Raw genomic sequence first — 124,783 nt, 5'->3', positions numbered from 1 at the left:
GGAGGTTAGAGGACAAAAACCCAAATGCACTTTAGAAAGCAAACCTAATTACTCTTGATAGGTTTTTCTTTTTTTCCATTGTAGTTTAAGACCAGCATTGCGTGCTGTCTCAAGATGACTCTCTACAAGTCTGTCTTAAATGTTCAGGGTACAAATAAAAACAAAAGCATAAGGCAAGCCAAAATAAATATTAATATGGAAACTATGAACTGATATCCACAATTAAGTAACCTCTTTGGCAGACACATGCAGTTTTCCTTATAGTGTTCATGTTCATAATGAATAGGGAAAGAAAGGATTTTTGATAATTGGGATGAGAAGTAGTGATATGAAACACACTGTAAAGAGGTTTCAGGTGCAGTGAATTAAAAAGTAAACTTATTATATTTCAAGTGTTGTGATTGACACATCCTTTGGCTTGACTGTGTAATTTCTGACTGTACAAATATCAGGTTATATACCTTATTTTTGAATGTTTGTAGCCCTTTAGTAGCTCTTAACAGCTACAAGGAAAATTTGCAATGCCAATGAATAAAGCTGTTTCATTTGGAGAGTAGTACCAAGCATTCCCAATATATTTTTCTTTCATGAGGCTCTAGATAAAGTCTTTAGAACTTTAAACATTGTAAAGCCTATGAAACTATTGTTAGATAAAACACTAGCCTATGCATTTCACTATTCTTTTTTTCCCCAATTAAATCTTAAGGCAAAATGTGTTTTCTAGGCGAGTCCCTAGTAAAGCAGCAGAACACATTATGCAGCATGCCGCATTACTTTTTAATGATCAAAATTCATGACCAGGTCCTCTAATTTTGGAAATAAATCAGGAAGTTTCAAAAGGCACAAAAGAATTCTGCTCCTGACATTCCTAGTGTGATATTTACAGTAATAGGGAGATGTGCCCAACTTTCCAATAGGCTGTCTGTAGCTAGTTCCCACTCCTAAGACAATAACCACATGAGAAAATGGGTTTTTAAAGTTACATTGCAGTATCAGCCGTATCTGAAATTTAGTGCATCAAAGAAAATTAATTTCTTTGTATCCTGCAGGTATTGTGGATTCAGGGGAAGGAAAGAAAAGAATCTGAAGAAAAAAGCCCATAAAACATGTAAATAGCCTAAATGGCCTGTTTCTTGCTGTTCTATTTCATTTTGTATACGTAAAGAGGAAATAACCTGTTCTGCTTAAAGTTGTATAATGCTTCCTGTTAGAAGATCCTTTTAGTAGAGATTCTTTGCTAAACCTAAGACTTCTGAGTTGAAATTCCCAGCCTTTTTCTCATTTCTGGCCTTCCACCCTCCTTGCTCAAGAAGAAAAATCATTAAAATTAACGCAATTGTTCCAAAACTTACTTCAGGATTTTCAAGACTGAATCTTTTCAAGGTTGAATTAAGGTAAAACACACTGTTCGCTTTTGTTAAAATGATTGATTCAGCTGCCAACTGAGCTGCTGAGAAGAGTGATCTTTTGAGAAGCTGCTGAACATAAGCAGAACTAACAACCTTGTTCTCTGCTGACAACCAGGCAGTCTGGCAGAGAAGGTGGAAACTGCTGTACCTAAGCCCAGAAAAGTTGGGGGGCAGACAGAAACTGTCTCTGGATAGTAAGGTTATTCTTTCAATTCCTCCTAATGATTATTTTTAAATGGCAGGAAATGTTAATGTCCATTTGTAATTCAGCAAGGGGAAGGGGGTGCTGTGTAAAGATATCAGTGTGAGAACACGCTATTGCAAACCTTTACTACCCCTGCTGTTATAAATTACTTCTGCAAATGGATCTAGTGTAATTAAAAAGATGTTTCGAGACACTGAGCAAGAAGGCTCAGGTTGACTTGTAAAAGGTACCTATATCCTTTGAAATCAATGGCATTTAGGTATTTGCAATTTCTTCCAATTCATAACTGTGTTCCATCCTGATTAGCCTTAAAGTTATGCCAAGGGAACAAGCAAGGATTTAATTTCATCTTATATTAAAACTAAATAAATAACGTAACTGCTATTTTGAGATATGTTTGTTCCCTTTGTTCGCTCTGCCAATATGTAGCTCAGCTAAGCCTTAGGATTAAAGTAAGTGACCCATGTTACTAATTAACAGATTTATAAATCATTCTGTATGATCAAGCCATTCATAATTTTTCTGTCATATACGGGAAGGCGTGTGCAGTTGCCAGATATGTATTACAAGCATAATGAAAACAAACAGTCCAAAACGCTGAGAAATCAAACAAAGTCTTATTGCAAATAACTTCAGTCAGAGATCCAAAAAAGTAATTATTTGCACAGTTCCTATGCCCCACAACACCTGAAAATTAGGTAATGTTTAACATATGTCAGATTGTAGGCCCAAACCCAAAGTCAATTGTTGAAGTCTTTGCCCTGGAGGAAATCCATAAATCAGACAGGATATGAGAAATGGTGTCTGACTAACGCTGTTTAAGGATCAGAACATGCAGAGGTGCTTCTAGATGGTAAACTTAGCAAAATGCATATGAGTTGGTAAAAAGCCCACCATAAAAGCAACTGTACCACTCATGGCATAGTTGTCATGGTGCCTGTGTGCGCTTGTGTACAGAGAAATGGGCAGGCTTTAGAGAAAGGTTTAGATTTCCTTAAAAAAAAAAATAAAATTAATTATTAACTCCAAATAATCTTTTGCTGAAATTCCTCCTATTAAGTTTGAAACAGTTCTCCAGGGGTAAGTTCATTAAAGGTCTGAGATATTTTAAACTGTTTCAGTGGGAATTTTTTGCAGTTGTTCTGTGATTCTCACTTAGAAGCTAGAAACCATCAATATTGGAAGTATTAGATTGCTTTTGAGGTGAAGATCAAAAGAGAAAACTTTACTCAGCACTCATTAGACCACATCTGGAGTACTGTGTCTGCTTTGGGGCTTCAGGAGAAGAAAGGTGCTAATACACTAGATCAAGTTCAGCTGAGAGCCACCAGGATGATTGGGACACAGGCAGGTGCCCTGGGAATGACAGCAGGGGGACCTGGGCTTGTTCAGCCAGGAAAAGAGTCAGCACTGGGGGACCCCACAGCAGCCAGTGCCTACAAAGAAGCTACTGAGGAAATGCCACCAGCCTGCTTATGGAGGTGCATGGCAGGAGGAGGAAAGACAGCACAAATTGAAACAGGGCAGGTTCCCATTTGACACAGAAAAACTGTTGTTACCATGGCAGCCACGCACTGGACCAGAGACACCGTGTGGTCTTCGTCCTTGGAGGACACTGAGTTGGAGAAAGCCTTGGGCAATGTGGTGTGAATTCAGACTTGGGACTGCTTTGCATGGGAGAATGTGCTGGGTGGATGACTTCCCAAAGTCCTTTCCAGCCTGATCCAAGCAATCTGATCTTAAACGAGGACAGTGGAATAGAGAGGGACAGCAAGTAAGGGATGAAGAAAATGACTAGTAAAACTTACGTACCTTGCTAAAACCAAATAGCTTGATCTGTTTATTTTACTTAGTAACCAAAAGTACAGAGCGACATGATTGATTCTGAGCACGACAATCCCCAGGCTACCACAAAAAAAATGTAGCTCAACAAAGTTTTGCAGTATGTAATGTTGTAACGCCTTGCACTTGTGCAGAACTCCTATCCAGTGATCTCTAACCCCGTACAAACTCGACTAATGAAGGCTCAGTGCAGTCCTTTGAGGCAAAGGATATATTGCTGCTAATTTCATTTCTGCAGATGCAGCTTGCAGAAAGTTATCTTGCCTCAAGTTGTGCTGGATTTGACTTTAAATTTTTGTGGGGTCAGGGGAGCTGAAACAGATCAGGTGTACCTAGAGCACAAAATGGTGGTCAGCTCTCCACTGAGCAGGCACAGAGTATGCTTGGAGTATATTTCTTTTTTTGCCTATCCTGGAGCAGCTGATACATTGGCATTGAAGCTCTGCTTTACCAGTGAATGAGTAGTGGACACAAAGTGTGGTTTTCACAGGTTTCTGCCTGCTGCTCTTGCAATTGGAAAACATGGGTATAACTTCAGCTTATTTTCGAGTGCTGCTTTACACAGTCTGGCCAGTGCTGTGCGGAAGAGAAAGAATTAAGCCTCCTTTTCTTTTGGAGTCACAGAAAGGAGCTGGTGCAGTTTAGTCTACAAAAAAATTGCATCAGACCCCATTTCTTAGATGTGGGCTTTTACTCTAAGGACAACTTAACTTGGGCATTAGTTGGGCAACAACGGGTGAACATTTTTTCCTCTATCCACACTTTCTGTACAACAAAAAAAATCTACTTCTGATTTCAGTAGTTTAAGGATTTGTAATCTCATAATCTGTTCAGGTTATTTTGTGCCTATCAAATTATTATAGTATCTCTTTACACCATGACAGATTTCACTTCAGGAAATCTTTTGATTGCCTAGATCTCAGACCTGCATAACCATCTCCATGCAAGAAAATAGTATTGTGAAAATAAAGCTTAAAATAATTATGAAATACTTGAAAAGCCTTTAGATAATTTATTAATGTTTGCCTGATAAACACAACGATTTGCAACTCATCTCACTTAGCTTTCTGGTTAGGCTTAAGGGAAAAGTCAAGGAAAGAGATATTCCCAATTCATAGAATCATAGAATGGTTAGGGTTGGAAAGGACTTTAAGATCATCTGTTCCAATCCCACTGCCATGGGCAGGCACACATGATAGAATCATAGAATAGTTAGGGTTGGAAAGGGCCTCAAGATCATCTAGTTCCAGCCCCCCTGCCATGGGCAGGGACACCTCACACTAAACCATGCCACCCAAGGCTTCATCCAACCTGGCCTTGAACACTGCCAGGGATGGAGCACTCACAACCTCCCTGGGCAACCCATTCCAGTGCCTCACCACCATAACAGGAAAGAATTCCCTCCTTATATCCAATCTAAACTTCCCCTGTTTAAGTTTGAACCCATTACCCCTTGTCCTGTCACTACAGACCCTGACGAAGAGTCCCTGCCCAGCATCCCTATAGCCCCCCTTCAGATACTGGAAGGCTGCTATGAGGTCTCCATGCAGCCTTCTCTTCTCCAGGCTGAACAGCCCCAACTTTCTCAGCCTGTCTTCATATGGGAGGTGCTCCAGTCCCCTGATCATCCTCGTGGCCCTCCTCTGGACTTGTTCCAACAGTTCCATGTCCTTTTTATGTTGAGGACACCAGAACTGCGCACAATACTCCAAGTGAGGTCTCACGAGAGCAGAGTAGAGGGGCAGGATCACCTCTTTCGACCTGCTGGTCACGCTCCTTTTGATGCGGCCCAGGATACGGTTGGCTTTCTGGGCTGCGAGTGCACACTGAAGCCGGCTCATGTTCATTTTCTCATTGACCAGCACCCCCAAGTCCTTCTCTGTAGGGCCGCTCTGAATCTCTTCTTTGCCCAGTCTGTAGCTGTGCCTGGGATTGCTCTGACCCAGGTGTAGGACCTTGCACTTGTCATGGTTGAACTTCATAAGGTTGGTATTAGCCCACCTCACAAGCGTGTCGAGGTACCTCTGGATGGCATCCCTTCCCTCCAGCATATCAACCGAACCGCACAGCTTGGTGCAAAAGCAGTGGGTACATAATTTTTATTCTGCTGGGGGGCTCGGCCTCTATGTATTCTACCAAAATTAAAAGAAGAAAAACCCAAGCAAGTGTTCCCTACCATTCACAGATACAGATCCCCACAGACAGCCATGTGAGTTCACCTAAGAGAGCACTGAGGTTTGGATTCATTTTTTTGGTTTAGTTTTTGCCTTTTGGCAAAACTTTATTACAGGGAGGTATCATTAGATGAGCTAATAAGGTTGGAAGAAACAAACAGCTCCTCTGGGTACGCGGTCTGTTCTCAGAGGCCAAGGTTGATGAGAGAGGTCAAGGTTAAAGCAGAAAAGGAAAAAGTGACTGCCTGAAGAGCAGCGCTTTTTTGGTCCTGATTTAACACACACAGAAAGCAACATTAGCCTTTATTTGAGTTAAGGATGTAATACCATTTGCCCCTCCTCTTGTTGCAAGAAGGAGAAAACATGGGTTGTGTTTTGGTTTAGCTCTCATGGACAGAATTCCCAGTGTGTTTTCAGAGTCTGGGCGATTCTGAATTTGTTGAAATTGCCTTGTGCTGAGATTTCAGTTTTGCCAACCATTAAATTAAAATTATTTTGATACTTGTGCTGAAAAGATGAACTCAGAATACATTTGCTTTATTTTTTGAAGAATAAGACTGACTTTAAATGTGTAGCTGTGTAGATATAGGGTGAACATAGCTCCATTTACTGCTGTTTCTTCTGGCTAACTTCAGGAAGATTGCTTCTTCTGCAGCTTGATCAACCCTAAGAAGGCAGAGCATGGAGCTGAAATTTGCTGTTCCATGCCTCAAGTTAGTGTCCTAACCACCAGGCTATTATATTCCACTCAAGCTGGAATATAAAACCTCAAATGAACAATGCCCAATTTGACTGTGACTAAATGAAATTTCATTAGATTTTTTCCAGCTAGTCATTGAACAATAATGCTGTGCAACCAAATTATGAAATTATTAAATGCTTGCTGTGTCCGTAAGCTGACAAAGGAAAGGTGAATAAAATCTGTTAATTGCTCTCTGATTTCCCTAGTCAACTTCCATTCCCTAAAAACTACTAAGTGGTTTGTGCAAGATTTTTCTTGGGTCTGCAACTACCTTTTTAGAACATAGCATGTGTGCTTGCATATTGTGTGAGCTATTTTTGTAGTCCTTGAGTAGGGAAAGAAATGAAGCATTTCATACAATTTTAAAGTTTAATGTATTTAATACATACGTTGTGATTTGCCTTACTTTTCTTTTTTTTTATATGGAAGGGTATAAACCACTGAAGTCAATGCAAGAGCCCTCAACTCTTCTAAAATAATCTTAAGCCCAGGTAAAACCAGGCAGGTGGTTTCTGTGGGTGGGCTGGCTGGAGCTTGTGCTGGTTCAATGCGGGTAGAAGTCTTTGGGGCTGTCCTAGCAGAGAGCTGTAGCTGTGTTCCCATCTCATCCTTTCCTTCCTCTTGCTGGTCTGATTATTAGGCTTAGCCTTGGGCCCTTGAGAAAAACTCTCATTCTCAGCGCAAGATCATGGCACAGTACTCTGGCAGAGGACATTACCATCTGGTGTCAGCAATTCCTGTTGTCCCAACTCTTGGACCAATTCATATTTTCCGGACAGATGGGTGGCAGGATTTTCTATGGCTGGTTTCTTTTGTCTCTTTAAATGCTCATTCTTCATTGTGAGCCTCATGGGCAGCGGGCTCTCCAGCCAAAACGTGTAAACATGGAGGGGGGTTTTTCCACTAGTGAGCTTTTTACAATAGATGTCTATTATTCAAAATAAGGAAGGCAGTTTTATAAGACCAGTGAGTACACATTTCCCAGTCTGCTGCTTTTTAAATTACCAGGAATGCAAAAATAACCAATAGTTTGACCTCTTAAATCACAAATTGGATAGGCTTACCATTAAAGGACATTGTAAATGTGTTTCCCATTATTTAGTTCATTTGGTGTGTTCAGCAGTGAGCTTTTGGATGATTTGGATTTTCTTTAATTCTTTACAGAAATATTTTGATAACTTTCTTTCATGGAGTTTGATTGGGTCCTCTGGACCTACAATAAGAAAAATAAAGGCTTTATAATGAAGGTTGGGTGGAGTTAGAACCATGATATTCTTGCTATAAAAACTAATGGGTGCATATCATAAAGTATTGGTACAATGAATATAATGACCTTCAGAAATAAGGTCTATCTATCTTTTGTGTTTGGTGACTGGAGACAAAGATTATGCCAGAGAGCTGTCCGAAATTGAGACATGCTTTATACAACTTACCAGAGATTGCTTTTCTGTCTAGGAAGCAAATAAGTTTCTGAAAAATTCCTGCAGAGGGTGGGACCTGTAAAATTCTGCATGTTGGTCTGATATTGTTCCCATTTAAATCAACGATAATATTGTGCACTCTTTGGGAAAGTCCTGTCTGAGCAGTGTAAGCATGTGTTTTCTTTTTATTGCATCCTGTAAAGTTACTATTTGTCATTCTGTATCTCTCCTCATTTTTTATTAACTGAGTTTTATCTTGTAGTGTATCTTCGTAACTTGTGATTAGCTTTTTAAGAAGCAGAGTCCGCTCATTAAGAACGTTTCAGTAAATATGAAATTCCCAGCTGTCTGTGGCTGACAGGCTTGGAAGGAGATAGGTGGCCACAACTGCGCTTTAAAAATCATAGAACTGTTGTTTAATTTGTATAGCTTAATTACTACCCAGTCAGTTAGAAGGGCATCAGGGCAAAAGGGGACCTTCTATTAGCTGACCAGGCTTGCGATATCCAGTACATAGGAGTGTAGCAAGATTAAGTCCTGACCTCAAAGGATGAGAACTGTTTGCCTTTACTTTTCATCTGGGAGGGGGTCATATAAAGTGGCCTGCTGTCAGGCAGAGGAAATGAAAGAGGGATGAGATAGACAACTGGAAGTGCAGGTGGTTTTACTGCTTTTGTGATGAAACTGTCTTCTGCCTTCGATTCTTTTAAGGGGAGCATGAAATATGGCAAACCCCTACATTATCTCAGTGCATGTGAAGGTAAAATGTGTTTCATTAAAATGAGCTTCTAAATGTGTTTCATTAAAATAAGATTTCGAAAAATACTTAGATGATGACTAGATTCTCAAAGACAGTTTAAAGAAATGTGCATAGCATTCTGTGAACAGATAAAATGTCATCTGTAATTCTTTGGATATATTGCCTGTAATATGCTCTGTCATCTTCTGTTTAAAGATTTATCAGTAAAGTATATAGAATAAAATTGTTATCAGTAGGAGAACATTGTTCTGAAATGGCTTTGTCTGTCAAATGGAAGGCCGGACCAGAAACAGATAGTATTTAACTGTGCAGCTGCTTTTAATGGAGATATGCAAGCAAGAATCACATAACAAAGATTCCTAGAATTTTGTTGGGCTGTTTCTAACTTTTTTTAAGGAAATGTATTTATAAAAGTTGTAGAGCAGATAAACCTAGTGGTTCAGATTCCACTTCAAATGGTTCCATAGGTTGAAAGGCTGCTGATATTTCATGGAGTAGACAATTTCCATATAATCAGTCTGTGACCAATTTACTCTAAGATACTGGGCAGAGGAGGCAAGGCAAGTCTCTGAGGTGCATTGAGTAAAGAAACAGTTTACATACATGTACAACACAGGCAAAGGTGATTTGCTGTCACAACCTTTACACTGGGTTTTCTCGATATGTTTTTAGTCAAGTAATTTGAATTCTCTATTAGTAATAATTTTGGCCTGTACGCCCTATTTACTCAGTGAACTTGCTTGAAGTACAGCAAATGCAAAACAAAAAGATAGCCTGGGACCCTAAGAATTTATTGCCTTTGCATAAGACAAGGAAAAATGTGTGTACACAGTAGAGGAGAGTAATAAAAGAATATTTGTCTACAGGACAGCAAGTGGTCTCAGCATGCAAGCAACTTAACCCTTGTCAGGTTGTTTTGGAAGAGCCATCTGTAAAAGAGGGATATGAGCCTTGTGATATGTGTATACTGAAATCCTGTGTAAATACCAAGGTTTCAGTGCAGTCTGCTTATTCAGGCAATAAATCTCTTTGGAACACAGTTTTTAGCCTGTAATAGCTCAGACAATGAGTAGAACTAGAGTTGCTGGCAGTTGCTGAGGACAGGGTCTGTTGAAATTAACAACACATGGTTAATTTATGCCAGGTCCATGCATTGATTCAAATTAATCACACAAACCTTTAGCTTTATTTATATTCAGATATATTTATTGTTTTGAAACTATTTTCTCTGAATAAGAGCATTGCCTATGGGAGCTTGCGACTCACCTGTCTGTACCCATTTATACCACGTTCCAAACAAGAAAGAAAGTTACACATCAGAGTCTTCACCAGGTGGGTTTCCACACTGGAGGAAAATGGTAAGCAGTGGAAAACCAAATGTGCACATACTGTTAAATCAAATTCAGATTTCATTAGGGTATTGGTTAAATACCTGCAGAAGCAGAAACAACAAACCAAGACTAGGGTGAATGTTGCAAAAAGAAGTAAAGTAGTTAAAGAAGAGCCAGGACTGGAATTTACAGTGGAAGCCCTAGATAAAAGCATCAGGAATTAGGTTACTTCAACATCCAAAAGAAGAATAAGTGGAAATGAGTTTTTAGGGCAACCATGGATAAGTGCACTTAAAAGCAAGGCATTGATTATATGGGAAGAGTAAAACAGGCAGGCTGAGGGTTATCTGATGAAGTAGTGAATCCTTGTTTCACCCTGAGGAGGTAATTTCTGATAATATCCCTGGTGACCTGTGAAGCTTCTCAGTCAATGGAAATGACAAGAGGGGGTGAATAACCTATAGCATCACCTGCCTTTGTGTTCAGTAACAGATGCTAACTTGGAGCATCTTGGTGGACAGAGGGAGGTGTAACACACTTTTGCCTCCCAAAGTGATTCCAGCCAAATGTCTGTCATTATCAATACAGCTGTCATGCTGATCCTTGTGAGTAAGTGCTAATGGTGGGTGTTCATTTAGTTTATGGAACTTGTGGGGGTTTTATTGCATGTTTGGGTTTGTTTTTTTGTTTTTTGTTTTTTTTTTTAAGAAACTTCTCAATTCCTTTTATAGCCAAGCAGCACATTAGTGCATAGAGTAATAGTGCAATTAAATCCTTCTACAAGGCAGAGGAAAGCAATGCTTCTTTTTTCTAGGAATTTAGCAGCATCCAGTAATCACAGTGATATATGCTAGGTTCATGCATTCTCCCAGGGAGAGAAGGCAAGGGAAAAATAACAGATGCTAGGCTGGGTATTGGTCTCCTGTGATAATAAAAACAACATTGAAAGTTTCAAGTGGGGAAGGCCTAAATGCAGAAAGTGTTGGAAGATCTGGTTGAAGATTAGTCTTAAACCTCACATGGGGGAACGGGAGGTGAACTCTTTTCCATAAATCATCCGGATACTTAATTTGATATCAAACATGAACCTTAACATGTGTCATATAATCTGGTTTAATACACATGGGTCTTATTAACATAGTGTGAGCCAAGGACTGTGTTGATTTATACAAGTTTGAGTAAGCCCTTTGTAAGGCAGAAAATGTGCCTTAATGTAGAGTGTTTTCATTTAGAGATAGAACTTAGGATGTTTTTAGCAAATCTAGTAGTTTTCCTCGCTAAGTGGCCGATTCAGTGCCTGTTGATGCCTTAGGAAATATTCCTATTGCTTCGTGAAGGGAGATTCATCCCCTGAGACACAGGTGGTTATCTGAGGCATGGGGATTAAGCAGGGAGAGAAGCACTGCCAGAGCAACTGTGATCTTGAGTCCAGACTCAGAGCTGCTTCAGACTGGGATATGAAGCTGGATGCTGTTAGCCCCTCTTCTCTTTTTTTCCCCTCTTCACCCTACCCTACCTTTCCCCCCCTCTTTAAAATCTACCTCCTCCACCCCATTTTTTTTCTCTGTTTTTGTTTGATTGGTTTTTTTTTGTTTTCCTCTCTCTGTTTTCTCCAGCACTTCTCACTGGGCTGATCTTTTCAGACCAGATGTGAAGACTTTTGGTTCTGAGCAGGGATAAATAGTTTGTGTTTGGAGTAAGCATGCAAGTTATGTTGTAGCTATGTGACCGGTACTGAAAAATCAACAGCTTGAGCAGACCACGGCCATTGAATTGAGGCTCCCTCAGTGAGGATTATTAGCCTTGCTTCTCTTGCTAGTGCACTCAGTGTGGACTTCCTCACTACGTTGTTAGTCAGCACTGAAAGCACACTCAAAAGATACCAGTAATTACATTGTGCTTAATAGGCTAACAGAGGAATGAATATGGCCAATAAAAGCAAGTAAAGGATGCAGGCTGATTTCCTGAAAGACAAGTCAGCAGCAAAGTATGACTTGAACCATCAGCCAACAAGAAAGCCTTAAAAAAGCAAGGAGAGTAAGTAAATTGAAGAGTCCACTCTTATAAAACTGAATTGATATCGATTTTACTGCAATAATGTTGGTATCATTATGCAGGATTTATAAGGCATGAGTTGGTCATATTGTAGTCTATTGCAAAGTGTGGTGTTTGTTGGTTTTTTTCACTGTTAAATAGTTCAAAAGTATATTTGGGATGTTAAACAGATATGCAGGAAGATGTGAGAAACTTCTGAGACTGATTCCTTCTCTTTCACTCAATCTGCAAAATATTCTGAAATACAAAATGTATGTAAATTAATTGTGAAGATAGTTCATAATATAATAGCTGTAACATCTTAAAAATGAAGTGACATCAAGGAATACAGAAAGAGAATTGCTAGTTAATCAAATTCAGGAATTTTCAAGCTGTTCCACTCAAAGGACAGAAATCAATTTTTTTATACTGTATTTTACAGAAATCCCACAGGAATTCTCATTAAAACAAACAAACAAGATGATGATTCTGGCACACTAGAATCATCTTAATCCGACCTGTGAGAGGAGATTCCTGAAGGATGCTGGAAATGACAAAGATCTTAATTTACATGCAGGAAAATTCTGAACTTCTGTGACCGAGGCACAGGGAACTCAACACTTTTAAAAACCATTTATGTGTTAAAAATACAGATGATTTATTGCTGTTGTTAGGCATAAGGAAACTTTAATCTTCAGGGATACCAGATCAGTATTTCTGAATAATCAAAACAAATACATAAAAATAAGGTTTTTCTGCACAATATATTGGGTCAACAGTATCTTTTTCCTGTTTGCAGCTTCATTTTTTATTTAACTTCTTATTTTTTCTGGTGGCAGTGAGAGATCTTTGTTTCCCAAGTGTTAATTATAATGAATAATTTGTCATGTGACAGGATATGCTCCAACACTTAGCCGGGTTCAATTTCATTGAATTTAGCTGAATCAGGCTCGAGGTGTTGCAAAACTGAACATTCGGCAAACATTTTACAGTTGCTTTTTACTGGAAGAAAAATAAGAGCTATATTCTGATGTCTTTCCTCTCTCAGACAGTTTTCCTTACTCCATGAAAAGTGACTTTAATGAGGCTTTCAATAAAGTAAGGTGTTAACATCAGAATTATAACAATGTTTCATAAATTTGATCAAAACTTACACAAAAAACGAAGTGGTATTTTTCAGAGTTCGAACCAAGATTTTAGTTATTCTGCAAAAAGGTTGGGAACTGCTTTAATCATATTGTTTAATCATATTATTGTAGACAGTCCCACAAACATCTTTCACAGGACTTGATGATTATAACTTAGAGTGGTTCGAAAAGGTTCAAAAAGACTCACCTTAGTGTGGTTCAAAAGGTTCAAATGTGATAGCATTTAGGTATAGGTAATTTTTCATAGTTTCTTTCTGTTTCAGTATTTTCATTGAAATGGCAACAAAAATAAGTGTATTGTACTTAGCTTGAAGGGTCATTGCCTCAAATACCTGATTGAGCAATCAGCGTTTTCCACCAAAGGGATTGAATGAAAATGCCAGAATTTGAGCCTAATAGATTAGGACACAATAATTTTAGAAACTTAATTTCTTTTCAGTTAGTAAAACACAGGAGGAATTACAAGTTTTTTAAGTAGGAGAGAATGTTTGCGCAGTAGATTGAGCTTTAAAGTAATATCGATGATTTTTAACAAATATAGGATTCATTATTTCTTTGGCTGAAGGAGAAATGTGGCAGATGACCTTTTTCCTTAGCTCCGCTGCTCTTTCATTCAACATAGTGTGCTGCTTGCTCTCTTTTTGTGTCTGCTTTCTTCACACCCTGTTCAAAAGATGTGCAATATCATTCTCTTTTATTCCTTCTCAAGCACTCTATTCAAAGTTACAGACACCTTTTTGGAGAAGTGGGACATGTGCCTACATTTTGGTTTAGAGACTGAAATTTTCTGAAAACACTTAATGCTTTTCCCTGTCTAAAAGCAGAGCAATCATTACACACAGCAAGATCAATGGAAGAACTTTGGTGAAAGCAAGAAAATACAAAACCTTATGAATAGTAGAGAAGCTGTAAGAATATTTAAAATTTATATAGAAGTTCTCTCTTTTTAATAGAGGATTTGTAGTACACATTATTTCCAGTAACTCTAAAAGTTTTTTGGTTTTGAGATGGGTTTTAAGACTCTTTTAGTAATTATTGTCTTTTTTATATGAAGCCCAGCAACTCAAGAAATCTTGTGTAGTGAAGATTATACATGAATATGAAATTATATGCCAGCTAAGGCTCTTTATTTTTTTTTTCCACTTCCATTCTGCAGTTAAACATAAAAAAACCTCATGATGCTGAAGGTATTCTATTTTATGGTCAGTGTTAGAGAACCATGAACCTTGCAAATTTCATTTCATGGTGTGAGGAAAATCAGCAGCAGTGATGTGCGGTTTGCAAAAAGTCTGTTCAGACGCTGGTTTTGGATTCTCTTTTAATGCAGATAGGGTACCCAGATCAGTCTATTCAAATGAGTAATTCTTAGTTTTTGTGAGTGTAAACATGTGGAGAAACAGATTCACTGATAAATATTTTGATTCCCTAGAACTGATTTCATTGGAGACAGAATTTAGCTTATCTAGTTGATTAAATACATTAAATCAGAAAGAGAATAAATACTATTGATTGAGGGAAAGAAAACATCTGTATAGTGAACGTATAAGTTGATCTCATTTAAGCTGGCTATTGTGGTTACTGTAACAGAACACCTTGCACAGGAGTTTGATCTGTATAGAAATTCTGTGTTTTCCCAATTGTGCAAATGGGTAAATGAATTTTAAATATATACCTCATTCCTTGTATTTTGAAAGGAGTAATTATGTGCTTAATGCAGTGCCCATGCTTAGCTGCACGAAACCAATGTAGTTCACTGAAAATGTGACGTGTAGGAAAAGATTTTAACTATAGTTCAAATAGTTAACTATAGTAGATTGTGTGAGCTCGTTATGTTACCACACTAAACATGCTGTTATGACTTAATGAAAATAGCAATCAACAAAGAGTCTAATCTTTCATGATGCACATTGTCATAAGAATAAAGATTTTCAGTTTATAAGTGCACAGTTACTATTTTGTATTAATCCCACAACAATGACGATTCAAATATAAAATTTTCAGACCTTGCAGTTCTTAGGCAAAATCTCATTAGTTAAGAAAGCTTTGGCCACAAAATACATTCAAATACAAACACAAAATGTAAGATTATTTTATATAGTCTGTTTATATGTTTATTGCTTGCTTTTTTTTTTTTTTTTTTGAGTTGATATGGATAGGTTTGCATTCTCAGGCATTTTTAAATCAACATCTTCCTTACTGTGCATTTTCCATGGATATATTACCAAAGATACTTTCAGTTTTTATGTGTAAATGCTGCTACAAAAACACTTGTACAAAGAGAATGATGGACAGTTTAGAGAACCATTCTGTAGAAGCCATTCAAAAAATACAGGTCTTCTGGAGGGCAGGTAGAAATCAGGTACAAAATTTGCTGAAGATTAAAAAAAGTTACTTTGGAAGTGTAAGGGCGCTTACAGGAAGAGGCAGCAGAGGAATTGCTGCTTGTGGATTCTTTTCTTAATTTGTATTAACAGTGTTGAAATATTAAGCATAAAATATAACTCAAATTTTATAGCAGAATAGTAATTTCATGGAATTTTTTTCATAATGTTTCTTACTACTGATGAAATGAAGACATCTAGATGTTAACTTAATAAAATCCTGCATTTGATATTTTAACTGAGATAATACATTGTAAAAGCAAATATAAATAATTTGGTTTATTTTATTTATTACACAATCAAAATTTCCCCCCATAATTATACTCTTGAACAATTTTCTTCTTGTATATGATTAAATGGTTGCTAGTCAGAGAGATTTAGATTTGTTATTATACCCTACATGCTTTTTCCGAATTGTTTGACTACATTATATTAGATGCAGTTTTATATTTTCAGTGGGGTAAGGTATGGCATACATTTATCATCAGTTCAGTAAAGTTAACAGCTATTTCATTGAGTTAAAAATTGTTCAGCATCCAGACTAGAGAATGTTAGATCATTGTACAGATTTACTGTGAACATGAATGGCAGAAATCTTTATCACATAAATCCATTGCATGATTTCTAAGTCAGTGCTTTAGTCTTTTTTCCCGCTCCAGCAACAATTTTAGTCCTGTTTCTAATCCTAAACTAAACCTCTGTTGATGATTCATCATCAGTGGAATTTCCATTTTGCTTAAAATTATCATGTTGGGGGATTATTGTCCATTTGCATGAGCTTAAATTTTGACCTGTGGTTTATGTCCCAGTATTACTACTTTTGCTTGAGGCATTCTGTTGAGGCTAGAAGGGCCTCAGCTGGAGGTGCAGGAAACATTCCTATGCTAATTTGGACAAATATCTTGTCCATCTTTCTGCTTCTCTTATTTAACTTGCAAAAATGTGATTGATAGCACAGCTATCTTGAACTTTTTTTAAATGGCACTGTATTATAATATTAATTAAAACCCACAGCATTTAATCCATTTGGCCACTGAATGTAGACTCAGTGAGCAGCTCTACAGGCAGGACTTTGTTATGAAGCTTTCCTTAATGTACATTATGTTGAAGCACAAATGAGGCCCTGCATGATCATCCATTGGCGTATAGAGAGAGCTCATGTCACAGCACAGAGCACTAAAATAATCTTTTGCCTAAACCTGGCAATTCAGTAAAAAATATTTTTCCCGTAGCTGCTTCTGCTTTGGAGGTGTTTGCGAATTTGGAAGAAAAAACTGCTTTAGGATTTGTTCCAAACAGATAACAGATTATAATGTTGCTTAAAAAAAACAAGACCATTTGTAATACAGTTGCCAAGTTTCAGAAAGAGCCCAGTTAAGCCTATTTAAGTCCTCTCTCATATATCATTAGAGATTTCCCATTCAAAATCTCTCCATTAATGTTATTTATGGACCATTCGAAGTAATATTATTTTATGTTTGGGGGAAATAAAACTTTGGGGATTAAATATTTTACTTGTCAGTGTTCATTCCAGTAAATGTATTTTCCCCCAGCTAAATCCTAGATTTCTTTAGATAGTAGCTTGCACTTGTAAATACTTGTGTCTGTGACCCTGGTCTCTTTTTTCTCATCAAAAATGGAATAATTATAATTCACAAATGGGTCAGCCAGTCATCCTTTACTATATTGTCCTGCCAGTTCTATTTCAGTTTTGCTGTAATCTGAAGCTGACATCTTATAGTAAAATCAAAAACACAGCTATGAAGAATTGACAGTAAGATGTTGGCTGTGACTTTGTTAAAGCAGATATAAATTTGGTTCAGTTACATGTCACTCACACTTGATCAAATCCTGTCGGAGCACAGGTTCACCCAAGGGTGAACTGGTAGTACCGAACACAGTTTCTCCTGGTCTTTGCAGGTTTTAGAGTAACAGTGGCTGGCCCAACTCCAGGAGTCATCATCTAGCTCAGTGTTTTTGTAGGGAAAATATTTTTTTTCCATTCCATCCCTTTCAGTTACTGGCACCTTTGCTGGGGATTGAGGGACAAATTTTGTTGTGATTTTTTTCTATCTCTCTGTCAAAAAATATCCTGAACAGCAATACGGGGCACTTGTGGTATGTGGGACATGAACTGCAACCTTTGTGTGTCTGAGAGTTATTGTGTATGCATGACATAGGCTTTGCACATGTAAATTATCCCTGCAAGGTGGTTCTAACGAGTATAACAAATTCAGCCTGGGACTGAGTCTATGGCACACTGTGTGGGATTGATTTTGGCGTAGCGAGGAATTTTAACACATCTGGTATATGCTGCACTCTCTGTGTGTTACAGGTTACCTGTGCATGAGCCACGGTGCTTGCCTGTAAGTGAGCAGTAGTGATTTCATTAGGGCTGAGGCTGACAGCCAAGACCCAGTCAATCACCAATGTGCCTCCAGTTTTAAGCTTCATTTGTTTGTCCATTCTGTAGTACTACACATTTCTCTAATAACAAGCAATGAATGGGTCAGAAAAGCATTTCCAAGCTGCATGAGTAAGCAGAGGGAAAAGGTAGTTTCTGGCTGATACCTGTGATACATGCAAAATGGACCTGTGTTCACAACTCAACAAATTGTGGGTTGCTTCCCTGACATGAAGAAGATTTGTGACAGTGCACAGTGCAGGAACAGAGAAATGTAAATTCTAGATTGATTTTATATTATGCAGGTGACCGGGAGGAAAGACTGTAGTTGAGCTGGATAGGGATTTTTCATCTGTATTGTTATGATATATAACAATATTTTTTTTTCCATACTGTGAATGTATTTTGCATCATGACATCATACATTTGTGTTGCTGTGGAAACACAATAATGTTATTTTCGTTGTCCTAGGAAACACAGAAACAACACCTGATAGTGGCTTTCCTACTAGTTTGGATTGATGATTGTTTTCTCTTCTGTTCAACAAAATCTCCCATTCCCTAATGTACCTGAAATAGCAGAGGTTCTTGTCATTACTATCATTATCTTTAAGTATCCATTCACACAACATGGGACACGCACTCCATGCATGAAAATATTCCGTCTCTGAGGTAAGGGCTTTTCAGTTTATGGCACTGATCCAGCAAGTCACTTTTGCCCTTGCTTAACATCAAACCTGTGAGAAGTCCCACTGAAATCAATGGGACTGTTCATGTGCTTAAAGTTAACTACATGCATAAGTGCTTTGCTGGATTGATGCCGAATGACCAACCCCTGGTTCAGAATGAGTATTTCAGAACTAGAGAAAGTTTGTGGATATTGATTTAGTTTTAAAACAGGAGAGGATATATTGGCTATCTCTGAGTTTCCATGTTCCCAGCAACTCCGTTGTGAAGGAAAGTTTTAGCATTTGGGTAAAAAGAGAGTTACAAAGTAAAGCTGAGGGGCAGCTGTACACGAGGGAGTTGGATGACTTATGCCATTGTAATGTGTTTTTGTGAGGTTGCTGCAGTTGTTTTCTGGGTGTTTCAGCAAATGTTCAGCTTTTGCCTCTTCTGCCACTGCTCTGTAAAAGGGGAAGGCTAACTTTATTATTACATTTTTTATCATCAGTGAAGCCCTGAGTGTAATTTCTAGCTTTTTGACCATGTGCACACATAGACAGAGCTTTGATTTTTTTCCCTTGTTTCCATAAAATCTGTTTCTACAGAATCCTATGGCTGAATAATTATCCTTATTTTACAAAGAATCATATAATCATAGAATAGTTTGGGTTAGAAGGGACCTTCAAAGGTCGTCTAGTCCAACCCGCTGCAGTGAGCAGGGACATATTAACTAGATCAAGTTGCTCAGAACCACATTCAGCCTGGCCTTGAATGTCTCCAAGGATGATGTATCCACTACTTACTTCTCTAGGCAACCTGTGTCAGTATTTTGCCGCCTTAGTTTAATTTTATGACACTGCATGCAAATGTCCATTATATAAACGTCACTTCCCAGTAAAATCAGGTTCATGCTCTGTTATGCATGTGTTGTGGTTTAAACCGAGCCACACAGCTTGTCCACTCACTCCCCCCCTTTTTCTCCCTCTTTCTTTCCTCCCCCCACCCCTCCCCGCTCCTGGAGGGATGGGGAGGAGAATCGAGATAATGTAACTCCCATGGGTTGAGATAAGAACAGCCCAGTAACTAAGGTATCACACAAATAACTACTGCTACTACCAATGATAATAATGATAAGAGGAAATAACAAGAGAAGAGAATACAATACCACCGCCGAACGAGTTTGACCCCTCCGAAGAGAGCCCATGCCCTTCCGGGTACCTCCCTGGGCATGACGTGCTGTGTTATGGAATACCGCTTTGGCTACCTTGGGTCAGGTGTCCTGTCTTTGCTTCCTCCTGGCCTGCCCTCGTCCTCGGCAGAGCATGAGACTCACAAAGTCCTTGGCCAGAATAAACATTACTTAGCAACAATTAAAAACAATCGGCGTTATCAGCTCTCTGCCCAGGCTGGAAGTCAAAACACAGAGCTGCACCAGCTGCTAAGAAAGAGAAAAACTGCTACTGCTGAACCCAGGACAGCATGGTTATTAAAAAATGTCTTTACTTATATCATAGATTTGTTTCTTATACACACTTGCTATATGTATTGCTATATAACTTGATTGTCCATATATACTTACTCATGTTCGTTCTCTTCTGACCATATTTAAATGCCTGTGGCAAAAACAAAAGCCAAGCATTTCAGCATGTAAGAATATCATTAGTCTAAATTTATACATGGACCAAAGTTCCTGGAAGAAAAAGTTGATAGGTTCAAGCATGAGTCCAGTATAATAATAAATTTTGACTCCCCCTAGATTTCTTGGTGCTGAAAGAAAAAATACCCTGGAATGCTGCTGACCATTTTCCCAAAGGGCCTGACCCTAGTCACGGGCTCCATATAGTACTGTCAGTAAGAATAACTGCTCTTTATTTCCTGCAAACCTTTGCAATTTATCCTAAATACAGTGTATGTGCATGTGTGAGATGGAAGCAGGCAGGGAGGGACAGGGAGCAAAGAGGAATGACTGGACTTGTACTTCAAGAAATGTTTTCTTTTTCTTTCTGGAAGTCTCTTCTTTCCTTATTATTGTTGTAGCATTCCTTTCCCCACAACCATTGTCATTTCTTTGTCATTTCATTGTCATTTCTTGCTCACTCTAAGAAGATGGCCCATGCGATAGACCAAGTGTAATTGTTAGAAAAAATATTAAGTGTCTCTGAGAAGAAGAATTTTTCATTAGAAAGATGTTCAGTGAGGCTTTCATTCAGGTAAACATGCTGAGAGGGGAAGAAAGGAAAATCAAAGCAAGCAGTTGACAAAACCTGTAATTCTTACATATTTTTATCTGGTGAAGAAATGGCATAGTTGTCTAATTCTTCAGATATGGCTTGGGTGTGATAGACATTTCCAGCTTCTTTCTCGGTGGACACAGAGTTGGGTGTCAACAGCATGCAGAGAAGCATCTGCATTTTTCTGGCCTGTGATAGTTTATTTCATGACTACATACATTTGGGGGGAGTAGAGAGACACAGAGAGTCTGGTCCTTAGGGGATGAAATCCAATGAAACATTTGTGCCAGAGCTGTTGCGTGCTCAGTGCACAAGCTATGTAACACTCAAACTGTGTAATTGAGAGCTGACTGCAGTTCTCATCCGTATTAGTTTATGTAGGTTTCTTCATTAATGAGCTTTAATTTTATGGTGTGAAGTGAGAAAGTAATCTTCAGAGGAAAACCAAAGGCATCCACACCATGCTCTGCTACCTCCATTGCTGTGCAAAGGGCATTCCAGGGGCACAGTGGAGGGGCTGCTGAACCTTGGTGCTGGTGCTTCCTTCAGGGTGGGGGACCCGCCAGGGGATGATTCAGACCACCTGAATTAAGGGCTTAGCTTCCTCACAGGGCTCTCAGGAGCTCAGCTTCTAAATGTCTTTGGTTTGAAGCACAGATTCCTCTAATATTTCTGAGCTGAAGGTTCGTATCTGAAACTGATGGATCTACATGTGTCGTAAATTAGCATAACTCAGCACCAGGTTTGATTCTGGATGATGTTCCCTCATGTCAATTGAGTAGTTTACAACCAAGGCTAAATTTATTGTTGGGCTCATGATCCATAGACATAAGCAGAACTCCTAACAGCACTGAATCCTGAAAGCTCTTTTTATTTCTTATTTCTTAGATTTTCCATAAAAGCAGCCCTTAGTTTTGAATCATGATGAAAATGAACACAATCTAGAGAAATTTTAGCCGAAGAAAGGATTGATTCCATTGCAATCAAACAAAATCTTTAGTGTGTTGTATGGCCACAGATCAAGATCCAAGATTTTTACGATCTATAGCCTTCGTAATAGTAATAGTGATAGATGATGTCAAAATACTAGTTCTACCTCTGTAGCATTTTGCTTTTGTTTTTCTTTTCAAGTGGATGACAAAGACAATAACATTGAAGACAAAGTAGGGAAACAACTAAAAAAAAAAAAAGTATCTTTTTCATGGATAACCTAAAATTAATACATAGCTCTGAGTTGCTACTTGCAAGCTTTAGGTCAGAAAATTTGGTATTCATATTTCATTCACCAAAATTACTGTACATCTGTATCATATTTAAGTGCATGCCAATACATTCCTTGACTTAATGAAAAATTGTGTTTCCTTTATGGATATATATTTGTACTTGAAATCATGAAAATGAACAGTGCCTCTTCAGTAACTTTCTTTAACCCAACTGTTGTCTTACTCCCTTGTAGGTTTCTCTCATCTCGGTCTTTTCACAATGGTAAATAGTGCATCCAGTAGAAGTGAACTTGTAGAATAAAACAGTGCTGAGGATCTTACAGCCACATTTTAGGCAGCACAGAGTTACTCTGGATAAGCTCTAATTTGCTCCTATAGACTGATTGTCCATTAGCTATTCGAGTGTATATGCCACATTATTGCCATCTAGAAGGAGTTCAGGTTGTTCTTGGGTGTGAACTGAAGCATGTCAAAGAACTTTAAAAGGCCACTCCTGAACCAGACCATGTAATGTCTGTGTGTATGAAGACTAAGCAGACACTGTCATCATGCCCTCCCTTCACAGGTTTCACTTTGATGTGTGATATCTTCTCTTTCTTGCTTCAGCGTAATTACTTCACTGGTCTTGTCTCAGCCTATTCGGGTAAGATCCTTATTTCATCATAAATCAAGAAAGATGGCATGTGTTTGTAACATATGGTAAAAAATACATGATCTGTAACATCACTGTTGATCATGCAAACAAATATTTCTAGTCTATAAATTGGTCTTCTCTATTATGGTTATTAAAAAACCATCTGTTTCCATTTTTGCATGTTTACACTCTTTCGTGATGAAGATCACCAGTAATGTGTACCAGAACTTGATTTGGTATTATATTGATGAAATACACTCAAATTACATGAAATTAGGTCTCACTGGCACTTCTTGTGGACAAGATATTGTTGGTTATGATAAAGAAGGTAGATGTGCTTGCTAGATAAATGCATATGATTACAAGAAGCCTTAAAACTTTGCTGGATATTTATTAAAATGTATTGCGTTTGAACAGTCTAGAGTTTAACATAGCTGATTAGATTGTAGTATATTTTATGCAATCTATATAGTTTAAATGTGAGTTCAATACAGAGCAAAAAGCAGATCTGCAATGAAATTCAACAGTAGGAAGTGAAGAGACAAGTTAAATGAAGGAGAACATTATGATTTGCACGTGCAAAAGTGAAGCGATATGATCAATGAACAGAGAATACGAAGGACACCTTAGGAAAGAGCTGTTGCTGAAAGAAAATTTAAGCAAACCAATAGACCCCAGTGTCTCAAGCCCGAGATGGACAGGAGAGCTGCAAATTGTCTTCAAGTTTTCTCTGGCTGTCTCTATTTTCTGCAAGCTCATGTTGTCTTCTGTCCTTCCCACAAATTGGGAGTTAGTAATGAAGTATTATCTTACCCAAGGGAGAAACAACCTGACATTATCTAAAATGAAAAAGTTGGGAACCTGAATAAGTTAACTGATGAGTTGAAGGGACAGTCCTTGCAGATGAGTTTAACATCTGGGCTACTTAAGAGCATAGATGTGTATTTACAGCAACGCACCTGGAGGTATGATCACCTGGGGATTTAATGGGGTTTTACTCAGAAGTTTGCACTGACAAGAGGTTGGTCTGTGTCAAATAAGTGTCTTACAGGTAATACAGACTATCACAGGTAACCCATTGGAGTAACAATGACCAGTCTTGCTAATTGGAAAGAAAGTTCAGAACACAAAGTGTGTATGAAAGCACAGGCCTTCCTCTCATCTCAGGGTACCCATCTTCATGTGTCGTGCTCCACCTAATAGCCAGGAAGCAGCTATTAGCTTATTATTATATCTAAAATTAATGTGGGATGAGAATAAACAATACACTGTGGGACTCATTATTTGTCTTCCAGATGCAGGGGGTGAAGAAAATATGGGAGTTACTGTTTGCCTTACAGTACTCATTTTCTGATGGCCACAGTCCAGGCCCTGACTAATGTTTTTGAAATGCTGAGAACAGAAGTTAAACAGGCATCTAGATCCCAGGCCCCACCAGGGAACCCCTGAATTAGTGCACGGAGGGCGCAAAGCAAGGGAAGAGCTGAAACTTGAAACCTGGCCAAGAGCACAAAACTCAGAGGACTTGTGACTACGGCAGGTAATAACAAAGGGAGATGTCCATAGGACGGTAAAAGAAACGGTTCAGGGAAGGGCAAGTCAAGAAACCAGAAGACTGAGGAGTCAGATGGAGGGGTCTTGCATGAGAGGATTTGCTGCACATTTCAGTCATGGCTTAGGGACGGCACAATGGCCAAGTAATGGATCTGCACTGAGACTTGCAATCTTGGCGTCTTGGTCATTGCTGCGTAGGACCATGAAGAAGAATTATGGTTGGTGCAAATGGAAGCCCTGAAAAGCTATAAGTGCCTGTTCAGAAAGCTAATGGGTAAGAACATTACAAAACCTGGCAAACAATGCTGTGTTTTTGTTTTATAGCTTTATTGAAGGAAGTTTCCCAGGTTTCCAGAATGCTGTGCTCTTATCATACTGTTTAATTTTCATTTTGCATCTTTCTGTTTTTTAACTTGTAAACTGAACATAAACCAGAGATTTCTCCAACAGTCTAGCAAACTCTGGCGTCTTTGGGGCAAAAGCTCTGTAGCTCTTTAGAGATCTTTGACTTTGCCCAACATATCTTGAGAAGTAGGTGGTTTTTAAGCTTCTGTAGTAGAAGTATGTGTCAATAAGCATATCCCTGGCACAGCTGAGATCATCTGAGGTGTTGTTATAATTATGTTACAAAGACTATCTTGACTTGGTGTGATTATTCTGTTTAAAAATACTATAGAGCAACAACATGCAGAAGTTTGGGACAAATGGAAGTCTGGGTTTCATTTTACTTTTTAGCTTTATAAGAAACCAAGTATTGTAGCTGTACAATCTGAGTAGTAAGGAGAAAATCAAAGAGAAAAGGTAGTAAACATCAGAAATAGAAGCATCTTGAATTGAAGGTATGAATTTTCTACATGGTGAGACCATGGTACTTTCTGTCGAAGTTTAGCTTGAGAAAGTGTCTTGTCACCATGAAAAGCTCTGAAGAGGAGGTTTCATTGCTTTTCTTCTTGCAGGCATTTCTCTGATTGTGTTATTTGTGAGGGACCAATCAAAGCCAGGCAGAGTTTGCTGGACACTGTACAAATGAAAGAGTAAGAGACAATCTCCCTATCATGAAGAGATACTATATAAATAAAATATACATATAAAATATAGATATAGATACTATATATATCAAATGGGAAGAGAAGAGGGGTAGTACATAGCTGTCAATGTTATGGTGATAAATGACACGTTAATTTTCCCTTTTGGCAAAGGACTATTATTCAGGGATTAGAAAGTCAAGGAAAAGGGAAGATTTGTGGGAAACAATATGGGAGGAGAGGAAGATGAGAAGGGCAGCTGTGGAGCACAGCAGAGGTGAAGGGACTGAGCTGAGTGTGGAACAAGTTTGGATGAAGCAGCTTGTTGTCAAGGGCAGTTTAAGTCTAGTCAGAATTGAGACGCTATGTTCAGTATCAGCAGTCCCTGCTTTAGCTTTTTCTGTGGCTGCTCAGCTGGCTTCAGTGCCTGGTACTGCTTCCTTGCATTTTCTTTTGCAAAGCTCACATGGTTTGAGTCAGAGGAGGTCACCTCTGTGGGACATATACTGCCTCTGACAGTGAGTAGTCCAAGCCCCTTGCAAGGCACACTGAGGGGCAGGAGAACAGGCTGCAGCAGCCAGGATTCTCACCCTTTCCTTTCCCCCAGACTGAGCCCCTAAGAAGCTCTTCCAGCTTCAATGAGAAAGCTCAAGGTTTTTAAGTGTACAGAAAGTATCTTGCAGTTGAGTCAGAAGTGTGGTATGCAGGATTTGTGTTACAAAAGTAAAAGTACTCTTTTTATATCCAGTGTATTAGAAGTTTGTCACTAGGATTTACATTCAAATTGCAATTCTGAAAGTATGTCTGCTAATGATATGACAGGCTCAAGTATAGCAGGACCAATGTAACAATTATAGAAGTCACAAGAAGTATTTCGTTAATGAAAATTGTTGAAAAGTTCAACTCAAAAAACAGGAAGATTACTAAAAAGTCAATGTTTCTGAAAATCTCACTTGATTGTCCTGATTCGATATCTCAGTCAAATGACAAATCAAAAGTCCTCTCCATTTCAGGACTGAAACTACGTGTTTTCTATCTGCCAAGCACTTTTCACGCACAAAACAAATAATGGGAAGTTTGTTTATTTATGTTTGTTTGTTTTGCTTATTGTAAATTGTAAATTCAGCTAAATCATTATAGCCATATGAATGTGATCTCATTCAGAGGCAGGAAAATTTGCTCAACTTACTGCTCATACAGGAAAAAATATAGTAAAAATCTAGCCCTTGGCATTTGATATATAAGGTTTAATTAATTTAAGTGCTTAAGATTTTTTTATTAAGTTCAAAATATGGACATTAAACTGTTGGATCTGTATTTTTACATTCTGGGTAAGAACATGCCTTGCTTGAGAACAGCTAAGAAGTATAAAGATCTTTCTTCATCCTGTGCATTGTCTAGTATATTCTAAAAGCAGGCTGAGGAAGATGGGGCTGTTCAGCCTGGAGAAGAGAAGGCTGCGTGGGGACCTAATAGCAGCCTTCCAGTACCTGAAGGGGGCCTATAGGGATGCTGGGGAGGGACTCTTTGTCAGGGACTGTAGTGACAGGACAAGGGGTAACGGGTTCAAACTTAAACAGGGGAAGTTTAAATTGGATATAAGGAGGAAATTCTTTCCTGTTAGGGTGGTGAGACACTGGAATCGGTTGCCCAGGGAGGTTGCGAGTGCTCCATCCCTGGCGGTGTTCAAGGCCAGGCTGGATGAAGCCTTGTGTGGGATGGTTTAGTGTGAGGTGTCCCTGTCCATGGCAGGGGGGTTGGAACTAGATGATCTTGAGGTCCTTTCCAACCCTAACTATTCTATGATTCTATAATGTAGTATGTTACAGTGGATGTCCTTCCCTTCACCAATCAGAACCAATTCCAAAATACTGTTTCACAATCTGTGTCACTAAACACAGATTTTTGAAATTTGTCCTTAGTTTTCCTAGCTCAGATGCATTTGAAAAACAATGAAAAGGGCTCTAAGGGACCAACTGCTACAAGAAGAAGTATTGATTTTTGTTGGAAATATGACGTCAATGTTCAACAATTTTCAAAGACAGTTGAAAATTGTTTAAATTATATAGAAGGATGGTCCTTATCATTTATTTATTTTATGTTTTTGAGGAAGCACATTAATAGAAGCAACTATAAAGGGAAAGCGGGTTTTAGATTTTTCAGTGGAAAGGATGATACATACAGACATAATAACAGCACAGCTGATCAAAGAATTCAAAAATATTCATTGTGACATGATGTTTTTTATCTTCAGAACCGGGTGAATTACCTCAGGAGTTGAGCTAACTGTATATTTTGTCTCTCTGTATATTTCTAGGGCTTTTAGGATTGTTTTGAAGATGGTGAAGTTAATAGACCTCTAGCTTGGCTGCAAAGCATAAAGAATGCTTTCAGATAAACTTTGCTGTAAGTCATTGACATCACACTCCTCTGATATGTAGTGTTCTGCTAAATGCCTTTAAAAAGGGAAAGTTGTGTTAATTCAGGACTAGGTAAAGGATAATATTTAAAAGCTCAGTCTCTTGTTACAGCCCAAGCATAGCTGAGTCCAGCATATGTCCCACAGCTCCAGACTCAGTCAGTAAATAGCAGTAAACAAAAGCCGCTGGGCAGATGGAGTCTGAATTCCGAGAAAATACATGAAAGGTCCTTCTACCCCAGCATTGACCTTCTCAGTTCATGAGTCTAAACACCTCTTCCCTTTCCACTGTGAAATCGACCAACTGCAGAAAAAAACCCTGTCCTGAGTTACAGCAACTTTCAAAACACTAAAAGTAAAGTGATATCAGGGAAAAAGGTCCAAGAAACTTACCCTGAGCAGAAACCTTGCCCCTTCAGAGGAAGGAGTGATGCAGTTTGATGAGACTCCTCTGGTTTTAATGGTTTGGTGTTGGCTAAAGGAAAGACTGATAGCATGAAGAAGAAGGGAGGGAAGTTTTTCTACTTAAGGAAAAAAAACAACGCAGGACAATCATGTACAAAATACATTTCCATGTCCAACCTTCCTCTTTGAAGGCTGGCAGCATTTTATGGTCAAAAGCTATATAGTGTTTACTTTAGATCTCATTATATTTCATATAATGTACTGAGTTCCTGTATTACAAAGCTCATTTTGACTTATTTGATTTCCCTGAGCTGATAATGAATGGCTTTTAATAACCACAAGAATCAGCCTGCTGTGCAGGGCGCTAAATAGGTGTAATGGCATTGGTCAACAGGGCCTGATGTGCCCAACCTCCATGGGCTTGTGCAGAGTCACAGAATCACATATAGGTCTGTCAGTGCCAGAATTGTCACTTTGAGCAGACAGACACATGTTCATAACCTCTTCTACATTCAGCAGGTGTTTGCTTTTCTCCTACCAGGAGAAATGAACAGCTTTACTGGACTGCACCATTCAGTTTATCCATCATGTCTACCTTGAGGGCAACACTGCTTTCTATGAATCACACTGCCTTTCCATGTGGGACGCACGGTGCTTCTGGGGGCCTTTTCTTATAAAACCACAGGTGCATACAGCCTCTTCCTTTCCCAAGGACACCCCTCCTCATGGGCCCTGTGGTGATTGGACTGTGTCACCTTACTCAGCATGGTGCAGCTCAAGCTGACAGAGAGATACCTGTCAGGAAAAAACAAAGAATGGGCTTCTCCAGCTTATTCCCACCTTGGGCCTCATTATAACAAAATAACGATTGCCAGTTGGAATAAAGCAGAGCCAAGCTAGGAACTCTACTTCTCTGGGAATAGATTCAAGACCAGCAACCACCAAGTGTGCAGAGCATTTTACTATCACATCATCAAGACAAGCTGGAGTCCCCTTAGTCATGGCTGGAGCTGGACCAGGGTGCTTTGGGTAACATCATGGGTTTAAAATAGGCTTGACGAAGTGCCCTGCTCTTCTAATTAGTGGTTCTCTCTAAACCCTTCTCACAATCAACTCCTCTACCTCCTTAGCTGGCCAAAGCCTGCACCTGTCCTCACTCCCCCTGGCAGGCTGTTTTTCATTTACAGCCCTGAAGCCTCCCTTCCATCAGTCCAGGGTTAGGTTGCTGCATTTTCTAGGCAATAGATAAAAATATGAGATTGACAAATGAGTTTAGCATATGACTGTCGCGCATCATTTACTAAAAAAAAAAAAAAGATTAGCTGGAAGGTCCATCTACTTCTTGTTTGCCTTGCCTATCTGGGAAATGGAGTTTAAATCACTACATTGCTTTAGGAGCAATTTGTAATCCCAGTGCAGCAGAGGTATATGTTTTTCATGGGATGAGAACAGCAGATAATAGGTTTCTGCAGTTAGCACGATTAGCAAGTGTAGTGGCAAGATACACTTTAAAGTATTGTTGTAGGTGGAAGCGTACAGCCACAGAAAGAGCTGTTCTGCTTTCCTGGGAGAAGACACCGGAGCGCTGCCATCCGTGCATTTGCATTTGCTTGCATTTGCAGGGTGCATATCTTCCCACATACCCCGAGCTTGAGTCATTCTTGCTGAAAAGATGTAATAATTTCCTAGAGCCTTTAACAGGCTCATCTATATGCAGAGTATGAGGTTTTCACTCTTGTTTTTTTCCTAGCCTCTTTGATTTCCAAACTTCTATTTTTTTTTCCAACTTACTAACAATAGGCATGCTTTCTAGCTTAAGCTCTTCAAATATGGGGGTTTCACAGACCACAGGTTGAAAACTGCTGTAGTGTGAGACATGATGTTGCTGTGTTTTCATTTTGCTTTAGGAATCATTAATAGAATAATCCCATCTGATGTTTGTATTTCCAATTATATGTGAGAGTAAAAATAGTAAAGGTGATAGACATTTAGTTGTGAACCAGGATGTTCTTGTGCTAAGTGCTTATGAATTCAGAACAAAAAGCCAGTCCCAGCACCGAAGAGTTTAGACTTCAGATACAGCAAGGTGGCTGCAGACTGGGGAGAGGGAACTGGACATGGGTAAAACAAAACTATAGGGCCATGCTTGTAGTTCAGCTGCTGTCAAAGATGTATGTGGGTGTCCTGGTTGTTTACAGGTAGTCTCTTCCAGAAACAAAGGGTTAATGACAGTGGAATCTCTGATTGAAAATTTAATGAGCAGTTTATGGGGGGGGGGGGGGGGGGCATCACCAGGCAGGGTGTCAGAGACACAGGAATGGAGAGATGCTGTGCCAGGTCTCCCCTTTCACTAAATACCTCATTAAGTAGCTATAAATTTTTTAAGCATTAAAAATAACAAATTTATTCAAGTACGCAGGGTTACTCAGAATTACTGTTTCTAGAAATAACAGATTTTCTGACCCTTGTATCAAACAGAACGAGGAAAGTTACAATCCACCTCCCATTGCCAATGTTACCCTCCCAAGAACTGGAAGCCATTTCTGTGATGGGGGTTCAGACAGAGAGTGGGTAAAGTACAGTAGCTTACTACACACAGAGTATTATGATGACCTACTGTTTCTTTCTGATATGAAGAATTTTAGATTCTTGCATCAGGTTGCCTTCTCTTAACCTCTCATTACTTCATAGCACATGACCATCTTCGCAGTAGTTTTATTTCTAATACAATGGATAAACCCCTTGACCTCTGAACCAATCCTTCATATTCTCCCCTGTGATTCTTTTCCAGCAACTGTTTTATTCATCCCTGTGATATTATTACTGTTGATCTTTGAAGTGTTTTCAGTTTTGTTTTGTGTTTTATGGTTTTGCTTTTATTTTTCAGGAAAGGTGACCTGTGCTGCATGGTGACACACGGCCATTTGACAGCATTACTGAAGTGCTGCACCTCAGCTGCTGCTGCTGACTTCTTTCTATAGGACCTTCTGCCTGTTTGATCACTGGTAAATCAAGCTCTCTATTCTCCAAGTGTTTATGTTTCAGAGACATATTTTAGGGAAAACTGTACTGAAAGAGAAAGGAATTTTAATTTTCTTAATTTTCTTTTAAGCTGCTGTGAAGTTCACCTCACATTTCCTTGACAGTTTGTCTACTCAATTGGTTATTGCTCAGTAGATATTAGAAACAGCCACTCAGTTCTGCTTTCTTCTACATTTCATGCAACTGCTTTGATTGAAATTTTGCAACTGGGCAGTTAGAGGTGGAAACAGTCTGCAAATTCTAACAGTCTATTTTTTTAAAGGCAGAAATGTGGATTAACAGCCAAAAAGAAAATTGGATTTGAACTCTTGGATGAAAATTGATTTCCTGTGTTGTTTTTAGGACATGTGAAATTACTCTGATAACACAGGTGAAGAGCTCGTTAAATACGTCTTTTGTCATGTATGAGTGAACCTCTGTTCAGATGCGGAAGACAACACTAGGGCAGTTGATCCTTATTAAAGGTAAGATGCAATTTAAGTAATTTCATCTTTTGTTAAAATGTTCGGATGCCACACAAGATTTTTTCATATGAGTGACTTCCTGTTCATTTATTCAGGGAGGCTGTGACATCAGTGGTGATAACCACTGTCAATATATAAATTGTATAGCTAGATTTATGGAACCATGTTGGGAATTGCCTCTTTACAACCAATTATTTTCAGTAAGTAATTACCACAACACACCCAGGGTGAAATCCTATTACTGTAAATGCTGAAAGGCATAGAACAGTGCGATGTTTACTCTGACAACAATATTATAGCCTTGCTGCCACTCAAGCATTCACATAAGTTGTACTCACTCACTAACATATTTTTAGTTTGAATAATTGCAAATGTTAGATGATTGCAATCGGTCATGGGTGACTTTTAGGGTTCAGCATTAAACTTAAGAAGGAAAATGACTTCATTCGATATCTTCTACTTTTTGAATATGTACTTATTCTGTGCATTGCACAATATAGTATGTAACTGCAATTGTATAAGCACACATTTCTGCAAGAACTTTTGATTAGTGAACCTCAAAATGTTTGAGAGTTGGTACTTGAATAAACAGAAAGAATTTTGGATTCTGCTTCAGAGCTTCTGAACCTTTTGAAATATATGTTTTGAGCTGCAAACCTGATGAAAACAGGTTCTGCAATGGGAATTACTATTGTAAGATTCTATTTGTTGTCAACCTAGACATCTATGAGAATTGTATTTTTGAGTTTCAACATCTGACTATGCCAGAAGTAAATATCTAGAGATGCAGAGAAACGTTAATCTGATAAATTCATAGGTTTTAATACATTCTGAGGTCTCACTGGATGCTGTGGTAGCAGAGAGAAAGCTTCTTGCTTCACAGTTAGTCATCCTCATGAATTTCCAATGGAGCTCATGTATGATTTGCAGACTGTTTGTCTCGTAAACATTGATCTCCAGACAAGTTAGAAGAAAGCACTGAGAAAAGGAGCTTTCAAGCAATTAAAATGTTTTAATAACTAACTTAATCCAGTAGTTCACCAAACTTAACACAATATTTCCAGTTAAAAGTGTGCTCTGTGGGGAAAGGCGGTTATCACCCTTTTCAGATTTTAACACGATAGAAGAGTTAAATGCGATTTGAAATAGAAATTAACTGTTCTTTGAGAACATATACATGAGGATTTTCTTTTAGCATCCATTTTTCTAAAGAAGCATTGCTACAATATCCATCACTGCTCAGGTAGTGAGACAAAGACATTGCCCAACTAATTTGCAGGTGGATTTTGCTAAAGCTTTGGGTGGTCATTGGATTCATTTGTGTAATGGATGCAAAAATTCCTGGCAAATTTCTTCCAGAAACATGTCATTCATTACTTCATATGTAATTCATATGTGTATAATCTAATGGTTCCATTAAAAATTACTGCCATTAAGAAATAATATCCATGATTCCTATGCTTACAACTGTACTAAAGTATTGATATTTTTGATTAATTGTAGATTTCTAAAAAAAAGTTTTTAAGTTATTGTGTGAATATTGATGAATAATATACTCTTAGAAATAAAAAGTATACTCTAAGGGATAGAAAACAGGGATATACAGACCATAGGAGCCACACAAGTATGCATTTCTGATTTGTTGACTACTCTTTCTTTGGCCAACTTTGATAATAGCAGTAAAGAATTACAGTATGAATTTTGCCAAGGACTCAAAGACTAAGATTTGTGTCAGGAGACCTTTTCGTGTTGATTTTTTTTATTTTTCCTATTCTTTATCTAAATATGTCTTTCCTGGGGAAAAAAAAGGCGGGGGGGGGGGGGGGGGGAGGAAGAAATAAAGAGGCCTACGCTTTTTAGATTTCTTTAAGTGTTAATTTCCTCTAAAAGATTGTTTCCTCTGCTTGAAGAAGCTGGCATGCAGCAAACCACTTCTAAATCAAGCTGCAAGCCGGTACTGTAAAAACAAAGAGTTTATTGGTACCAGACATTTGTAAATAAGTAATTGACACTCAAGCTATAACAATAAGCAATTCCAAAAAAAACAGGCAGCTGCCAGAATAAACAAGTTTGCAATGAACTCCATCCAATGCTGTATATCCATCAGGGTCAGTACCATCAGTGGTGGTCAAAACAATAGCTCTGGGACCAGCTGGAGTTCTGCAATGAAACAGCCGTCTCCTGCTTTTGTCTCTTCCTTCCTTCTCCACAGTCTTCAACTGGGATCACTAGGCATAGGCAGGCTGTGAGCTATAGCAATGATGTCTGAAAATTGTGTCTTTGGGTTGGTGGCAATTTCAAAGCCTTGGGAATTACTGGGAGTTGGATACACAGAGGACCAAGGTGAAAGGCATGCTACTGCCAGGGAAATATAGACTCAATACTTCAGCTTTTGAGGGACTAGAATCACTTGGTCAGGCCTCCTCTCTTTGGGTTGGTGCTGTGGGGATGCACCTCAGGAGCAGACAGAACACATTGATCCTTCTTCCATTATTGGGAGGGATAAGATGAACATCCACAGTTTTTGCAATAACATATAATTAAACTTTGAAGTAGATTTCCCCTTCTTCCCACCATTTTAAGCTTCTGGCTGGCTTTCTCAAGTCCACCCTCCCCATTCCTACCGCTGCCATTTTCTGTGCCTTTTTCTTAACTAACTAACTTCTCCATTGCTTCCTTAAGCAGGTCTGTAAGAAAACTGTCAGAGCAGGAAGGTAAGACAGGGGTGCAGCAGACATTTGCCAAATTTCAGCAACTGACAACAGTCCTATAAAGTTGAAAGGCAAAATAATAAGGTAAGAATGGGTGTAGAGTCTCTGTTGAACCATAAACACTCTGGTAGTGGTATGCATGTTAAAAACTATTTGGTAATAATGCACTTGAGCAGAAAATTTCTGTTAATCTCAGTGAAACATTATGGTTTAAATGAGGGAGCACAGACCTCCAGACTGACTATTCTTTCACTCTTGTCTAATACAGCATCAGAAAGATGACATACATCAAACTGGTGAGCTACGCAAGAAAGAAAAACCTTATTATCAGTGTGATTTAAAAACAAAATTAAAGATGGCTTTGTGTGGAGTGAAACTATTCCTAGCACAAAAAAAAAAAAAAAAAAAACCCAAACCCTGCATTCCCTTAGCTGAGGGACTATAGGTGAAGGTGTTTCTTAGGGGAAGTAGTTTGGTTGCCCCACACACTGTGGACAGTTATTTTCAGACCACTCAACTGACAATACAAAGAGCTAGGTTGTTGGGTTTTTTTACTTTTTGTAAATGGGGTCTTTTTACATAACTCTCTTAGCAATAAAGTTTTTGAAAGGTTGAGGATATTTCTCAAAACTTCTAAAAGCCTTGGCTTAGAGTATCTGTTATATGAGTTTCTGCTGGCTTTGACCTTCAGGATATCTCTTTTTAATGGCTTTCCTAGAAGGAAAAAAAATGGAAAGGATGAAAAATACAGATTTTCTTTGTTATCGATCATTAACCTTTTCTTACTGGGAGTGATGATGCAGGGTTCTGAAGTGAAAGCCCAAGACAGTTTACGGTGTTTAGAGAGGGTTGGTTTTTTTGCTGAGGCAACATTGAGACGATGAACAGAAAAGTCAGAATACGCAGAAGATGGCTTGAATTCTGTTCAATGGTGTTTTAGGTGTCAGGTGCTGAAGGCATGCTGTTGAAAGTGTTGTTATACAGGTAAGTGCATAAATCTGTTGAAACTGCTTTCATTAAAAAATGTTTAAAATCATAAATACTATAGGTCACAAACAACATAAGACAAAGCAAATAGTACAGTAATTGATACACTCCTACATTTAGACTGTATAGCAAATCTATGTTGTTATAGTGTAGAAATCCATTATTTTTAGGAAAGTTAATAACGATTACCAAAGATATGTTGCATTGCTGTGGCTATTCTAGGCTAATAGGAAGAGTATTTGAATTGTTCAGCAATAATATTTTCAGTACTTGTGTTATGACAGCAGATTTCTGAAATGTTACTGAGCCACTCTTAATTCCCTTGATGAGTGGCGCAGAGAATGAGAACAATTATCCCCGAATTTAGCTGTTCTTTTACTCTCACACTGATGTATATTATTCCCCCCAAATATTAGCTGAATGGCCTCTAAACAATCAGACTTCAGTCTTGCGAAACTGCTTGCATGCTATTCAGTTCAACTATGTTGCTCAGTATTTACTTGTGGTGTGCAGCAAACGGCCTGTGCCTATTGTTTTTGTTCTCAGATTAAATCTCTGAAGGCTTTGGCAGTCACAAGCTCTGTTGAAGTCATTGGTCTCTGAAGATGCCCACAACTTGATTATGTTGTTAAGAGTGTTAGAATTTTCAATGACCTACTCACCATATACTGCAAATAACAGTAGGAAAACCTTTTTAATTTGTACAAGCGCTAGTGTGACATGAAGACCATTCCATCCTCCAGATGTATATCTATCTGCTCAAGCGAGCAAAGGGTTACCATAAACAAGTAAAAAGGCTATTGAGGCCATTGCTCAATAACCACAGCCAATGTTTTGCAATGTTTATTGAGCTCTGCAGGGGGTTTCCTGGGAGAAGAACTTCGATGGTTTTAGTAACAATATTTTAAGTTTTGTCTTATGGATCATTTCATACTATTAGAGCTGAATGCTGTTATCATTGCAGAATTGTTAGCAGCAGTGCATTTGTCTGATGTAACCTATAGCAAAATACTGTGTAATTTAAATACCAGCTTCACCCATGATGGGCCTCTGGTACATATTAATATTCAGTGAATGTGTCTGGGCATCTTTCCTGTTTAACCTGGCTGATTGAACATTAGGAACATTATTTTCAGAAATTATTCCTGAATGTTTAGGAGTAAACTATTCCAAGAGAAACATACAGATAGTTGCCACTTACTTAAACCAGTTTTGTAGAAATGACACATGGGGATTTTAAGATGGCCTTCATGTGTTTTAGCAAAACTCAGCCTACATAGCGCTTCGAGGCACAAGTACAATCAGGTGCTTTTTCTTGTACAACTAAAATACGGGGAGCGGAGGAGGTGTGCGGGGAGTGCGTGTGATCCAATATTCCAATAGATTTGCATATCTTTACAGAAAGAACTACTCTTCAGGAGCAGCAGGTAAGGAAAAGAATATGGGTAAAATATTTGGAGAGTAATGGGAGAGGACATTTAATATATTTAATCTTATATCTTATTATACATTTTTCTACATTAAAGTCATCAGGCTGCAAATATATTCTGCTACAAAGCTTTGTGTAAGAAATATCTCTATAAGAAAATACATCTCATAAAACATTTGCTGTAAATAAATTATCCATGTTTTGCAAGAGGAGAAAGGGGGTAGACCAATGATAAGAACTAAAACCTGCTGATTGATAGCCCATTTCCACAACCCTCCCTGTTCACACACTAGGTATCATTTTCTTGTATATGTAGTCACTATGAGAGAAGTAGAGCTCCTCTGCTATGTGCTGTGTCACTGTAAACAACAAACACTTGCAAAATTGGTTCCTGTACTTTTAAAATATCTTGAAATTATGCTATTTCTGAGCTTTTTTCCCATTTCAGCTACACTGAACTCTGAAATAAGCAGAGTTCCAGTGGTAGGATTTCAAGACAAAACTCTGACTAAGCCTATTAAAAAAGTACAGGTTTTTTGACCTAGAGCAATCACTCTAGGTCAATAAAAACTAACTCTAGTAGGGAAAGAGGGGTGTGAAAATCTCTTCTTGCTTAGACTCCAACGAAAGAGAAAGGCAATGTAGATGAGAAGTCAGAGTCAGGTGGTATAGCTAAGCTACAGCTTTAAAACAACCACTGGTGGAAAAAGGTGTCAGGTACAGGTAACACGGTCTTCAAAGTTAAACTACATACTGGTCTACTCTCATTGTTCAGAGCTGATTGATTAAACCAAAAAATTCCCTTGTATTACAAAACATGAAAATGGGTAATTATAAATGGGTAATTACAATTTAGCAGTAGGTCAATTATAGAAGCAGACTTCTTTAAAGAAATACCAGTCTCTTTACCAATGTCTATACAAAGGAATACTTGCAAATAAGTAAAATGAAAGAAGTTTGCAAAGACCTGGGAGACAGGTCAAGGGATAGATTTTTCAAACAGTACAGAAACAATGTAGAGTTATCAGCTGTTTCCACAGTCCATGTACTTCCATCATTCCTGGCAGAACAGTCCAGATAGAGGACATCAAGTTCAGGCTGAATACATGCTGGAGGCTGGTATGCTGTGACATCGTATGATGTTTAATAAGTCATTTGAGGTTGTACCATCTTCTTACAACCTTTTCTGCAGAAGATGAGGTGCTTACAAGAGCCAAGTCCTTTTTCTTTTCTGCAGCTAAGAAACAAATCAGCTATACTTCTGCAGAGTGCCATCAGTAGCCTCTTGCTGCTAATAAAATGTAAAAATTTGAGTTCGTAGCAGTATGCTCTAAACACCTCAACAACTGTCTACATCATCTAACAGCAACAGCGAAACAACTTCATAGCTCTTCATTTTAGGCACCTCAACACTGCTATTTCTTTTGGAAAAATCTATAATGCAAGTCAGGCTTAGGCAAGGAAAGTATATTTAGGACTAATGAGCAACTGCCTTTATATAATTCTGGATTCAGCATGCACATATTTGCTTCATCTGTTCGACCCAATGTATACTAGCAGTAAACTGAGGCAAATACAAGCGATTAAGTGCCATACTATGATATGGATCTACATAAAGCATTTTAATTTATCTATGTATAGGAAACAAAACCCTGTTTAAATGCCTCCTCTTAGAAACTACTACTCTCTTGAAATTGTGAGATGGCAAGTTTTCACCTCTTTCACAAGGGTCTGCAAAACACAGAGCACTCTTGTCCTGCAGGAGTGCTTTCTTTGCTGAAGTATCAGCCCTGAATGACAAGGGCATGCAGACATTCACAGTAACTTTATTTCCATTCCTCACACTTGTGATGTGGCCAATAGTTTGTTGACAGATAAGTCTTCCTGGCATGCACTGCTTCCTATAGGAGTACAATGTATACATTTGATTTAGCAGTTATTACCACACTGGAAACCCACTGTTGTAGCCCTAACACTAACCCCCTGAAACATCACAGGACAACATGGCAAGTTAAGTGACTTAATTTCCACTGTACTTATTTGCATACTAGCCTTTCCCACAAACTGTAGAAGTTATTTACAGAAAAGCCGCACAGTAGGAGAACTCCAGCTGCACCTGTGTTTACCAGCAGCTCAAATAGAAATGCATTTGGTGTGACTTCTGCTCCTATCCTGTTACTTTAGCCATTCTGCTTTCATTTGCAGTCTGTATTTTCCACCATGCCATAATGCATTAAATACCTAAAGCCACAGTCACTTCATACTACCCTCACAACCCTCATTCAGATTTTCTGGCACACATGAAGTCTTGATTTAGAAGAGGAGGTCGCATCTTTCCATACTTTGCAAGACAGCCCCTTGGCACAGTCACATCGTTGGAAAATCTCCAGCCCATGGGCCCCTTTCTTGCGCTGTTTGGTGCACACCTCCCCCTGATGCAACACAGGCTTGCAAATTTTGGTCCAGAAATGTCGAGCACAGCAGTGTCCCTCAATACAGTCTGATGACCGTAGACAGGGATCACCTTCATGTCCTACAAAGAAAAACCAAACTATTTTACCTCATGGGAAAACATGAAAGCATAAATTCAGTGCAGACTGATGCAAACAAAGCTCAGAAATAGGGCAGACTGTATTTCCATCTGTGGCTATTTGAAGGATGATATGAAGAGAAGATATAAATTAGGAAGATTCAATTGGGTAATTAATGGGACATGCCATCAGGCTTAATAAGGAGAAATCCATCTACAGGATTGTAAGCAGACTTACAACTGTATTATTACATGAGTGCTAAAAAAGGAGGATGTGTGCAGTTTTGCACAACTGAAAAAATCATGTTTTGGCCACCTCTGACTTTGTGTCAACGAAAAAGAAAGCAGATGCTATTTCAAACACAGGAACTGTTGGTTGATCTTACATCACTTTTTGAGTCAGACTGTGAATTCTCATACTAGACATCCTCTCCCTGTGAAATTATGGCCTATTTCTGGTTTGCATTCCTGTATCTTAACAGCAACATGGCTCATAACACAAAGGAACAAACTAAACACACTTTAGAGCAAATGTGATCTTACCTTTTATGTGTGACAGCTTGGAGCGTGGCCTTCCTAGGTTTTGCCATCCCAAATCCTTGCTAGCATAATGACCATTCTTCTTATTACGTGGCCCTTCTAGAGCAGGGATGTGAGGTGTAAGGATGCTTTCAGTTACTGGTATGCAAATACCTGCAATGAAAACAGTCAGTCAAGGATTTGAACAAGAGGAAAAGCAACAGACACACATACATAGACCATGATCAGGACCAGGACCATGAAAATGCTGGGGCTGGGGCTTGGCCTTAGTTACAACCCGGGTATAATGATACCTCTGTCGCTGACCTGTAGAACCTAACTTCACCACAGCTCTGCTTCACTCACTGTCAGACAGTCTTGCTGTCACTCTGGCTTTATGGTCTGAACACCGAGAGAATTATTCTCTCTCCAGTCTCCAGAGAAAGGATGGGAATGTAAACAGTATGGTTGTAACCACTCCCAGGGAGAATAGATTGATGGTTGATTAAGTCTCTTTTGCTTCCTTAAAAATATGGGTTCTGCACAGTCTTCTAGTGAATCAAACCATATTGAATGCAGTGCTGTGATTTCAGTCAGCAGCAATACTTTTGAGTTTCCCCATCCCAGAATAGGAAGAGGCCTGGTAGTACACAAGCCTTAAATATATAAATATTAGTAAACTAAATAGAATAGAATGAAATATAAAATGAAGTTTTCTAGGTTTAGAAAACAGAAGCTTAGTCACCCAGGAAAAAGTACTTTTGCTGGGAACACTCAGAGAAATAGATGCTATCAAAATGCTGATTTTATGGAGGAAAACAAAGAAATGCCTGTTGTACCATTGTTGCAGCGGTTCCCAGGGCAGCACATGCCATCTCTGTGGCAACGCTTCTTCTTCCTCCGGCACATCATGCATGCAGAAGTTGCTTGATGAGGACTGTGACAGTATCGCCCAACTTCGCATTCTTTATCATTGGTACAAGGATAAGCCTGGTGGGTAAAATAAAGGTTTACAATGAAGCACTCCTTTGTACAAGGCATGTATGCAGCCTATTTAAAAACAAAACAACCAAAAAACCCCACCAAAATCCCAAAGAAACCAACAGCTGGGATACCATTCACTGGGGCCAGGAGATGCAGGTAGCAATGCTTCACTGCAGCCATATAACAATCTTTAAGCTCATGCTGCTAATGAAGATGTATCTGGTTAAAGAATCAGGGAGAAAGAACCAGTTCCCTTATGGTTTCATCTTTTCTTCCTTCAAATATATGTTAGCACCACATTTTTGTGGGTTCAGGCCTCTGATTCATAGACAAGAGCTTAGAACTCCAAAGTGAAGTATAAGCAGAGTCAGAAAACTCCTCTCTGTGAGTAAAAACCCTGAAACAACCCTCCAGTATGTAACAATTTAAACTCTGAGAAGGTATTTTCCTCTGATAGTTGTCAAGCACACTGATGGATAATAGGTTCTCTGTTCTCATTGTGAGCATCTACACATTGGTACAAGGTCCTTTGTAATTACACCAGTCTCCACTGACCTACACCAGTTGGACTCCTTGGAAGTGAACAAACATCACTGGTCACCATTTCACTTACTTAGATATATCTATCTTTACCTCATTTACGGGTTTAGTATACTTGTTAAAGTTGTCACCTGCTAAACAACACCCTGTGGTATGCAGCATGAAATATATTATTGTCTTGCACATATAATTCCCTATAAGCAAAGGCACACATACAATTCTCTTATATTCATCAAAACCAGCATTACCTTACACGAAAACCGACTCTTAAAAAAAGGGTGTGAAAGCACTGTGTTGTCCCATAAAAAAATTAAAGTTTATTCCTACAAAAGGAAAAGACATGATGCTTTATGGAGACAAAACAACACACTGCCACATTCCAGGATAGTTTCCACTGACTCCCACACAGCTATAACTATGCTCTCTGTCTGCATCTAATTTTACTGCCTATTAAATTAATCATAGATTTTTTTCATTCCTCAAAATTATACTTGAGGAATTTGTTTAGATAAAAAGATGAGAATAAATTTGGGCACTTTCTGGAAAATCATGTTTACACTTTCTCAACTAATTTTCTCTGTCATTTTAAATAAAGTATTGTTTTTACTGTTTTCAAAGTGACTCTTGCAATTAATTATTCACCGCAAACAAAATGCTCAATAGAGTAATTTTCAATGTAGGCTGGTTAGGCTTCTAATAACATTTTAAATCAAGGCTTGATTATATTGTTCTCAGAAAAGACAAAGTTGGAGGCCATTGAGAATTTGTTCTGAAAATTGTTCTTTTAGATAGAGAACTTCTTGTTTCTCTATCTTTCTGCTGTTCTTTTGAGAGAGATTCACAGAAGAAACAAGTGGTCTGATAAAAAAACCCTAAGCAAGTTCCTCTAGTCCGCTAGTGAGAGGCAGAACCATGCCATTTCCCATGTGATTTCATTAGTTTTCTTTGTCAAAATTTACTTTACAGTACCAAAGCTGCTGGCTGGGTATTTTTCTGAAGTGCTGCTGCCCACTACTTCTGCCCTCTGAATACACATCTTTGAAGAAAGACCTGATGAAATCCATCCGCGGGTCCTGAAGGAGCTGGCGAATGAAGTTGCTAAGCCACTGGCCATCGTATTTGAAAAACTCATGGCAGTCAGGTGAAGTTCCCGATAACTGGAAAAAGAGAAATATAACCCCCATTTTCAAGAAGGGGGAAATGGAAGACCCGGGGAATTACAGACCAGTCAGTCTCACCTCTGTGCCTGGCAAAATCTTGGAGCATGATGGGGCTACAGAACTGATGGACAAGGGTAAAGCAGTTGATGTCATCTACCTGGACTTGTGCAAAGTGTTTGAAACTGTCCCACACAACATCCTTCTCTCTAAATTGGAGAGACATCAATTTGATGGATGGACCACTCAGTGGATAAAGAACTGGCTGGATGGCCGCACACAAAGAGTTGTGGTCAATGGCTCAATGTCCAGATGGAGACCAGTAAAGAGTGGTGTCCCTCAGGGATTGGTGTTGGGACCGGTCTTGTTTAACATCTTCATCGCTGACATGGACAGTGGGATTGAGTGCGCCCTCAGCAAGTTTGCCGATGACACCAAGCTGTGAGGTTCGGTTGATACGCTGGAGGGAAGGGATGCCATCCAGAGGGACCTTGACACACTTGTGAGGTGGGCTGATGCCAACCTTATGAAGTTCAACCATGACAAGTGCAAGGTCCTACACCTGGGTCGGAGCAATCCCAGGCACAGCTACAGGTTGGGCAAAGAAGAGATTCAGAGCGGCCCTGCAGAGAAGGACTTGGGGGTGCTGGTTGATGAGAAAATGAACATGAGCCGGCTTCAGTGTGCGCTCGCAGCCCAGAAAGCCAACCGTATCCTGGGCTGCATCAAAAGGAGCGTGACCAGCAGGTCGAAAGAGGTGATCCTGCCCCTCTACTCTGCTCTAGTGAGACCTCACCTGAAGTATTGTGTGCAGTTCTGGTGTCCTCAACATAAAAAGGACATGGAACTGCTGGAACAAGTCCAGAGGAGGGCCACGAGGATGATCAGGGGACTGGAGCACCTCCCGTATGAAGACAGGCTGAGGAAGTTGGGGCTGTTCAGCCTGGAGAAGAGAAGGCTGCATGGAGACCTCATAGCAGCCTTCCAGTATCTGAAGGGGGCCTATAGGGATGCTGGGGAAGGACTCTTCGTCAGGGACTGTAGTGACAGGACAAGGGGTAACGGGTTAAAACTTAAACAGGGGAAGTTTAGATTGGATATAAGGAGGAAATTCTTTCCTGTCAGGGTGGTGAGGCACTGGAATGAGTTGCCCAGGGAGGTTGTGAGTGCTCCATCCCTGGCAGTGTTCAAGGCCAGGCTGGATGAAGCCTTGTGTGGGATGGTTTAGTGTGAGGAGTCCCTGCCCATGGCAGGGGGGTTGGAACTAGATGATCTTGAGGTCCTTTCCAACCCTAACTATTCTATGATTCTAAGAATAAGTTCAAAGCGCAGATGTCTGGAGTAACCTGATGTGTGTATAAGTCTTTCCCCTTTAAGAATAAACATTTCCTCTTGAGTTCATCCTTGGGAGGATGAGCATCAAAGAAGGTCAGATCTTTTAGCTAGGAGCAGCAACAAGAGACAAATGCAAGCACTCACCCGTTTGGTACTCTTAAGGTATAAATGGACTCTACCGATTCTAGCAAGGCAGAACAAAAGTGCTCTCCCTTCAGGCTCATCACGCCTTTACCTCATTTTTCCAGAAAAAAAAATCATTAACACAGACTTACAGTTTATAATACAGTTACCTGAAAAGTAAGGCTTCCTTATCTCGGAGGAGAACTTACTAAACTAAGGATCTTCCAATGCAGAAAAGCAATTTTATGCAGACCTGTGCATGGTTATACTGGGTTTGGAAAATACTAACACTGCTAGCTGAGGGAAATGTAAATAAAAAACAGATGGACTAGCTAAAACCTGGAGATGAAGGCATTTTAGACCCTTGTCTGTCATCAAGACCTTCATAACCGCATCTTTTTTCCAATATGGGCATGTGGTATACACCTGCATCTTGTCAGCAAGAAGCCTACTTGCAGTTTTCTTCTGGTTCCTCAAATAGCTTTAAAAAAAATAAATGATTTAAAAAAAAATAAAAACTAAATAGTTACGTGATCCTGAATGGTGCTAATGAATGCTCTCACATACCGTATCTAGAGGCTGGTTTACTTTTGGCTATTAGGCTGAGTGCCCTGGAAAAGACACTTACAATATGCATCTAATTGCCAACTCTCAGCTCTGTCTCAGAATGGTAAAGGTAACAAAAGCCTATTTTGATACTAAAAATTACCGAGGAAAATGCTGTAACTCTGCCTTTAGTGCCACTCTAAAGTCCCATCCTAAAGAAAGATGACACTTTTGAAATTAAAAAGCCAAAACATTGACCTACCTAAGGCGAATCACAGCAGTACATCAAAAATAATTTTGTATTACATGTAGCTCAGATAACAACTGGCAAGTCTATTCAAAACCCCAAAAGACCAGCTGCCAGCCAGCTACATGAAAAACCCTCTTGCAAATGCCTGATACCATCAATTGCCTTGATCTTTCTTCCAAAACCACCATCCATTTGATAGCCTAGCTATCAATCACAGGGAGCTTGAAACAAAAATGACTACATAGCCTTGTGTTTGTCTCCTAGTCACTACACATTTATTGGAATAACTCCTGCTCCCAGCAAAGTAATTTCTGTCACTGCACTGCATTCAGTATTAAAACACAAAAATAAAAATAATATTGTGTGTACTTAGCCTTGGATAACAGGGGGGTAAATGCGTTCATAACTATCTCATTGTTGGCAGTAGCTGAGACAATCTAGGCATAAATAAGTATATTTTTTTTTAAATGCAGGGTAAAGAAAACTTACTTGTAAAAACATACATGCAAACAATTGTCTATGTGTGAGTCAAGGTTTTCAAAATCTGCTGCACCCCAATGCCTGAAACAGTGTCTTACGTTTAGAGAATTGCAGAGAACATTTCCTATATACAATGCAAAGACACAGATCAGTCCCAGATGGAGCAGGAAAAAGCAAGCTGTAAACCAGCTCCACTTCCCCAACAATGATAACTAATTCTACAAGACACATCATCCCTTCACATTCTTTAGCTATACGTATCATTTTCTGGTTGTAAATCTCTATCCACTAAACACAGCTTTGATATCATGGGAAACCAGATGAAACTGAGATAAAATATGTAGCACCCCCTGAAGCTGCATTTAAACAATCTTATTTAATTTTTCTTTGCACAGATTACAGGCGATCAAGTCACCCATAGCATGACATAAATTAGATTCGCCTGTGATAATGAGTCATATTTTCAGAATGATTTGTCTGATTAAGAGCATTGTTTGCTGAGATGTTCTTTCCTCAGTCATTCCAATTATTTCTGTATCCTTGTATAAAAGATACTGTTGAATATGTGTCCAAAAATGTACAGCAAAGATCTGCTGTGGTTTTTCTGCAGAGTTGAAGGGTTCAGGCTAGATATTTAAATGGGTGCTGCTTATTCTGTGCCAAGATGTCTCCTGCATCAGTCCACCAACCTTTGGCAGCCACGTCATAGCAACACGTAAGTGTTAAAGTTTTCTTTTTGAGAGAGAGAGAATATTGCATCTACATTCTTATCCTTCCAGAATTTCTGTTCAGAGTTTTCTGCCAAAGTGGATGACTGACAGAAAAACTAGAGAAAAACAATGCGTATGAAGGAGGAGAAAAGTTAGGGATTTTTACAGCTAAAGAAGTCCGTCCAGGTTACTGAGGCTCCTCCTTTAGCATTAACTTCACAGTGAGGCTAAGGAAGGGACTATCTAATTTTTGTGACTAAGTGGCTAGCATCGTTCCCTTGATTTCAGGAGTGTGCAGGAGTGAGGTTTATTCTACCTTTGCCTTCCCCTTTTGGCACAGGAAATCTAATTTAGCACCTTTTCTCAGTTCAATGAGGTTTTCTTTATAATTTTTCTCAAGTCATTTGCTACTCTGCATATTTTGTATGCCCATCCTGAACCACAGAGTTTCACTGCAAGCTGAAGCAATTCTAAGTGGTGGGACCGTTGAGCTATGGAGTCAGTCAGTCTGAGTCTTTCTGTCTGGTGCTATAAAACATAACGGAGAAGCACTGTGGGGGGACAGTAAGACAGACGCTATAATGTGCTGAAGCGTGAGTGAGTAGACTGATGGCAGACACACTTTATTGAGCTTTGGGAGATAATGGCTTGAATTTCAAGCATGGCCTCCAGCAAATATTTGAAGACAATATTCCCGGCTAGTGTCTCAGTCACCAGGCTCTCATTTGCTCATGTTATGATGCATCATTTGTCTTTATGCTGAAGATACTCCACACTGTACTAGCTAACTATGCCAGAGAAAGGCAAGAAGAGTCACTGGCATTTTTACCTAGGCTGTCATCACTTATCCAGCACAAGCAGTCCTAGACACTGCCGGCTTCAGACCCACCTTCAATGCTGAGAAGAGCTGTGCCTAAACAAGTGATTTGGTGGCCAGATACCGGTAGTGAGCCCCCAGAAGTTTAGTGGGGTTTTTTTAAACACATCATAAAGTCCAAGTGTGGAGCTGGCTCTGGCAGGAGATCATGGCTGCTCACAGAAGAACAGCATGGAGGTTATTCATTACCCTTTCACTGTGTTTTGTGAGCTGTACTCCAAAAGAGAACTAAGGTTGTATGTACCACATAAATGACAATATTACTGCAGTTACTGTACTGTACACCCAGCTAGCTTCTGTCTCATACAATCATCCCTTGATGGTACTGGGGGCTGAGCTGAAGAACAGGAGAAAAGTCACAGCCAATTGTACAGCCACAAAGCAATCCTTTATCACTGTCTCTCACCTGGCAAAGAGGCAGTAGCTATTGCAAGGGTGAAACAAGTGGCTCAAAACACATACATTAACCCAGGAATGGTCTTGCTTCCTAGCTACCAGTGTGTTAGAAATAGAATTCAAATTACTGCTCACAGTCTTGTACATACAGAATCCCTAGTTATTAATAACTCATACAAATACCTGTGCCACTAGGTTATGCTATCACATCCAGAAAAATATGTCTTTTCCTACCTTCAAAAGACTTCTCTTTTGTATCACACCTACATGATCTTTTATATTCACACCACACCTGTGAGACACCTTACCACAAATGAATTGGTGCTGCAACTGCATTTATTACTCACTTGTTACTTAAGGAAAATGTTTCATTATTCTTTTATAAATTTTAACGTAATGACTGTAAAGGAGATGGAAGCTTACCTCTCCATAGGCAGGTGCTAACTAGATGATCAAAGCTGGCCTGAACTACAGGCAAGAGGACAGAGTTTCCACTGTCCACATAAAAGAGATGAACAATAGAGCTTGTTTGCCCTTTAGTCTAGGGACTTTGCATGTTGCTTAATATTCCACAGCCATCAGGCATGATGAAGCAACCAACTGGCTCACTCATGGTGAGAACTTCTCCTTCCTGTCCTGCTTTGGACAGGACAGAACTGTCTTTCTGAGCAAGGACTCGGTCCCCATAGAGCAAACATACGAAATAGCCACAGGGGTGCCAGGTCCGCTCTTGTTTTTCTCTCTCTCTGAAGAATTAGTTAATCCAAAGTAAAAGCATGCCAATAAAATAGGAAATGAAACATATGCTTTAACCAAATAGCCTGCTGTCGAGACTAATTACAACAAATGCAAGTCATTGTTTGGCTCCTCAGTTGGGCCTGATTCTGTGCTGGGATCTCAAATCTGTTTTGGCTTTTATCAGATCAACATTGGTGGGACAATTGCATGCAACATGTGGCCTGTAGAGCTAGATGAATATATCGCATGTGGGATTTGTCCCACTTGCCTCTTTGGAGATAAAATGAAAATCCTCTCTATGGAAGTCAAGGAGAAGACCTAACACCGTCTCACAGGATACAAATCTTTGTAACAATGGAAATAAGAGCTCTTCATTCAGAATCACAATAAATGCGATAAAGCAAAACCCAGAGGGGAAATAAAAGGTTTTTAACAAATGAACAAGCAAACCAAACTCTCAACAATTTGTGGTTGTTTTTCATTCTGTGAGGCAATCAAACTACTTTCTAGTAGCTTCTAAAGTGTGTTCAGACAAATCCATATCCAACTGACAAACTTCAGCCTAGCTTTCTGCATGTACACTCAGTTGTGGATGGGAAATGACTGTCCTTTACTACTATTTTGTTTTTAATCCCAAATGAGAAAAGAGCTTATCAGCAGCCATCTGGAACAATGCAGTTTTCCCACAGCACTGCTGATGTTGCTTTTTTCTATTCTTAGCTCAACACAAGCATAGATGATAGCAAGGGATCTCACTGTGCACAAGCAGAAAGCCATGGTTAATTTATCCCAGGGAGGAAATCATGCTGTGCCCTCAGACAGCTCCAGACATGGATCCTGTCTCAGACTGATCTCACCAGAAACTCTCAACTCTCAGTGACTGCTGTGGCACAGACCATTCCTGAAAGCAAAACTCACAGTAGTTGCAATGAAACAGATTTACTCCCTTCAGCTGCCATAACAAGTTTAACGATTCAATTTTTCTCACTGAACCTCCTCCTTCTAAAAATAATACATCTCTGACCCACTTCTCTACCAGACCCAGAGAGAAAAACACCATCTTCTGCCTCTAGATTAAGCACATTTACTTTCTTCTAGCAATAGCTTTCTTTAACTATTCAACTTCAAACAGTTCTGTTCATGAGGTCTGATTCACAGAGTGCTACATCACAGATACAAATACTACAGCCTCCAAAGATCATTCTTTCAAACTGTGTGGCTAATAGCCCCAGAAGCCTGCATTATTAAGTCAATAAATATCTGTATTTCAAAGTAATACTCAATCCACTGCTAGACCACCAGGGGAAGAGCATTTCTAACACATGCAGTAGTTCAGCTCTCTTGATTTGCTACAGCCAAAGAAATCCCAGATCTTAACAACCAAAAAACAAGCTTCATTGAGGTCCCTCTGAACCAACAAGGTGACACAACTCATGTGGGTCCTGACTCTGCCTTTCCTTGTCCTAGAAAAAGTGCCATGGAGAGCTTCCTGTCGTGCAAGTGGTAGGCAGTTGAGTAGGGAGCTGCGCTTATCAGGAGCAAGTAACTGCACCTGACAGAGACACCTTAAACACAGGAGCTGGGTTGCCCTGTTGTGCCAGCCAGCATGGCGCCTCTTCAGAGCAGACGGAAAAATTCCAAAGGCTTTTCCCATATGAAATCTCACCCACACTGTGACCCCGTATGATCTCCTGACACATGGTAGATTTCAAGGAGCATTTTAGGTCTGGAGCAGAACCTCTTATTCAACAACTTAGAATTCAATCCCTTTTCTTACAAAGCTATCTATATTTTGTATCCTACTGGGCGTGGTAGTGTCTGTTTAAAGCTGACCTTGGCCTTCAGGAAGGCATAGAGAAGAAAATCTGAAAGACTGCAAATGATCAGTTAAGTTCTTGGATAGACACTATTATCTGAACTTAATTTGCCTTAATTTAGTGCATTTTACATGCATTTTGGGAGCATAAATTCAAAGGTTAAAGGCACTTAAAGAAATCCACTTTATGAGTTAATTCAACTTGATTCACCATCAATTCTTCATCTAGATAAAAACCTGAAATGAGTTATATTTCCAAATGACTTCAAGGACAGCATACCATGCCCAAAACATGCATAGATATATGTTATTTATACCAGAGAATAACATAAAACTAACACCAGGACACAGCATATACACTGTAGTCTCCAAGACAGCATATCTATCGGTCTTCCTGTTCTATCACACCTGTAAGGCAAATTATTAAACTTAGGTCCACCTTGGTGTCACTCTGCTGAATCCTGACATTTCAAAAGAAGCATACTACGTTTCCTACCCCACACACAGTGTGCATACATAGGTGCTGAAGTTTTCCTGCCTGCCTTTATCACAACCACAGGATTACATAGCAGCGCTTCCTTCTCAACGTTTGGAGAGACCATGAGCCTCCTATGCTGCCTGATTATGAAGAAGACTTCCTGCTCCATAGAAATGGTACCTTACAGAAGATATGATTAAAGAAGGTTCAAAAGTTTGGGGAACAATCAGTTTGACCCCAAACTTTTCCCCAGACTTTCTGGAGTTTGTCTCAATGTGTATGATTCATATTGTCTAGTGAGCTACTAGCAGCAGCATTAAAGCAGAGATTATCAAAACAATGTTAGGTAATCTTCAAAGTCAACAACTAAATCAATATGACAGGAAGTCTCTAGGTCTTCATTTTACATCATTTTTGAATGCATTACCAATGACTGCTCAAAGAATAAAGGTTTGTTTACATGCACTTTGTTCTGTGTCCAGCCTTTTCAGCAGACTTTTATCTCTGCCTTTTCCCCACCCCTTTTCTGATGGTTTTGCTTTTTAGTTTTGTCTCTAATTAGCTATTTATCATCTGTTCCAGAGTGAGGTTCTTCTGGCTTTTTGATCAGCATGTTTACTGCGATGGATGAACAGTGGGTTGCCAAAACCGGTTCTCCCTCTGGATCTATTAACTCTAGAAGTATGGTGGTTTTATTAATCTAAGAATACTACCCAGATGGAAAGAGCTAGCAGATCCTATGGCTCACAAAACGCCAAGCATTAAACCATCAGTAGATATTCAGATATTGTGGTTGGGAGTAGAATAACACTGCTGGGAACTGGCAGTATGTTACTGTTTAACACCTGGGTCTGAACATCCCCATATCATGACGCACTTTCAAGGTGGAGTTTTTATTGGGAACCATCTCTGGAGGCGTGTATTCACAGCAAAAAGAAAATGAGATGACAGCTTTACCTTCTGTAGTATAGCTACTAAGGAAGTAAACTTCCTTTGCTTTTAAACGTTCACAAAATCTAGAAAAAAACAAGAGGGAAAACCTTGTCTTATTGAAGTCAGTGCAAAAACTCCCTTTGTCTGCTACAGTGCCTGGAGAGAGGTTATAAACATTTGTGCAGCATCTGCAGTCCCTATCTTGGAAATGATTCTTAGGTATTTCTTGCAGAATACACTTTGCATTGCAGAATACAAAGTATTTAAGACACCAGTTTTCAAAGCACAGTTTCTCTGGCCCTCCTATTTAAAAGGACAGTCCTGTAAACACGAATTCATGTCAGCTGGAGAGACAGCCAGATGCCGTATGTCTGAGAAGGATGAACCGCAGTCTCCACCTCAGCAGACTGCCGACTGCAATCTAACATTGTTACTGAATGTCAGCATTATTGTTTGTCTCCCTGGTGGTCATTTATGTGAGAACACCTGGCTCATACACCTCTTTCAATCCCCAGTTCTTTATGCATCAGAAACCACCACTGTCATCTGATATTCAAAACTCCTTCCCTGTTTTCCTGCTCTGCCTCTACAACATGATGGCTGTGACTGCTCCATTGCAAGGGGAAGTGAGGGACCAAGTCTTTTAAACGCTGAAGCACCTACAGAGAATTGAAATCGGACATCAAAAATCAGCCAGCCCAGCTTTAATATCAGAGCAAACAAAAAAAAAAAAAGGGTGTATGCGTGATATTTCTTCAGCTCGCTGGTCTGCGTGAGTGAGACTGAGAAACAGGACGAGTCAACAATGCAGCCAGGGGCTTTCCCCTTCATAACAGGAAGAATTACAATACAAGAGTGTGGCTCCTCTTCCTTGCTCATTCTACAGACAGTTATGCTTGTATGAGGAGCCAGCAGTGCTCAGGCAGTGGGACTACCTGCAAATGAGCAGCTGTCCTGGGAAGGTGCTTGGTCACAGGCCCCTGAGGGCACAGGCAGTCTCTGTGAGTGATTAGACTCATACTGCTGTTCAGCAGACTCCTTGGTAAGAGTATAAGGAAAACTTATAATACTAGGCTACTGAGGCAAATTATCACACTTTACACAGAGGAGGCCAAAGATGGCAGAAAAGGAAAGGACTCCTAACAGCATCATTAAAAAAAATAAATTGTACTCTTATTATACAATTAAGTTAGATTTGTGGGGAAATCTACCAACTTCAGCCTTTCAGCCTGTGGTAAATAACGTAGCAATCAAGGTTTCAACACTGGTTATCCTTTTTTCACTTTCCTTTTAAAATGCTCCTGGTTAATTTTGCACAAACAAGAAAACAGGAACAACACAGCAAGGCAAGAATAACTTATGAGTAAAACCAGATGAACACTAACATATTTACATAGTGTAATGACTTCACTATTAATTCAAACAAACCCAGGCCCCAATTCTCAGAAGAGAGAGCTCAGCACATGCAGTCCAGGAGGCAAGAGCAGGGTGGCTTCAGAATGCGTTTGTATCTGCAGCCCCTGAGTTAGTAGTGACTGCTCTTAGTTTCAGTCTGCAACAGTCACTGAGGGACCGTGTTTCATTCCAGACGCTGTACTCTGACTACACCCTCTTCTGTATCTTATGGGGCCCTTTCCATTTTCAAGCAAGGCTTCCTTCAGCACTAGGGACCATAACACAGATGAGACAGGACAACAGGATTTCAAAGAATATCTAATTCATAGAAAAAAAATCTAATGTAATAGAAATGAGAGAAGAAAAGAGGAAGAAAAACCCAGACTCAGGTCTACTGCCTACAGGGAACAGTCCATTCCCAATAAAGGTACCCCCTGGAAAAAAAATACAAATAAAAGAGTCCAAAGAAACAGGAATAAACCTATGCAATTTCTGAATCAAGCCAAAATGGACATTCTCTTATTCTAGTTGTTAGCAGCATGCAATTACCTAAGATTCTGGCATTTAACACTGAATAAACTATAAATCTGTTCTCCACCCTCAAAATAAGCTGTTCTGCAGCTGAGACTAGTATTTATCCTCTTCCCGGCTACGTTTTACTGCATCTACTGAACTTATGTTTTCAAGCACTCTCTTCTTGTCTGAAAATAATATTCTTTATGTGGAGTTAGGAATCTCTTCTTTGTTCCTCGATGTCTTGGATGTTGATCAACAAAAAGTCATTAAAAAGTTTAATCCTCTATGCTTGGCACTACATCAGACTGAGAGCAGTTTCTTTGTAACAGCCTTTGGAATAAATATCTATTAAGGATTTTTTTTTTCCTTATACTGGTCACCCACACTATATAGTGGGTGGCCCTTTCATTTATACCGTTACTATATTTCCACTTCTAAAGCTAAGCCAGATGCAGCAACCTGATACTACTTTTTAGTTCACGCAACTTTATTGTAATGAAAACTTCCGTGTATATCTGATACTTGTTAGGAAAGCCAAAGAAACAGGAACCATGGTAATATTGCACCACCTTCTTGACAACTTTTATTCTGCATGAGTTGGATTCTCCAGGGTACTGCATGCTTCGTTAGCAAGCATTTTTCACATTTAGATGCCCCAGAGTGCAAACAGAGTCAACCCATGTCTGAACTTCTCTTATTAGCGTTATTTGCATTATAACCATGCCCAGAAGCAGTGTCTAAGTGCTATGCTTTCTTATAGTTCTACATGATCAGTCCTTTAACTGCTAGACAGTCTACATAAGCAAAACCAAACAAGGGCAGAAAAGATTTTCTAAGGGTTTTGGTTGGGTGGGGTTTTTTTCTTTTAAACAGATGGACCCGAGATAGTTGAGATTAAATGGCTTGACTATGCCAGGGCCACTTAAGAAGTCCACAGTACGCAAGTGATTTTCATCAACCCTCATCCATTTAACTGTATGATTCTTTTCTTTTTCTCAACTTGTACCATTTTGGTCAGGTATGCTAGAGTCTTTAACAGCTATCTTCTTTATCAAGGATACAGACATAAATCAAGATGGCCACATTTACCAGCCAAGTATGAAAGGCCATAGTTCTACTTTCCAGTGATACCCATGGAAGCATATATTACATAAATAACTTGATTGCCTAAAGCATTATGAATTTACTCAGCTTATTTAATAACTGCCAAACATTTCTTAGAACGTGGATATATGCAGAGCTCTCCCTAAACTCCATGTTGAAACTGATCATGGCTATGTGAAGATTTCCTTCCTTATGTCTTTGCTAGAGTGTTTGCTGGAATATATAAAGGAGCAGATGTAATTTAGTGTTTTCCCTGTACTTTACATGCCACTCCAAAAAAAATTAAAAAATTTAATTAGGCAAATGGAAATATTTATAACAAAGTCTTGGGTAGTTCAACTTGCAGCAGTGGAATTAATCAAATGCCTGATGTTAATTGTATGTTTATGCTTGTCATTTGTAACAGTTTACTGTACACAAAGCATGATTCACCTCTCAGATTATTTTCCTAGTTACATCACAAGGAGGCAGAAAAGCAGACTAGACTGATGTGAAAGTACTTCGTCACAGAAAAGCAATGAAGTAAGATTAGGCGGCTTTCCTAAGTCATGAGAAGGGTATTGTATTTCCCAAGTCAACCAACTCTGTTTAATTCAGCTGCTCTTCTGGTTCTCCAGGAGGCAGGAGTGTACAGAATACTTTTGCACTTAAAATAACCAAGGCAATACATTTCCACAGCAAGGTGCCCTTTGCACTGTTTTTAGCACTGTGGTCTGATGAGCACTCAAGCTCAAGGATTTCTCTCCACCTGCACTGAACCATCAGTTGCATTAGTGGTAGTTACACACCTACTCTGCTGAAAGTGCTGCAAAATCCACTAGGCAGCTCTTTGCGTATCCAAGTGTCTAAATTCACCTGAGTGTTTGCATATTCTGTGAAAACACATGGAAAAAAAGTGGGAAATGCACCCTTTCCCACAGACCACTCAGTTCCAAAATAGGCACAATTCCCATTGGCTTCAGAAGTTTCTCTCAAGTATGAAAATCGGTCCATAAAATAACAAAGTATCACTGATAAAATGTTTGAGTGCATTTTCTGCGAAACCCATTCAAAGGATCATATGGGACTGGTACTTTGCCTAAGAAGAGGATGCCTCAAAATTGAGGCACTGGGACGCACCCCCGCAGCTACTTGCTGCCTCATTAATTCAGGAATTTAGCTTCCTGGGAGTCATGCAAAATGGTCACCAGAGGGATGAAACATCAGGGTTTGCCATAATTTCCTAAACCAATCTCTTGCTGGCCTTCCTGCACACGTAAGAAAAGAAGGGAGGAGAGAGTACAAGACCTCTGTAGTTCTCTGCTGCTACAACTTTGCATTTTGAACCCTGTCCAGACAAATATGAATAAAAATGCTCCTCTCTGAAAATACTGAAATGCCATTTTCATTCCTAATCCTTTTCCCTGGTGTCAGTGGGACAGAAGCTGTCAGCTTCTCTGCAGCCTGCTTTACAGGTGCCCACCTGCCCAGTGTGGATGAAAAGGCTAAACGAAGGAGGAATGACTCCCTCCACTCTCAATGCCTGCAAGGGCCTGTGGGAAGCTGCTGCTGTGAGCCCTCCCATAAAGCCCTCTCTGAAGGCTGGCCTCTCTGAGGCCATGCTAGAGTTAGGCTGTCAAAAATTAACTTTTTTTTGTACATAGCAAATACTGGCTTTATTCCTGAAAACCCATACTTGGTCACTTCGGTGCACTGTTCTTGTTTTAATTAACATGTTTTTAATTAACAAGGTTGAATGGGTAAAAGAGCATTGGGATCACTGATATCAGTGTGGACACTGAGAGAAGCCCCAGTAAGCCGTATCATACAAGTATTGCTCATCAGCTAGGTCTCTGTAAACTTCATACTATTAATAATATTACTTGAATATGTAAATACAATAGCATTGCTACTTTGAAATTTTTCTAGAACATTCTAAAAGAACATAATCACTCTGCTCCAAAACATCCCTCTCCAAATCTTTTCTCATTTTATATTGTGTGTTAACAAGATTTACCTTGACCATGAGATCTGGAAAAATAAAGAAGCACATGCTAATGCAGTTAGTCCATTTTTCTTTGAAGAGAGGACAAGGTGGGTCTAACACACACACCTTCACAGTCACTGACCTCACCATTTCTCTACTTCGTTTTTAAATGCTCATTCTAAAACTCAGTGAAGGGAAATTGAAGGCACTGACAAATAGCGTTAGGAGCAGTGCACCGATCTGTCACACCAGGAAAAACCCATCTGTTTGTGGAGTGATGGCCAATAGAGAGTGCGTGCTAGGAGCAAAATACAAATGCCTGGATCCTCCCCAGCACCTCTTCCAGCTGTTTATACAAACCCTTGCCGACCTTCTTTCCTCATTTCTTTCCAGTGTCAGCTTCTTTTTACTCATGGCTAAGACACAGTTGTTTACCATATACCAAAAAATTCAATTATCTTAAAGTCTTCAAGTCAAAGTACATCTGGTTTGGAAATGAGAGTCTGTCTTAGGCCCGCCTTTCATGTAAATACACACACCCACCTAAATGGAAAAACGCCTGCATGTTACAGATTTGCTGAGTACCCTTATCATTCCTATCGGGTATAACTCAAGAAAAACTTCTGAAAGTTCTAAAGGAAAGCAACAAAGTGTTGTTTTAATGAGACTCCATTAGGCAGAACTCTGTTCATGAATCTCACGGGTCACTGTTTTCATTAGCAAACTACATGAGTAACAGCAAAGATATTCGTACAGCACTCATTGCTTGTGTGCAGGCTCCTGCTCTGCCAGAGTGCTGTCTTTAAGATGTTCAATCCAGCACTGCTGTTATCTCCTCTATAAGAAGAACTAAAAAACTGCCACAAACGAAGGGAAATTTTATGGCTGGCCAACAAAGGATCTTTCCCAGCCAAAATCAGAACAAAGGTATTAATTTATTTAGGAAATTAAAAAGCTCAAAAGGAATGATCTTGTAATCTCTGCTTAACGTGAGTAGTCCTCACCGTGATACATAATCCCATGGTTTCACTGGGCTTCACAATAGATTTTTCTCATTGAAGGCTAAGCACATGAGTAAAGATTTGAAAAGCAGGTCATCAATACATTACTTGCATAAAAATATAATGAAATGCAAATTATGTATTAGTTGGAGGCATTTGCTTCGAGTTATTTTAGAGCAAGTTGGCCAAGCTCTTAAAAAGAGGCATGCAAACAGTCTGGTTTGTTCACAGAAAAGCTAAGACTGTGTATCAGTTTTTCTGAAATATTACCGCCACTCGTCTATGTACACAGTAATGTCATGGTCTGACAATATCCAAAAATCCATTTTGTACATCTGAAATTAAATTCTTTCAAAGATTAAATAATCTTGTTTTGTAAACAAACCAAGACTATAAATATTTAAGTCATTAGACATATTTGCAAGTCTAAAAATACTTTAAAAACCATTACTGCATTCAGAAAATAGCAGCTGTAGAGCACTCCATAAATATACTTTTTCTGCTTCCTCTGAACAAAAGCTGTTCCAGTTTCAGAGTTAAGACTCCAGTTCACTACTGCAGAACAAACACATCTGAGAGAATAAAACAGACTACTTTTTGATCCTGAGCCTTTCTCCAGTCATAATTATGGCTAAGGCAGTGCTTAGATTTAGGCTGCTCTGTACAGCCACCAAACTACTCTAGAAAACAACCTAAGTACTTATGAAGTGTCCAGTATACACATGGCCCCATCAATTCTCATGAGATTAATGGTTAAAGGTTTTGCACTAAGTGAGGGAATATAGGAGCTCTATACTTTGCATATCAGGCTGCCTGTGCTAAACGAAGGCCTGAAGGTTTGTAGGTAAACCCCATCTGAGAAGGGTGATGGTTCTCTACTATTATGAGCTCTAATGTCAGTGCATGGTGAAGGTCTGCACATCCTTGCTGGATGTCTTCCAATGGATCACACAGGATATCTGGACTACAAATCTTCTATTTCTCCAGATTCTACCTAAGTTTTGTCCAAAAGAAACAGGGATGGCCTAAAGTGATTGGTAAACTTTCACCATTGCTTTGAAGGAATTAAACCTTTCCTTTTCCCCCAGGAGGGTGCATGCCACCAAGGTTGCTCTGGAGCTGCCGTTGAACAGGTTGCCAAGATGCAAGACTCCAGGCATGGGGCTTGTACTGGCAGCTGGTATCTCCTGAGCACACACAGAGAAAAACACAATAATAACAATAATAATAACACCTCATTTCTCCAAACTTGCAAAGTTGTGGATAAAATACCACAACCCTTCATTTCCTGCCTGTCAGTTAACTGGAATTCATTTTTAAAATTCAGGAGCTAACACACTTCAGAAAACAAATGTTATTTCAAAAAACCCACCTCTTTTTACCAAAGAGTTTTCAAGAAAAGTACTACTGAAAAGCTACCTAACAGTCTCATGTGGACTCACAGTGGGGAATCACCAAGAAGCGGAAGTGAGGAAAATCTTTCCTTAAGAAAAAAAGTATCTGCCTTTTTATGGTAGCTTTGGGAATAATATATTAGGAAAAGGAAAAAAAAAAAAACCCAACAAAAAAACCCAAAACCAAGAAGTGATAAGAAGTAGATATGGGTAGCATTTAGAGACTAGTCTGGATCTGTAACCAGGGCTGGGTACTACCATGAGCCAGGCTATCACAGGTTCTATATGAATACTACCATGTTCAAGATTTCAAAGGAAGGAGAGAAAGCTTTCATGCTTGAAAAATGTACTGCTTACTTATACCACATGCATGTGCAAAAACCAATGCATTGATGATTTCAGTTTCAAAATTCCTTCATTTTTCTGGATGTGTCACATGAATATAGAGCAGAGATATAACATGGGACCATGCTGGTATATGGCAGATGATAACAGAACACAACAAACTACATAATTTGCAAGTATTATTATGACAACATTCTGTACATGCTTACACTTTTTTCTGCTGAGAGGCAGCAGAGAAACCTCAGAGACAAGACCTGCATTGTTCTAAGCTAAGTAGAGATAGGAATTCCAATGTAAATGCCAGAAGGGTTCAAATCTAGCCCTGTAGTGGATTTACAAAGAGCTGAATGAGGTCCAAAGTCTTTTAGGATATGTCAACAAATCAAATTGAAAACACAGCTATTCCAACAAGGAATCTGTATGTACTTACATATTGCATATTGGTATACCTGCCATGTAAGAACTGGGTTTAGTTAACATAGTTAGGAAACTCTTCATTTAAATTTTATTTGTTTTTCCCTTTTGAAAACTGCTTACTATTTTCTTTTTTTCTTTTATGGGCCACCAAATTACATGTGACCAAATGTACCTATTTAGGAAAATGGGTTCCATTAGTATGTAATCTTATACTTGCATTGTTTTCTTCTGAAGGAAAATAATGGAGAACAGGTGGTGATGCTTAGCATCAGGCTCCTGTTTCTAGAATTACAATCTACTGGGAGCCACCAGCAACCTCTGAAAGCTGTCATAAGTGCTCAGGAACTAGTATGATCCAGAGCACACTCAATACATTAAAGCGTCTTTTTGAAAATTTAAGTAGGTGTGACAGGAGAAAACTGGCTGAATGGCGCAGGGATTGTAACGTGTCCCTGCAAAGGGTCGTGATTTCCTTCTGCATCCCACAATAAATAACTCAAGCTGGCCTCCATTTCCACAGCAGAAATTAGACATTTAAAAAATTCAAATAGGTACCATATGCGCTATAAACCTTTCTGGTTTAGCGTTCAAATGCAGCCGCATTCTCGTTGTTGGAAAATATGGGATTTAAATTCTCCTAGAAGAACTTTAAAAAGCTGTTCCTTTACACTTCTTTATTCTTTTCTCAGTGCTGCAAAGAACAGCAGGGCCAATAAATATCTCCCTGATGTAGTTTGAAAACCTACTGATGTCATGCGTGCAGAGTTTTACCCCGTGAGTAAACCCAGTCACAACACCAAATGGATATTTCTTTGTTTTGTCAAATGGATATTTCTTTGTTTTGCCAATCCCATCCTTACCTTACCAAGTAGGAAGCTGTTTAGAAAGAATTCTATACAACTAACAATTGTGTTTCCACATGTGTTCTCATGATGCATGTGAGGCAGAAACAGCACTATCTAACAGATCTATACAAGCAAACAAGCATTGTAGCCATGTTTTAAAATTTGGCTCTGAAGCTGAGAACTTTGACAAAGACAACACATATTTGCATGGCAATTTCAAATGACATACAGTTTTCCAAAACCAGACATGGAAGGCTGGCTGATATCCCTAACTACTGTTCTGTGTCAGATATGCCAAGATACACACTTACATGAGGAACTAGGTAATGTAAGTTTGTTTTGTGGCGTTGCAGTCTGGGAAAAACTTGAATTAAAAAAGGTAAAGTTATTTACAGGGGCAGATTTTCTCTTGGAAATTGGCAGTCTCCCACCAATTTCCGCAACAGTATGTCAAGTTGCACCAAGCAGTTGGATTGTACTTTACATTCCAGATTTCTTGCATATCTATACAAGATTAATGTTACATTTATTATTACTGTGTTTACTTCTTTTGTGAGATCTCACTCAAAGTCAAAGCAGTCCCTGCAATTTAAAATCAGTTGACACTAGGCTAACTTTAACAGGCTTTGGGGCAGAGTGTATATATTCTAACCACCTTCAGTCTCACCTGTGTTAGCTTTCCTCTAAAATAAGAGGCAGTGTGATGAGCTGCAGTTCTCTAGAAATCATTTTCTTATTCAACAGTGCTCAGGAAATTCTTTTACTGCTTCTAGTTTTCCTCAAAGTCCTAATGTGGGGAGAATGTCCTGTTCTCCAACAAGCCCTGTGTATGTCTTCACTTGAACAAATCCTGTGGCTACCACAGGAGAAAATTGAAAGGTGCCCATTGTTTTAAAGATACTACAGAAGGAAATCCACCTTATAGAAGCAATACAAGCCCAGCCTACAAAACTGGGAGAGATGGCAAAAGACAAGGGTTAAGGGAAAGAGGATGGCAAATATTTTTTCTTCTTCGCATTGTGCTAACAACAGTGTTTCTCTTTAAACTTTGTTTTCCAATGTGAAAAACACAACTGTAACAGTCTGGGGTTTTTTAATCTAAGAAACACTAATTTTGCTCTACAAAACCTCTTAGTCTTTATCAGTCTTCCCATCTGAAATCAGGTTGCTGAAATAAGGGATTATATTAAATTATCCCATCAGATCCACCTAGAATCAGCTGTTTCTCAATTTCTTTAATACAATAAATATTTCCCCCCATTTATCACTCCTGTTAACCTCGATCCAGATAAATAATTGTATTCTCTCTAGTGTGTGCATCACTAGCAAACTTCTTGACCAAAAGACAATCTCAGAATTATTATTACTGGTGATGAGAGAATCAGAAAAAGTGCAGAAAAAGCGCACAGCCTGATCCCAGGAGAGATTTAATCTCCAGATAAACTCGTCCTCATCCAGTTTGTGAACTGACTAAATTTAAACATTGGAGAACAATACAAATGGAAGTGCGTTTTGCCATTTTTAAAGAAATCTGTTTCACAATACTTTTATTTTACTTCCAAACTTCAAACTTATCTTCAAAAACTGTTTAGAAAAGGAAATTTGCTGTGCTTTGACCAGGTAGAAAGACTGAATAATGAAATCTAATGAATAATGAATTGTAAATATTTCAGTTCTGAAAATACCTAGTATGTAGAAATTTGCTTGTTGGGTGTTTGGGTTCTTTTTTTCCCTAACAAGAACTGAAATTTTGTGTCTTTATCAAAATTTCTCAAGAAAAAGTTCTTTTATGATATTTTTGGTTTTCCTGATTCTAGACATTGCAAAAGCAATTCTAATAAAATCAGAGTAAAAACCAGAAAATATGTTATAACCTTCCTACTTAATCCACATACCATAGATAGCCTTAGTATATATGCATATATGTGCAGATATTATATGTCAGATATAATGTGAAACCTAATGTACAGGTCCAAATTAGGATAAACTATTACAATGGGAAAGACATTCTCCTTACTATACCGTCCCTAAAATTATGTCCTTGGATAAAATTCTCCAAGGGATTTAAAGGTAGAAATGCTTTTGTTACCTTCTGAAAATCTTTTTTCCACACCCTAACTCATCACTTGCTAAGTTGATAGAAGCACAAATTCACCTTAACCTGGAGCACAAAGATTGGACTTAGCTGTCATAAATACCACAAACTTACAAGTAGTGTATTGCTGAAACTTCCTTTCAACTCAGAGGGCTTACACAGGTGGAAAAAAAATTCAGTGCAATTCAGGGAGAATAAGATTTTCCGTTTTAATAGCTCACAGTGACTTCTCTTTACAGAGAAAGAACTACAGATTCTAAATTCATATGGATGCCTGAAGAAATGGCAGTGTTATAACACTGCCTTTTATTATAACTGCCCATTAAATTCCTACAACACTTTTTTTCATCCTCAATAAATTCTACTACTACTACTAAAGTTAGCTCCATGGTAGAAGCGAATTCTTTTCCTCATGAAAGGAGAATATAAAGGCAATAATGAGGAATTTAGCTAAGGAACAACAGTGTGAGAACAAAAGATAAACGGGGAACTGAATGCTTGGTTTTCCCAGAGGTCTCATTTTCATTGCCTTCCAGACAGAATAGTTTTACCATCTTTCTTCAAAGAACAGAAATCTTCATTTCCAAAAGGGTTTTTTACCAGGTGAATCTGTCCTGAATTGCGTCATTCTGAGCTAGTTGGTAGGTGGTATATATACATGAATTGCATATAATTCATGAGGGAGAGTGTTCATGGTACTGCGATTTCAATAGTTCTCTGATAAAAAAGCCTGTTTACTTTTTGCCCAGATTGCACTTCTCCATAAGCAAAACATTAGTATCTTGTGGCAACACACTTTACAGACAAACTACTTTGCCCTGCATTTGACACAGTTGTTCACCCTTCTCAGTTCGTAAAATCTGGATCCCATTTTCAAATGAAAGGTCACTTTGCTGAACATTTATTTTCCTGTGGAATTACTTTACCAATGTTTGGTGAATAGGCTCTTTTCAACCTTGGGGGTTATTTATTTAGATTTTTATTCTCTTCAAAATGTTGGTGGAAAACGTTTGTCTGCTGGAGGGGCACCACATGCTTCTGATCTGAAGACTGACTTCTACTGTCTAAAAAGCAAGTCAGCAAGCAGAAACACAGGCAGGAGGTTAAATGATCATTAAGTATCTAAACGAACTGGGAATTACAACCCCAGTTTCAAAAGTTTGTCAGATGAATAAAGTTCCAGTCTAATTCAGAGTCCTGGGAACTTACATTTCTATACACTGAAGAGTTTTCTAAGCTGAACAGTGTAATATCACAGAGAGAATGGTAAGCGAGCGTGAAAGCTGAGAAGGCTAGAAAACGAATTCAGTTGTAACCTACTGATTCAAGAGCAAATGTAGGTTCTCAAAGCAAATACTTTTCCTATCAGCGTTAAACTGAGATATTCTTCTGCTTGGAATCTCCACAAATAGTGAAGAGAACAAAATTTTTTTTCCTTGAATGATTAAAAAGAAAAAAAGCAGCTTTTTATTCCAAGAATATTGATGGGAAAATGAAGCAGTCCCAGTGAAGTTTTGCAGTTTCCATTCCATGTTTTTCTGTTTCCTCTTAAACACTAAAAACACTCACAAATTCTAATGTTTCCAGGAATTCTAGAACCAGGATATTTTGTCAAAAAATGGAGTTCCAAAAGTAGAAAATATGTTAGGTATGCATCTTTTGAAAACAAAGATTTCCAAGGCAAATTTAGAAAATAATTTTGTTTAAAGAAATATTGATTTTAACTGTATCATTTTTAACCTGTGTACTAACTATTGAGCTTTATGACATTTAACACCATTCATTAATTCTCTGAAAATGCTCTACTTCTTGTTGTGTAAATGTTTGGATTGGCCATCTACATTATCATCTTCCAAACATTTTGAGTTCCTTAGAATATCATATATTTTTTTCAGAGAAGAGCATTTTTATACCATGGGGAACTTCAGATGGCATACAATAGCAAGTTTTTGGAATCACTGACATAAAACTTTAGCATAATTGGTGACTGAGCTGACCAGACATTATAGTTAAAATGACAAGCTTTCAATCATGGATTAATCAAGTGGTTTCTTTATGCTTTTGAAAGAAACGGTCATTTGCTGAATACAGGTCTTGGTGCCAGTTTCAGTAAACTGAAGTAAATTCATTTCAATTCACACTCACATAACAGTGGACCATCTTGGGAAGGTAATTCCGCTCTGGCCTTTGAACTGTTTGAATGACACAGTTTAACTTCTGCACCCTTTAATAATAATGATACAATCCTTTGAAGGTAATACAACATGGAAGTTAAAGTATTTCTTTTTGCATATGTCAGAAGTCTGCTGAATTGTAAGAAAAGACTTAGAGGGGGCTGCATAGATGTCTTTGGGAAAAGGAGAGGCAAGATTCTGCTCCAAATCCTACTTCTTATTTGAAATAAAAGTTTGAATTTCTTTCACAAGAAGCTCCTACTTCTTATTTCAAACTCTGTGTCATAAGAACAATTTCTGTATTTTCTCTTTTTAAGCAAAGAAATGTCATTGGATAACCAAAAACAATCTCCAAAAACCAAAATCTTTATTGGTCTCACCAGTGCACTTCTATCAGTAACAGTAATGCTGTGACATTAAAACGCAAGTAGCAAACCTATGTTTTTATCACCACATCGTGCAGACCTGTACTGGCTTCAGTGGCTGACAGTGCATAGGCTAGAAAAGATTTTGTAACTTCTCCAATCATGAGCCCATCAACAGACAAGATATATTATTTTTAATTAGCTGTCTATTACCAACTATTTTTTCTTGAATGTTTGTGCAGTGCTGATCCATGCACTCTAATTTTATAATTATTTGACAATTCATTTTTATTTATCATCTTACAAAGGCATAATTCCACTGTCTTGAGAGGAGAACAAGAAGGAAGAATTTGGAGGTTTTAATTAAATTTTGAAAGTGCTGAAATGAGAGACACAGGCAATGTAGTGGAGCTGTGACCCGGGCTTTCCCTAGACATCTAGTTAAATCAGCTGATTTTCAAAAGTGATAAGCACCCAGCACCTTCCAGCTACGACCTGTAAGTATTGCTGTAAGTATCTCTGATTTTAACACCATTATTGTTGGTGTTAAAGGGTACTTCAGAGCAGCAAGTTCCTTTCCACTTTCACTTTAAAGTGGGCAGACTGAACTTGGAAACATCTATCAAAAATCATGTACTGCATTAGCCATAAATGTGACAAGACTCATCACAACAGTTAACTTGTCAGAAGACATTACGTCTTGCTTTCAAATATAGTAGAGAGGCAGCAGCTCTGCCAAGCTATTTACTGAACCTGGGTGGTTGGAATGCCGAAGTAAACAGGTGTGCTAGCCCTGGCTTTTAACTGGTTTGGATCTTGCTGGTGGAAGAGGTAATCAAAGAAGACTATTGATGGTCATTAAGTCAGAACTGGTAACTGGAGACTGCAGCCAAAGGAAGCAGTGAGGGGAACACAATATTTTTTAGACTGTGTAAATTCCCTTTTCTGGCTAATGTGAAGGGAGATTGGCTGAAAGCAGAGAAAAGATTCCACCCCCCACCACCAGCACTTACAACACAATGACTTCTGGTTAGGCTCCCTAAAACCTCTGCTCAAATAGACTTGAAAGATAAAGTAGAAGATTCTTGGGTTGTTGACTGTAATCCTGAGCTGTTCTTTGTCTTCATTTATATCTGTTGGTAGATGGAGCCAATCAACCCTATACTTTCCTGGTGTGAGAGTATTTCCAATTAAGACTGTAGCAATTTTGGAAACATTAGACTTTTCAAAGAGCTGTGAGGTTGTGCTAACAGCAGAAATGATAATTTGCACTAGTAAAGCATTCCATTAATTCATCACTGAAATATATAAAGCATATTTAAAGGAGGAAAATATCACTTTTGTCTTCCAGGGTTGGATATTTTCGCCAGCTTAGGGTATACTTCACTAAGGGGCAGGAGGAAGTATTGGCTGCTTCCACCATGAGTTCATAAGGAAGTGACTGTCACTTACTCTGCTCTGGAGTCCAAGTTTGCTGATCTTGCCTATAGTGAGCTCTGCCCTTCAAAGATAACTGTGCATACAGAATGGCTAAGAGGTCTAAGATAAAATAAGGTGAATTCTGAAAGTAAATTTATGTCAGTTCACTGAGATATATAGTGTTTAACATAGAAGCTCACTACAAAATTACAGGATACATTTATGAAGGTATAAACATACTATATATATATGAGATATATATCACCTGACATATATACTATAAGGTACAAAGATACTCAGCCTTATGAATAATGGTAATTTGGGAGGGAAGAATTTACTCAGGAGCAAAAAAAAAGCTTGAGGAAGCAACAAAGGGAAGCAAAAAGACAAACCAAACCCAAACCCTTCCATTCTGAGTGATGAATGACACAAAAATTTGACCCTTTTTTGAAGTATTTACTTCTCTAGCTGACTAAATGGTAGCAAAATTCTTTGAAAAGTCTCCCCTGACTTGTGCATGCTACATACTTTGTAAATCCATCCTCAGCCTCTTTGTTTCTTCATTTTTCCATTTCCTTTTCAGTATAAGTCATGTTTTCCACTTGCCACAGCAATTGCTTCGGAATATTAAACATTTTGTCTAGAAGTCTCTCTGGAAAACAAACTCACACTGAAGTTCATGGGAATATTCACACTGATACGCATGGGCATTGGATAGGATATGAAATCGCCTACTGTCATAGACCCACAGATTGACTCCAGGAAAAAATATGCCTAATATTTATATATGCACATCCTGAGGTTAAAAAAACCAACATGAATGCTTACATTGAACCATATATGCTTAAGTGTCCTGATAAACTGAAGTAACAAGTTGGGTTATTTGTGATACTGATAAAATATAAATTGATATTGCACATGTTAATAAAAATTAAAAATTTTTTATAACCTACAAAAGTACATTAAAGTTGCCATAATGTATCAGAGCAAAGTGGTGAGCATCCTGCTACTTGCAAATACTCCAAGGAGTAAGAACATAGGCAAGTACAGAAGGATTTCTCCCAGATGCGTTCTTCCAGCTTCAGCCAACAGCAGTTTAGACCCATTTGAAGCTTTAAGTTTTACCACTGCATTTAGTACCTACCACTGCAATCTCTCATCTCTGTGCCTGTTTCATCTCTATTTGAGCAGTTCCATATGTCTCCTGCAGCGTCGTGTGGCAATGAGCCATATAATATGAAAAAGTAGTTCCTTGCTGCCCAATAATTTTCCACCATCTTGCTCTTCTTCTAGGGCAAATACTGAGTGCTTGCTCCCCACTCACCTTTTCCAAACTCTTCAGTATTTATTTTATATATCTCTATCCTGTTCTCCCATGGATATCCCTTTTCCAAACTGGGACATCAAATCTTATGTAATTTCTTCTGTACTAAAGGAGTTCTGCTGCTCTGAGCATCCCTGCCATCCTCCTCCCCTGTAATCCTGACTGCTTCTATGTCCTTTTAACAGTGATTCAGCAACATGAACTTAGAAGTAAGGTAAAAATGGCCTCTGTTTTGTTCTGAGTTCCTGATGTTCTACTTGCTTTTTTTTATTACTTTTTTTTTCTGCTGTTTCACCATTAACTGACAGATAAAGTGACTCTAGAAGTTGTCACTGTATGTGCCTCGCTGCCATCACATTGTGCCATTCATTATGCCGTGTACATTACATTATGCCATGTACATTGCTTTATACTGTAGAAACGGAATTTTACTCATGGGTTTTATTTCTCGGATGCTCAGTGTACTGCCATTTGTGGTCTGTTTAAGTTCTTACTGTTCTGAATACATTTCATTAGAAACTTTTGTGCCTCATTAATCCCTCATTTTCCGGACAATTTACCAGTAAGTTAAACAGCATCAGCCTCTAAAAGATTTGTGTGAAACTTTGCTTATAGCCTCTCTGCATTGTGAAAGCTGGCTGTTTAGCCCTCCTTACTTTTTCCTGGCTACTGATCAGTTATTAGTTATTCTATTTCTTTGACATCTTTATAATTGCACTATAGATCCCTTCACACAAGTGCTTGAAGAGCAGTGGTAAATTATTTGCCAGAAATGTTGTTCGATTTTGATTTGTCATTAGCCTGGTAAGAGAGTGCTATTTTGAAACATTAACCTTAATATTTTCTTTACAAATACAATTAAGGCTAAGTACTGAAAGAATGTTTTGTGAGGTAGGCTGGAAGGAAGAGGGGAGCTTCAGCCTCACACATGTTATCAGGACAGCAGAGCATTTGAGGTTTTTTGTTCTGGAAAATATTCAGGTGAAACATACTGTGAAAATAAACTTTAGAAGAAGCAAATGTTCACAAAATGTCTCCTAGTAGCTACTGTTCAAACTAATTTCCTGCTGATTGGGTCATTTAGGACAAAAGAGGATCAAAAGTAAAAGCAGCATGATATTTTACTAACCACTGGTCGACGCATACAAGCACAAGGACTTCCAGTGAAGTCAACAGCACCAGGAGCAGCCAAGCTCCCCATTCTGCAGTAATACATACATGTTGTACCACTGACACCACATGAACTGTGTTCACGGCTGGTCTTTTCTGCTCATGCTATTTCAGCAGTATGTCTCACTGAAATTCATCCCTGTGCCACCTAAGCAGCCCTTCGAGCCCTTCAGCTGGTAACTGACAGAACTGGTCTGCCCTTCACTGAACGGGTAAAACTGAAATGTAAAGTGCTACATCACAAAAGTCTTGCATTTAAAAAAACAAAACAAAAAAAAACAAACCAAAACCAACCCAAACCCATCACCCCCCCCCCAAACCCCAAACAAAAACCCTCACACAAACTCTACAACATGAGACCCGAATGCTGACCAATAGCCAGAAGGAGCACTGGAGGTCAAACCAGGGAAAGATAGGAAATAAAATCCAGAAACTGAGTGTCAGTTTGTTGTGCAATCTGTTTTCACAGAATCCGCTAAATCAGTGAATTCCACTGCAGCTTTAGCTCCTACCGCTGCTATAGCCACAATATCTGCGAAAAGACTTAGACACATCTCTGGAGAACAGCATGGGTCCGGTGCTTCCAAAAGGCCAAAGTCAATACATTCATGTGTCAGATACATGTGCCAGGGTAGTCGTCCCAGCTGCACAACACATGATGTGTCAACTGCTTTACATAGGGTGGGTCAGGAAGAGGCTCATTAAAGAGAAATGCTACAGCTCTGCTTGCAACATCTCTGCATCCTTGTCCAGCTTTACACTGAAAAAAATGACACTGCTTCAAGAAAAGGGTTATTCTGGATGGAGTTCAAAACCCATACAGAAGGGCCAGAGGATCTGTGTACATTAGATACAGATCCATCATCAATTTTTCATGTCATTATTTCACTGTTGAGGGAACTGCGTAAATGATTCTGATTTAACTTTTCCTGTAATAGTAGTTAATTCAAATTATTCTGATGACCAAATTCAGACTTTCTTACATTGCTGATGAAAGACAAGAGAGCTCCTTTTCCCTAAAGCATGCTTTGCAGCATGAGAGTCTCAGCAGGATGATTTCCTCTGAGCTGAATTTCTCTCCTTCATGGAAAAGGCAACTGTCCCACTCCCAAAAGGCATGCAGTACCTATTTCCCACTGAAAACTAACTCCTCAAGGAGTTAGGTACATAAATACTCTTCAAATTCATCCTATGTATAAACAGGGCCTAACCTTTGAGTTGGCTTCCTGTGCAGAAGCACCTCTTGGATAAGACAAGAAATGACACAGTACGTTCTGCAGAGTAAGGAGCCGAAATGTGGCATTTCTGGGCAGCATGAACTTGTGTCTGTGATCACATTTTTTTGGTGCATCTGCTGGGGAAGAGTGCCGGCAGGGAGCAAGTTGTATCACTTCTCTGAACACTGAATTGTGACCACCATTACGAATGTTCCCCTCAGTGCACCTGAAAGCTGTTCCTGAACAAGTGAAGATATCACCGCATGGCTGTTACAGACAATAATGTGTTTTCTCCCATTTTCCCCATCCTTGACCCTTCCATTAGGACTTTTGGCTGTAAAACAGACTTTAGTCCCACCAAATTCAAGAGTGACAATTGCACCCCAGACCTAGTACTCATATGCCATTGTATAACATATGCACCGACTTCTACTTTAATCTTTAAAACAGAGTTAAGACAATGCTATCCTACTCTTTGTTTGCTTGTTCTAATTGGAGGGTGATTCTGTGGCTAAATCACTGAGACAAGAGCCTGAAAATGTCAAATGGCATCTCAGCTACCCAGGCCTGTCTGTGGTATATGCCTGCTCAGAAGAATGAAAGATTTTCACAGTGCTAATCCCTCTTACATACACAATCTGCAGTGCATTTGCAATTTTTTTTGGCTTTATTTTTAACAGGGCCTTAAAACATATTTTTCCTTAAAATGACAACATTCTTTTCTGCCCTCTTTGTTCATGGGGCTTTGTGTGCTCATAAACAGTTTAAGAGTTCCCTTCACACCTGCAGTGCACATGTGTGCCTGTAATAAAGAGTCTCTTATCTATCTTTCACTGATAACATTCGAGAACAGTGTTTAAGAAAAGGCAACTGTAACGAATAAACCCAAACCCAAATCCCAAACCTACAGCAGTAACAGTAAGGCCAGTGTACCTGGAAAGAAGGGAACCTGACTCGCGAAGCTCATTAGAAATCTGCTTTCCAAACGACTGAGGGGCATCTCCAGTTTTACTGCCTGGTATTTAAACTCTCCCTAACCTGAATTCATTGAAGTGCATCAATAACAGACATTGCATGAATGCACATCATCTGCCCATCAGTCATCTCCATGCATAAAAGTCTTTAAATATTTTATAAATGTTTTTTAATAAAGCCATCCAAAATCCCTGTCAAGCACAGGGTCAAATATGTGCTTCCCTGCTTGGTAAATCAGGAAAGCAAACAGGGAAAAGCTAAACATTCAACTTCAACTTTCAAACTTATTCTTCCAACCACCTGATAACCTTCCCCCTTCAGTGCTCCAGACAGTTGTTTGTTCAACACTTGAAGTGAAATACAAAGATAAAATAGCTCCTGCATTTTTAATAAAAATAATGCTGCATTTTAATTTACTAATTATTTCGGTCTACCACTTTTGTTAATAGTTAATAGTTAATAGTTAAACCAAGATTTTCATATTCATATAGACAAACACATAGGCTAGGAAAGCCTAAGTTGCCACCATGAAAATCCTTAGAAAATCTTGCTCTATCTAACACATTTTATATATTTGTGCAATACCAAAACTTAGAACCACCTAATTCCCACGTATAAAAGATGCATCTTCTTTCCCATTCCAGTCACTTTGCTGGAGAATTGGAGGGACAGAGCTTTCCTTACCCTCTCTACTGGCCCTGAAGTTGGAGCAGAGAGGCTGAGTGGAAGGCAAGCAGACCTGTAACTTCTTTCCAGCTGGCAAACCCTCCTCAAAGATGCAAGAAAGCAGCCTGTACCATCCCAACATTTTGCTTCATCCTTCCTTGATGTTTCTGGTCTCTGTGTTACTGATTTGGAAAATCATGCCAAAAATGCTTCCTCATTAACAATCTGAGCTATGCTAAAGCTATGCTGCTACTCAAAAACAATTTGCTCAAAAAATGCCCCCCCCCCCCCGAGACTTGTTTACACAGCAGGGAGTGGATCAGCATGCATTAGACTGCAGTGTCGTGACTTCTCTTTTTCGCTTCCTCATGCTGGTTATACCCTGCTCTCACCAGTGTCACTCGCTGGGCCCCAACACCGAGGTCTCTGTGGAAGGAAAACCCTAAGTTTGCCTAACCACAGGACATTTTGGGATCAACAAGACTTTCCCAGCCTCTTTCAGCTTAAGCACTGATACAAAGTCTGAGAGAAATTTCCCTTCACAGAAAAAACCTTAATAGTCTTCTGGTTAGACAACACCACACACTGCATTCTGATACTTAATAAATTGTCATGAAGCTATAGTACACACATTCACTTGGTCACTTCTACTTTTAGCAATAAAAAGCAATTGGGACTGAAGTTCAGTTGCAATTTGTTGCAGCTGCTGTGGCAAGGACCCCCTCAGAAAGTAATTTCGAGAGGATTCTTCTTGTTAAAAAGCCATTTCCTTGGCAAGGGGTGGGATGTCTGGAAGATAGCAACAGGAACAAAACCAAGTGCAGAGGCTTACAAGAATTCCTGAAAAGCAATTTAAAACCCCTGTATTTATTATAACAGTTACAAAAACATTTTATTCAGCTAAGCAGTTTAGCCCCTCTATCAAAATATAAAGTAGACCTTTAAGCCTAACTTTTGTTATGCAGTTTTCCTCACTACCCCTAAGACAATACATGAAGCAGCATCAACCCCATTGTAGCTCTATATCGTACTGGACAGACCATTTTATCTTTTTAAACCCATACTCTATAACAGAGCTTTAAACAGGGACCATATAAGGTCAAAGCACATTTCTGTTATACTCCGCATGAATTCCACAGTAAAAAAACTGAGGAAAGCACTCTGGCACACCAGCAAATTAGCTGAAAGAGCAGGTGACAGGTGGAGTCTTCCTTAGAGCTTCCAGCATTGGGAAGCCCAAAATCTGTTTTCAGAAGTGATGTCAGAAAACAACCTAAGCTATTTGAGATGGGATCCAAACACCATTATATGGTGTTTGGACCTGGATTTCTATGGCTTCTTTTGAGCTGACATGAATACTTGTCATAGTCCATCCAGAGTACTGAGGCTGTACTTCACGGAACACCAGAGTTTTGTTGATGAAAAAAGAACGTATAAAATAAATAAAAATGCTATAAGAAGGGGAGGAAGCCATACGAAAGCAAAAGATTAAACAGAAGATGGTAGCACATCTGTCACTGCCTTTTGTTGGGTTTTTTTGACAGTGTAAATCTTTCTTCTGAAAATAAGTTAATGCCAGCTAGATTAGTTAGGCTTAGCATTTTGCGTTTCTGTTAGTGGTTTCACGTACAGTTCTCCCTCCTGCTTCCAAGACCTTGTTTTACAACAGTGTCCAGCTTTAGGATCTTTGCAGATAGTCAAGAAGAGGTGCACCATTTTCTGTGGGAACACATAGCAAATGAAACAATTTTGGAAACTATCCTGCTTTGTGCAAAAGGAAAAATAACGGAGCTTGTCCCCCACCAGATGTATTACTTTCCCTAGTGCCAGTCTAGTTAAGAATGAGATTCCAAGAATACAAGTTTCCTGCCGCAACATAAACATATTCTGTTTGCAATTCCTTGTAAGAGATCTCCACTTTAGGCACTTCAGACTTGTAGAGAAGAAATCACACTGACAGCATATCACTGCTTCGCTCAACACTAGCTGCCAAAACACATAGAACTGAACCCTGTCCTCTCATTCACTGGACCGATAAATATGCTTTTAAGAGCACACACAGCCTGGTTCACACTTACATGATGCACAGAGAATGAGGCAGAGGGCTTGCAGAGCGAAGCAACACCTCATTCCCGAGCATGTGCAGAACAGTCCACCTTCACATACTGCTAAAAACGCTAAGCCGGTGCCATTTGCACTACATATGCGCAACATGCATGTCTCCAAGATTCATTACTGCGCGTACGAAAATTCAATCATATCAAAGCTTAGCTTTAAGAAAGTCCCAAGGGGCTGAACTGTGTGCTTATGTGCTTTGAGGGGGAAAACCCAACAACTCTTACATTTTTATTATTTTTTGTAGCATTGCTCCAGTCTTTCCTTTAGCTGCTAAATGAGTGAACTCCATGCTCCCACTGTGTGTTTATATCCATTCATTTTCATAACTCAGTTTCTGTTTGTGTGAACACAAATATATACATCATACATGGATTTAAGGCCAATCCCAAGAAAGCTGTAACTACAATGAATGAAGCTCATTATTTTATTTGAAAACTGCTGTGCTTTGCTTGTTTGGTATGGACATGTGTATCCTTTTACACCATCTCTAACACTACTTTCTGTAGCTCATTCTAGAGGAAAGGATTCTGCAATGACCTTGGAAGTATCACAAATTCACCTATTTTCACATTTCATTGTAATGTGAAAATTGATTTGTGTTCATGAAATTTTCCATTCAAATAAATCTGTCTATGAATCACAAAGAGAAAAATTATACTGAAAAAAGTGACAGTTTGGGAATGCACACGATCATTGCACATCTTATACCCTGATCAAAAAAGAAGAGATGAATGTTTGTGTTCTCTAATGAAAATAAAGACTTTTACATGTAAAAATGATTTTTAATAAAGCAACAAAACAAACCTTCAGATCTCGGCTTTCATATGGGCCTTTCATATTGATGGATGTGAAGCTCATAGAAGCTGTTTTCAACCTAAAGGTACCTGAAACACAGCCTGGAACACAGCACTGAAAGATAAGGTTTTCCAAAGAATCATCCTCAATTCCCCACGAAGACAAAAAAAAAATAATATAAAAAATAAATAAATATACACTTGAAGTCTTACTGATGCAGGAAAAGCAGAGAGGCATCTTCTGGTTTTCTTCCCTATTTCTGTAGTGTCACATAAACTTCAGCTCCTCAAATCTATCATAAATGCATAACGACTGCAATGCTGACATCAACACAAACCTCCCCAGCACCATAGCAGGACATGGTGACAAGCCACATGCTAATGATGAGCCAAGTGGGAGCTGCAGTCTGGGTCCAAGTCTGTCTCATTGCACCCTGACTCTTGTTAGCTACAACCAGTGTGTACATGGGGGCTGGCATGAGCTTGGCAGGGACTTTGGCAAGTCCAAGAGGGAAAGAAAAGTCTCTGCTTTGAAAGTTGGTATCCAAATCAATATTTCTACATGAAACTTGTTTGAATACACTTTAAAAAATTCACAAAACCTAAAGAGGAAAGCAATGCTCGAAAAAACAAACAGGAGCAGGAGCTTCGTGGAGCTCCTCCTCTGCAGAGTTAAATCCCTTCTAAATGACATTTCCAGGGCGAGGCATTTGTAAGTACAACTGTAAAAGAACCAAAGGCTCAATTGACAAACCATGAGATATGAAGTGCTTGCAAGATACATCCGGTGTTGAGATAATTAAAATCAAAATTAAACTTGTGCTATATTTGCATCTGCAAAACATCAGTTTAATCAAACATAATGAGTTAATCAGACTCATTTTTTTCTGGGGGCAAAATGTAATCATGCTTCATCATCTTTTGTGTTGTCCTTGGACTCTGACAGACTTTCCAGGCAGAAACAAACTCTTTGTAAGTATTTGCACACCAAATAGCTCATCAAAGTCCTGGAAGGTTTCTAGTTATTGTTGCAACATTAATAGGAAATAGTTGCATTAAAGCCACTTTATAGGAGCTTTTTCTCTATATTAAGAAGTCAAATAACAATAACAAATTGAAGGGGGCACCAAGGATGACCCAGGAAGGAGATAATACTCTGCATCCCATTTTTTCAATCAAGAGACAAGCCACTCAGCTATTTAGCAAGACTGCTGCCAGTAAACCAGTATGCCTCCCAGATTCCTAACAGCAAGCAGCAAGAGCAAAGAATACATTCTCTGGTGACCTCTGCAGATTTAGCAATTCTGTATTTATTTCTTTCTTAAAAAAAAAAAAAAAAAAAAAAAAGAAAAAAAAAAAAAGCAGCTGCTGCTGGATGTAATTTCTAGGTATTGTAATTAATTTATTTTTAATCCCATGTAGAAATAATTTACACTGTCTTGTTTGCTAGCTATTCAAGATATTGTGGTTACATTTTTGGTGTCTTTGGTACATTTTATTGTAACATTCTCAGGGTACTGTAGTCAATTACTACATCTCACGCTGTTTTACTTGCTACAAAGCATCATCCAAGCATTTTCTAGCAAGTCCTTGTGGGTAGCTATGTCCTGTTCAAGAAACACATGCATGTCCATACATCGATACATATGAGATCAGTGTCAATGTAACCATTTGGATTAATGCCTGTTAGGTTTGGTTTCTGTGGTCTCAAGCCTCCTAGTTCAAGCTGTGATACAGTCTAAAATAAAATAAAAATTAAAAAAAACCTTTATTAAACCGAGTATATTTGGAATACAAAGTCTGATCTAATATCTGCCTATTGTGCCTCTGTAGTGTTGAAACTTGTCCCAGCTTTTCACTCCTCTCTTTTCCAGACCCTATTATCCCTCATTCAGCCCCAGAGCTGCGCCAGCCCCCTCTCTTGGCCATCCCAGTTCCCTTCATTGCTGCTGCTCCCGTCCGTGTGGAAAGTGGGAGGGACAGTCCCAGCAGGAAGCACAAACCCAACCAGCTATGCAGCAGCAAAGAAGAGCTGAAACAATGGCTTGTGGCCAGGACTTGGAAAGCACAAACTATAATGGTGCCCATGGATTAAAGAAGGAAAATGTCTGGAAGTACAGTTTGGTAGGTCTCAGTCTAATAGATCATTATAGGTGGCGGAGTATGAAGAAGTGCAAGCACCAGCACTGATGGAGGGGACTGTATCCCAGAGGCAAAAAGTGATAAAGATGGTGAAGTGAAATAATGAGGTTATAGAGCCATCATCCAGGGATCTCTGGAAAGGCTATGCCTTTTCCATCGCAGCTACAATATGTGGGAGTTTCTCTTTCAAGCTGCATCTCTATAGTTGAGCGAGAGTGTTCACATGGAGAGCTTGCCCTAACACAGTGGAAGGTATAGCTAACACGTGGAAAAATTAATCCACCATCGTGGCTAATCTGGCCTTTTTTGTTTATGACTCTATTCACTATATCATATTCATTTAGAGAGATAATACATCCAGAGCAATTTCCCAGAGAGTCTACAATACAGAAGTTTTAGCTGTTCCTAGAAACAGCTCTCTAAATCAAGTTTTGAAAGGAAATTAGTGCCAGACAGTATACAGTACTGACCACCCTAAAAAATAACCTTGTCTAACATGCTCTGCATTCTGAGCAAACTTTTCCCTTGTGCAAATGCTGTAGATACTTTCTGATTCTTTGTGAAATTCAGAAAGCATTAACAGTTTGCAGAAAGGGGAAAACAGGAGAGACAGCACGGAGCAGTGAAGACAGTGAAATCTCACCGATTTAACACGTCAGTGCTTCTCATTCTCTGCTGATCCAAGGCAGTAAAGGGAATAAGAAGAGAAAATAAATAATATTCCTCAGAAAGACATAAAACTTCAGTCTTACTAAAATCCTCATTTGCCCCGCCAGTCCTTCCAGCAAGTTGTATCAGCTTGCTTTACTCATGTGAGTATTTTCATTAATTTGAACTGGAACTTTGCCTGACAAAGGAGCGCTAGATCTTCCCGTTCTGGGCAGAAGCACTGTAGCTACCAGCTGAAAGACATCAACACTCTAGATAAGCCATGAACTATTATGTCTGTTGATTTATTGCTGATTAAAGACTCCCAAGTTGCTCCGAGTCCAGAGAATTAACATAATTGAAAAACAAATAGGTTGCTGGCTGATGGGCTTTTCATCAGTTTTGGTGAGAGTCCTCCAATTTCCACTATGTGTATCCGCAGAGGGTTGAATGCACAGCTCAGAGCTGTCACAACAGCAAAATTCAATCAATTTTCCTTTAAGTTGCATATTCTTGTCCTTACTAAAGCTATTTCCTAATTGTAAACAGGACACTCGACTCATTATTTAATGTTACCAAGACATAAAACGTAGCCCTACTTTTGACACCTTATAAATTCTACTCATGCAACAGATTATTTTAGAAAGAAAAGCACAGGCCTGTTCTTTTAGCAAACAGCTTGCAAAACTTCAGTACAAAATCCCATAATCTAAACAAATCAAGTACTAACTTAATAAGACGGTACTTGAAAAAAAATATGAAAATATCATGTCTTAACTGGTTGAGATGTGTGACACCGCTGTTAAAAAATGCAGTGGCATTTTTTAACCAACCCTGCAACTGGAAGCATCACCAGACAGAACATTATCACAAAAGCTACTTTTTTATTTCTCTCTTTTCTCTCTCATCTCTCTTCTGTTTTCTTCTCTTTTCTCCCTTCCCTTCCCTTCCATCCCATCCCTTCACTTCTGTTGCCTTTTCTTCTTCATATTGCAAGTCATTGTTAATTTTGTTGCTTCAGGCAGATGGCCGAAAGTAGCATCTACAATTATTGGTAGCAAATCTGAACTATTTTCATGGACTACATCTGTGCAGGAGCCAGGGACAGAGTCTGAGGGAGAAGGTGAAATCAGCACCAACAGCCCTTAACTGGAGGTCAGGCTTTGCTCCCTGGGAGCCAAAATCACTGATTCTCCAGGGGTCTTTGCTTGTGCCACAAACAGGACACCTTAACATGCAAGCCATCTCTTCTACCACTACAGATACTTACAGCGTTGTCTCTGACTTGAAAGTGTACTTTGTGAGTTCTTGCCAGTAACTGTAAGTCCTCAACAAACTATCCAGGTTGGCAAGTAAGGGGCAAATCCTGCAAAAGCAACTGGTGGACAGTGCAACTGTTTCCCAGAAACTGGGTGACTTATAATCAATCGTTCTCAACTTGTGTTGAATACACATTGAAGTGCTAAGGATGTTGTACAAAGTGAAAGGTAGCAAGATTTTCCAAAGGACAAAAATTATATATCGTGTTTGAGTCTGTACAGTGCAGCCCCACAAGTACCCATATGGAAACTGATGAGACTGAAACAATGTTCAGCTGGAAAATAGGTCCTATATATTGGCTTTTTATGAATATACAGAAAACAAAAGAATGCACAAGGAGAACGTATAAGAAAGCGTATCATGCTCCTGTATTTCCTCAAGGTGATTTAACATAGTAATTATTACAATGTGCACTAGGAAAGAGCACAGTACTTTAGTAATATGAAACTTCAACACAGCATCTGTTACCAGACTTTGCTCAGAGGTAAAGAGAGGTGACCAAATTCTAGGTAAATTATAAAACAATTGAGTGGTTAGGGAAAGAAAGCTTGGAGGAGTTTAAAACCAAATTTCTCTCATACAAAAACCTAAACTACCACCACTGTTATTATGCCTGCATGCAAAACCAGATGATAACATTCAATTATCAGGAAGATGATGTGAAACACTTTCAGTGGATTTCTTGAATTTGCGGCTTCTCCGCTGTTTTAAGAAAAATGTAAGCAAGATACAGATCCTTCCGGCACTGAGTATTTTGACTTTTTAGTGCTGAATGTTGGCAGCTCCCTTGCTGCTACACTGTTTGTTGCTTATGAAAAGCAGCTATATTTAGAGGTACTAGCAATACCCAGCAGTATAAAAAACCCTATGTTTTCTGAAGAAACCTACCTCCTTCAACACTACAATGCACAACATTCCTACCATCCCCATTGAGACCTGACAGGGTAGTAGAAGACTGATGGCTTAAAATACTGCTTTGTAGTTTACCACTGAGATAGCTGAATGAAGATGATTTTCTACCAGACTTCCAAGTTTCTAAGCAGGGTAGAGAGGAAAGAAGACTGCATAAGTAAGCCAGGGTCTTTTTCTCATAAAGTTTTTCTTCCTTACACACTTTGTATTCAGGGCTATTACTGCCTACTTATCTCAGCTGGACATAACCAAACAAAACTTCCACAACCACTGGAGCGCATACTGGACAAGTAACCTAGAATTTATTTTCTGTCGTATTAAGCAAATGAATGCGGCATAAACTATTCCACTGGGACAGCATCTTTTTTTACTCTCATCATGAAGAAAGGTAACAGAGATCAACTTGCCAGGTGTGATTTTTAAAACCAAGTTTGTTTCACCGCTGTAAACACAGTTGTCACTTCATGCTCAAATTTTCCCGACTATTCATATTCAATTAACTTAGCGTCTGAGAGTTAACAAGGAATTTCTCCCTTTACTTCTAGCAATGCTTTGAAGAAGTCAAAGAAAGAATCGCTGAAGATAGTAATTTCTTTAGATTACTCTTTCTTCCATCAATTATGAACCCTATAGAGAAGATGGAAAGGTTTAAAGCCTTCCAACTCCCACTTGCACAGTTCATAACACCAAATGTGAGGTGTTATTGTCCCAGACAATCCTGAATGAAGTTAATTAATTAATTTAACACAGGAAAGCTTTGAAAACAATATGAGGGAAGACTGGCAATTATTTGCATGTAGCACACAGACAGACAGACACTCGAGCAATGAAGAGATGTCCTACCTCTCCTTGCCGGTGATAGTGCTTGGGAGGTTTTCCCATCTGCTCTAGGATTTTGCCCTTCTTACTGCTAGCAAGTATCAGTCCCTGGTGAATGCCTGCAGATCTGTTGGTTGTCTGAGTTGGAGCCTCCCCCATCAGGGTGGACTTGATGGAGTTCACCTTGGAGCTGGAGCTGTCTAGCTGGGAGCTCTCCACGATCAGGACCGCGGCTAGTAAGAGGAGACAGCAGGAGCACTTATTCCACATCAGCACGATCATCTCCCCTCCCCCCAAAAGGATTATCTTTTCTTTTCTTTTTTTTTTTCTCTTTCTTTTTTTTTTTCTTTTTTTTTTTTTTAAGGCAAAGAAAGCAAAAGAGAGAAGAAAAAAAGTTTTTTAAAATATCTCCCAAAGTTGTTAACAAAGCAATGGATTTCAATGCCACACACTCAAGGAACTGCTGCTCTGAGAGACACAGGAGAAAAATAATTAAAAAAAGAATCCCCTAGAAGAAAAAAAAAAACAACACCAAAAACGAAACACAAAAAAACCACAAAAACACAACTGTCAAGTCTATAGTCACTGAGCAGCTCTGATCTGTGAAGTGATGCTTTTTCCTCCAGGTCCTCGAGAAGTCCAGGCAGTTCTTTAGGAACTGAGAGCAATAAGCCAGGAGGCAACTGCACCCAGGGCAGCTCCCCACCAGTGCAGGCACCAGCACGTTTGCTTGAGCTTCAGAGAAAGAGTGAGCGAGTTACTCCCCCCCACTCCTCCTCTCTTGCTGCACAAGCCAGCAGAGAGGAAACTCAAACCAGATCCAATCCAAGCAGCACCGGCAAAAGCTGGGGTTAGTTTTCTCTCACTCTCTCTCCCCTCTCTTTACTTTTTATTCCCCTCCTCCTTTTTTCTGTCTTTTGCCTCAGCCTCCGGAGCCAGCAGGAGTGAAAGCGCCCGATCTCCTCCTCCTTCTCCTCCTCCTCCAGCCCGGCCGGTGCTGTGCGAGGGGTTCAGGGCACCGTGCGGAGCTGCTGGGGCAGAGGGGCACACCGCCGCGCTGCTCCCCCTCGACTGGGTGCTCCGGCAGCCTCTCGCTGCCCTCTTGTTGTTACAGCTGCGAGTAGCGGCCGCTCCTTCCCCCTTCACCGCCCAGAGGGGGGCCACGCCGCACAGCCACTGTCACCCCCGCCGTGTCCGCGTGTCTCCGTAGTGCCCACCTCTCCTGATGCCGCTTTCCCCCCAGCCTGGTGGAGTCCCCCCGTCTCCGGACAGGGTGTGCGCGGGTCCCATGGCCACGCACTGTCTCGGACATGCGTGTCGCGCTGTGGGATACACCTCGCTACAGCCCCGCTGTCCGGCCCCGAGGTTAATGCTCGCCGGACGGGATGGGTGCCGGCCTTCCACACGGGGTCCCCAGGTAGCACTGCCCAACTGAAGCGTGTGTTGGGGTGCTCCCCGAAACGTTCGGAAGACTGGCTCTGAACGTCAGTCGTGCGGGGCCGTGAAAGCACGGGGCTGGCACAAGAGCGCTGCCAAATCTTACAGCAGAGCCTGCAAAGTCCACTGCCCAGTTAAAAGGCATGTCCAGCCACTAATGCTGCGCTGCAGGACTCTTAAAGGTGACACTTCTCAGAGCCATGGTGCCACTAGCAACCCCAAATAACTATTTTGTTCACTATTTTGCATTTACCATCTCAATTTCCCTGGCACGAGCACAAATCTGATTGCTGTAAAGCACCCAGGTGCTACTAACCCACAAGCTGAGGCACTGCTGCAGCACCAAAATACAGTGTTTTAGAAGAAGGAAGGCAAACAGGGACACAGGGTGCAAAATTAGCAGAACTGGGATAAACCCAGCTCTTAAATTTTCCCTGTTACCAACAACAGATTTAGTGCGGAGAACATCTCCACGGGGCATTTGTGTACCACAGTGGAGCAGCTACCAGCCCTTGTTTTTCCCCCGGACATGGGAAAGTGGGTGGAAGGAACAAAAGATGATGAGAGGAGCAGCCCTCTTGCTGTCCCACATGATCATGTATGAACACTATCTTGTCTGGGAACACTACGGAGAATTTTCATGTCTTTCTCCTCTCCTGCTGGGTCCCTCCTCTAAGCTATCGTAACCTTCAGCTACTCTGCCTCTTCACATAGCACAAGAGGTGAAGAAGAAAATGAGCACCTGAAATTTAATTTCTTTTAACTTAACAGCTGCACAAAAGGAAGTTGCTAAAGCAAAAAATAGCAGGGAGGAACCGGGCACTCTTTTGTCTCGCAGTGAGCACCCAGGGCCTTAGTAGGTCTCTGCAGGGAAGACTCCATGGACCACCCCACCTTAGGTAAGTTTTTCACATGCTGTCTATTGACGTGTGACTGCTAGCAATGTCTCCTAATGTCAGGGCTTGTATTGTATTACACAGAGCATCTTGTAAAGAGTAGATTAACTTACATGTTTTTCCACAGCTCAAACCTCAGAATTGTTTGAGAGGATTTAATCCCATCTCACAGGGCTTTTTTTTTTTTTTCTTTTTTTTTTTTTTAAATAAATCTTATCTAATCATGTCTTATGGTAGGGGATTACTACTGATTTTTATGGGGGTTTTAAGTAGCAACTGAAATGGCGCATCAGCCCCCAAGACTGGATTTTAAACTGTTCTACTGAGCTCTGGCTCGGGCTTCATATAAACTCACGTTTACTGGATTGAAGCTCGAAGCAGTTTTATCAGCACTTGATCTCAGAAAATTAGATTCAAAATTCAAATTTCACTTTTTTCTGTATTCAGCTTTGCAAGGAGTAAGGAATGAAAAAGGCTGCCTTCTTCATGGGATTTTCTTTTTTTCTATCTTCACGCAGCCTTAAATAAACTAAAACTCCATTTCTGTCTTCATCCTCTATAACTCCTGAGGACATTTCTAAGAAAATATTTCTGAAAGATTAGAAAGCAATTTGCAACTTCACAAGGAAGTGATAAAAGCCAGTCCTTTTTGATTGCTTTTGACCTGACTTTTGACACCCAGCCCTCCTGGTGTTTCACCCCTACCAAACCCAAAAGCAAACAGCTATCAGGGCCACAGGAAAAGCTTTGACAGATAATTTCATAGAAAGTTGGCAGACAGCCATATAAACACCATACACTCACACAAAAATCACAGCCGCAGAGAAACCCGCGAACCATTGAGGCATACACACGCAGTGTGTATACACGTGTATAGGCAGCCTCATGCACTAATGCAGGAAGGCTGATGCCCCCCCACCCACTGATGTAGGATCAAACTGAGATGGTGAAACATAAACCAGTAACAGCTCCCCGATTTCTAATAACAAGTCAATCCTGCATTTCCTCTTCTGATTACCATGGACTGCCCTAGTCACGTTTTGTATTCTTGCTGGGGATAAATACAGTTAAATACACAGAACACTTAAGTTGCAATTCACATCTGTCCTCCTAGTATTCTCCATATATACCACCACAGAGCCTCGGATGGTACTAAATTTGTGATAATATAACTACAGCAGCTTTTGCAATATTACTACAGAAATTGGACAAGAAAAATGTTATTTTCTCATCCCTAAGATAAAATTATATATGGGTCTAGACTATTGAACAAAATATATGGGAGGTTGTGCTAATTCACACTTCAAACTCAGAATTCGTGGTATATTTAACTGGGCTTTGAATCTAATAACTTTGGTGACAGCAATTAACAGCCTCCCTCAAATGATAACTTTTTTTTGATGTTCTCTTACCCAGAAAGGAACAGAAATTTACAAGTCAGTGGTGTCATATTCTTCACCACAGTTGCTTTGAATAAGGGAGGATTACAAAGAGGACAAACTAAACTGATGAGGCACGCAAACAGAATCCATGACAATGAGAGCACAATATGATGACCTCATGGGAGTACCATTCAGTTCTTCTTGAAATAAATGTGAAATAAAAGGACATGTGGTGTTAAGGAAAGGCACACAGCACCTAAAGGACCAGACAGTAAGTAGACTGTCTAAATTAATCATATATCTATTAATATCTTATTAAAATTATTGTTTTAATTAAATAAACAAGAAAACCACATTCCAGGTCTGCAGATGTAAATCAAAAGTTCCCGCGCATCCGTAGCTTTTAGAAATTTGAAGAAAACTAGGGAGGAATGCTCAAAGGTTTTCAGATATTTAAGAACAGGTGCCCAAGCTCTTTTTTTTTTTCAAATCAGTCAGGATTCAGCTAAGTATCAAGTTCACCAGTCAGCTGGATTCAACTGAGTTCCTATACATTAATTTCAATTTATTGGGAATGGAAATGGGTATCTCTCCAACAGAGCAAGACCTATCTTGTAACTCACTGCTCTGAACGGAAGATAGTTTGCAGCATCTGTGAGGAAACAGAAGCAAGTTTTGCTTTGCTACCCTGACAGATGGTTCCCTCCTGAGGAACCAACAACCACTTCACTGCAGGGCAGCTACTGCCAGACCAGCACGCTGCTCGAGACCGAAGAAATCAGTAGATGGACAGAACACTAAATTTGTGTTAGGGAGGAGCTTTTTTCCTTAACATCATGATATACAGATATACTTGTATGGAAACAAGCTATTTCGTATTTTGTCTCGTTCCCCCCCCCCCTTTTTCCCCCCCTTATAACTAGTATTCAGCCCCCACCTTGAGTACTTCAAAGTGGTCAAATACACTTACAAACCTAGGTGTGGATTTCCCATGCTTTTCATTGCAGCAACTCTTATGTCCTTTAAAGACACAGATTTACTTCACAATATCTATGCACATAAGGTGGTATCCAGGCAAAAATGCCAAGAAGCATCCCCCCATTGCAGATTTATGACTGTACCACTGCAACTGCAGATTTTGAGACACACCAAGAATCTCTAAAACAGAGGAAGCACACCAAGAATCTCTAACAGAGGAAGCATTACCTCAGAAATCACAGTCAGTGGCAAATGCTACTTAACACATGGGATGGACACTGGAAATCTCTTGTCAAGTACCGTATTGTAGAGACTGAGCCTGCTCCTGACCATCGCGTATGTAACCACAAATCTGTCTGGGATCCTTCAGAGGTGGCATTTATGCCGTAACTATGGAGGCAAATTGTTTGAAGACCGCATGCTCAGCTTTAACTGCTAATTCATCCTGCAGATTTCTACTAGGCAGAAGGAGAGGCTATGCTTTGTGCAACCCAGCCATGGAAGCTCACCAGTCAAGAAGGCAAATGTTCATTAAATACCAGTGAGACCTCCAGCTGCAAACGTGGAAAACTACAGGAGTGAGCCACTAGTACTCAGTTCACAGTGTTAAATATATCTATTTCCATCAGAAATACACATTTGTATCTCTTTTGGGCTGAATCATCATGCTTTCTGTAAAAAAAATAGGTTTTTCTTTTGTATTATTTGCACCCATAGAGAGGGGACACACTACAGAGTAAAACTTGTACTCGTTTCTAAATCAGGCATTCAAACCCTGAATAAATGTTCAAATGTTTAAATTTTCCAAACACATTTTTGTCTTGTACAAATGCTCTGGTGTTTGTTCTAATTGCACTTATTTATAAATTACATGAAAAAACTGAGTGGCCTTAAACAAACAATGGTTTGGTAGAGTTTTTCCACTTTCACTACTTATTCTTCCCAAAATAAGAAGACGCTCCTGTATGAACTCCGTTAGGGATTTTAGGGAGGCAGAAAAGACATGGAAGAGCAAGCTTTCTTCCTCTTGCCCTTTCGTCTGTGAAACTTTTTAAAAGAGGAAATATTTGGAAAAGGCATAAAATAAAGGAACACAATGAAAACAGTGAGATCTTTTACCTGACCTCCTCCAAAGGACCAAAATTACACACTGTAAAAACAAAATATTATGGGCCAAACTGTAATCCTATGTGCTTTACAGCATTTATATTTTAAGCCACTTGACTTCAGTTGAACCATCTTTTATGTACACCAGCTTTAGTTCAGTCTAACATCCTATGTTTTTCTTTCCCTTAGATAAACAAAATTACCTGTTCTTCAAATTAAATCTGGTTTTAATTCTAACTAAAGCATTTTGGGATACTTGTCATATGAAAGACATTCTATAACACAGAGGTATATTGTTTGTGTTATTATTTTTTAGGTTCACCAGCTGCACTGAATTTCCATTGCCCCTTACAGCGACTCTCACAACTTGGATATGGCCAAATCTCCCTTAGCATTGCTCCTGGGGCCTGCTCTGTCTTTTATTTAATTTCTGACTACAAAATTCAATCAGGACCATCAAGCAATACCTGCTTTTGCTAAGGCTGCAGCTCAACAATATAACATTTTCTTTTAAAAACCACATTTAAAGAGCTGCTTCTTCCCCTTTGTCCCCCAGCTCTTTATGGGGATGCATTTTTGCATCCAGCTTACAACTTTCAATCAATTTCCTCCCCTTTGACAGAGAAGGCTTTGCATGGCAGGAAGGGCAAGTGAATAAAGGCACTAGCCTGTAGGATGGAGATAATGAGCAAGGGGATCTCCTCACTCCAGCATTTCCACCAAAAGCTTTGTGTCCTGTGGCTCCAGCAAACCATCCAGAGAACAGACTGGGGCATGTGATACCTGAAAGCATGACAGGTAGATGTCAGTTCCAGAAATCCACACTAATGCAGCCTATGGCCACCACAAAACTCTTCTTCACAGGTGGTATTTCTGTATTAGCATCAGGGGAACCACTCTTTATACCTTATGCCATGTTTCTACCAGCGCTGAAGTCCATAGGTATGAACTCTGTCCCAAAAGCTAGCCCCGCTCTTCCTCCTCTTTCCCTCTTGACAGAGAATGTGTGAAAGCCACAACCGTACCCTGTGATCCAAAAGTGCTGGGGAGACCCTCCTGAGTGTTTCAGCTCAGACAGGCTGCCAAGTGGGTAAAGCTCTTCCTCCTCCTCGCCTTCATCCTTGACCTCCAGGACATGCTGCCGGTGCAGTGTGGAGATGACACAGCGAGATGCTGGCAGCAGCAGCCTGACGTTGCTTCTCAGGACTGCCGGCATACCCAACAATCAGAGCACGCCAGAGCAGCACTTGCTGGGCTGCCGCGTCAAACAACCCCTGGCAGGGGTTTGACGCCAGTTGCAGAGCATCCCCTCGCTGGCGTGGCGCCCGCCTAGCCCGGCCACATCAAGAGGTCCCAGCTCACCTCTCCCCCTAAAGGTCACCCTCTCCCCAAAACTGTCAGCAGGAGCAGCCGCTGGTGTAATTGCTGCTTGGCCCAGCTGAGCCGCGACGGGCGGCCCCGGCTGCAGCCGGAGCAGGAGGCACAACCGCAGCTCAGAGAAAGGCAGGCTCACAGCGTGCAACCCCGGTCTGGGAAACAGGAGAAGAAATATCACATCCTTTGATTTCTGTACTTTTGGGTCTGATTCCTAAGGCCGTGTTTCTCCTAGCAGGAAGGCAACTGATGCAATAAAACTGTTTTGAAATCCATATTTATGATTTTTCTCCTGCTGATTCCCCCCTCCCCCCCCCAAAAAAAAAAAAAAAAAAAAAAAAAGATGAGTACTGAATGTTACTGTTATTCCTCATAAATAACTCCTTTTCCTGATTAAAACAGTTCAGGATTCTGTCATAGCTAATTAAGGACACTGCTGTGACTAGCTTGCCTGCTTACAGTTCAGGATTTGAATCAACCACTCTGACAACCATTAACCCCTTGGAGTGGGCACCACTGATTTCTTGGGAAGACAACAAAAACAAACCGCAGGCCAGCAAAATCGGTAACCATTGATACTCATTGCCTCAAAAGGCAATGTAATAAATCTAAATTATTTTAAGCCACTTCATTATTTACTCAAAAACATCTTCACTGTGTCGCTGAACTAAACTCCTGAAGCAATATTTGTTTCAACATCAATCAGAGACAGAAGTACTTTTCAAAATGAAAGGTTTCCGTAAAACACGGTGAAGGAGCAGGTTTCTGGCAGGCCACAAGTCAAACCCTCTAGCCTCTCTGATGCAAGATGGAAGCAAAGCATATGTGAAAGCGAGAGGAGCAGTGATGGTCAGCTGGTACGTTATCCTCCTTCTGTATCCACACACAGGGCAACTGCTTCTGGCCCTGCCAGAGTGCTCCCCAGCACAAAGCGACGCAGAGAAAACGTATGTGAACTGCACTGTGTGTGCACAGCACGTGGCTTTCCAGAGGATCACAACACACAAACCAAAACACAAACTCGCGGTAGCCCAGAACGGCGGCTGACTTGATATGGAAACAGCTGAAATTTCAGCCTCCCTCCCACAGCTGCATATGTTGAAGAGTTGTTAAAACAATAAAAATACTTATAATTAGGAAGCTCACATACACCCATTTTCTTTGCAATATTCTTGCAATATTGGAGCCAAGTTACTCAAAGTTTCCAAAGAAAAATAACCGTAAGGAAAATTCCCTTCTCAGGAATGAAAGCAGCAGAAAATTATGAGGCTGAAAAGGGAGTCAGAATGGAAACCATTGTGCAACCTTAGCTATAATAAGTACTAAAAAAGCTGATTTATCTCTTGCTTTCTGATAAATGCAGTCACATATGAAGACTGTATGTAACAGCAAATGTAAAAATATGTCCAATCATTTGCTTTGGCTTGCAAATCTGCCTTGAACAAATGTTTTTAGAGCTAAGATGGTGTATCTACAGGCTGTAATAGATATCCCACTCTCAGAGCAAAAGTAGAGCCTCTGCTTTGTAAAAAAGGGAGTTAAGGAGGCTGCTTCCTTCTCTGCGTGACTGCTCAATTTTACTCTGTCTAAAAGACAGAGGTAAGTCTTCTAGCACAAATCCCCCATGCAGGGTTTTTTTTTTTTACCACAAACATAATGCTGTAGAATCAGGAGTTAATACGACTTGGGAAAAACTGTTAATCTGTAATGTAAGAATTTGTGCTGAATTAGCTTATTTTAATAGAGTAAAAAAAAAAAAAAAAAAAAGAAAATCTGTTCTATTAATAGGCTAACACAACTGTATTTGGTAAAATAAGAACCTGGTATTGATCATGTAGGAGCCCAAATTGCGTTGCCTGCTAAAAAAAAAAAAAGAGTAGAATTTATAAATAGTTGTCCAAAAAAGGGACATCTCACTTCTTCATAAAGTTTTTAATAGCATCAACTTATTCCTTTCATTCCAATATGCTTGCAATAATTGGCAATATAGAAAGTAAATGTCTAAATAAAAAGCTAATTTGAAAGAAAATAATTTTGGAACATTTTGTTTTGCAAATGGATTTTTTGATTTCTGGGATATTAAAAAAAATATTGTTTCAACAGTTTGTTTCAACTGAAACAGTTTTTCTATTGAAATGCCAACTTACTGTTTTCTGACCACCAAGAAAGGTGTGCTTTGCAGGGCACATGAAATTTATTGGGAAAGAAGAAAAAGAACATTCCATAGGAAATTCTCACAGAAGTGTGAAATGGACAAATTAGTATCCACTAATGCACAGCAGAGGAAAAGAGCCTTCAAGCTAGCACTGAAGATATCCCATTCCTTTGCTCTATCTGTTGAAAGTGGACAGAAAAAAAATAGGTTCAACCCATATTACTTTAAACACATTGCCTATATGGCTGCTAGATAAAGTAACGACAAAACCTGGAATTATGGGACTTCCCCCCCCCAGATCTTCAAAGAACATAAAATTAGGATAGCCATTCCATGAACTATGTGTGCTGCATTCCTGGCTAATTGCACAGGAGATGAGAGCAGCTGTGAAGCTCAGTAGTTACAGGTAACAACAACATGTTGCAGCTTTCCTCTTCTACCTGGATGTTTACGCTCCTCCATTCCCTGGTTGCAGTCATTTCCCCATTTTCTCTCTGCAGAAGGCAACAAAAATGATCAGAAGGGGAAGCCTCTTCTCTTTGGTGTGCACCCAGTGCAACAGAAAGAAGGGAGTTTGCTTCACAGCTCGAAACACAAATACCCCAGGGAGCATGTAAATTTACTGCTATTTTGATGTTGGGTAACTCGGCCCCACTCTGGCCTTTGGTATTTCAAAGACAATAACTATGTAAACCTCAGCCTTCGCTTCCATCCCGAAGCTTGGCTCTTCCTAGAGCTGTGCTCCAGGGCCTATTCTGTCCCAGATTTTTCCAGCTGAAAGAGTTAATTGGACCTCTTTGCAAGTCTTACTCAGCATAACTTTTCTGGGTCTTAGAAGAAATAAGCACTTGAACCTCAAGTGGTGACTCCCTGCAAAATGAATTTTTACTTTAAGTCCATTGACACCAATGAAGTTACAAGAGTAGCAGAACCAGTCCTTTGCCTTTTTTGCTATTATCCACAATAGGCAACTCTATTTTTCTGCATAACAAGTACCAGAATACTGAACGTATTGGCTGCCAAGAAATGCAGAACAAACAGACTTACATGTTTTTCCCTTTATTTCCATAATCTGACCTTTGCTTTTTATGTCTTAGGAGCAAGCTGCAACTTTATTTACATGTATAATCTAGATGAAATGCTAGTTTGTGTGTAGAAAGCTATGTGGACTTTGATCCTTGAATGTGATTTTCCATCTTTTTGAAAGCAAAACATAATGAATTAATGGAAACACGGAAATGTTAGGTTTTAGAATGACTCTCATGTCATGTTTCTGATTCTTTCATCCCAGGCTAGATCTTTTAGGCCTCCCTAGAGGCTTGAAGCATTAGCTCATAGTCCAAAATATTAACTTGTATCCTGACATAGTAGGTACTGAAATCACTCATATTGCCCAGTTCAATAACAATAGATTCTGAATCCCCATAGAAGCACTTGCCTGCAACGAAAGGCGCTACTTGCCATCTGAAAATTGTATAAATTACCACTAGTGAGAGAATGATGAATTACTAAATTATTAAAGCAGTCGAATTCAAATTATAAGGAAGAGAGCAAAAAAGAATAGGCAAAGGGAACAAGTACTAAGGGAGTCAACAGGAAGCAGTAAATCATATCATAATCTAGGAATCTTTTTTGGTTACTTTTTAATGGGTTTTAACCCAAGGTTTCAAACCTGCAACTTAATACATTGACTGGATATTGAATATTCAGTCACCAGTCCAATTCATTTTGGGCATTTCATTTATATTTTAAAAATATCTTCTTTTTCTTCTTTTTTCACTCCTACGTATCTGCCCAGTGTGCAAAGAATACTACCCAGTACTTTCTGACTGGGCCAGGCACCCTTTCTAAATTTACATACCAAATGAAAATAAGTTTTACTGATACATGATAAATTTTAATCTTTCTTGGCCAGGAATTTTTCACAAAATACCACTAAATAGTCTGCAATATTGAAATGGGGAATGAAGAAAAGAAAAATTAAGTCCTAACTTCTATGTGTGGCTTCTTATTAAAGCAAAGCATCAATTCTGATACTAATTTTAAAGTTCAATGCAAATTTACTGATAAAATCTTTTACAGTCATGTCTCCGTGCATCACAAGCACACTATTGTGATAAAATCATAATACTTCATCTAAAACTCTGAGCAAGAGAAGTTTTTTCACAGGGATTCTGTAAAAAAAGGGAGATTACTATGGGTTTACTGCTAAAATACTTGTTTGGGGTTTGGTTTTTTTTAAACATAAATATTTTCTAGCTACATGTCTCTATCATCTCTATCCCCACTGGTTTACGGATGATCATTAACTCAGCATCACTGGGGCAGGAACAGGGGGTATTCTTGTGGAAATAACCACCTCCCAAATTTCATGGTACTATTTTGTGACCCAGTTAAAGTCTAAGAGACTATTCTTTTTATTTGCTACTGCACATAACCTATATTGTCAATAACAAACCATCAAAGCAATCCAGACTGTCAGAGCTAAGTACCTTCCATTAAGGGGAGGGCAGGTAGGAGAAAAAGGAACAAGAATCTAGGGCACTTTTCAGAGGGCACCAATTACAATTCAAGAACAACGGTGAAGTTAACTGTAAGGCAAGTGCCCAACCCAAAGCGTCTGGGAGGTGGAGCTCTGCTGTTTCAGTGAAAGCCACTCCCTGTTACTATGCATTCTTTGCCAAAGAGAGAAAATTCCTTCCTAGGAAAAAAGATGAAGGTGATCAGAATGTCACTCGCATGCACATACACTCACTTTGACTTTAATAGTATAAAATTACTGCTCAGTTCCTAAACACTGAATTTACAGCTGACAGTCAACTGCATCAGCATTTGATAGCTTTTTCATTCTGCAGCAACAGGGATGCCGTGCCCAGCTTCAGCTTGGAGGCTGTGTTATTTTTTGATTGCACTGATTAAACTGAAAATGTACTTAATCTGCTCTAGTTCTAAAGGTCCATATGCTCTTAAGAAATCAGTACTTTGTCAATACGATGTTTAAAATTAGCCCTAAAGTACATACATTCCTATAGGTCCATTGTTCTTTCCAAGGTGGGGATGAAGATTAATACTTCCAGGAGACAAGTGGAGTAGCTGGGGACGTTGTACAGCAAACTCAGTTAAACTGAGTTAAACTCTACAGTTCAGAAATTAACTTGTTTTTCAGAATGCTCTTGGGGTGAGGAGAGCAGTCTCAAAAAGCAGCTCCCTCTCAAAGCTGAAGTACAGGAGCCATATGTCCCCACATCATTTAAACCTCTTGGAATTGTTGACTAGACCTCCTGTCAGTCTGTCAGATACCAAGCTTCCCAAGACAAATGAAACTATCTCAGTTTCACGGGACTTGTAAAGCAAGAATGTATGTAACCTGCTTTCTCAAAACACACGTGCTGCAAATAAAGATATCAAGTGTACTGACATTTCTGCTTTACAGCTTAAAATAACATCCTGTGTGATGCCTATATGCTGTGCTGTTAGCTCAATTTTGGATTTTCTAAACATTGGGTTTGCTTTCAAAGAATAACACTCCAGTTCCTGTACAATACATGAGTATACTGGCTCGTCAGCTGGGAAACAAAGTTAAGAATGTGTGGGCTTTGGCTTCAAAATTAACCATGCTTTAGTAATCTATTATACTAAACTGTTTCTTATTAATGTATCATGCAAATACTCTCCAGTCCTCCCGCGAGTCTGACACTTTCCCAACATATCAATAGCAAATGTTCTGTGAAATGCAACTTTTCTGATGTAGGCCACCCTGACTTTCAGTGTGATCTCAACGCACCATCCAAATCTTCATGGCAGATGCAGAATGGGGTTCTTCTTTAATATGGAAAACAATATTGAAAAAAAAAATGTTTCTTGCTAGTTTAATAAATAAAGTTTTTCTCAAGTAAAGACACTGATGGTTTGGTTTTGGGTTGGTTTGTTGGGGTTTTTTTACCCTTTATTTTTTCCTAATAATAGCTCAGTCCCTCATTTATTCAACTATTTGACTTAAATTACAATTTTGAAGTACGTGAGTTTAACCCCAGCTGTTTTCCATCTTAACAGAGATGAGATGAAGAATGTGCCCAGGGACTTCTGCTACATGACAAATCGGCTTCACAGAGCCTCTGAGACAACTGTCCCCATCTCCCAGATCAGATTTTTATGTAATGTTGCTGCTGCTACGCCATCTGGCAGTACCGGCCAGCTTCACATCCCTTCTCCGGATGGTGGATGTGACTAAGCAAACACTCAGGAGTGTCGTATCAAGAGCAATTTTTAAGCAAGCTGTCTAGGTGCTGGCTGAAGAAGACAGCAGGTTAACCTGCTCTGCTGTTCAAGTGGGTTTGTGGTTTGCTCTGGGCTGCCAGGAACCCCACCTACATTGCTACAAGCCCCAGACTGACGCCACTTATGCACAGCAGGCTGCAGCCTGCAGTGCAGATAACACCTTAGGTTCTGACCCAAACAAGAGATCATTTAAAATTACATATTAAGGGTATGGGAGGGGTAGATAGCCATTGATGTTTACTTTCCATACACTTATTACATCTTTCTGCACTATAATTAAAGCTATAGCGTTATCTAGGCTCCTCTGTGACTCAGCCATATCATCTTTCAGAGGCTTTTTATAGTCACTGTTACAAAAGAAAACCTTGAGGAATGATTAAGGAGGATAACTTATTCTAATTTTTAGCTATTACATATCCAAAGTGCAGCTTTTTATCTCCTCCCTATTTTTAACATTCTCTGCATGGATGCACTATGGCTTCCCCCCCCCCCCCCCCAAACTGTAGAGTTCTTAGTTCATAAATGGAATAAATACTAACAGTGCAGGAAAGAAAAACCATGTGAGATGTGTGAAGGGCAACTCCCAGGATGACTCTGGCTGATCAGAGGAACAATCTCAGAGAAGTAAGAGTGCACATGTCAGGGGTGGAAGGCAAAATGAAGATCTTTGGAAGCTCAGGTGGGGCTGGATGCTGACCAGACACTGTCACCTGGAGCACAGAGATGAAAACTGAGAGAGAGCAATGCCATGATCAGTGACATGGGTCAGGGAGAAAGGTTTTGTGAACGTGTTTCAGCTGAATTGTGAAAAAGGCGCTGGCAGGTTTCAGAGGACACTCCTGGACCACACAAACATCTCACCTCTTGCCTGAGGGAGACGCAAATGGGAGCTGCAACAAGCCACCTCAGCAAACAAAGAAGTTACAGAGTCCCTCTACACGGCTTTTTACTGCCAAGTCCAAGAGAATTCCTAGATTATTTTTTTTGCTTGCTCTCCTTTAGATACAGCTCTTGGAAGCAGGAGAAAACAAAGAATGATGGTTTGGCAAAACACAAGGCTACGGCTTAATGAGATTCTGTTTGTACCAGTAAGAGTTTGAAGTAAAACAAAACCTAAGTGAAGAAGCCCAGGATTTGGCCCAGGACTCGGCCCAAGACTCCTAGAGCACTGTCTTCTGTCTTACTTATCATCTATTCTTAACCAATCAGTACTCTACCTGTGTCCTCTCACTTCAGCAAATGCAAAGTCAGTACAGTTGTATGTACAGGCTTTGCACTTAGGCATAATACAAGACACAGCAGAAAATGAGGGGGAATTGTGTTTTACTAGACTTGTTTGGGTTATGACTTTTTTAACCCCGAAATTGAAAGCAACTGGAAATTGCTTTCAGAAAGCAATTCAGGAGACTTAGGCTGTTTACACAGCAGATGAAAACAGCTGACCCAAATGCCTCTATATTTAAAAGCTCCAAGGTAGGGGCATAGTTTATATATTAAAAATAACCAGGTCTTCAAAGGTTCTATTGCCTACAGAAAACTTAAATCTGAAATAATTGCTCTTAAAAATTGATTTCCTTTAACATGTGTACCAGATTAAGTGGTTACAAACAGAAATGCTAGATATTCTGAAATATTTATAGTGAGCATCTGAGTTGCTTATTCTGGCAGCTTCCGTAAGAAGAGATCAGTATGATATCTTTTTTTTCTTCAGGAAAACATTAGGAAAAATACAGTAAGAACAAAGAAGTGAATAAAATTAATTCAGAGTAAATTGCAAAGCATACTTCTGCCTCACTTCCCTGGTAAAGAAGAGGAACTGTATGCATACTACAAGAGTAGGTTAAACTTCTTTGCCAAGCAATGCACTTGAATGAGCAATTGAAGTAAGCGGGCTGTAAGTCTAACTTTTTCTATCTGCAATGCAGCTATATCAGATTTATAACTTTTTGGTTTTTTCTTTTTCTCCCCCTCCCCCCCCCATATCAGAATTTCTTTATTTTAGGGGTTATAAAGTACAATCACATGCCCTCTAGTGAGCTAAACATCAACTGCGCCTTGCTAGGTGTAGAATTGTCATCGCATTAGAGATGCTTCTTTACCATGTTCTATTTTTCTTTCAAAAGTATTCAACGTGTTCTGAGCTCAAGCTTTCTGAACCATGTAATTTTCTCTGAGTCTCTATTTCGAGGACAGGAAATTAAATGCCACGAATTAGGGAATACAAATACTTAGTCCAGTGAGCAACATTTAAAGCAAATCTAGACTTGGGAACTACAGAAGTCCTGTTGCTCCAGCTAGATATCAAAGGCCCAGTGTATCAAGAATGTTTCCATAAGAGTTTTCATATTGGGGCAGGGGGGGTGAGAAAATTTGCTAACGCAAAAAATAAATGCACAGAATGTTACCGATTCAGAATGTGTAATAATTGTACTGATACGCACAATACTTCCATGGCTTGGATGTGCATTTCTGTGTTTTGGAAACAATCTCTGTACTTACACACCACTGACTGAAGCAGACTGAGACGTGTCTCCAAACATCTTCTAGCATAAGGTCCTGGGCAAGTCTCTTCTGTCCTTTTGGAATGGATCAGCTGTCCATTTTTAGACAGTAGCTATTTGGAAATGGAGCTCTGCAAGTGCCAAGAAAATAGTGCTTGCAGCAGGTTTATGCTATGCTAATAATTGGCTGGGGGCTATTTAACCTTCCTCTTCAGTGTGCTCTCATTAAACACATCAAGGTGTTTCATGGGTCACATGTGCCTTCTATGCCACAGGCTGGCAGGTCCCACTTTAAAGCAATGCTCTCATTACAGCTAGATAATTCAGGTCTTAATCAGCAGCTTCACCATTCACAAGTAAAGTTTAACTTGTGCTTAAAAGTTTACAGCATTGGATTAAAACACAGGGTCACCCAAAGCTTGCTGCAGCTCCCTTTTGCTCATTTGCACCCCCACAATGCATCGTTACTCACACGCTTACTCTGTCATAATATGCAATATTTGGCCTAATACTAACATAGCCCAATTCATATGAAAAGAATAGGAATTGCTGTTATTATTACCAATGGTAATAAAGAAGCGTACTAGTCATTTCGTACAAGATCCATGGGAACATGTGATTCTTATTTTATGATAATGATTATCACACACCATCATTAATAAAAATTGCATGATAAGTATTCTGAAAACAACAACAAAAAATAGGAGAAGTTTAGTATTAATCCTGTTTCTCTAGATATGCTTCGAGGATTACATACCACATCAGGAAAATTAGCTGCTGACATACAGATTAAATGTTATGTTTGGAGCATCAGTCTCATCTGAAAAGTATCAAATGCCTTTTCGGACTGTCCATTTATTTTATTTTATTTTTTTTTTTTATTTGGTGACAAATGAAGAACTCTTCTCTCTAAGTTATGCAGTAGAAGTAACTCAATCACTACTTTCCCATGTTACCAGCTTTTAATCAAAAAGCAGCATAGCAAATGTACTTTCCAATTGCTAGGCTTTGGCATATTTTCCAGCCATTAATTCTTGACCTTCCATGAAGTCCTCCTTCAGCTGTGCTAGGTCCAGCTGTGCATTTAGTTGGAGACTTAAAAGTATTTCAGTCTGATTTTATGGGTTCACCTACTTAAAGAGATGCATCAGTCTTAAAATCCCCTTTCTACAGGGAATAGCTGCAGATTATCAACATGTTTTTAATGTAAGTCCATCTCCTCTACATAGGAGTTTACATAGGAGGTACTAGTGCCTTCTGAAAAACCTCAGCATCCCAGTCAGAAGAATAGTTGGAATTTTGGCCATGTTGGGCAACAACAAATGATCTTCATATGAAGATCGTTATCTGGATGCAGCAAGATAGTTTTTCCAGGGAAATTACATCTGACAGCATAACAGAGTCTGCTTAGCAATCCAAGTGACATCTTGGAATATGTGAAAGATTAAGTAATAACGTCTCGACTGGACCAGATCAAGACAAATCAGAGTTCAGTGGGAATTTTAGTGGCTAAAAGAGCACTAAATAATCTCAGGAATCCATCTAAATATTCTTCAAGATGAAAATAACCTCATTCGTTTGCTTATAACCCCTTAGTCTGGTTCAGTTTTGTTTGTGGTGGATGCCTATGTCTTTAACCAATGTCTAGCTTGGCTCTGTAGACAATACTTTATAGCAATAAAATACATTATTTATATGAATAAAATTTATTTGTTAGAATAAAGTTTGATTCTTTCCAAATATGGTCTCCTTTCTTTGTGTAGCCTATCATCTGTCATAACCAAAGGAAAACAAAAAACCCCACAAAGTTTTATTATTCACATTAGAAGTCTTCATAATGGATTGAAAGTTTATTTCCAAACCTTTCCCCCTGAAGTAGAGCTCAGAATGTGTTTGGGGGGAGGTACAACTACTTTTATATTTGAGAGGAAGGAATACCATCTCTTCTGCATTGACAATGGTCTGACAAATTTCCCTACCTACCAGGTATCCCTACCAAACAAGAAAGTTCATGATCCTAAGATAACTCAGTGCATTCGGAAATCTTACCAAGAGACTCTTGACCTTGTGTATTCACACATCATTTTTACAAATACATATTTATTTCTTATATAAGTCTTTCTGTCTCACCTTCCCACTTAAGCGAGAAGCAGAGCTTCGTAACTTATCACTGTCTGCATATTAACCCTGTGTGAAAATGTTCTTCCCATGCTCTTAAGGCTTTTCTCAGGACAATAATCTCACATAAAGCTTCACGCAGGCAAAATGATTCATTTATAAACTGCTAAATAAAACAGCACAAGAACTACCACTCATTTCTCCCCATCTAAAACATTGTATCAGAGCCCTTCTCTTTAATTTGATGTATAGTAATCTACTCACACCTCCTTCCCACTGTTGTAAAACACTTATGGATGATAACTATCTAAATACCCTGACCCCAGCAAGCATAATCATCTTGGTAACAAAGACAACTTTGATTCAACTTTAAAAAAAAAAAAAGTTAGACAGTTTTCTCTGAATGACTGTGATTTTGGGTGTGTTTTTAATCATTTTTGTTTGTCCATGCCACAACTTAAACGTTTGTGCATATAGCTTTCAGAACTAATGAGCTCCTGCAGCTCACCCTGCCTTCAATAAGGTCTTTCAATAGTTCTGAAATAAACACACTGGAGGAGAGCAATAATAGAAGCAAAGCTGTGTTAAGGTCTTCTCTTCAGGAGAAGACCTGACTTACAGGTCATCTTCTCCTCCTGAGATGACTAAATTATGTCCCCCCTGCATTCAAGTCTTTATTATTTTAACAGACCATCACCTGGTCCATAAGAGCAACATTTTCTGAAAAATTAATAGCAATGTTAGAATCTTTGGTTCTTCCATCAGCTCTTTCAGGAACTGTTGTGTCGATTAAGGATGATGTTGGCACAGGATTACAAGCTGCCTTTTAGATAAGGTAGATCATGTGCATCTCCATATGAGGTCTCTATAGCAGTTGTAAGACTACAAGTTCTATACCATAAGACCTATGTCTTATGGTACAGGACAAGAAAGTCTCTGAGAACACCGTCCCAGGCAATAAATTATCATCAAATGTGCTTCAAAAGAAGTGAAGCAGAGCTCTGAAGATGGAACAAGAAAGCAGTCTACATACACAAAACTTGTACTGTGTTATAAATCTAATCTGTGTCTCTCATTCAGAATTAATTGCTGAGCTCTTGCTCTAATGAAGTACAAGGCCAACATATTCTACTCACCTTCACTGAAAGATGGTAATAAAACTGTATGTGTCTCTGTGCAGCATCAAAAGAGATTTCGTATGATTGTTTTAAATAGCAAGAGGACTGCATGGAAAAATGTCTGTATTTTCTTAATAGCTGAAACCACACTACATAGCACATGTCAAAATTCTGAAAAGAGAACAGATCCCCAATGCTTTGTACAATGTATATAGTTTCTTTGCTTTGATGTCTCTACTTCTTTATTGTATTAAATTATCTGGATTAAAAAAGACAAAAAGAGAAGTTTGTCTTTTGTCTTATTACTGAAATGTCAAACACTATTTGAGCTAAGAGAACAGCCAGGGCCTTTAGAACAATCTGGGGAGTGAAAGAAGGAAGAAGGAAAGTTGTTAAGTATCCTGCCTATTTGAATTCTTAGGTATTTCTGCCACAGAGATTGCAGGAGGACCACGTTGTTCTAAAAGTCACTGTCAATGACTATGAAAACTTACATAAAAAGAGATCTACCTTATCACTTCTTAGGGGAATCCTGCATCCTCCCACTACCTTTTTCCAGAGTTCTCTTAACTCTCCTGTGTTCCCCAGACAGCCTTTTGCACTGCAGGGTAGAGCATTGATGGCAAGTGTCTCTGCTCACTGCTCTGGGGATTTTTTGAATGCTTTTCCTTCTAACAAGCAAGCATGACAGAGAGAAAAGATCCATTTCTCCTTTTTTAATATCTAGGGAAAACTGCCTGCCAACAGGAATTATATTCCTTCCACTGACTTTTTTTCTTTACCTGGAGCATCCTTAAAATGAATACCAGCTGTTGCAGAGAATGATTTTGGTGCCCTAAACAGAGATTCATGACTTCAGAAGAAGGAATAAGCTAGAGGGGCACAGAAGCCTCATAGAGAAAAGATTCTGCTGCCATAGCAGAGAGCTGTACATCAAATAGATCTGTTTCTTCAGAGGAGCTGAAAAAGTGCTCCTTAAAATCATTCATGCAATTTTAGGCCTGAATAAAAAGTGTGGCCCTTTGAAGTCAAAAGCAAAACTCCAGATGACTTTAGCCTGGCCACAGTTTCCGCTTTGGACTCAAATTTGAATGCAAATTTAAGAAATCACCAGGCATAATATGGTTCAGGTTATTACAAAATAGGCATGGGAGAGCAAACTGCCTGTGTCAGACCAGCATCCTGTGTGCTGGAGCAGAGGCCTCCCTCACTCTTCACTCTGGCTTATTCACTGGGACCTTTCGCAAGCTCTGCTTGCTGTGCAGGTAACCCTGAAAACAGAGTCGACTTTCATTGAACTAAATGGTACCTTTTGTAAAAGTAGTCCCTGAAGTTCACATTCAAGGATCTGGGAGATAGATCTGCTGACCTGGCTTGAGATCATTTAAACCCTGGACATTCACACGTCTATGTCTATAACATCAGAAATGTTCAAATGCTAGCAGATTGTGACAAATTACCATTTTGAGTTCACAAGAGGGGGGATTAAGAGTTTAAATGGAAAAATGTCAGTGGAAGTGATGTGAACTTATAGGTCTGCAACTGATCATACTTAATAAATGTTGCTCACATATTTCTTGATCTAGAGCCAATGGCTAATACAAGCATGAAGAAATGTAAGCTCCTCAACCCTCCAAGTGCTGCTTCCGAGCCACAGACAAAGCCTGACAAAGAGCGGAAATGGGTAAGTTCAATATTTAGTCCTGTAGTACAAACTAACCACAGGGTGTATAGGAAAGAGAGTGGCAGTGCTGGGAGGGGTCCATGTACAATGGGTCGACAGCTTTCTGTAGCTGAGATATATTCTGCTGCTTTCATTAGTGCAGACAAAGCATAGACCTAGAAAGATGACCACGAGACACATAATATCCAGGAGTTCTATTTTTTTTCCCCTTCAATTCTAATACTTACAAGAGTTTCATTTAAGACAGGGAATTCACATATGAAAAGGTCATAAGAATGTTTTATATGCTCTACAGCCTAGAAGCACAGTAGCAATGCCTAACACTAGGAAATAAGTTCAGATAGCACAGGAGATAAGGGAAACCACTGAATGCTATTGGGAAAAAGAATTAACAAGGAAATCAATTGGCTTTGCCACCAGAGCAAATGTGCTATAGACCTGTACACCAAAGCTCCAGTTCCAGACTTTCATTTGTTAGCATCAGGACCAGCTTAGGCAATTCTTCATCTTGCTCTCTTGTCCCGTGCTATCTCTGCTGAGCCAGTTCAGCAATCCACAGGACCAAGTGGAAAATCAGGGAATCAATCTTACACAAACATAAACATGTACAAATGCTTATAAAAATAATTTTACACAAATTAAAACAGAAAGAGTTATTTTAACCAATGATCTTGCTTGCCATGCCACATAACAGCAGCACAGGCATTACTGTGGGCCAGTATGGGACTGAAAAAAACTGCTGCAGTCAGAATGACAAGCAATGGATGGCAGAGGGAAGGCTATCTGCAATCAAGGGCTCTCAGCAAAATTAGTATTTGTTTCCTATTCATAAATCAAGTCTCTTAAATACCACTGAAAGCAGAACAGGGAGTGCTGCCAAGGTCTGATGTTTAGCGCTGCTTACAAAAAACTTAAGATACCTTGACAGATGAAAATTCACAGGTCTGACTTTCAGAGGTGATGGTCAGTGATGGTTCCTCACCCTGGCACGAACTCTGAGTACACTTGATTGCATGCTTTGCTATATCAGATCCCAGTCACAGCTTCATCTATAAACCAGTGCTACATTTAATCCATTACAAAGAAAAAAAAAAATCAAAGCAACAAAAAGGTTTAAATGTATTTCTTAAGGTGTGTCAGACTTGCAGCAGAACTGACCATACCTGAGTGCTGTCATTTGCCAGTTTGGCATTATGAACAATTTTGGAGCCTGCTGTAGTGTTGGAACAATTTCACCAACAGTAAGTGCATTATTTCAATACAGAACATTAAACTTTTTTTAACTTGGCCACTAAAATAGAATTACTCAATTTGACTTCTTTCTAATGAGGCCAAGAATTATGTAATTTCTCTTAGTAAGAAGCCTACATAAACAGAGGCTTGAAAAGAGGTGCAGGTTTTTTTTAATATTTAAAATACTTTTGCCTTCTTACTTGTAAGAATTTAACACTGAAGCCCCTATAATATAATGTAAAAAGGTCTGTTTCTGCGCAAAGACTAACACTTGAGAGGTTTTGACTTTATTTGGTGTGGGAATAAAGTCTCCAACAGATTCATTCACATTAAGAAGTCATGTAAATATTGCCTCATAACTTTACGTGTAACTTCATTCTAATAGAGACACCTGTGGTTTAACAAGCACTTTATTTGTCACGGAGAACTGAGGGATAGTGCGCAGCAGGTCACACAGAATGTCTTAGACTCCTGAAGATAGATGTGACAAAAATCTCATGACAAAAGCCAATAGAGTGAGTAGTTGCAGAGCAATCAAATCATGGTGCATTATTTCAATGTTATGAAGTTGAGTTCATAGCAGCAGTGTTCACCATCTAAAATCAGCTCTTAACAAAAGCAACTGCTGAGACAAACACTTCTCTTTTGCTGTACGTAGGAGATGGACACAATAGCCATGGGGAAATTCCAAGCTGCAAAATCACTCTTGGTGGTTTGGCCTCAGTCACATTCTGTTGCAAGGTATAGGATGGGAAATGAGTGCTCTTGTAGAGAGAAAAGCAGGAGACAGCTGGGGAGCATACCATCTTTCCTAACAGTGAGCAGGAAACCAGAATTGACACCACATGGAATGTTTTACCACTCATGTAGGTAAATTGGTTGTTTTTTAACATAGAAACAGAAAAGCAGCACAGGAACTGCCTCTGTAACATCAAACATCAAAAAAGAAACCAAAAATGAGTTACATTTTCTCATGATTGCCTGAGAAACTGCATGTGAAATTGCAACACTAGCAATACCAGCAACTTTGCCCAGAGCTTAGCCCCAGCTTATGCAGGGATGTACACAACTGTGGGAACCCATCTCTTCAGGAACTGGAAGTATAATGCATGAACCATGTCAACCCAACACAACACATGGCATGTTTGCTTCCTACCATCCCTCCCAAAATTCAGTAACCTCAAAATCTAACACTCTAGCATAATGGGGAGAGAAACAAGGGACACATTTGTTTACTCTTTGAAATGTCTTGGGTATCGAGTGATGCCTTATGCTTAATTCCTGACATGGGAGGATTATTCTCAGCTGTAGACTGGAGAACTGGCAAGGGAAAATTTGCATCCCATTTACTAAAGTGATGAATTAAAATCTTATTAACTGTTAACTATTAACCCTTACCAAATCTCATGTCAACAGGAGCTCCCTCTTCCTGACAGGATCCATTGATGAGCACTTTGTGCCTACCTTACTGACCTTTGAAGAGAGGGGGTTTGCCTTTTTGACACACTCATTTTTTTCCTACTACTTGGGTGAAAACTATCACTGAGGCAACATTATTTGAAACAACCCCTAACTTACATTTCTTACTTGAAATCTCCTTTTTTTAGAGAAAACACGTAGCCTACTCTGCAGTAAGGATCTCCATAAGGTAAATGCCTGTCCTATTACTACTCAATCATTTCCATGCCCATTATTTATCCTCTTAAATGAATACCTCCATTAGATATGGATAAAAAGTACACATTATTTTTCAGAGGAAAGTGTGATCAGAGATCATCATATGGAGAGTGCACGTTGAGGTACCTTACATCTAATATGTTTCATATCTTGCACTGGCCTTCTATCTCTTACTATGACTACGCTTTCGTGCAGCATGATGGAGAAATATAATCAGAAATATGAATGCTAATGTGACAAATTTTCCTTCAAAAAGAAAAAACATTTTTAATTGTGCCATGTAGATTAAAAACTAATTCTTGGTACCGTGTACACATTTAATAACAAGACCTTACATAGATGCTACACAGAAGCTATGCCCCAAGAAGAGGGCACGTATTGTTAGCACCAAACCCTGGATTGCATGGATTTTTCGTATTTATGTGGCAGGTTTCATTTGATCCCAAAAATTCAAATATACAACTCAGGTTTAGCTCAACACACTTTCAGAACTGCCTGGGAATATCACATTCTGAAACCAAGGTATTTCTATAAAGTCAGGACTCAACAGCTGGCATTTGTAGAGCTGTTTTCAATTATAACATTAAGTTCAGCAGTTTAAAGCCAAGACTCCTAATTTACAACAGTACTTGTTAATTTACAACACTGAGCTTGTATAAGGTTTAAGTAAACACTGCACTTCTGGATGACAGAAAGCTAAACAATGAAATAAAACTTCAGAAACATATCTACTCCTGCAGTTTTCAAAGAGCTTCCAGTTCTCCAAAAACAAACAGCTCCCAGCTGCCCACCATTTATACACATGCATCCTGTACCACTAAATGTGTAGAGAGAAAGGGACCAACAGCCTAAATGTTTTTCATTCAGAAGATCCTTCCATCAAATCAGATTTTAAAGGTAAATTCTGCTTTCACCCACTGTATTTAAGACTGTTTTGTGAAGGGAGGGAAACAGAGAAAATAAACAGTAAGAGTAAATACAAAACTTACTTCATTTTTACCACTGAAGAGCTAACACAGTCCTCAAGTCTTTCTTCCAATTAAGCTAAACCCTGGTCTTTTTAACAAGCACTCCAGCTGAAGATGGTTCCCTCAGATTTCAGCCTTCTGCTGCTGAAATAAGTCAAATTGCAACTTCTTCTTCCTAACCATCCACTGCTTCACCTCATTTCCCAATTAAAAATGAAAAAAAAAAAAAAAAAAAGAAGTTTCAGCTACGCAGTTTAATTTTTCTCACTAAAAGGCCACTTTCGTTTTCTCACTCTTGCCAAAACCTCAGTTTTAGGGCTGATCAAATAAGTAGAAGCTGTGCAGAATATCAGTTTTTCATAAAAAATATTGTCAATGTATTTGTCTTAAAGCCCAAAATAAGATGCCACTAGAAACATACTATTTTTCAGTGAATTACTGCAATCATCACAAGAGGCATACACTTCATTTAAGACAACTGTTTAACTGAAAATCTATTTTTTGACTAAACCATCCCAAAACCCTGTTGCTTCAAAAACCCTGCAGAGAATGATCCCCTTTAAGGTCCTTCTTGGTTTTCCCCTCGAGTCTATAAAATCAGAGCTTTCAGAACTTCTGAGCTTTATACTCAAATGCAGCGGTTTGGAGAACATTTCAATATGGAAGCCCTTGAAGGGGTAAGAATGCAGAAAATGTGTTTCACAACAGTCTTCCATGGTACAGAGTATGAAGAAAGGACTCCGAGACTGGAAAAGCTGAGGCATGTTCAAAGAAGTCGAGAGCCCGAAGGCAGGTTTTGCAAAGCCTCAATAATTACTTGAATAACACTGGTGAGCCACGGAATAGGATCAAGAGCATCAAAGGCCTCTTAGGGAGAAATGGGATAGGACAGAGGCTTCACAACAGTTTTGTGAATATGCACTGTTCAGGATCTATAATACCATAACAAATTAAAAAGGGTTTAATAGACATTATTCTTTGGGGGTGGGTGGGGGTATGTGTCATGTTACCAACAACATCTAGTCCTTTGGGAATACTCTGCATATTTGCGAGCAAAACATTGTGCAACAGCCTAGGAAAATGCCCTTTAGACACATCGCCAGGTCTCTGGAGCAATCAGCTAGAAACATATACAGCCTAGTCCAGAGAAAGGCCAAGAGCAACAATTACCTCTCAAATTAATGGGACTTCTGAGTGTTCAGCATCCTTCAGTTGGCAAAGCCCTTTATGTAGCACTAATTGCAGACCGCTCTATGATTTGGGTAGGGAGAAAAACTTGGGGCTGACAACCCAAACAGCACTCTGCCCTAGCGCCCATTTGACTATTGTCTTAAGACAGAAATCCTGACATTAATTCCTTGTTCATTTTTAAAGGCAAAATTCCCAAGGACTCCAGTGGACTTCTGGCTATGTTAGCAAGGATTTCAAGCTTTGAATTACTACTCATTCTTAGTGATAAAGACATTTAAAAAATAACACGGATAAAAAAGTAACAGGGATACGCTCCAGCAAGACCAAATATCACATATATATCTTTAAATTTTGAGAGTTTTGTCCTTTTTTGGGGTCTAGAACAAAGGTGAAGATATATCACACTGAGAGCACCTCACAAAGAGCTGAAACTCTTTGTAATAACTGCAAGTAATAACTGCTTTCAACATACTAACACAAGACAAAGTCAACCTCTATAAAACAAACAAACACTAATGAGAAACACGATAGTAAGAACATTATTTCATCACAATATCTGAACAGGAATGAAAAGCAAGCACTTGAACTAAAGCAAATACTGAGAGATGGGAATTTTGAAGCAGAAAGCTTAACGTGAACTGAAGAAAGCAGGGGTGTAATGCTAGTAAGTGGAAAGGTAAGTATTTTACAGAAGTAAATTAAATTAGACTAAAAGATAAGTACAATTCACACAAAACCTTTTTGCTCTCCTGTAACAGGATACATGCCTAGAGGACAGTAGATGAATTAAATGTCATAGAGTTTGAACCAGAGCAAGTCTTTCAATACTGTCTCCCTTGACATTTACATAAGCTACCAGGGGAGACACAGACTACATGAAACACTATATTCAAGGAGTCCTTATTAATAGCTCGCTAACTGGAAATACATATATACATATGTGTATATATAGAGAGACATTCCCAAGGAGCTTGTTCTCAGTTAGGTATTTCCAGTATTTCTGATAATAGCTTGAGTTATAATACTATCCAGGGAATTATATAGATGCTTTAAGTGAAAAGGGCTACAAGGACAATGATGACCACAATTATTTTTCATAACAATACTAATAACATTGAGAAATAAGCCATGCTTAAAAAAAACTAACCCAAAGCAACAGACATACAAGGTTATGACTAAAATGTACAAATGCATTTTTTTCATGTAGAAATGTAGCAGAAAGAGAAGGCACATGAAAGAACATGCAGTTGATAAAGTCTACCCCCAGTTAGGTCACCCAATGTAAGGACCTAAAAAGAATTGCCAGAAAAATATATATTTTTAAGTAGTGAGAACTTGTAACAATCCATGGGGCTTCAAGCACAACTAGAGAAACGCAAATGTAAAAGCATGAATCAGAGCTAAAATTATAGAAATAAACCAGACATAAAAGAGGTATCCATGTTCTCTTTCTTGCCTCCTTGTTTTAAAGCCTTGCAAGTTCAGGAAGAAATTTTATCATTCGGTTCCAATTATATTTAACCCAGGATTGCCCCAAGGTCACATGAAAGAGGGTGGCTTTGGCGAAGGGTTCAGAACAGATGATATAACATTGTGTAGGGATGTCACTAGCAAACCAGAGAAGAGGCTGGGTATGGAAGCATGGCACAGCAAGTTACACCACTCCTAAGTCCTGCAGGGAAGAGGGTTTCTACCAGCCCAGCCGTTTTCCTCACTTGCCCTCCCCTGGGCTCCCAACACCCTTTCGGTATGCACATTCCACATTCTTCTGACCTATCAAAGAGATATTAATACATTCCTAGAATGGCATTCAGGGGAAAAAGTATGCCTGAGAGATGCAATTACACTCCCAGCTCTTTCAAAGTGAAATCACTATCAGGAGTTACAGGCAACACATATGAAGAAACTATATGAAGTTCACCGTGAATAATGACAAGGAGTGGCTCATTAAACTGGAATTTACCATTGTTTTGTTTCAATACTTGTTTTTAATTTACACCTCCTGGAATCACCAATAAGTTCTGGAGATATGCACCAGTGCTGAATTACATGGACATCAATGGGACTACAAGCATGGACAGGGCTCACCCAGATTGCATGCTCAGAGATAAAAGAATGCCTAAGTATCTGGCTGAGTCAAGCACCTATGAACCTTGAACTGACACTAATTGTCAAGAGTGTCCTCTTGTATTAACCCAGAATGGGGTTTGTATCACTTTGTGGATAACTTGGTTATCAAGTCTTGGACACAGGCCCAGATGTTGGACCGAGAGCTAAGTAGCACAAGGGCATGTCATCACAGTTTTCAGTGAAGCCATAAATCTGCTGAATTGCTGTGTGACTCTGAACACCAAAATGAAGTGAACTTCATATCCTAGCAAAATAAAACATTTCATATAGATTACTCTTACAGTGCATTGTCTTACATTGCTATTTGCACAATAAATATCATATTTTGCCGTTCCATAAAGTTGTGTAGGAGGTCTGAGTTATACACAGAAATGCATAAAACTGATTTAAGGAAAAGGATTCATCCTTACAGGCTATGAAATAAAGTTCTGATATGGTACCTTCAATACCTGTTGGAGTTCTGTTATTGAACACAATACAAATAGAATTTGGCCTCAAGTGAGCGGATTTTCTACAACACCTGTGAATGTTTCTAATTCCTGCAATATGTGTTAGGTTGCAAGACTGCATCTGGCAGTGGACAGAAGGATTCTTCCTTTCCTGTCTCTAGTTTCTTTGGTAGTAACTGCTGAATAACACTGCCTTTCCATTTGTATTTCCAGATAACACAGTATGACAGGGGTTCCCACATCAGACACCTCAGACATCTTTCCCTTTTTATATAAAAGGGGTTTCTTCTAGATTGCAATATCAGCCTTTTCTTAACAGAATGTAATTTATTTCTTTAGAAAATGCAGAAACAGAAAATTACATGAAAAGTGCCATATTAAAAAAAATCATATCAATTAATGAACTGATGCAACTACAGTGTGTCTTTCATGTTTCAATATTCTATTCATAACAGATTGGAAAAGCCTGTTCATTAACAGCAGCTACTCTAAAAACACACAGTGTTTGTGAGTTACAAGCACATGAGTAAAGGAACTAAAGATCTTTACAAGCAAGCTTTCGGCTTTATGGATTCCTTAGTGGTTTTCCAATATTAAAAAAATAATAATAAAGCCTACTGAGGACTTACTGACTCTTTAAAGAAAAGTAATAGACAATATAACTACAATATTCATGTCATCTATCAAAACATACTCCAGATATATTCTACATCAAAATATACCTTAGTACATACTCCAACATGCACTGTATGAACAGACAGCTGCTTGCTCCATTTTAGGAATTTTGAGTAGATGTTAAGAAGATAATAGGGAAAGGAAGAAAAAGGCACAGACAGTCAATGGAGAAAGTAGGCATGTATGGTATGACACTAGTCCACTCATTTCTTTAATGCATCCCAGCCTGCATGAGAAAAGCCTTCTGAAACTCCACAATCAAAACGTTGTGTGATTTCTCACTCAGAAAACCCTAGTGCAACAAAATGAGCCTTGCAATGTGACCCAAAGGACAACAAAGGAAGTTCTTTGCAAAACGATAAAAGATTCAATTTCCATAGCTATGGCCCTCCGACAGAGTATGTCCCTTTTTGATTAAACCAACTATGAGATCATCTCCAGCACAGAGCATACAACTTCTATATTGTCATGCCAGGAGTATGTTGCTATTTGCACTAAGGCAGGAAGACTTTCTGCTTAACACTTAATTTATTTTTATTTAAACATTACCTAGCTGTAACATAAACCAGCAAGAATCTGGTGCTGATGGGTGTGATGATCTCTGCACTCCTGCGCTCCACATTGAGAATGGCTTTTGGTCTTTTCAGACACAGGTAACAAACACAGTCTCTCCATTGAAGAAACGAGGTGATTTCTGAGGCAACATATTCCCAAAGCATTCAAAACTAGTTGCAGACAAAATTTGCGCTTAGTCCCCAGAATCACTTTCTCTTTATACTTTTTGCTTTCTTGATCAAAATCTCCCTTGGGGCAGGTATTTCTGAATAAAAGTGTATTATTTCTTAATAAAGGGGTTTATACAGCATATTTGTTGAAGTTCTCTGTCTTTCTGCTAAGAGATTGCTAAGAAAGCAGTCATGAAAGAAATCACCGATCAAAGCCAGTTTTACAGAGATAAGGAATAATGTGTTTTGCAGTCACAAGTACAGCTAGATGAGCAGAGAAAAACTAAACAAAATCTTGAAGTCTTAAACTGAATAAAAGATGTAATGTGACTGTATCTGCACCAGACTTATTCTCCTATTGTCTTCCAGTGCTGCATAGAGATCAGCAAATCAGGTGTGGAATGACTTAAGAAACATAATAATACATGGTTTTACATTTAAAACTCTAGAGTTTCTTAATTTGGTATCTGCTCTTAGATACAAATTTTACAAGAGGGCTGGGGAATTTCTATTTCATGTTATTATTTTCTTCATCTCAGATCTTAGAAAATATTCTTGACCTCAAAGTATGTTTCAAGTGAAGGCAAAGGCATCTATGAGAGGTAGGGCAATAAATGTTTCCAGAGAGTATTATTAGAGTTGTTACACTATAACCCTCCCTATTGCCAGCTTGTGTGAATGGAAATGGATTTAGCAAACAGTTTGCCCTAACAGATATCTTTATTACGAAGAAAGGGATACAATGGATATTTGTCTCCTTACGTGTTGTTTTTCTCAGACTTGCTGTAATCATCAGCTATCACTCCACTCTGCAAGAAGTGCAACTTTGATTAAGAATGAACTGCAGGTGAGAAATGGAGTATACAAATTGCTGAACCTTTTATATCTCAGTTCTATGAGATTTAAATTTAAACTTAAGCCATGACACCCTGTATTTTGAAGAACACAACATCAAAATTAAGGTTCTATTCAAGTATACAAAGTGTCCTACACTGTAAAAACCCGGTTTACGACCCAGTTATGAGAGGGGAATGGAAGATATTGCAATTTGCCCAACTCCACAGAGCAGGAATGCAGCAATATTGAAATAGCTTCTAGGCTGTGATCAAGCACCATATCATGAGCAGTCTATGTCAGGTACCCCAAAGAAAGGTTTGATTGCCTAAGAGTAACTGACAGGGCTTTGATGATTTGAAATATATGCTGCCTCATCAGCATTTAATACCATTTCCAAATAATAAAGCAAAGAAGGAGAATCAAATCTGACAGAGAAATTGAAAGCGGACCAGTGATGATGTCAGTGTTGCTAACTGCAGTATCTATATTCTCATTTGATCCCTTTCCCGTAAGTAATCTGGGCTGGCATGAAAAAGCTTTGTGGTATTTCAAGTTGTGATACTTCAAAGCTCTATTCAGCAGCAACAGGAGAGCATAAAAACATTAGCTTGAATCAGTAGCTTCAGCTTCGGAAGACAAAGCTTGCCACTAGCAAAGCCGGTTCATCGGCAGGGACTGACCTTAGTAACTGTCTTTACTCTTTCATGAAAGGCCCCTTCCCAATGGCCTGACTGCCTGCAGAAGATATCTTTCAGAAATCTCCACCAGTATGAAAATTAATTCTAGTTCTAGTTCTAAAGGTGTTTTTTCTTGTGAGATTACCTGGGCTCTGTGAAAAGACCATAATCTATTCTATTTGCCACCCTCCTTTGGATTGACCAGTGTATTAGTCACACGCAAACTTTAATTATCATGGCTAAAGCGAAAAGCAAAAGACAGAAGTCTTCAATCAAAGCCTCACAAATCAGTAAAAGAAATGAGAAAACAAAAAGGTTCAGTTGCAAATGTTCCTCTTCCAAATGTGAGCTGTAATGAGTTTAAAATGCATATTAGGAAGTAATATATAATCTTGTTTATTAAGAACTCAAACACCAGGGCAAACGATTGGCTCTTGAGAAGGTGATACTCAGGGATAGTCAGTAATTCTCTGCTTAACTCAATCACAACCAATGAGAAGAGATGTATCAGAATAGTCAACTATCCCTTTTTCTCATTACATTTCATTAATTTGATCAAGCATATTAAACCAAACATTGTGCTCATTCACATTAGCAAACTGAAAACGTATCTAAGGACACTCTCTGCATAAGATTTCATGGCTAATTACAATTGATTAGAGATGATATTTGTAAAGTATCTTTGGGTTTTGAAATTAGGCCTATTTTGTTTTCAGAAAACGACTGAAAGACTTATTCAATATGCCTTCAAGCCAGATCTATAAATCAGTCAATAACAGTTTAAGGCTGTTTTTGAAAGCTTGGCTCTGTGGAAGAGTAGCAGGTGTCAGGAGATTGCCTGTCTAAAATTCCTGCATGACAATGCTCTCACATGCCTGCAGCTACTGCTCCAAGCTCTGATTTCTATCTTATACCATTCCTACATGAACAACTTTGAAGCATCACACCATGCAATATCGTGTAACATTTTATACCACCCTGAATGACTTATGGGAAAGGGACAGAATAAAACTGGTTCTTCTACATACAGCCCACATGGTTTTTTCTCCTGTTGATGAGAGTAAGTTATTGCAGAGGCATCTAGTCTGAGTGGGACTTCGCACATTTCATATTATTAGCCTTCAGGGAGAATAAAGAAGAAAAGCCCTTCTTATTCCGTTTCATGCTGCAACAATATAACCATGTCCTGATTTTTTTACGTATATTATTTCCAGTAACAATATTAAAAAAGAGAGAGTGAGAGGTTTTGGGATTGTTTTTTGTTGGTTTGTTTGTTTTAATTAAAGGGGCCCAAGGCTCATATGCAAAGGAGCTGCACAATTTTGCATCTGACTTTGCATGGAATACGCCTACCAAAAAACACAGGAATGGATCAAGAGTTGAAAAGATAGATAAAAACCTCTGAGAAAAATGCATGCCCACAGGTTGCTACAATTAAAATGTGAAAGGTCTTTCTCAGTAGAAAAAGATTTTTGGTAGGCTGCAGTGAAAAGCAGGTATTAATGTATTTTTATATAACATATGCAAAGTTAACCACCTCTGTGGTTAAGTTCTCATGCTTATTTGCTCTTGATTACAAGTCATCGTAAATTGCATTTTATAAATAAGGATTCCTAGCACAAAGATTTTGCTGAAACAATGCTATGAATGTCTGCACAATGTGTTTTTTTTTGAACTATAAAATAAAGGAAATATGAAAATCCAAACTTCACTTGTTGGCTACACATGATATGCTGAAATTCAATGTGCGTGTACCCGAACTGGCTTGAGGAAGCAGAGCTGTACAAAGCCAGACACTCCTCATGGATAACGCATAACACCTTTCAAAGTGCACTGGCTAGAAATAATTTACATTTACTACATTTACACCTCCAGCACCACCCAACCCCCAAAATACTTATTTGGGCACCAAATATTCAAAAGAAAGCAAACACCTTCTATTTTATGGAGAAGTGACCCTTAATCTCCCCCAAGTGTCTTCATTCCACAATACTATTTTATTTAATTTTAATTTTTTTTAGCTCTTTAAATAAGAATGCATTATACAATCCAGTGGGTTGGTTTGAATTTTGGCCCTTCTAGGGCTGCAAATCTTTCTTACAGGTCTTGTATGTCTCGCATTGGGTCTGGATTACCTCCCTTTGGCCCATCAACATACCAGACACCTTCACCGATTCTCCACAGACCTTTTCCTACACTGGGGAAGCAGCCAGGATGCTGACGTGACCAGTGACTCTCATTGACTTCATCTGAAGAAGGTATAGCTCTCCAGTTTTCCACTCTGCAAGGAGAGATGCTACCTGCACATCAAAGGGAGGCTGTTCTTATTCCTTATATTATCAGATCTCAGGCTGATCACCCCAGTAGGTCCAAATCCTCATCCAAACCAAGAGGAACCAACTTTTTAACACCATGAAGATCCTCCTGTGAAAGCCCGGGTGTTTCAGGGCCACACTGCTGGTCTGGGTGCACTAGTACTTGTGTACAGTAAACACTGGCATCTGGTGGCAGCCGGGAGAATCGCAGCTCTGCCTTCCCGGAGGCATAGCGCGGAACACAAATACCATTATTTCCTTCAACATAGTAACACCTGCATGAATTGATATTCAGATGGAAAGATGATCAAACCTCTGATTTTGAACATCAGCTATTAACCATCTTGCAAGCCCCTCGTGAGAATATGTTTATATTCCTGGCAGGAAACTTGAGTCAGTTCAGCAGGTTTTAGTGCAAACCTGGTATGAATAGTTGACCTGAACTCCAGTGGAAAAACTCTAAAAATAGAACAGGTGGGCAGGGTGCCATAATATAGACGATGCTGCAAGTTGTCCTAGATTAGTCTTACACCAAAAGCCAAGTAATTTGACCAACTTCATATCATCAGTATAAAGCTAGTTTGTTGACACAGATTTAGGGTGTAAACAAGTACTCACAGATTAGTACCTGCTTTTTCAATTAATCCCTAGATAACACTTAAAACAACTCTTCATTTCTATTTCAATCTTCCGTCAGCACAAGGCCTAGCCTTGCAAGATATTACGTGATCTCAAATGCTGTTAATGAACATGGCCATCAACAGGACTTAAACCTTGCACGATAGAGCCTACTCTCCTTATTAAAAAGTACAGGGTTTGTGTATGCAACTATTTTTATTCCCATATATGTTGTTGCCTATTTTAGTATTTTCTATTGCTTGCCTGCTGCAACATCAGGGAGCTTTTCTTGTGCAGAGTCTAGACACATGCTGCATATTTGAAATAGCACGAGGAGCTTGGAATGAGGTTTGGGTTTGAGTTTGTAGTTTTATGTCCCTATCTGAACCAAACTGCTCATGCTTCTGAGCATCACCCACTGTTGCTCATCAGAAAGTTGTCTCTCCAGACGAGGCACATTGCTCCCTATTTAGAAGTGAGCAAACACATTTGAAGCGTAACAAAATTGGAAGGGACTAACAAAAACAAGTACAAGAACGATTCAAGGTCTCAGTCTGTTCATTAGCTTTCTTCAAAAGGAAGATTAGAGAGGAGTAGACTGATGTCTTTGCCTGCCTATCTAAGAAGAAAAGGAGGAGACTGATAAAGGCTATTGAAACCAAGCAGATAAAATACAAGATTCAGTGGCTGAATCTGTCAAAAGTGTATTTTTTCTGAGTGAAGGTTAACCATTCAACCAGCCAACACACAGCCATCATTGACTGCTCATCACTTGCAGACTTTAATTCAAGATTGGATGTTCTTTGAAAATAAATGTTTCGTCTCAGACAGCTCCTGGAGCAGTGTAGAAAGCATGGATTAATGACATACAGCATGAATTATACAAATAAAGAACCTGACTAGATGATTTTAACAATTTGGGGCCATCAAAACTCATGAATTCTTGGTATCAAATTGAGCATGTGAATAACTCCTTCTTTATTTGCTGATTTCAGTGACTTCAACAGGACAACTGAATAGCTTAAATTTGAGCATGTGTGCACACTGCATGTAATACTGACACAAGACTGCGATTAGAATCTGTAGGAGGTTACAAATGTCAGTCTAAGCTGACCATACAGCAGCTAAAAGTCCTATTGCTGCTTCCCAGGAAGGATAGGGAACATTGCCCAGTTTTCACTGAGATTTTCCTCTCAGGAAAAACTCTTTAGAGATTTGGTCTGCTTACAGCTGAGATTCTACTACTTTTTACAGAATCTGTTATAATCAGACATTTAAAATACTTTGAAAAGAAACTTGGAAAGTTAAATTATGTTTCCACTCATGTGACTTCATTCCGAGTCTGTAATGCCTATTACACATCAGCTGGGCTGTATTTGAGACTTATTTTAAGTAGTAAACAGTCTTCTGGATATGAATAGAATTTTTACCTGATGCATCACAAAAAAAGATGTTTATAACAAATACCAAGTAGCTCATACCTAAGACATTGCATCAAAACTATGCCATACTCTTTCTCAAATTCTTTCTTGAAGTCTTTTAAAGAGTACATCATTTTATGCTACATAAGTCTTTCATTAAGAGCCTTGGAGTCTTTGATAGGCCCAGATTCTCCACAATTTTCACCTCTAAATAGGAACTAATCTGCCCCAGGCTGGGGTCCAAGTACCACATTTTATAGCCCATGCCTTGCAGGCGAGTCCCAGAGTTGCCACAATGACTTCCTGTGTATGTAGCAAAATCCAAGCTGTCTGTCCTTTGAGGACACTACACGCTGTATGAAATAACCTGCTACTGCAAAGCTAAACAAATCCAAGAACATACTTGGAAGTCAATTCATCAAGAAAACACCATTTTCAAACCTGTATTTTTGTTATTTCAAATACTTTGCTGTGAGTTTATAGCACCTCCCAGGAAATACAGGAACAGCAGGAAGGCAAGACAGTGAATACCGAGCGTGTGTGCATGTGCAGGTATTTAAATACATTAAAAAATCTCACAGGCAGGTTGATAAGGAAGGCTTTCTAGACTTCCTTCTAAAAGAAGCATGAAGAAAAAACTCCAGTCACTTCACAGAAAGTAGCTGCCTAGTGCAGCCTCTGAGGAGAATTTCACATTCAAAGCAAGAATTCAAATTCTTTGCCACATATATATGTATGTCTGTATAGGCATGTGGATGTGTGTGCTTACATGTCACATAAGCATCATGTGTGTACTTCATTTGCATTCATGGATCGCTCTGCATGGGTTTTCTGCTCTCCTGCTTTGAAAGCTGATGAAACACCTGGAAGCCTCTACACTGACCTCAGCAAATATTGCTCAAAAAGCATCAGGGGACAATCTGAATTCCATAATTACGTTGCTTCGAGTGGTTTCCAAGAAGGCGAACAAGAAACTTTATTTCTTTTTTCCTCTGATCACAGAGCCTTCTGAACCTTTTGAGGAAGCCTTTGAACTTCCATTAAATGTGATCTGCTTAATGTTTAGATCTCTTGAAGGGGAGGCAGTCAGATAAACTGGGCCAATATTGAAATTACTTGCTTCCAACACCGCTACAGTTTAATCACATATCCCTGAGCACCTCTGTAGATAATTATTGAATTAGACATTCAAAGACATGATGGCCAAATAGAAATAAGGCAAATAAAGATAATCTATCATTTTTCTAGGCATCCAAAGGGATGAAGACCTACAACAAAGGAGCTTTATGTGTTCCACTGCCTACCATAAGCATTAAACTCTTCATGGCTGACATGTCTTTGGAGCTGAAAACTGTTGGCAAACCATTTCTTGCTTTTGTCTCAGTCTAGGAAAATGAGATGTTGTTTCTGTATTAAAATACTCTGAAATGAGTCACCTACAGCAGCGCAACCTGCCATATCCATTTGGTAACAATAGAACAGACATCAATTTTCAGTCTTATCAGAAGTCACCAGTCCGTAAGTATTAGTGGCGCCTACTGAATTTTATCCAGGGACCTAACAGAAAACATCTGTTCTTTTACTTCACAGCAAATCAATAGATTAAATCAACGTTCTCTTTTCTCTTTTATTCTGTGCATTAAAGGCATAGGTTTTCTTTCATTTTTCTTCTATTTCTTTTAATAACTCACTTCTCCCTGCAAGTCAAATCCTAGTATATTACAGAGATTTCAATGTCTCTTTCTGGGCTTACTTGGAGAGACATATATCTATGCTCTAGCAGAAGACAAGCAGAAGTAATTATTTTTGAGGCAAATATTTACAAAGAGCTGGGTAAAATTATACTTAGTATTTGGACTGAAGTACAGCAAAATTAAAAAAAAAAAAAAGAAAAAGTACTAACTCAAAAACATACTGGGACAAATAATGTTTAGTGACTTTTTTTTCAAGTCTACAGCTAATGTTACCAAATGTGATGCTATTACTAAAAAATTCACCTCTGACATCATATATTTCACCAATGTGCTGTAACATCCCAGCTGTCAAGTATGATGTGACTGCAGTCACCCACATCACGATGCTTACTTAGATAATTCATGACTATATTCAAAACAGAATTTTGTTTGTGCACGTTCTATCATCCCACCAGTACTGTACATTAGGCTTGCACCAGGACAGACTAAACAATACACCCTAATATCCAACCTTGTCTGCTTATAAAGGAAAAGTACTTTTCATTTAAGTAGCAAACAAAACCAGGCACTTCTGAACTAAGATGGAGAGAGATTGAGGTAGAAACTGTCATTCTGCTGTAAACAGCCAAATTAATATTAAAAATTATCATCAAGACAGCAGAACTAATATTTTTTTCTATTTGCACTGATGCTAAATATGTCTAAATATAGCCTGAATATTATATTTATTTTTCCCCTGAAAAGTGAGGACAACATGGGCTTTAGTATTAAACCACAAACAAATATATGTACACAGTTTGCACCTTTTCTCTTACCTGTAGAGATTCCACATTGCTTATGCAGTCTAACATGAAGGCAAAATATGATGAAGTGTAAATGAACATAACTATTTTCCCCCCTAACAGGTAGAGGTAAGTAGAACACAGGAGGGGCATACTTGACTTGAGGTGAAATTCTGTGGTGTTCACAATATGTATTGCGAAGGTGTTATGAGAAGTGTATGATAGCTTTATTTCTTTATCTATGAGAAGTTGATAAATATAAACAGGGCTAGCCTATAAGAAGGTGATATATACAAGTACATAAAATGCTTTAAATCATCCAGCAAAGATAAATCACTGCCGCATCTAGGTAACAACAGCTCAGCTAGAACACTTCATAGTACATTATATACGTATGACAACCTGGTAGCAGCTTCTACATAAAACCAATAGCATGGGAACAGGATAGTATAGCATCCACTGCCTAACAACAACTTGGATCAAGGCTTTCACCCCATGTGATTGCCAAATTAAGTCACAGTAAATCAAACCTCATTACTGGCTCTGTGACTTTGAAATACACAATACAGCAACCCAGAACCACGTAATTCCACAATTTTCTGTCTAGTTAGTGCAACACCATGAGAGCCTTGCTACTGGGACTACTGTCTGTCAGAGAACTGAAGCTTAAGGGAACTTCTCCCCATAGATTAAGGTGGGGATTAGGAGAATTTTGATTGGGGAAAAAGAAAGTTACTACAGGAAATTAATTTAATATGGTATCAAGGCAAAGAGACAGAAATAAAGAAACATGTCTTAGGACAAGAGGAGAAGCACAGAGATGAAAAAAACTCAGAGAAGCTGCAATCCACAGCCAAACAAATGTTAGTCTGGAAGGGTGTAATGGCTGGGAACCCCACACTTGAGATATCTTTGTCAACCAGGAAGCACACCAATTTAACTGTCATCTGATGAATGACAGAACAGCAAAGTCAGTCTAAAAGTGGGATATTGTTGTTTTCTATCTCAGTTCCCATGAGCAAAGCAGATTTTTTTCATTTGAGATTTCTCTTTGTTAGCTATTAAAATAATGATGCCTCACTTGCTACTGAATAAAAACAATAAGAAACGGGAGGACCCACAATGGCTGAAACAAAACTCCATTAAATAATTAAACCTCAGACCTACCCAAATGCTGACATCAAATATGTAAAAGTCATTGATAGTTCTCTGTCTCATTATGGGAAACAGAGATTGATGAAACACAGCTGTGTTCACAGCAATTGATGGCATACATCATCATTTCCACAGCATTCACATTAAATTACTTAGCAGCTATAGTGCCAGTACAGATTATGGGATAACCCAGACCTTTCTTTTAATCTCAGGCATCTGGAATTTCAGGGTCAGATAAACCTTTTTTCCTTCCTTTTTCTTTTTTTTTCTTTTAGGCAAGACAGATGAAGTAGTAATACCAAAGGCACAAGAATACCAAGTCTCCTGTAAGGAATATGCATTCACATCACACTCAAAAATAACCTTTAATGTAATTCCGACATTTTAATATATATTAATATCCAACCGCAGAGGCACAGGAAGAGGGAGAGAGGCTTAGACTAACAAGAAGTTCAAAAAAGATCCTATAAAAGTATTGGCAATGCAGTATCCATCTATATGAACCACAGCTGTGACTTGCCTATTTGCATTACAGTAGATGAACGGGAAGCATCATATCCTCAAAAAGGTAGCTGAAGTGACAGAAGGTCCAAATGATCCTTTCTAACCAAAACTAGATGGTACTTAAGTGCAAGACTGTTCTGGGCCTTATTAAACTGATCCTGGAATCACAACTGAGATGCTCAAACACAGGAACTTTAAGCACCGAGTGACTCCGCTGAAATCCAGTTGATGTGATTAAAACTAGGCAAGGGCTTTACTTGCCAGTTCAAGGATTCAAAGTCAGGCTCTGCACCTAAAGTAACTTTTCTTTTTGAAAGCAGACTCTGAAACTGATAAACACTCTGTTAAAATTGAAAAACGAGGGTGACTGAACACGCATTTAAACAGGAGGCCAGGCTGATAAAAAGAAAACCCTGTATTTGAGGTTATTGTTCTCAGAAATTAAACTCACCATGATATCTATTTAATAAAGTAATAACATAAGGAAGCAGCAAGATGGTAAAGAGAGTATCTTCTGAAACTGGCAAGAAGTGGTTTAGTCTGTATAAAGTGTGAATAACAAACATAAACTTGGGACATCCAGTGGACTAAACTATAAAATAGCAATAGCCCCAGGAAACCATAAAAGTAAAGACATCTGACCATGTTATTGATTTGATGAAAACGTGTTACTGAACCCCCCAACTCAGACACATACAAATTCTATGCCATAAAGATCCTTCATGATCTACAAAATGTGAGTTTAACACCATTTTATTTTACTAAACTTTGAGATGGTTGTTATATTGCAGCTTTTTTTCCTAGTGTGGGTTTGGGGGGTTTTGACTGTTACCAGCTCCATTGACAATCTATTTTTTGTAAACTTTTTAGGAAAGGTCATTAAAAAAACCCTAATTTAACTACTAGCAGGTTCACTAATGAAAAAGGTAAACAATTTCACCTAAAATGAGTGAAAATTAACGAAAGCATTAAAGACACTTAACACTCCTAGCAGATTCTGGTCTGTTGTTTAGTGACTGCATTTGTGTAAAGTGAGTTCACATTTAAGAAGTTCATTTTAAACTACAACTCATCAGTCTTGAGCCAGACAGTTTTAAAATATTTAATAAAAAATAGGTAAATATCCTGCAATTCCATTCAGTATCACATTTAACGCCGTCAATCACTTGAGATTGAAAAAAAGATACAGAAGACACCTGAGATTGAGAGAAAAAATCCAGAATATATCCCATTTCTTGAAAATTTTCTGCTGTTATTGGTGACACCAAATGGCTGTGGACTAACTGGTTAAAGGTTGTCTTCTTTCCACGAACAGTAAAAAACTGTGAATACCACAGCTACAGTTTTAACCTAAGATCTGACAGCACTGCCAACCTGCTCTGTTTGCACAACATGCAACCCCAATTTTCATTCTAAACTTTCATGCTCTGGTACATCAGTTAGGAAGCTGCAATAATTAATCCAATACAAGGGGATAAGAGTCCATCTCAAAGCATATCCCAACAAACACCCCTTCCAGCCTGCTGGACACTGATGGCTAGATGGTACCTACTTTGCAGAAGTCATCACCTCCCCTAGTAACTCTGCTGGTAATAAGACAGAAGCAGGTAGGAAATAAGAATAGAGGTAGAGGAACAAGAATCCAACATTGTCTTCTGGGATATCTCAGAGAGAAATTAATGCAACAATCAAGCACATATCATTTATTCCCCTTAGACAACATTGCATAGCAAATTGCTGTAAAAGTGCAGGACTACCGAGGAAGAAACAAGAGACTGGTTCAAACCAGCTGAGATGCTCACCATGGAGGAAGACATTGACTATCTGGAAAGTACTCTGAATGGGAATTTTTTTGCAGTTTTAAACACCTAAACAAAATCATCTGCTGCAGCTAATAAGCTCAAGGCAATGCTTCATCTGCCTTAGCCTCATCTCAATCATCCCAGGACATTCACAAACACAAATGATCTAGGGGAGCCAAACACACTGTGGAGCAGATCATTCCATCATTTCTTGAGAACAAAATAGACTCATTAACCTATTGTATATATTTGTATACACACAACAAATACAGCTGTGCACAGCCTTCCTCAGAGACATGAAAAGTGTCCTGGACCATTTTCCAGGCTGGGTGGTATGGTCTCACACATCCCAGTTTTGCTAGGTTGCTACATGTCTCAGTGACATTTCTGTTTTCTGTTAAGGCCGATAACACCCCTGGGGAAACACCTCACCTCTCTGTCCTGGGAACTTTGTTTGCAAATATTTCCCTATATGAAATATTTCTCTGACCTGACAAGGCACTTTGTAAGTCCCTAAATCCCCAATCTAATCGGGGATCCCTAAGTCTGATTTATGCAAGCAGTAACTGAGCTGTATTGCTCTGTGATAACACCATTCAGTAGTCATACAACTCTGCAGCAGCCTAGCATACGGCTGGTTTTAAATATGATTGTGGATGCAATTGCAGAGCCTGGGGAGCAGTGATGTATAGCAGTAAACGATATTTTCATTTTTACCTCATTTTTGATCCTCTGGTGAGCTGTAGCAGAACATGTATTTGCTGCTTTAGCTAGGCTAGGCTGGAACCTACCATTACACATATTGACTAGGAAAGCAAACTCTGTTCTCCATCCATTTTTGCTGTGCTCTCATGTTATTGACAATAACAGTATAAACACAAAGCATAATTCGATGATATTTTAGGCCTCAGAGTAATTTCTCCATGTCATGCATCTTCACTGCTGTTGTTCTACGTACTGAAGTCACTGAAACCAATTCAACCTTTGTTTGACCACCCTGGAAGAAAACTCCTTTAAAGATCAGCGCAAAAGGAACCAGGCAACTTACAAAGATCATTTGCCTTTCGTCTATCATAGCAATCACAGTGCCTTTTCATTCTCACCAGGATCAAGTATTTCCTTAAAAGGTTACTGTATTGCTTAAACAGCTATATTTTTAGCTCTATATGCCTACTTTTTATACCTACTGTATTACATACTTACACACCTCACGTGACTCATAACACCTCCTCCTCACCTCCTGCTGTCCACAACTTGCTCAACCACAGAGCATAAGAAAAGGATTCCTTTATGTCGATCACCGTTGCTATGAGTGACTGTGAGTATTCTTGCATGCTCCAAGCTGTGTCTTTGAGACACAAGCCATTTAGTGTTTCAATCTATTTCATTCTCCCTTCTTAAAAAGTGTTTTTTCAGTGCAGAAGCAGGTGACACTCTAACAAGAGTGGTTTTGAGATGCAGATCCCTGCAGGGGCAGCTCTCTGGGTGGGCCATCTCCTAGATGGGAAAATCCCCAAGACTAGCTCTGCAGAGGCCAGCCATGCTTACACAGGGAGCAAGACAGCAGCAATGGATATTACAGTAACTGCACTGGAAAATTCCCCCCTCCTCCCCTGAGCATCTGTTCTACATGTGTTGAACAGATCTTCTTTGTCTCTTGTCCAGCAACATGCAAGTGAACCCGAGTTCCCCCAGGGAATGGAGGGATGCAGGAGAAGTCAGCATAAAGATTTGTGCTGGAAGGATAAAAGGTAACAGCCTGTCAAACTGCAGACCTTTAAAGCTTAACACTTTCTTTCAAATTTGCTCTCACACTGCTATTCACTGCCAAAATATAACAAGTTTGTGACCCCAACATACATTTACTGCTTCTTATCAAGACGTTTCAGATACAAAAAAAAAAAAAAAAAAAAAGAGATCGAAAAAGTACATTGTATATACAAAATCTAATTGGTGTCTATCTGTATCTCAAAATTAGAGGGAGATCTGTTCAGCTTTTAGCTATCACAGCTGTGCAAGGTAGCCTACAGACTCAGGCAAACATTTTATTTGGTCATTTCTTTGCAGAAATGACTTTATTATTTCACATACATGCACACACACATTCCTTCAGCCCCCTCAAGAAATTTTAATTCTCAGTTTAACCCTGATAAACTCAAAATGCCAAGACACCATATCTTGTGCAGCTGAATGCCCAAACCACCGAATCATGTGAACTTCACACAATTTCATGCAGAATCACAGAGAAATCCAAGACCACTCAAAAAAAACATGAACTAAAATGGCTTTTGATTTTAGCTTAAGGTATCCCCATGAAAGTCTTGTATGAATGCTCCCAAGCTCCCTGCATACTGCTGGCTTCAGAAAAGTAACATGAAGTCAGGGCAGGATAAACTCCAAAAAATAAGTTCTATTGACAACTAAAACACATAAGGTCCGCCTGGACAAGTTCCTGTGTGATGTACTGTAGGTTACCCTGCTCTTGCAGGGGGGTTGGACTAGATGATCTTTTGAGGTCCCTTCCAACCCTTGGGATTCTGTGATTCTGTGAAGAATGACCATGCTTTTTTCAGGTCCCAGTGTAGCATTGTTGGTAGCATTTCTCTATACTGGTCAGTCTGGAGTCAACCCCACGCTTCAAATTCACAATGCAGAAAAATTTACCTCAGTTTTCAGATGGCAGCATATATTAAAGCATTAGTATTCCAG

At 39.2% G+C, this 124,783-nt stretch overlaps 1 protein-coding gene and 1 long non-coding RNA gene across 3 annotated transcripts; one reads left to right on the top strand and one right to left on the bottom strand.

Annotated features, from left to right (window-relative positions):
- The first annotated feature begins 22,538 nt into the window (after positions 1–22,538).
- LOC136019944 (uncharacterized) lies at positions 22,539–34,589 on the top strand. The gene is made up of 5 exons (XR_010615130.1): positions 22,539–22,613; positions 30,895–31,012; positions 31,392–31,513; positions 34,199–34,308; positions 34,493–34,589. It is a non-coding gene; the product is annotated as an uncharacterized LOC136019944 (long non-coding RNA).
- Positions 34,590–35,235: 646 nt separating this feature from the next.
- DKK2 (dickkopf WNT signaling pathway inhibitor 2) lies at positions 35,236–81,353 on the bottom strand. 2 transcript variants are annotated; one of them, XM_065690589.1, is made up of 5 exons: positions 80,646–81,353; positions 80,218–80,426; positions 40,529–40,679; positions 39,714–39,863; positions 35,236–39,173 (listed from the first exon to the last, which is right to left on the bottom strand). In XM_065690589.1, exons 2-5 carry the CDS (start codon positions 80,350–80,352, stop codon positions 38,923–38,925), a joined length of 687 nt encoding a protein of 228 aa, XP_065546661.1. In that variant the 5' UTR covers positions 80,353–80,426; positions 80,646–81,353; the 3' UTR covers positions 35,236–38,922. The 2 variants fall into 2 exon arrangements, with proteins under 2 accessions (XP_065546661.1, XP_065546658.1); XM_065690586.1 differs by lacking the exon at positions 80,646–81,353 and having other exon boundaries at positions 80,218–80,570.
- Positions 81,354–124,783: the final 43,430 nt, after the last annotated feature.

This window comes from Lathamus discolor, chromosome 1, assembly GCF_037157495.1.
Source record: "Lathamus discolor isolate bLatDis1 chromosome 1, bLatDis1.hap1, whole genome shotgun sequence".
Lineage (NCBI taxonomy): Eukaryota > Metazoa > Chordata > Aves > Psittaciformes > Psittacidae > Lathamus > Lathamus discolor.
This window is presented reverse-complemented; position numbering and strand designations above follow the sequence as displayed.

Excerpts from the sequence above, each read along its gene's own strand:
- DKK2 (XM_065690586.1), bottom strand. The coding sequence starts at position 80,475 with ATGATCGTGCTGATGTGGAATAAGTGCTCCTGCTGTCTCCTCTTACTA. Across the intron at positions 40,680-80,217 it reads ACTATCACCGGCAAGGAGAG|GCTTATCCTTGTACCAATGA; the intron begins GTAGGACATCTC and ends TTTACCCACCAG. Across the intron at positions 39,864-40,528 it reads TGGGAACCGCTGCAACAATG|GTATTTGCATACCAGTAACT; the intron begins GTACAACAGGCA and ends TTTTCATTGCAG.